The 127,415-nt window shown below is 35.2% G+C and overlaps 4 protein-coding genes across 4 annotated transcripts in view; all 4 read left to right on the top strand.

Annotated features, from left to right (window-relative positions):
- The window catches only part of LOC144434471 (cell division control protein 42 homolog), a 4,578-nt gene extending 1,159 nt beyond the window's left edge, over nucleotides 1-3,419 (top strand). The window contains exons 2-3 of the mRNA XM_078122924.1: nucleotides 1,090-1,148; nucleotides 1,584-3,419. Of these exons, the coding sequence (XP_077979050.1) occupies nucleotides 1,090-1,148; nucleotides 1,584-2,198 (674 nt within the window). The 3' untranslated portion in view covers nucleotides 2,199-3,419. The remainder of the gene's footprint in view (nucleotides 1-1,089; nucleotides 1,149-1,583) is intronic.
- A 30,823-nt stretch (nucleotides 3,420-34,242) lies between these two features.
- LOC144434385 (glycine N-acyltransferase-like) lies at nucleotides 34,243-35,142 on the top strand. The gene has a single exon (XM_078122834.1). The coding sequence runs from the start codon at nucleotides 34,243-34,245 to the stop codon at nucleotides 35,140-35,142; it is 900 nt and encodes a 299-aa protein (XP_077978960.1).
- A 26,130-nt stretch (nucleotides 35,143-61,272) lies between these two features.
- LOC144433928 (RUN domain-containing protein 1-like) lies at nucleotides 61,273-78,737 on the top strand. The gene is made up of 15 exons (XM_078122338.1): nucleotides 61,273-61,390; nucleotides 62,510-62,664; nucleotides 66,597-66,741; nucleotides 67,256-67,348; nucleotides 69,683-69,790; nucleotides 70,506-70,658; nucleotides 72,822-72,974; nucleotides 73,828-73,923; nucleotides 74,421-74,557; nucleotides 75,089-75,200; nucleotides 75,646-75,741; nucleotides 75,972-76,085; nucleotides 76,814-77,004; nucleotides 78,111-78,205; nucleotides 78,599-78,737. Exons 2-15 carry the CDS (start codon nucleotides 62,525-62,527, stop codon nucleotides 78,703-78,705), a joined length of 1,740 nt encoding a protein of 579 aa, XP_077978464.1. The 5' UTR covers nucleotides 61,273-61,390; nucleotides 62,510-62,524; the 3' UTR covers nucleotides 78,706-78,737.
- Nucleotides 78,738-84,353: 5,616 nt separating this feature from the next.
- Nucleotides 84,354-116,143, top strand: LOC144434067 (uncharacterized). The gene is made up of 8 exons (XM_078122520.1): nucleotides 84,354-84,649; nucleotides 100,915-101,075; nucleotides 101,978-102,151; nucleotides 110,118-110,255; nucleotides 113,956-114,148; nucleotides 114,644-114,735; nucleotides 115,288-115,398; nucleotides 115,777-116,143. The coding sequence occupies exons 1-8, from the start codon at nucleotides 84,505-84,507 to the stop codon at nucleotides 116,011-116,013; spliced, it is 1,251 nt and encodes a 416-aa protein (XP_077978646.1). The 5' UTR covers nucleotides 84,354-84,504; the 3' UTR covers nucleotides 116,014-116,143.
- Nucleotides 116,144-127,415: the final 11,272 nt, after the last annotated feature.

Here is a 127,415-nt window from a genome sequence, read left to right as displayed (position 1 = left end):
CACCTAATTTTAGATAACATAATATAGAATAGTAGAAACTCGGATCTTTCAAATATTGGGCCAGAATATAGAATGAACATTTTCCTATTAAATTGACCCACAACGTGGCTTTACACTATTTGATTATATGTTGTATTAATTTAAACACATCATTGAGACAAGTCAGTGACTAGACAGGAATTATTATTAAACCGGACATTTAATCAATGACTACAGTATACTTGGTAGGAAATGAAAATGTCGGTTAGATATCATAGCTTCAAGGCTTACTAAGTTAATCCCCAGACATTGCCACTGCTGCATATATGGATGTGTTATATAAGAACACAGAGATGGTTTTGTTTTATTCACTTTCTAGTTTTGATGTTTACCCTTTATAATCGACACTTATTTATCCATTTATTTATTTATTATGCTTCATCACTGGCTGTACATAAAATTGAGGGGGAAATGAAATAAATGCGTTTTAATACATGACAGACAGGATGACACAAATACTAGACAAGAAGACGTACATGACAAATTTATTAAATACAAATATTTCAATAACTGTCAGTGAATGGTATGGACAACCTGCAAACAGTGACTCTGTTAGTATTCTGCCATTAATGCTACCTTCGCTCAATTATGGGATGTCTAAGATTTGAAGTGTTACAGTGATTCTGATGCCAATTTGACCTGATCTATGGAATATACTTTCTTCTTTCTTCAAGTTTGTTCCTGGTTTAACCGCCCTATCTTCAACAGTACTAGTAAGGACATGTCTTGTTATCACCAACTGCTGTTTCACCACAGCTTACTTTGTGGTCTACACTTATAGTTATATCGTCCACCAGATAACTGTCTTTTAGGTCAAGAGGTCGTGCATTTAGAAACGATTATCTCGACTAGAAAGGTCAAAGTTGATTTGTTTAGTGAAGGACCCTGTCATCAACTCAAACTAGAACATTACGATGACGACTACTGTTCTTTCAAATTTCGTGTTCGTTAGATTGTCTCATATGGAACCACATGATTGACATATATGTTTTATGTGTGCATTCATCAGACTGTAACCATGGTAACAGTTTGTAGTCTTTTCTCTTGCAGTAAAAATGAACGTAGGCGGAGCTAATTATTCACTAACGTTGTGGGACACTAGTGGCGAGGTAATATTTTCTTTCATCTCATTAGATGAGCAGTGACGTAGTCTTGATGTTTCGATTTCCTTCGTTTAGTATTATCTCAAAATGACATTACTTTCGAAAAGGAATATTAACCAAACAATGTATATGAATGGAGTACCAGCATTTACAATCATGTGAGACGTATTTGTACATCACAGGAAATCGGCCAGTGAAGAGATACAGTTGGTGTTTTCGTTCCGACGGACTGGAGAGGGCGCATTTCTTGATGTATGAGAGAGAGAGAGAGAGAGAGAGAGAGAGAGAGAGAGAGAGAGAGAGAGAGAGAGAGAGAGAGAGAGAGAGAGAGAGAGAGAGAGAGAGAGAGAGAGAGTTGATTCCTCCAATAGAATGCCCATTTTGAAAGCATTCTGATGAGATCCAACATATTAAGTTTTTTTTCTTGTTTTGTTGTCACAGGAAGAATTTGGTCGTTTGCGTCCACTAACATACTCTGGTACTGACGTCTTTCTGATTTGTTTTGCCGTGACGTCACCAAATTCGTTGCAGATAGCTAAAGACATGTGGATTCCTGAAATTAAGAAGTGTAGTCCCAGCACACCATTCATTCTCGTTGGTACACAATTGGACAAATTAGTCACAAAGAAGAGAAACGATCGCGGCGAAAAACCTGTCAAAACTGAAGTAGCCGCCAAAGTTGCGAAGAAAACTGGAGCATCGTTTTATTTGGAGTGTTCGGCGAAAGAACGACAGGGCGTGAAAGCTGTCTTCGAGGCCGCAGTGAAAGCTGCAGTTCTCGCTCCCGTATGGGAAACTGGAGGCCCTACTAGGTTTCGTCAGGTCACAAGAACTTTTGGGAATTTTTTGACTGAATCGTACACTGCTATTCGACATGTTGAATTCACTATACGGGGTTTTGTTGGTTTATTGCGTGGAATGAACATCGTCAAGTACATGGAACTACATAGACGTGGCCAGTCCCGTAGAAGCATCGCATCGATGTCATCACAGGGCTCCTCCGTATACTGTAGAGATAGCCCGTCATATCGAGAAGACAGAAAGTTTTCACTTTGAGGGTTTGAATAATAGTAACTACACTATTATGCCTGTCTTCCCTTTTATTTAAAAAGGGAGGTACTTAAAGTATGGTGATCTGACGTTAGTCATTGTTTTGGATTCTTTGTCAGAAAAGGTTTCATACTGCTGGTAGCTCATTCTTAGTTCTCGTGGAGCCAAAAACATTAACGTTTAAGATTGAGTAAGCGCTGCAACGACTTTCCAACCGTCAGACTCTGCAAAATTCTTTCTGGCTGACACGTCATGCGTAACGAAATCTATGTCTATCGTTGACGTAATCGTTCACCGAACAGTTTCAGACATCGAATATTGTTGTACATGCAAATAATTGGTCTTCTTGTCTTTACAAAAGTCGTAGTTGGGAAAGACCGCACGGAATACAATGTCTGCACTATAGAGCAGTGAGAAACTCGTGGGACTAACGACTTGAAAAGCGCAGATGAGCTTGGATTCAAATGTTGGATTATGCATGAACCGTCAGATAAAAGGTACAGGAAGCGATACTCTTTACGTATACCTTTGGGACCAATGCTGGTGATGACGTCGACGAAGAAGATGTTTCAAATTAAAGTTCACCTCGCCATATTCATAAAAAAAAACGTGTATCTAGTTCGAATTAAACAGCACAAATGGCACTTTCTACTAGTTACCAGAAAAATATCACTTTCGACTAGTTACCAGAAAAATATCACTTTCGACTAATTATCAGAAAAATATCACTTTCGACTAATTACCAGAAAAATATCCTAACGAAGAAAGCAATTCTATTTTTCTTCGACTTGTACCATTTAGACATTTTCCATCCCGCGGTAACGTTTGCAATCTACGAGAGTCGCTTTGGAAAGCACAAAGTCAATGTATTCGGTCGCGGTAGATATGACGTCTTATTACTCGGCCAACAAATTTGAGTTTGGTGTAGTAATAAACAGACTCGTATGCAGATATGAAAATACTTGTACAGTCAAAGAGACCTGAGTCACGTAAGAAGTGGGCACACCATAGGTTCTTTGGCTGTTGACGAAAACGGGCAATGCCAGGAAAACATCCGGAGCATATACATATATTTTCTGCTGTAATCATTGGTCAGTGCTGTAAAGAGACCCAGTACGCATTTTATGACGGTGCAAGGAAAGTGCTTTGTTTGTATGTATGAAATACATATTCAGGAAAAAATAGCGAAGATTCTACATGCATTTGTATACAAATTTATAGATTCTGTGAACATGTTGTGTTTTTTTATTTTATATAGAAAAACGAATTATGTAGAAATGTCTTAACGTTATAGAAACTCTCGTGATTAAATGAATATTTTGTACCAAAATATATATTGTACACATTTTTTACGTAGAGTATAACTCCATAGAACATATCAACAAAAATAAGATGACTTCACGTCGGAGTACGACAAGTGTCTGTGGTTTGAATGACGAGCAGTGACATACAGACGTTCTAGTACGACATGTGTCTGTGGTTTGAATGACTAGAAATGACATAGAAACGTTGAGCACATGCTTGAAATAGCTAAGGCTAAAATGTTATTCCAGATGCTGGACTATCGTTGAACGTCGCCTATACATCTGTTGGTATGTTGAAATTCTATTATCATAAACTGTGTTATGGTTATCTAAGGTATACATTTCAAATGGACATGTTTATATAAATTGTACGACAAGAACTATGTAGGTTATATTTTATTGCTGTTTTAAAAGTGAAAGGGGGAATACTTCGACATATGAACCATGACTACGATTCACAGATGTTCGCAGTATGAGTACGTTATTTACAACAGACTAGCTCTTGTGTTGAACGATATGACCCATCTTTACATTTTATATCTCCCTTTGGACGAGATCTTTTGAGGCCAGATAATTCGCAAACTATGCCATATAGATTTTAAATGCTCGTATGGTTCATTTCAGAATGAATACGAAATACAAATAAAGAAATTCCATTGCTGCTGTTTTGTGATAAACTCATGTGCAATTTGTGATAGTTAAAGATGTTATTTGATTAAGATATATATGGACACTGTATGATAGTAATTGTGTGAAATTATGGGTGTGAATTATTTTAAATTCTCGGTACCTAAATAGAATTTTACCACTTCGGCGCGTCATAAACCAATCATTTGATTTCTTGGTTGACACCATGACTTCCACTCCCTACACGTGCAAACGACTATTGGCATGCAGAGAATAAGTTAACCTTCTCGTTCTAGTTCGATTCTCTAACGTCACGGTGGTGAAATGCTGTTTACATGTACAGGTACCGATATAGACTGGGACTATTCCCTTGGGATAATATTTTGTAAGTGTAATGTTCTTCGAATTAATATTTTGAGTTTGTTATTCATTTTTAGAATTGTAAAAGGAAAACGTCCTCAATTTTATTTTCCATTTTTTGCCAGTTTATACCTGTAGTCTCCCTATGAGTCCGTGTAGTTATGTCCTGCCCTTCAGTGGTCCAGCTCAATAGTAGAACACTGTATTTTCCGATTTAATACTTAGACCCAAGACTTGCAGTGAAGAAAGTTATCATGGAAATATCACGAAAGAATTTTCCTTTCGGATGTTCTATCTCTGATTCATAAAAAAGTTCGCAAACAAATATTTTTACCCCAGGATTTTCATTCGAGCATTCCTGTGTTCTTGTGCATAGAAACGTTAGAGGGCGCTAGTAATGAGTTCTTCTGAGAACTGCAGCGCACTGTTATACTACCCGACACGTGACAGTGAAAGTACGTCGTTAACTGTTGATATGGCTAGACTGGGTTTCACGATAAAACATTTCGTGCGCATGCCGTTTGCATGCAAACGAAATGTCTATCTATCTATCTATCTATCTATCTATCTATCTATCTATCTATCTATCTATCTATCTATCTATCTATCTATCTATCTATCTATCTATCTATCTATCTATCTATCTATCTATCTATCTATCTATCTATCTATCTATCATGATCTATCCATCTACCTACCTACCTACCTACCTACCTACCTACCTACCTACCTACCTACCTACCTAAAATATGTAAGGGTAATAGTTAGGGCTATAGGTTGGGATTTGAGATACACATATATCGTCTAGACGTGTTTGTCATTATTACTGTCACGGTTGTTTGCCAATAAACTTGGTTTTCAGGCCGTGCAGTATAATGGTCAAACGTAGCTTTATTACATATATCTGAAAATGTACAGAGAGATACGAGTGAAGCCGTGCTGGCCACGTCTGCAGTACTAACACTAACCTAAATACAATAAATATAAATATAGTAAAAGTAAAAGATACAATGACACAAAAACTGAAAGATATAACTAACCTGAAAATGTACAGAGAGATACGAGTGAAGCCGTGCTGGCCACGTCTGCAGTACTAAAACAGTCGCGCGTAATGTTATAGGAAAAGTCATGTGATAGGAAAGAAGAAAGTGATTGGATGAAGAGATGTTAACAGATGGAGCCAGGTGATAGAGATAGAAATGAATATTAATGGGCACAACAACAAAGGAATACGTTACGGTAATTCACAAAACGACATACTAATAATGAGACTGACACAAGTAATTTAATTAACGTACTTTTATTATAGACGACTGTGACATTCACCCCCTGGTTGGGAAATGGCGTCCTCGCCATTTTACTTTGCACAATCGCATGATATAAAGGGAATAACAGATATCGTCTTATGTATAAAGTTACATGGATCAAACCTATCTGGGGGTTTCCTCGTTCTCGTCGAACGTCGTATTCCAACTTCCCGACATCGCTGGGCTGCTCGACCCAGTGGAACTATTGTCAGTTTTAACACTAAGAGAAGTGGCACTAGTATTATTTCCATAACCTGAAGTTGGTTGTGAATTCATAGAAGACGTAGGAAGTATAGAAGAACATTCTGGCTGACCAACACTGGGATGTCTTGAAACACTATCAGACTGCCCCGAACAATTCAATGACAAACCAGATCTGTCCAAAGGGATAAACTCTGGAGCACAAGGGTTAAGAACTTGACCTCCTGTAGGCCATTTAACACCTGACGTCACCTGAATAAATTGAGGACAATCCTCGTCCTCATCCTCTATACTGTCAATACCTGAATCTATGCCTATAGTAGGAGTTTGGAAATTCTTGTTATCTAACTTAGACACCACTTTCTCCTTAGTAACCTCAACATCAGCTGGTAAGGGAAGTAGCATGTTTCTATGTAAAGTTCGTTTACGACCCTTATTTCCTGACCTTTGAACTACATACACAGGAATATCTTGTGTTGGTTGTGACAGAACCACATATATATCCTCTTCCCACTTATCAGCCAACTTGTAATTTTTCTTTGGATTAGTATTCTTTACAAGAACATTGTCTCCTGGTTCTATAACCGCTTCTCTCACCTTTCTATCATACAATTTCTTTTGTCTAGCACTAGTTCTTTCGGACTCTGCAGTGGCTGTCTTATATGCATAGTTCAACCTGTCTCCAAGATTTGTGACATACTCCGACACATTCCCTTCACTTTGAAGAGACCATTGACCTGTCGATACATCAATAGGAAGCCTTGGTTCTCGGCCAAACATAAGAAAGAATGGAGAATATCCTGTACTAGCATGTTTTGTTGCGTTATAAGCATGAACCATAGGAGATACATAAGACGACCAATTTGCCCTTCTGTCCTCTGACATTGTGCCCAACATCTGAAGAAGAGTTTGATTGAAACGTTCACACATGCCATTTCCCTGAGGATGAAAAGGTGTAGTTCTCGTTTTCTTAATATCACCAAGTTTACACAATTCCTGAATTGTAGCAGATTCAAAGTTTCTGCCCTGATCACTATGGAGACATCCAGGAAAGCCATAATGTAGGATCATTTGTTCATATTTGTTCATATTAACTTTTTTTGTCTTTATCAATAGAATGAACGCCTCTGGCTATACCGAACTTTTCCTACACACAATGACCTTTGAAAAACAAGGTATGTGTACTCTGCTGAGCATTGTAGTTTGTTATTATCCAGGTCTTAAGAATACAGTCCTATGTATAATAATATTATACACCCTGCGGTAACCCCAGTGTGTACGTAATAGTGGCACTGAAACAACAGTTGCTACAGGCATTGCTAAGTTTTTTTTGTCAAAATTGTAAGATAATGGTCGTTAGATTACGTAGGGTCTATCACGTCAGCCATTAAAGTGTATTTTAGAAAAGAAGTAATGACATATAGTCTTATTACCGCGAGGCTAATGAGCCGTTACCATGTCAATCCTGAAGAAAGGCAGGAAATTGCATATATTGTACGTAGGCGTAGGTATTGGAACAATCTTTTCTTACGCGAATTTTGAACACAGTATTATGAACTAATATTTCGATTCATTACTTTCCTCTGTAATCGGTATATCATTACTTCCACCCCTCCCCCGGCCCCCCAGGTTATCTCTTCTTTCCCGTATCACTCTCTATCTCTCCTCTTTGAAATAAGCTAGACCGGTCACTTTTAACTGCGAGGGGCGGGGGGGGGGCAGTATGTTAGTGGGACGTATGTCATTTTTGAAAACACCAATAGTCAATCGAATGTGTGTGTCTGCCAAAATATATCTGTATAAGTTAGTGTGGGTTATGTAGCCATACAGTTGTATAATAGTTTTTTGAGAGTAAAAACGGGGTATTGAAGACAATTAAACTTGAAAAAAAGGTTACCGTGTCCCCCTCCCCACTAGCTAGCTATCACGAGGGATGCTGTTTCTGTCCAGAATCAAGAAAGAGATAATCCTGCTGGCGAAGTATTTCCAAGTCAGGTTACAGCCCACTGTGAGACCTTTTTCGCAAAGCCTACGCCACATCTATTTGTAAAGAAATCTCTCCGCATGTTATGTATGGACGTTGAAGTTGATTTCCACTGTTAGTTTAATGTAGTGTATCATACTGTTCATCTGTGGAGAGCGGAGGGGTGCTGCTGTATAATTACACATTAAGGGGGGGGGTACTGTATAATTCACATTAAAATATGTGTAGCCGGGAGGGGGCTACGAAAATTCTTGGGTTCATTTCTGGGGGGGGGGCATGACATTTTTTTTTGGGGGGGCATGACATTTTTGAAAACGCGAAGGGGGAGGGGGGCTGCGAATTTTTTAGACCAAAGTAATTTCTCCCCAGCCACCCCCTACCCCCATCCCCGCCCCCGCCATAAATTCTGACTCAGCCTAATTTGAAACGGACTGGATATACTCTGGGTATACAACACATGTAAATGTACTCTCCTCTGACAAGCTTACCGTCAACGCAGGTTCACTTAAATAATAATATCCATTATCATGGTGGCCACTTTAACTCTGAGCTCGGTCGCTTACATTTCTTTCTTCTAAGAGGCGAATTCTTACTTCAAAGAGTATACAACCACTGTAAGGCACCATCGTCCTTAAAACCTTGTTGGTAATCAGAACAAGTCCATCCAATTTGTATAAATCATTAAACATTTCGAATACTGAATATCAACCTCAGCTCATTAAGGGTATTGGACAATACAACAAAGCCTATAAGACCCACCTCAAGAAGTTTAAGAACAGTGAGTGTGTAATGAGTGCACTCAAAGAGCAAGTTACTTTATCGTCGTTTATACCACTATTGCACATATTTTTTGTTTAAAAAATTATAATAAAAAAAAATATATATATATAAAATAACGATAATGCTCATTTGAGGATATTATAGATAGAATGTATGTAGACTAAGGTTCCAAATTTTAGTCCAAATGGTGAGAAGGAGGATTATTTGTTAGAGGTATCTTAGCGTGTTATAGAGCTAGGATGAGAACCTTCTAACAAATGCCAATTTCATGCGTTGTAAATATCATACATATTTTAGTAAAAGCGATTTGAAGGAAATGTATCAAATTTCCACAGAAGCCAATAATACACTTTCTTGCAATGTCGTTTTTTTTGTAATCAAGTTCAAAGTTCAAATAATCGGCTTTCCATCATTGTGCACGTCACTGAAATCAACTAGAGAATAAAAGAGATACGAATTGAAAATACACAAACATTTGCATATGTTATCTGTAAATTATTTAATCAACAAACCAATGTCAGCATAACAAAACTTAGTGATACAATAGAAAGGCATAACACTGTTAACCAAAGAGCAATCACATTGCAAAAATGTCATTTAATGATGCATAATATAATTTATATCATACCATATGATAAATCTAATCACGTGTACTTGAATAGACAAATTAGCTACCATGTCGCAATGTTTCATCGATCACTCGTAAAAGATTCGTGACAATAGCATGTTATTATATAGCTTCGAAAGTGTTCTGTATAAACTGAGGAAGGAAACATTAAATCGAAATATCATTCGGGATAAGCCTTTTTAAGGGATTTTGACACGCATTTAGATGTTAAATGTGCATTCACATCACGACAAAAATATACCATGATTTAATATCATGACAAATGAATTAAAACATGATTTTGAGTTAATCATATATTTGCACTACTGAAAGACGAAAGTGGGTTATATACATACTTGAATTTATGATGAGATTATGTTTCTTGATCCAATTTGAAAATGTCAAAAGTGACATTTTTACTTGGTATGTTGAATAATAGCAACTACAAATACAATGTTTATTTGAAATTATAATAAATTATAATGAAAGCATGATGCCTCATGGCGACTGAATAATTGAGAATAAGTGTGGATAATTTCACACAAAAAAATACAATCTATTTTATATACTATATTTATTCGACAGTTTGTTACATACGTCAGAAATGTACATTTTAAAATTATAGGAAAAACTATGGAATTTGTGCTTTGAAATTGACAGTGTTTTCTTCACATGTGATCGTCCGTAAAAGAAATTATATTTTTATCGTCTTTCTACGAAAGTTAAACATATATGACATAACATAAAACTTGGTAACGTTGAGATACATGTGAATGTAGTATGCATCTCGAAAGTGAAACATATTAAAATTTTCCTTTTATTTACTTTGTTAAAGAAAACATCTATATTCTCAGTTATTAAAAGCAAGAAAAAAATCGACGGGCTCACTGTAAAATGATATCAAAATTTTGTTATTTTAGAATCCAATATGGCCGGCAAATATTTTGTTAATGCTATAGGGAAAATAAAAGCTTGTCAATTGTCTTGAGATGAACACCAACCATCTCTTATTACTACAAAAAATGAGGACAAAGCTTTTATATAGCAAAATTGAAAGCGATTTTAAGATATTGGATTTCCGGGAAATTTGTAGTCTTGAATCCATGCGGATGGGATCTTAAATTGTAATTGGAAAGCAAAATTTAAAATTCAATCCGCATGGATTCAGGATAGGAAATTTGTCCTTCGGCGTATTTGTTAAAAACTCTGAATGTGAGGGGTTACTCACAACAAGAATATAAGTTCATATATGAGACATTATAACAAATCGTCTTGATACAGCCTTCAGTCATTGGCTTAGATCGTATCATGTGGTATCTACTAGTGACCTACAGTGACCTCAATTTGCATAAAGCGGGTGCTATTTGTATTCTTATTTAGAACGAGAGTCTTTTCTATGATTTATGGAAAAATATGTGTCGGAGAATATGATGTGTTATATTGAATGGCCTTATTCAGTGTTACTAACACCTATGTATATTACATGATCTTGGTTAGTGGTAACCATGGCTTTGTAGACATTGCTTTTTATGAGGCATTTTCCTGCAAGGGGCATTCGTTTGGTTTCCTGTAACTGTAACTGCAGGAAACCAAACGAATGCCCCCTCTCAGGAAAATGCCTCCTAAAAAGCATGGTCTACAAAGCCATGGTTACCACTAACCAAGATCATGAAATATAATAGGTGTTGGTGGCCAACCCTGTGACTCGTGAGAGGAGGCCGGTGAGGGCGAAACGTCACGACGTATCTTACAGTCTAACCTAGCCGTTGACCCACCTGTCTGTACACATTCCCTCACACTGTACACAGTCAGCGAGTACACCCGCTCAACCATACACCTAATGATCATTTTGATGAAACGGACCGTAGTGCAAATCCATAATGAAAATAACAGACACGCCTTCTTTCAGTGTGTGTGTGTGTGTGTGTGTGTGTGTGTGTGTGTGTGTGTGTGTACATATCCAGGGAATAAGGATGCTACGAGTCGTTACTCCGCGTTTAACGCTTCTGATAAATTGAGTCGCCGGATGATCACAGAAGGGGAAGTATGAAACTCCAAATAAGTAATGACTCATAACATCCTTATACCTTGGATTAAATCTATATTGCTCTACTACTAATATTGCATTGAGCACTATTCTCTCTTATATATATATATATATATATATATATATATATATATATATATATATATATATATATATATATATATATATATATATATATATATATATATATATATTGTTACGAACCGAAAATTTAGAGAAGCCAAATAGCGCACAATTAAATACTTTCCCCACAACTTCCAGTCGAAACAACATACGGTCAAACACAGGACACTTCACAGCATTACACTTAACAACTATCTTATTTAATTCGGTTATAATGAAACAATATATACTATATAATAAGTCTTGAAAGTGTACATGTATTACAGGGTTTACAAACTTATAAACTAAAAGGGTTCCAAATGTTCTATATATATCAAAATGTTCGGTTATCAAACTTGACTGGCGACTTGACTCGCGACTTTTAGTCTTACCGGTGGTGCACACAAACTGTTACCGAGTACAGAGCCCAGGACGGCGAGTTCGTTGAGTGTTGAAGGCGGCTACGTGGGACAAACTTCTACCCACGGTTCCTCCGTTGTACCGAACGGTCCTCGAAGTATTTATCTCCAAACTTTGACGTCAATGTCCACACCATTCATATCATACGTCAGGGTCCGCTTACTCTCAGCAATGTCCAACTTTACAGGAGAACGACACTTCTCCGGACAGCTACAGTGAAGACGGGCCTCCCTTGACGAAACCACTGAGAAAACTTCAGGAACGAGCCGTGGACTGCCTCAGCTCCCACCAATTGTAGAACAGCCGACGTGGTACTGTATTCCTCGCTATTTAAAGACTATGTTAATTAACAGTAGGTGAATACACCTGGTCATTAAAATAATGCATAACAAATAAGACAGGTGGTTTAGGAACCAACCAATAAATACTCTCTATCATCACAATATATATAACACAGTATCAAGCAAGATACACAGGACCGTTACACAGTGTTTCACGCCGTTGTGATCATCAGACGACATACTAGATAGTATATATATATTATACTTCTTTTGTTCATGTACATTTATTTGATATAGAGATTGAATTCATTTGAAAAAAGGTTGTACAGACGTAAAATAAACAAACAAGTATTAGCTTAATCATTTCCCAGTCCTCATAAAATAAATTTCAAGTCGGTAAAATTGGATTAGATGGCCTTTAATAAACGTATGTCAGCAGAGATGTTATTTTTAATAATCTCAGTTTGTGTATATGACAAATAACAATGAGTATATAGTCTCTGTATATAAAACACGTGAGACTAAATCATTCACATAGCAACATCTACTCTATTAGTTTCTCAAATATAAAAGATGGGTTGACTAGGGGGTCATAATCGTGGTTTAGATCTTTCGCGATTTATAGGAATTATAAAGCTACAGTTAAAGTGTGGCTTGGACTAGCTATTTGCAAGATTTCGAGTCGGCTACTCTAACTATTCAATCATCGTGATTAAAGCCTGCTTTATCTGTTTTGAAATAATAGTAAGACATACATTGTAGCAAGGCTTAGCAAAGGACGTGCAAAGTGATGTTATATTAACTTACACAGTACATGATGTCATATCTTGGACTGTCGTGCACTACAAATACACTGTTACCATTCCCTTCACAATGTTCAATGTACATGAAAGTAACCCACAACATTATGTTAATTGTCATTGATTATAAGTCCCAAACAGGCCATCCTAATCTCTACCTCTAATTAATTATGATTTGAATGTGACGGGCCAACAATACCAAAAGATTGGTTTGACTAATGATGTCAGAGTTATGACTGCAAGTCTACCTCGTGTCTGACAAAAAAAACAGACTGGCCTGAGAACAAGTCTGACTAGTCATGAACGAGTCAGGTCGCAGTACTTCTGTTATGGACATGCACGCATGTTATTTCTTATAGTATTAACAGTAATAGTACACGGTCAAGTAAGTGTAGCTCGGTCTGTACACTTGAAATACTACCCATAAACGAATGTATTTCATTCATACAGTATTTGTTGTGTCAGCATTACTAGTATTTCATCCGTTACAATGTGTATATATTGAACATGTTGACGCCATTAGTATCTCTGCTTACTTCAAATCTTACCAACATATTTACATATGCTTTGTGTGAGCTACCACTATTTCAACATTTAAATCATATACAAACCATAATAGTATTCAGGTATTACAATGGATGAAAATGGAATAACTGTACTTCAGTTTCTGTCGTCATATATAGGCGATATTACATAACAATGTTAGTGAATACATTTGTCGAACCAAACAGTAAAGTATAGCAAAGTTAGAAAGATTATAGTCAAGCAAGATGAATTTATCGCTTCCATCGTTTCCCTTTAGTTTACTACAGCAAAACTTACGTTATTGTCCATACACGCCATGTGTAACATAGCCAGTCAACTGACAAGAAGGTGAGATTCTACGTTACAGCACATAGTTTTAACCAACGAGTGATAACGCACGACGACAGTGAAATGTCCAATATACATATACTACGTATACCATGCTTCATCGTAGCAATACTGGTTACACACTTCGATGTTCAGAAGTGGCTGTCCAAGCAGAGTTATTGTCGTTATTCACTCGATTTCTGCGAAGAAATACGATGCGAAATCCTTGGCGAAACTGACGATTTTGAAACGAATAAATTATGGGATTTAAGCAGGAATTACAATAAGCAAGAATGACCAAGAAATCTTCCAACTCACTCGACTTGTAATCAAAGGCAATTCCCAAGTTATAGGCCAAGTAGAAGAATTGGTCAGGAGCCCAGCACACGGTGAACGTTATCACTACAATGAATAATGTCTTAACCACGTTCAATCGGATGCGGATCATTGACGGTGATTTCCCATCACCGGTTGTAGATGAGTTGGTCGCTGAAATTTTGAGTTGCTGCTTTAGGGAGAGAAGAATGCGTATGTAAGCAATAGTCATGACAAGAACGGGGATGAAGAACGAAAGTAGAAAGATGATAATTCCGAGAGCAGAGCGAAGCACTGGGTTGACTTCTGACCAGCTGATCTCACAACGACTGTTGTTGAAGCGGACGGTATAGATGGCGAATGTGTTAAAAATGAAAGAAAAACACCAGACAACGAAGATGACAATTTTAGCTTTCACTTTGGTGAAATACACCTGGTGACGTATTGGATACACTATGGCTAGGTATCGCTCACACGTGACGGCAACCAGGTTAAAAACCGATGCTTTAACCGACACCCAAAACAGCATACCTGACCAGAAAACGTCGCAGTAGAACTCGCTGAAGAAGGGAGAAGCTGTGATGAACGTAGGGTAGGGAAATGGAAGCATCAATGTAGAACCAAGAAGATCTGCTATCGCTAAGCTTACGATGAAGTAGTTTGTCACTGTACGCATCTTTCTGACACGAGTAAAGATGAAACAAACTATAGCATTTCCTACAACACCAATAATCGAGAAAACGATCTGGAAAGTCTGCACGAGAGTGAAGGTTTTACCCTGCGGTAAACTTACTTCGAAATTCGAAGTGTTAGTAAAATTTATCTCCGTGGTATCCATCGTTCAGTCTTCGAAGTCGTACACGATGAATAATTAGCACGTTGTTACAAACTAGTCGGTAGGCAGTTTAGGTTTACATGCAAAGATGATAAACCGAAAAAAAGTCACCCGACTGACGCTTCTCTCAGACAATTTCAACTTTCGTTGATTCAGTTCCTATAAAATAAACGAAATCCAGAAGACACTATTCAGTACAGGCCTCTCGCTAAGAAACACGTCAAATAAGCAACAAACTCGGATAGAACTACTTTAATATGTGGGGAAGAAATGAAAATGGACGTCAAGTTAAGTGGTTTGTTACGGTAACAGGGTACTCCTAAGTGACATCTGATGAACAAACCGGAAATACAGTAGGGCATTCTTTAGTTTGATATCAATGTAAAAGACAGCATCGTGTTCTCATTTTATCTTTAATAGAAAGTATAAAACATCAGGCCTCGTTTCGACGCTGTCTAGGGGATTATTTTTTCATCGCAATGTTGCAACATTACCAACAAACACAAAGCCTACATGTTATTACTATCTATTCACACGGAATATCAATTCAGTGTGAATCGTAAAACCTTGTCGGTACGTACGTTCACTTTAATAGTTATCTGTTAATATCGAGAACAACAACATGTTTTGTAACATAAAAATGAAAACATACATTATGATTTGAGGTATAGCTATAGTTTTCTTCTTGCACAGAATAAAACAATTTTCAAACCATAATATTAATGTTTTAAAATTTGGGTGGATTTCGTGTTATGGCAGGTATCATTACTCAGGATATGATTGCAAATTACAGAGGAAATCAATATTTGTCTTTCAATGTTTTAGTGTGATTTGAATGTGTGTTCGTGTCTACTTTTCACCATTACTCCCAAGTAATTGTTTCTATAGAACGCTATAATTAAGACAGGACATGACGGTTGGGAATTAGTTAAATACCTTTGAAGGTTAACCGGCGTATACCGTTACAGTCATTCTCTTTATTCAACGTTTCAGCCTGTATGTTACTATAATTATCTATAATTGCTGACACTGACAAGTTTGTGAAAACCCAAAACGTGTCATTTAGATGAAAATGGTACAAGGACACATGTACAACGACTAATCCTGTATTTCAGAAACATAAAAATGATACATTTTTCTTGGAGCTCTATTTAGGCAGTGCTGACATTGTCATTGGGCTTATAAGCCACGCACGCTGTCGTTTTGAAATAAAGAGCTGTTACTTGAAAGGATGAAAGGTTCTATTCGTATAATACTCACTAAAGTGTATTATCTGATAGGAAGGAAAGTAGACTAAGATGTTCGTGTCATTCAGCCCTAATCAGTCTTCTTTTTATGCTGGTCATTCTCGTAAGGGAGCCTTCAGTATTTACGGGGGGGGGGGAGGTGGGTCACATTTTACAAATCTGTTCTTGGGGGAGGGTCATAGTTTGCATTACAATATTTAGGGGCAGGTCACATTTTACAATCCGTAGTTTTGTGACGAAATTGAAGATTCAATTATTGTAAATTTGTATTGTGTGTTTTGATATGTAAAAGTGAGATGAGCACTCAACATTTATTTTTACGAGTACTTTACATGCCAAAATACAAAATTAAATATACATACAATGAAGAAAATTGTTAAATAAAACGATGCATTTTGTTGAGTGTACCATCTCACTTTATCACTCACACTGTCCGCGAATGTTGTTGTTAAAATATGATGGTGACGATGATGATGATGATGGGACAAAGGGGAGGGTCACTTTTTACAAAAGGAGAATGGGGGAGGGTCATGTTTTTCTTAACGGACCATGTGTGATTTCCTCCGCCCCCCCCCCCCATTGTGAATACTGAAGGCTCCCTAAGCCAGAATACACCTTTTCTCCTGACGCAACTAAAAATATTACCTCTGCATGGCCTGTTAAAGGTTGCCGTAAAGATGAGTGGTTTGATATGGCTGATAGGCGTGGCATGCACAACACGTCGTATCGTACAGACTATAGAGGACAGCTGAGAGCGTGGAAAAAAACTTAATAGAATATTGACATTTATTTGTGTTTTTACGTGTCTTATATTTGCCCGACGCTGTCCACATGTCGTATAACAAAAACATTCGACATTTGAAATCTGGTCATCACACAGTTCGATCATATGATAATGACAGTTCATGCATTACAGGACAAGTCTATGTGGCTACAACACAATACAGTGGGATCACTATAGTCACAGTTCATTATAGTTCGATCACTGTTCGATCACTGTTCGATCACTATAGTTACAGCACAATACATTTCGATCACTATAGTTACAGTTCATTACATTTCGATCACTATAGTTACAGTTCATTACAGTTCGATCACTATAGTTACAGTTCATTACATTTCGATCACTATAGTTACAGTTCATTACATTTCGATCACTATAGTTACAGTTCATTACATTTCGATCACTATAGTTACAGTTCATTACATTTCGATCACTATAGTTACAGTTCATTACAGTTCGATCACTATAGTTACAGTTCATTACATTTCGATCACTATAGTTACAGTTCATTACATTTCGATCACTATAGTTACAGTTCATTACATTTCGATCACTATAGTTACAGTTCATTACAGTTCGATCACTATAGTTACAGTTCATTACATTTCGATCACTATAGTTACAGTTCATTACATTTCGATCACTATAGTTACAGCACAATACATTTCGATCACTATAGTTACAGTTCATTACATTTCGATCACTATAGTTACAGTTCATTACATTTCGATCACTATAGTTACAGTTCATTACATTTCGATCACTATAGTTACAGTTCATTACATTTCGATCACTATAGTTACAGTTCATTACATTTCGATCACTATAGTTACAGTTCATTACATTTCGATCACTATAGTTACAGTTCATTACAGTTCGATCACTATAGTTACAGTTCATTACAGTTCGATCACTATAGTTACAGTTCATTACATTTCGATCACTATAGTTACAGTTCATTACATTTCGATCACTATAGTTACAGTTCATTACATTTCGATCACTATAGTTACAGTTCATTACATTTCGATCACTATAGTTACAGTTCATTACATTTCGATCACTATAGTTACAGTTCATTACATTTCGATCACTATAGTTACAGTTCATTACATTTCGATCACTATAGTTACAGTTCATTACATTTCGATCACTATAGTTACAGCACAATACATTTCGATCACTATAGTTACAGTTCATTACATTTCGATCACTATAGTTACAGTTCATTACATTTCGATCACTATAGTTACAGTTCATTACATTTCGATCACTATAGTTACAGCACAATACATTTCGATCACTATAGTTACAGTTCATTACAGTTCGATCACTATAGTTACAGCACAATACAGTTCGATCACTATAGTTACAGTTCATTACAGTTCGATCACTATAGTTACAGCACAATACATTTCGATCACTATAGTTACAGTTCATTACAGTTCGATCACTATAGTTACAGTTCATTACATTTCGATCACTATAGTTACAGTTCATTACATTTCGATCACTATAGTTACAGTTCATTACATTTCGATCACTATAGTTACAGTTCATTACATTTCGATCACTATAGTTACAGTTCATTACATTTCGATCACTATAGTTACAGTTCATTACATTTCGATCACTATAGTTACAGTTCATTACATTTCGATCACTATAGTTACAGTTCATTACATTTCGATCACTATAGTTACAGTTCATTACATTTCGATCACTATAGTTACAGTTCATTACATTTCGATCACTATAGTTACAGTTCATTACAGTTCGATCACTATAGTTACAGTTCATTACAGTTCGATCACTATAGTTACAGTTCATTACATTTCGATCACTATAGTTACAGTTCATTACATTTCGATCACTATAGTTACAGTTCATTACGTTTCGATCACTATAGTTACAGTTCATTACATTTCGATCACTATAGTTACAGTTCATTACATTTCGATCACTATAGTTACAGTTCATTACAGTTCGATCACTATAGTTACAGCACAATACAGTTCGATCACTATAGTTACAGTTCATTACAGTTCGATCACTATAGTTACAGTTCATTACAGTTCGATCACTATAGTTACAGCACAATACAGTTCGATCACTATAGTTACAGTTCATTACATTTCGATCACTATAGTTACAGCACAATACAGTTCGATCACTATAGTTACAGTTCATTACAGTTCGATCACTATAGTTACAGCACAATACATTTCGATCACTATAGTTACAGTTCATTACATTTCGATCACTATAGTTACAGTTCATTACATTTCGATCACTATAGTTACAGCACAATACAGTTCGATCACTATAGTTACAGTTCATTACATTTCGATCACTATAGTTACAGCACAATACAGTTCGATCACTATAGTTACAGTTCATTACAGTTCGATCACTATAGTTACAGCACAATACATTTCGATCACTATAGTTACAGTTCATTACAGTTCGATCACTATAGTTACAGTTCATTACATTTCGATCACTATAGTTACAGTTCATTACATTTCGATCACTATAGTTACAGCACAATACATTTCGATCACTATAGTTACAGTTCATTACAGTTCGATCACTATAGTTACAGTTCATTACATTTCGATCACTATAGTTACAGTTCATTACAGTTCGATCACTATAGTTACAGTTCATTACATTTCGATCACTATAGTTACAGTTCATTACATTTCGATCACTATAGTTACAGTTCATTACATTTCGATCACTATAGTTACAGTTCATTACATTTCGATCACTATAGTTACAGTTCATTACAGTTCGATCACTATAGTTACAGTTCATTACATTTCGATCACTATAGTTACAGTTCATTACATTTCGATCACTATAGTTACAGCACAATACATTTCGATCACTATAGTTACAGCACAATACATTTCGATCACTATAGTTACAGTTCATTACATTTCGATCACTATAGTTACAGCACAATACATTTCGATCACTATAGTTACAGTTCATTACATTTCGATCACTATAGTTACAGTTCATTACATTTCGATCACTATAGTTACAGCACAATACATTTCGATCACTATAGTTACAGCACAATACATTTCGATCACTATAGTTACAGTTCAATACAGTTCGATCACTATAGTTACAGTTCATTACATTTCGATCACTATAGTTACAGCACAATACATTTCGATCACTATAGTTACAGTTCAATACAGTTCGATCACTATAGTTACAGTTCATTACATTTCGATCACTATAGTTACAGTTCATTACATTTCGATCACTATAGTTACAGTTCAATACATTTCGATCACTATAGTTACAGTTCATTACAGTTCGATCACTATAGTTACAGTTCATTACAGTTCGATCACTATAGTTACAGTTCATTACATTTCGATCACTATAGTTACAGTTCATTACATTTCGATCACTATAGTTACAGTTCATTACATTTCGATCACTATAGTTACAGTTCATTACATTTCGATCACTATAGTTACAGTTCATTACAGTTCGATCACTATAGTTACAGTTCATTACATTTCGATCACTATAGTTACAGCACAATACAGTTCGATCACTATAGTTACAGTTCATTACATTTCGATCACTATAGTTACAGCACAATACAGTTCGATCACTATAGTTACAGTTCATTACATTTCGATCACTATAGTTACAGCACAATACATTTCGATCACTATAGTTACAGCACAATACATTTCGATCACTATAGTTACAGCACAATACATTTCGATCACTATAGTTACAGTTCATTACATTTCGATCACTATAGTTACAGTTCATTACATTTCGATCACTATAGTTACAGTTCATTACATTTCGATCACTATAGTTACAGTTCATTACATTTCGATCACTATAGTTACAGTTCATTACATTTCGATCACTATAGTTACAGTTCATTACATTTCGATCACTATAGTTACAGTTCATTACAGTTCGATCACTATAGTTACAGTTCATTACATTTCGATCACTATAGTTACAGCACAATACATTTCGATCACTATAGTTACAGTTCATTACATTTCGATCACTATAGTTACAGTTCATTACATTTCGATCACTATAGTTACAGTTCATTACATTTCGATCACTATAGTTACAGTTCATTACAGTTCGATCACTATAGTTACAGTTCATTACATTTCGATCACTATAGTTACAGTTCATTACAGTTCGATCACTATAGTTACAGTTCATTACATTTCGATCACTATAGTTACAGTTCATTACATTTCGATCACTATAGTTACAGTTCATTACATTTCGATCACTATAGTTACAGTTCATTACATTTCGATCACTATAGTTACAGTTCATTACATTTCGATCACTATAGTTACAGTTCATTACATTTCGATCACTATAGTTACAGTTCATTACATTTCGATCACTATAGTTACAGTTCATTACATTTCGATCACTATAGTTACAGTTCATTACATTTCGATCACTATAGTTACAGTTCATTACATTTCGATCACTATAGTTACAGTTCATTACATTTCGATCACTATAGTTACAGTTCATTACATTTCGATCACTATAGTTACAGTTCATTACATTTCGATCACTATAGTTACAGTTCATTACATTTCGATCACTATAGTTACAGTTCATTACAGTTCGATCACTATAGTTACAGTTCATTACAGTTCGATCACTATAGTTACAGTTCATTACATTTCGATCACTATAGTTACAGCACAATACAGTTCGATCACTATAGTTACAGTTCATTACATTTCGATCACTATAGTTACAGTTCATTACATTTCGATCACTATAGTTACAGTTCATTACATTTCGATCACTATAGTTACAGTTCATTACATTTCGATCACTATAGTTACAGTTCATTACAGTTCGATCACTATAGTTACAGTTCATTACATTTCGATCACTATAGTTACAGTTCATTACATTTCGATCACTATAGTTACAGTTCATTACATTTCGATCACTATAGTTACAGTTCATTACAGTTCGATCACTATAGTTACAGTTCATTACATTTCGATCACTATAGTTACAGCACAATACAGTTCGATCACTATAGTTACAGTTCATTACATTTCGATCACTATAGTTACAGCACAATACAGTTCGATCACTATAGTTACAGCACAATACATTTCGATCACTATAGTTACAGCACAATACATTTCGATCACTATAGTTACAGTTCATTACATTTCGATCACTATAGTTACAGTTCATTACAGTTCGATCACTATAGTTACAGTTCATTACATTTCGATCACTATAGTTACAGTTCATTACATTTCGATCACTATAGTTACAGTTCATTACATTTCGATCACTATAGTTACAGTTCATTACAGTTCGATCACTATAGTTACAGTTCATTACATTTCGATCACTATAGTTACAGTTCATTACATTTCGATCACTATAGTTACAGTTCATTACATTTCGATCACTATAGTTACAGCACAATACATTTCGATCACTATAGTTACAGTTCATTACATTTCGATCACTATAGTTACAGCACAATACATTTCGATCACTATAGTTACAGCACAATACATTTCGATCACTATAGTTACAGTTCATTACATTTCGATCACTATAGTTACAGTTCATTACAGTTCGATCACTATGGTTACAGTTCATTACAGTTCGATCACTATAGTTACAGTTCATTACAGTTCGATCACTATAGTTACAGTTCATTACATTTCGATCACTATAGTTACAGTTCATTACAGTTCGATCACTATAGTTACAGTTCATTACATTTCGATCACTATAGTTACAGTTCATTACAGTTCGATCACTATAGTTACAGTTCATTACATTTCGATCACTATAGTTACAGCACAATACAGTTCGATCACTATAGTTACAGTTCATTACATTTCGATCACTATAGTTACAGTTCATTACATTTCGATCACTATAGTTACAGTTCATTACATTTCGATCACTATAGTTACAGCACAATACATTTCGATCACTATAGTTACAGCACAATACATTTCGATCACTATAGTTACAGTTCATTACAGTTCGATCACTATAGTTACAGTTCATTACATTTCGATCACTATAGTTACAGTTCATTACATTTCGATCACTATAGTTACAGCACAATACATTTCGATCACTATAGTTACAGTTCATTACATTTCGATCACTATAGTTACAGTTCATTACATTTCGATCACTATAGTTACAGTTCATTACAGTTCGATCACTATAGTTACAGTTCATTACAGTTCGATCACTATAGTTACAGCACAATACATTTCGATCACTATAGTTACAGCACAATACATTTCGATCACTATAGTTACAGCACAATACATTTCGATCACTATAGTTACAGCACAATACATTTCGATCACTATAGTTACAGTTCATTACATTTCGATCACTATAGTTACAGTTCATTACATTTCGATCACTATAGTTACAGTTCATTACATTTCGATCACTATAGTTACAGTTCATTACAGTTCGATCACTATAGTTACAGTTCATTACATTTCGATCACTATAGTTACAGCACAATACATTTCGATCACTATAGTTACAGTTCATTACAGTTCGATCACTATAGTTACAGCACAATACATTTCGATCACTATAGTTACAGTTCATTACAGTTCGATCACTATAGTTACAGTTCATTACATTTCGATCACTATAGTTACAGTTCATTACAGTTCGATCACTATAGTTACAGTTCATTACATTTCGATCACTATAGTTACAGTTCATTACATTTCGATCACTATAGTTACAGTTCATTACATTTCGATCACTATAGTTACAGTTCATTACATTTCGATCACTATAGTTACAGTTCATTACATTTCGATCACTATAGTTACAGTTCATTACATTTCGATCACTATAGTTACAGTTCATTACATTTCGATCACTATAGTTACAGTTCATTACATTTCGATCACTATAGTTACAGTTCATTACATTTCGATCACTATAGTTACAGCACAATACAGTTCGATCACTATAGTTACAGTTCATTACATTTCGATCACTATAGTTACAGCACAATACATTTCGATCACTATAGTTACAGTTCATTACAGTTCGATCACTACAGTTACAGTTCATTACAGTTCGATCACTATAGTTACAGTTCATTACATTTCGATCACTATAGTTACAGTTCATTACGTTTCGATCACTATAGTTACAGTTCATTACATTTCGATCACTATAGTTACAGTTCATTACATTTCGATCACTATAGTTACAGTTCATTACAGTTCGATCACTATAGTTACAGTTCATTACATTTCGATCACTATAGTTACAGCACAATACAGTTCGATCACTATAGTTACAGTTCATTACATTTCGATCACTATAGTTACAGCACAATACAGTTCGATCACTATAGTTACAGTTCATTACATTTCGATCACTATAGTTACAGCACAATACATTTCGATCACTATAGTTACAGCACAATACATTTCGATCACTATAGTTACAGCACAATACATTTCGATCACTATAGTTACAGTTCATTACATTTCGATCACTATAGTTACAGTTCATTACATTTCGATCACTATAGTTACAGTTCATTACATTTCGATCACTATAGTTACAGTTCATTACATTTCGATCACTATAGTTACAGTTCATTACATTTCGATCACTATAGTTACAGTTCATTACATTTCGATCACTATAGTTACAGTTCATTACAGTTCGATCACTATAGTTACAGTTCATTACATTTCGATCACTATAGTTACAGCACAATACATTTCGATCACTATAGTTACAGTTCATTACATTTCGATCACTATAGTTACAGTTCATTACATTTCGATCACTATAGTTACAGTTCATTACATTTCGATCACTATAGTTACAGTTCATTACAGTTCGATCACTATAGTTACAGTTCATTACATTTCGATCACTATAGTTACAGTTCATTACAGTTCGATCACTATAGTTACAGTTCATTACATTTCGATCACTATAGTTACAGTTCATTACATTTCGATCACTATAGTTACAGTTCATTACATTTCGATCACTATAGTTACAGTTCATTACATTTCGATCACTATAGTTACAGTTCATTACATTTCGATCACTATAGTTACAGTTCATTACATTTCGATCACTATAGTTACAGTTCATTACATTTCGATCACTATAGTTACAGTTCATTACATTTCGATCACTATAGTTACAGTTCATTACATTTCGATCACTATAGTTACAGTTCATTACATTTCGATCACTATAGTTACAGTTCATTACATTTCGATCACTATAGTTACAGTTCATTACATTTCGATCACTATAGTTACAGTTCATTACATTTCGATCACTATAGTTACAGTTCATTACAGTTCGATCACTATAGTTACAGTTCATTACAGTTCGATCACTATAGTTACAGTTCATTACATTTCGATCACTATAGTTACAGCACAATACAGTTCGATCACTATAGTTACAGTTCATTACATTTCGATCACTATAGTTACAGTTCATTACATTTCGATCACTATAGTTACAGTTCATTACAGTTCGATCACTATAGTTACAGTTCATTACATTTCGATCACTATAGTTACAGTTCATTACATTTCGATCACTATAGTTACAGTTCATTACATTTCGATCACTATAGTTACAGTTCATTACAGTTCGATCACTATAGTTACAGTTCATTACATTTCGATCACTATAGTTACAGTTCATTACATTTCGATCACTATAGTTACAGCACAATACAGTTCGATCACTATAGTTACAGTTCATTACATTTCGATCACTATAGTTACAGCACAATACAGTTCGATCACTATAGTTACAGCACAATACATTTCGATCACTATAGTTACAGCACAATACATTTCGATCACTATAGTTACAGTTCATTACATTTCGATCACTATAGTTACAGTTCATTACAGTTCGATCACTATAGTTACAGTTCATTACATTTCGATCACTATAGTTACAGTTCATTACATTTCGATCACTATAGTTACAGTTCATTACATTTCGATCACTATAGTTACAGTTCATTACAGTTCGATCACTATAGTTACAGTTCATTACATTTCGATCACTATAGTTACAGTTCATTACATTTCGATCACTATAGTTACAGTTCATTACATTTCGATCACTATAGTTACAGCACAATACATTTCGATCACTATAGTTACAGTTCATTACATTTCGATCACTATAGTTACAGCACAATACATTTCGATCACTATAGTTACAGCACAATACATTTCGATCACTATAGTTACAGTTCATTACATTTCGATCACTATAGTTACAGTTCATTACAGTTCGATCACTATGGTTACAGTTCATTACAGTTCGATCACTATAGTTACAGTTCATTACAGTTCGATCACTATAGTTACAGTTCATTACATTTCGATCACTATAGTTACAGTTCATTACAGTTCGATCACTATAGTTACAGTTCATTACATTTCGATCACTATAGTTACTGTTCATTACATTTCGATCACTATAGTTACAGTTCATTACATTTCGATCACTATAGTTACAGCACAATACAGTTCGATCACTATAGTTACAGTTCATTACATTTCGATCACTATAGTTACAGTTCATTACATTTCGATCACTATAGTTACAGTTCATTACATTTCGATCACTATAGTTACAGCACAATACATTTCGATCACTATAGTTACAGCACAATACATTTCGATCACTATAGTTACAGCACAATACATTTCGATCACTATAGTTACAGTTCATTACAGTTCGATCACTATAGTTACAGTTCATTACATTTCGATCACTATAGTTACAGTTCATTACATTTCGATCACTATAGTTACAGCACAATACATTTCGATCACTATAGTTACAGTTCATTACATTTCGATCACTATAGTTACAGTTCATTACATTTCGATCACTATAGTTACAGTTCATTACAGTTCGATCACTATAGTTACAGTTCATTACAGTTCGATCACTATAGTTACAGCACAATACATTTCGATCACTATAGTTACAGCACAATACATTTCGATCACTATAGTTACAGCACAATACATTTCGATCACTATAGTTACAGCACAATACATTTCGATCACTATAGTTACAGTTCATTACATTTCGATCACTATAGTTACAGTTCATTACATTTCGATCACTATAGTTACAGTTCATTACATTTCGATCACTATAGTTACAGTTCATTACAGTTCGATCACTATAGTTACAGTTCATTACATTTCGATCACTATAGTTACAGTTCATTACATTTCGATCACTATAGTTACAGTTCATTACAGTTCGATCACTATAGTTACAGTTCATTACATTTCGATCACTATAGTTACAGCACAATACATTTCGATCACTATAGTTACAGCACAATACATTTCGATCACTATAGTTACAGTTCATTACATTTCGATCACTATAGTTACAGTTCATTACATTTCGATCACTATAGTTACAGTTCATTACATTTCGATCACTATAGTTACAGTTCATTACATTTCGATCACTATAGTTACAGTTCATTACAGTTCGATCACTATAGTTACAGCACAATACATTTCGATCACTATAGTTACAGCACAATACATTTCGATCACTATAGTTACAGTTCAATACATTTCGATCACTATAGTTACAGTTCATTACCTTTCGATCACTATAGTTACAGTTCATTACAGTTCGATCACTATAGTTACAGTTCATTACATTTCGATCACTATAGTTACAGTTCATTACATTTCGATCACTATAGTTACAGTTCATTACAGTTCGATCACTATAGTTACAGTTCATTACATTTCGATCACTATAGTTACAGCACAATACATTTCGATCACTATAGTTACAGTTCATTACAGTTCGATCACTATAGTTACAGCACAATACATTTCGATCACTATAGTTACAGTTCATTACAGTTCGATCACTATAGTTACAGTTCATTACATTTCGATCACTATAGTTACAGTTCATTACAGTTCGATCACTATAGTTACAGTTCATTACATTTCGATTACTATAGTTACAGTTCATTACATTTCGATCACTATAGTTACAGTTCATTACATTTCGATCACTATAGTTACAGTTCATTACATTTCGATCACTATAGTTACAGTTCATTACATTTCGATCACTATAGTTACAGTTCATTACATTTCGATCACTATAGTTACAGTTCATTACATTTCGATCACTATAGTTACAGTTCATTACATTTCGATCACTATAGTTACAGTTCATTACATTTCGATCACTATAGTTACAGTTCATTACATTTCGATCACTATAGTTACAGCACAATACAGTTCGATCACTATAGTTACAGTTCATTACATTTCGATCACTATAGTTACAGCACAATACATTTCGATCACTATAGTTACAGTTCATTACATTTCGATCACTATAGTTACAGTTCATTACATTTCGATCACTATAGTTACAGTTCATTACATTTCGATCACTATAGTTACAGTTCATTACATTTCGATCACTATAGTTACAGTTCATTACAGTTCGATCACTATAGTTACAGTTCATTACATTTCGATCACTATAGTTACAGTTCATTACATTTCGATCACTATAGTTACAGTTCATTACATTTCGATCACTATAGTTACAGTTCATTACAGTTCGATCACTATAGTTACAGTTCATTACAGTTCGATCACTATAGTTACAGCACAATACATTTCGATCACTATAGTTACAGTTCATTACATTTCGATCACTATAGTTACAGTTCATTACAGTTCGATCACTATGGTTACAGTTCATTACAGTTCGATCACTATAGTTACAGTTCATTACAGTTCGATCACTATAGTTACAGTTCATTACAGTTCGATCACTGGGTGGTTACAACACAATACAGTTCGATCACTATAGTTACAGTTCATTACAGTTCGATCACTGGGTGGTTACAACACAATACAGTTCGATCACTATAGTTACAGTTCATTACACTTCGGTCACTAGGTCGTTATAGATTTTTTACAGTGACATTGACACTTTCGTAGTTGCACACACTTTGTAGTCAGACCAACAGAACTGTGCGTCACGTTTGACAAATTGATACTTGTTTGAAAATGTTATTAAAATGATTTTTTTAAACCCTAGAGAGTTTTGTATGATATATTTCTGTCCTGCCATGTAATCATCAGATACTTTGTTGAGTTTTAATAGTATTTTGCTGAAAGCTTCACCGTGTAATTGAACAGAGCTGATATCATTTGGGGTTAGCCTACAGGTTATCGAAGAAATCTTTCACTTTCTGATAAAAGCAATTTTTTCTGACGTTTGTCAACAAATCCGATTACAAAAAAGGAATAGTCGATCCAAAACAATCAACTACTCAAATTTCCATAAATGATTCATTTGTATTTATCAGTATGTTTTTCATCAACCTTGTCGTTTTCTTATCGATGTGCTTGGACTATTGTGTGGGATATCATGTCATATAACATCTCGCATTGAAATGACTTTGTTTGAATTATTCATAACCATTGCCTATTTGTTTTGACGAGTTGAATAGCCGAATCTGATCTTTCTCGTAAAAATTTTTATGCCAAATTTATCATTAAAACCAAAGTTTGTATTATTCATCAAATGTACCTTCTCATTCATGCCAAATAATAGTAAAGATAACGAGATTTTTTGTCAATTTCTTGATGTACATTGACTTTTCATTTGAAATGTAGTAGTAGTAGTAGTAGTAGTAGTAGTAGTAGTAGTAGTAGTAGTAGTAGTAGTAGTAGTAGTAGTAGTAGTAGTAGTATGTTTATCACAAAATATAATAGTAACAAAAACGAGAGAGAGAGAGAGAGAGAGAGAGAGAGAGAGAGAGAGAGAGAGAGAGAGAGAGAGAGAGAGAGAGAGAGAGAGAGAGAGAGAGAGAGAGAGAGAGAGAGAGAGAGAGAGAGAGAGAGAGAGAGAGAGAGAGAGAGAGAGAGAGAGAGAGAGAGAGACTGGGACTGATTGGTCAGTAGTACCTGCCTAACTACAGCTATAGGTTTACCACGACCCCTTTCAATATATGCGACTGAAATAAAATTGGAAGATTCATGACGACGTCGCTAAGCTACTAAACTACTATACATAATATTGTCAACATCAATTACCATACAGTTCACTGAAGTACTGAAGCTATACCATTTACCTCTCGCTTATTTTTCGATGTTGATTGTTCAATCAACTCTGGACCAGTCTTTGAAGATGTCATACTGTTTAAAAGCGCGTTATAGAAATATTTTTTTAACTGGTTTAACATGAAAGCCAAGGCCATGAGTCCAATACAATAACATGTACTTTAATTTAATCATTCAATTTACACTTTTGAAGTTGTTTCTTTAATTGATGGTTCACTTAGAATACCGGTCAAATTAGTTGTGCCATGCGTGTGATCAATTCGACGTGGAGTTCAATCTGTAAGCACATTATCTCTTTCTCTAACCACGCTAGGGTGTAGCTTATGAAATAAATACAACAATAGCATAAAGGAAAGGCGGCTGAAAACAAGTCACCAAGCTCCGATCTGATCACCATTATATTAAAACGAGTTATATTAACATGAGATTGTGAGATGCAGGGCCCCTTCTAGCTCCCACCTCCACATCAGACGACATCAGAGGTATGGATGCACACACACACACAAGTGTGCATCTTGAAATATTGCCCACATCTAACCACCCAAAGGTATGGTATCAAGCAAGTCAAAAGTTCTCTCTGATTCTGAAGTAGAGCAAGTTCTTCGCTTAGTCATACCGAGTTATTCGTTAAGTACCATCTCGCATAGTAGCTACATTGAGAACAGATACTGGAAATTAGACTTAAAAATTACAAATTGTTGGTGTTTGCCTGAAGACATCTGAGCGTAGCCATGGATACGACAGGCGTATTTATTGTCACCAGTATGTTACTATCCTTTACCTGCTGAAATATCTAACCTCTCTTTAAGCTACCATTACATGGTGGACTCATTTTGTCTTTTGTCGTCTCTGCCACTGCAGATTAAACGAATTAGTATTATAGTATAAAGGTATAAACTGCTTCTCCTCTGTCGTGATTGTGTAATTGTCTAGATCTGCCATTTATACAACTTCGGTTCGATGTTTGTATATCCACTGCGAACATTTGGGTTGAACAAGTTGTATGTCATGTTTGAACTCTGTTGACAAACAATGAACAAATGTCTGAGATTTCTTTATAATTGAATGCGTATTTTTGTGTACTTGTGGAAGCAATGTCAATTTAAATCGAGTTTCTTTCAAGTGGGATAAATACAGCTTTATTTATAAAAAGAGTTCTTCGGGAGTATCTCATACTGTGCCAGACTCACGGAAACCCTTTCCCTCCTGAGTATTAAGGAGATACGTGTGACTATTGTATGTATGATGTATACTCCTTACAGTACACTCCTTACGAGACTCTGTTTTACTAGTCCTTCATCGATATGATGTGATATTTATCATGATAGCTATCAACACGATCGAGCAACTTTTTAATGTTCGTCTTTCAACTACTCAGTTGCTACCCTCAGGAAGCTTGAATGTAGTTTTTCCAAAAAAAATCTTTGCCTATATTTTTTTTAATTCAGAAGAATACTGAAGAGGAATACTTACCAAGCGTTAGTGTAGTGTGACCCTTTGCGGATAAATTTGATATTGTTATCCGAATACATCGTCCGCAATGAACTGGAACAATCCACTCTGTCTGTTTTTGAGACAGTCATGAAAGGTCACTTTAATACATGCATCATTAAATACCTAGGTACTATTGAAAAAGGTATACTGAAGATTCAATACATTCGTTGGATAAAATCGCTTCAGTCAATAGATTCATAATATCTTAGAATTTGCAAGCTTAATTAAGGAGAAAGTATAGCCACGCGTACAATTGATAATATTTCAGAGTTGGTTTAAACCTGTACTGAGCGACTGCATATATGTTGAGTAAAACAAAAAAATTATAAATTCACACCAGGTTTTAGTCAAAACATAATGCAATTACCGTTTTAGTACCCAACAGTGAAATCCGAGGGGAACTACTACATTGGCCCCTTGTGTTCGTCCGTCCGTATCCCCCTGTATCTCTGAAATGCATGAACCGGTTTAAACCAAACTTGTCACAAATGTCAGATGTTATAGTGGCCATATGCACGCCACTTTGGGTTTTATTTGCGATAATGACCGAATGGTGGCCATATCCATATTTGTCGTTAAAATCACGCTTTGTCTTCTAACTCTGGAACCATAACAGATAGAGACATTATTTAAGTGTCTACACCCATGTTATCTATGGTGAGATTTCTAATGAGACCTTGACCTTGACCTTAGACTTTGACCTCTTTGTTCTCTGTCATCAAATAGCCAGAATTGTTCAAGTGTATATGTACAGCACTGACATGCATGGGCCCATTCTACCAAACCTCAGTCGAATGTTGGAAATATGTCTTCGTCGAAGACTTGTTATTAATAAAGACGTGAATCACACATGCTTAAAAAATATATTTTGCCGTGGGCTGTTTAGAGAAATCAAAATTAGCCATTAGTAATGTCATAAAAATAATTTATATGAAAAGCAAAGTATATACTGAAAAGATGTCATTTTAATATTCATCATACACTTTATTTCTTCTTTCGATGATAGATCATACAAGATCCAATATAGATTTGATACAGTTATTAACGCTTTTCCTTTATTCTTGATTTTGTCACATCGGCAGACACAACTTTATTCTTTACCGGTTTCCTAGTCCTTGTCAAAACAATAATTTAAGTTTCACCGTCTTATCTTTATCGGCCACATTTACACCTAGACCACTCAATGTCTACTTGACTAATGTACGAATACAATACATTATTTGATATCGTCGTATATTCAGCCTGTCATATGCACTCACGTAAAGCCAGGACATACAGCACATATACATATACACTTACGATATGGCCTTAGGAGACGGGCAAAGAACAAAAGTTTAAACTGTCTCGGCAAAAAAGTACATTAATAGTATGTATAATGGAATATATACTGTTACACTTACATATACTTAAACAATCTTTGATCAAATGAATTTGTACATTAGCGACACTTTCATATTCATACAGTCAAGTGAATTTACTTTTTAAATTTTTTTTCGTAAAGTTAAACGCAAAATTTAGTACAGAAAGATAGCATATTATTATTATACGCTTTCATGCATATAATTTGAACACTTATCGACGCCATACATGGATAATGTTATTATATCTATGCTTTCCCATGATTCTAGCAGGAGTTAATCAAAATTGTCATTTCAGCATTTTAGCCAATCACCATTGATATTAGTGTCATGTGATAATAACAGTTCTCACCTATATGTTTTGGTTTTACAGTAGAGCGGGGTAGCGGTTGAATATGGCTATGGTGGCAATGGTGGGATTCCAAAATTACAAAACAATGCAAAGCTAGATAATAAAGTTAGTAATGTGACCCTCCGAATAATTTCTTAAATGTGGCCCTTCCCTGAAAACCCAATTTGTCAAATCTGAATCTCTCCCCTCCAATCCTCTGGCCCTCCGATCCCCCACTTGTAATTACTAATTCTTTAGTTGTGTTCTTCTATTGGACCAGATACAGTTTTACGAGCAACACTGGTCAGCTTGAAATACTGAGGAGTTGGGGAGTAGTTTGAAGCCGTGTGTGTATGTATGGGGTAAAGTTTTAAAATAAAATGGAGTTAATTTTCTACGTTGTGTAAATTTGGACTTTAAGTTAATATCTCGTAATCCTTCTAACTAGTGAGGTATTGACGTATTACAAGAGACTTACTACGATCTATGACCCGTTACACTAAACACAAGAAAAATAAATTTTAAAAATTACTTAGACTAAATTTTAAGAATTTAACGAACTTTTTTCTAGAAATGTTCAGCTAGGGAAAACTCAACAAAATCGGTTTTATGGAAACCAGCGCACTTGAAATTATTTAGATTTATTATGTCGTTCTATAAGGTCAAAGGAAAGGACCATACTCAAATCAATATTTTACGAGTTCAGACTCGAGTCAAGAGGGGAACGAACTAACGACACCGGCCATCTTAACATACGTAACATTGTGTCCTCTTCCAGTATATTATCGTCAAGTATGGATATTTCCCGCGATCTAAAATCACTGAAACTTCTTTTGAGTCATCTTGAAGATAGACAACCAGAGTCCCTGCCTATGTATAATCTCGTGAGGCATGTGATAGAAAAGAAATGGGACAATACACAGGTATTTGTTGATGACAGTAATATGCAGAACTGCACGACAGTACTGTGCCATTCACCGAGTACGACCACTGAAAGCATTGACGATGGTGCCTGGTACATATACAGTGAAGACGAAGAGAGACTTAAATCGAATTTACACAAGGTTAAAGTTGCTGAAGGGCGTAGGCTTGATGGTTCATTCCATACACGCAGTATCATTTTCGAAGATTTCGATGATAAATTGTTAAAAACCATTAGCGACTACATGAGCAGCCATGGGTTCGAGGTGGTGAAGGACTTCACAGGTCGATTACACGCTGGTACCCTTGATACGGATTCTGTAACTTCAGTGCAATTCACCTCACCTGTACCTCAAAAGGGATACGCAGTAGCATCACTCAAACCAGAGCATGCAGGGCTCGTTGCATCAAAGAACAAATTCTGTTCTCCAGATTCTATTCCGTTGGTAAGGAAAATGATCGAAGAATTTCCATCATGCGCTGTTTATGTATCTGGTAGAGAAGACCCGATCTCCTGGTTACTGTTACAACACCACGGACTTCTCGGTTTTGGCTATACCCTACCTGAGTATAGGAGTAAAAAGTTTTTGCAGATGCACGGGGAAATGGCGTCGCGTTTACCGCAGTACGGCTACCAGGCCTGTTTTTCTACTGCAGATGATAATGCACCAGCACAACGTGCCATCCAGAATTCACCTGCATATGGCATTATTCCATTGTATCGAATTCACCGCACTTTTTTCAAGAAAGCTAAGCAGACATCCAAACTGTAATAAGAGAGATGTATTCAATCATACTGGAGTGTACGAAGTATACGATGATTGTAGTGACGTAAATCAAATTATGTGAGTGACCAGCAAGTAAATAACCGGGAACAAATGACTGTATCGGTGTACTGACTATATTTTTATTCATTTACAGATTTTGAGAATATAATCGAGAAAAAGATGTTTATATTTTCAGACACGTGATTTTGAAAATAGAGAAGTGCTGAGTACCACTGACAGCCCAAAGTGCCCGTATGTAGATATACCATTATGTCAGTAAGTTATAAGTCTTTAGATAAAATAAACATGGTCATCCAAATACCAACGAAGAATGGGAGACACCTTGCTGACCTCTCTGATAACATTATATGGAACGATTTGGATTTTATTATTAGATTTCGTTATGGATAGTGTATCTCCTTTAGATTTTCGATTTTGGTTCGAAAATAAAAAACATCGTGAATCATTGAATTGACCCTTGAACTTTTTAACCACACAACGTGTAGGCACACACGAATACACACCTATCTTATATTTCATTACATTATGTTGAATCGTAGAACTTTTAAGAAAAATGTCTAAATATAACGTGACCGAGTGTTTGATTAAATACGCATACTAAGTGTAAACATCCGCACGCACATACACACCCATTTTGCATCTCCTATCATTTTCACCTTTTCGTAAGGGAAGTTATTTGTATATTATGGTTTTGTCTCTGTCTGTCTGTCTGTCTGTCTGTCTGTCTGTCTGTCTGTCTGTCTGTCTGTCTGTCTGTCTGTCCGTCAGTCTGTGGACACGATATCTCCAAAAACTACTGCATCAATGCTAATGAATCTTGCTACACATCTTCCTTATGCAAATGGCATGATCTAATTAGGTTTTACTAAACATTCTATGAAAATAAATGACGCATTTGCATAATTAACGAAACCAGAACATTTTTTTCACATCGATGAATAGCAGCGTACATTCGAGTTTTCGTTGTCGTAAAAAGGAAAGGCCGAGTTGTTTATATAAAGATTGTCGAGTTAAAATCTGATAAGTGAACAATGTTGAGTACATGTTGTATGTTTTCTGCACATCTTGTATAGTAGTATTAAAACCGTTGCAAGCTTGATAATATTTATGCTACAGCAGTAAGCCACTTTGTTAAGTTGTGTGTCGCCTGCAAACTTTGACCAATAACAGCCCGGGTTCAAACAGCCATATCTATGACATCACCCAAACTACTCGAACCACGTCACGTTACTACAATGTACTTCTTACACTCAGCCGTGGATGTCAGATGGTATACATTTATTCAAAGCCTGGCAGGAAACTAGTAAGTTGTGGACGGTTTGTCTCACCTGCAGAATTTAACCCCTGTTAATAGCTGGGCTTACGTGTATGCATTGTATGACGCCTGGTAGCATGGTCACCAAATTAGGAGATACACGGAGAATTGGTATTATTTTGTTTAATGTTCTATTCTCCATGATTACAATTAGTTTGCATCAGGTGAATGGACAAAGTACTGACACACTGAGTGAGTATACATTATTTAAATAAACCACACAAATTACCAACAACGCATTTTGTTTCTGTACGATTTTCCTCATAATTTCGATATATTGCAAAATGCTATTTTAATGCTATTTTCTTTACTTCTCTGGTCTACCACATATCACAAAACAGAGTATATATAAGAATAAATCATTAAGTTTGTAAAGTGTACCAGCAATGTTCAAAGCTGGGATTACAGTTACAGTAGGTTTTTTAGTTCATGTTCGATGTCGAAGTTTAAGGTTTTCTTGTTTTATAAATTTATAAGAAATGCAGAATATTGTTAAATATAAGATGCTAACGTCACCATAGATTGCGAAAAAATCAGGCCTTACATTGAAGGGGTGGGGTGGGGTGGGGTGCGGTGGGTGGGTGGTTGGGTGGGGTGGGGATTTCAAGAGACCGCATAGACAAACATACTTGAGTCTATGCACTTGGTTGTCGTTGAATTGGATGACGAATCCGACTGACTGAAGAAGTGTGTACAACAGTAAATCTCATAGTGGTGCAATGTACCTGTTTTATCCCACGTTAATGTATGTTACCAAAGTAACACTATATCTAAAACTTACAGACCCAGGTAAAGCAAAACAACCATGTATTTGCATTATTAGCGTAAATTAACAAAAGTAATTCGAGAGAGCACATACCATATAAGCACTAAGCACTAGAAATAAAACGTCACAAAATTTATTTAATTTACATTTGTTACCTTAGCAGAAAGAAGCACCGTCCTGCAACTTGACAGGCTTAAGGTTAAGTTGCAGATAAGATGAAATAGTTTTGCGGAAACACTTGTCAGTTGCTGCCAAGGTTTCATGTAGTAAATCAGTTTGTATAGATATATTATACTCGATTGTTGTTGGGATTAAGCCAGAGCACTTAACCTTAAACATACAACCAATTAAAGTACTTAAAATGTATTCTTCTGTACGACATTTTTGTCATGTTTCAACTAAAGTAGGGCTGGGAGAAAGAGCGAGAGAGAGAGAGAGAGAAGAGAGAGAGAGAGAGAGAGAGAGAGAGGGGGGGGGAGGGAGGGAGAGAGAGAAGACAGAGGACAGATCTAGACCTACAGACAGATAGTTACAAAGACAGATACAAAAGTTAAAGCCTACTCCGTAACCCCCCCCCCTCTCTCTCTCTCTCTCTCTCTCTCTCTCTCTCTCTCTCTCTCTCTCTCTCTCTCTCTCTCTCTCTCTCTCTCTCTCTCTCTCTCTCTCTCTCTCTCTCTCTCTCTCTCTCTCTCACGTTCATAGTAGACACTCCGATTTACAGCAATCCAACAACGAGTTCGATTTATACGGCAATATTGACGAGCACATATACCAACAACAACCGTCCCATCTTTAAGCCAAAGTTTTATAGCGCCGAAATGTCCTATTTGAACGAACTTGGTGAACCAATCGTCATGGTAACTGCTAAAGATGCAGATGGTGACACTGTGACGTACTACCTCCAAAAAACATCTGACCTATTTGAACTAGATTCAAATACAGGTAAACCAATCCTGGTGTTTCCTTAGATTAGAATAGATTAGATTAGATTAGATTAGATTAGATTAGATTAGATTAGATTAGATTAGATTATTTCAGTAAATTAACAAAATCGACAGAACAATTTTAAGAACTGGTACAACTTATTGAATTACTTGGATAACCCACAAAACCAAAGACTTGTTTCCAATGGAGCCATGCAATTAATGAAAGATAGTCGTGGTATTAGCAAATACGTGTAACTCCTGGAAATGAGAAAGAAATGAAGAAAGAGTGGACATTATTTGGAGGCAAACAAACAAACTAAGCTCGCTTTGTTGTCTCAAGAATCCATTGCATCAGTTCGTAAGTTCTTACTAATGTAATTCAGTTTGCATTATACTTTTTCGATTCACTGGACACCATTATATACAAGTGTGTGTATGTTTGCATGCCATCGAATGTCTAAAAAAGAAAGAATTAACTCTTCCCTCCCCAAAACAACATACAGGTAACATCCGGGTAATCGTTGATAGAAAACTAGACACGGATATCAAGTACGTCCTTTACATTGAAGCAAGGGATGATGGGACGCCACAGAAAACATCACGCACTGATGCTACTGTTCGTATTGATACATTCAATCCATACGAATGTTTGATAGAAATCTACTTGTCCGTTAGTCTCGACTATTTTAGATCAACTCAAGACGAGTTTTTGGCGGCCTTAGACAAAATTGTAAAGGAAAATTATCCCTATGGACGAGTTGGAATTTCTCACGTACAACGCCGACAAATTGGTACTGGGATTGTGACTAAAAGAAGACTGTTGCAGATAGAGGAGTAAGTTTTCTCATGATATAAAGAAGCTTTATCCCTTGCATTTGTGAACTAAAACATCATTGGTTGTTACATACATACATACATACATACATACATACATACATACATACATACATACATACATACATACATACATACATACACACACACACACACACACACATACATACATACATACATACATACATACATACATACATACATACATCGCATGACAAAACCTTTCCAGATCACTTTTAAAAACTCAGTCTATCTTGTTGCCTTTGCTTTCTGTTGAAGAGATATAACTTGTAAAAAAGTCATAAAGAAATTCCAGACCCGATTCATCAATGTTTATTACATGTAACAATATATATATTTATATTATTTTATGTTCGTCCATTTCAGTCACGAAATAACTGTCTTTGTGTACGGAGTACGGGATGACATCGCCGATGACGTTCGTGGACTTGGTCGAAGAAAACATTTCATGACTAACACGTACCTTTTCGACAAATTTACTGCACATTCGAACGGCACTCCGGCAGATGAGTTGTTACGTAAGTACGACAAACCATTGAAATATTCATCTGTAGTTTACCCGAAGTTCATATAACAAAAAATAAGTCACTCGCTGTTAGGCCTAGGCCTGCAGTGACACGTCTGGTACTGTGACAGTCTGATGTGTATGAAATGAATACGTAGTCTCATTATAGAGACACAATATTTTGGTGGTTAGCTTCTTTCTTTATTCAAAATGACATTAGTTCGCATCTAAGTATACGTAATGAAGACTTTAACTGAGGACAACCATTCTTCTATCAAACTCTCAAAAAAATGAAAAAAACACTGATTATTATGTACAATAAACGGAGATTCATATCGCATCGCATAAAGGGAGATCCAATGGGAACTACATTTGGGACATCATTTCTGTTGAGCCACTGTATACATTGCGGTTCAGCTACGCCACCAACGGTACAGCACGGAAAACATACCATCTAAGTTTCGTTCTATCTACACGCGGAATCTCTCTAAGTTTGGTATTTCTTATACGGGTTTTCATGATTATGACAATGTGAACTTTCGAAAATTGAATATATATATATATATATATATATATATATATATATATATATATATATATATATATATATATATATGTTTCTCTATCTCTATATTTAATATATAGTCTAGTAAAGACACTGGCGAAACTGGCCTATTTCATCTTTTGAAAAACTTACTTGAGAACAAACTTGTATGTCGACGCCGTTTCTTTTCAGAAGCTCCATTGTCACAATGGGACACCACCAAAGTACAGCTCCATGAAGAGACAACTATTGCATGGTATCATACTCCGTTAGGAATAGTCACACTGGTTTTGATTGCATTTCTTCTACTTGCACTTAACCTCTTAGGAGTATACCTCATACATCGTTTCTGCTGCCGAAAGCAGATCAAAAAGTAAGCGGCAAATTTTTATTCGGTGTTTCCTTATGTCAAAAAGCAAATGTTCCGTGTCTCTAGTTTCGCCCAATGCTTGTTTGTGTGGTCTAAAACATCACACATTTACAACACCAAGGTCGAAAAACAACGCAGTCACGATGCTTCTCGCATAGAGAATTCGCATCATATAACATCAACTCTTATGGAAGTATATTGGTTACCATTTGACTACAGAGTACACTATGAAATACTCTTAATCACCCTTTAAATACGTTCTGATAACAATACTGTGTCGCCAAGTCAAGTTATATATCAGATCCACTACACCCCGATCCACCAAGCTAGTCCCCGGAAACGTCGCTCCAGGGTAACTAATGACTACTACACATCCATCAATATACATTGTAAATTACAATCGAATGATCAACGTACGTTTTCGTCTGCTGTTCCCCATATATGGGTGACTTACTTCAGTCATCTGCTCTCGATAATTCTGGAAAAAAAAAAGCCTGATTGGTTTGAAAAGGCATTTTAAGCAACCCTACTGTACTGGTTTTGTGTTCGTTTTCGGAACCTTTTGTACATAGCTGTGTATACTCAAATTCATGCACTTTTCCTGGTTATTAATTGATAGATTGAAATTGTTGCTGAGTAATTGAGATTGTTGCCGAAAAAGACGTACATGTACCAGGCAACTACCTTTCTAACGTAACTACAGATTTTCAAATAAACTAATGTCGCTGTAACAATATTTACATATACTTGAATGTTAGCTTGGGATATATTTTAATAGTAGTAAAACTGTACATGTGTACCATATCCACCCTTCAATTGTGTAATTTATCACTTGATAACCTTGTCCCTTTGGTATTTACTAGCACATCAAAATCACTACCCTGTTGAAAATAAATACGCAGCACAAACGTAAAAACGCCATTGTAGTAGAAAGTTGAAGGTACAGCCTGATGTATTCAAAAGTGAATGTTTTATTCGTATGGTTGATTATAATATACTTGCACATTTTATGTTCAGTGGTATAATGTATATCACATGAAGTCGGATTAAAAACGTACCATCAAAGTTCGGTCACATTTGACAATAGAAGATACGTCGTGACGGTTCGCCCTCACCGGCCTCCTGTTAGGGGTTGCCTGATGTTTGAGGGCGCCCCGTCACGGCGTACCTTACAGATTAATTTGACAAGAGCCATCATATTTGGGTAAGTGGGGCGTGATTATCTTCAAATTATTGTCTTATTTGCAGCTTCACTAAATTCAATAATGAAACGTTTATTTTGTGTCTCTTTGTGACGTCATAAAATCATACGTTGGATACAGGGCAATTGAATAGTTAGAGAAGATTCCGTATTAGCTGTCACACGCCACTTCTGTCTGTGCTGTTCTCACAAAGTCTTCATATATTCTGCTATTCGGTCCACCCCGTTCTTGGTCCTCTCCTATATCCTTTCCCCTTTATGTGACGTGACCCTCTATCTAGTAGCCTCGTTGGATGTTGTCTCGTCCGACAAAGCTAATGAAAGATATGGAGGTTCAATTATAATTATTAATTGTAAATATTCATTATCCAGGCACGAAGAACCAGTACGCCATAACAATGAACCTACTGGCACTCGAGTAGGATGGGGATCAAATGCAGGTAGAACTTATATTACAAATTTGAACGACAAAAAATGATATAAACAAACAAAACAAAACAAACAAAAAAAGAACAAACATATATTCGCAAATTTTAAGTTAGAAATTGCAATGGTCACTCAAATTTGCAATGATTATGATGTTGACTAATTAAATATCAATCATTTGGGCAATGTCACAATGTTCAACACGTGTTTTATTGTTTTTGTAGTCTACAGCACGAGTGCTCAAAGTCAGAAGCCAACTTCCGATACAAACATGCTCATGGTAAGCATAGACGGGCCAAACTTACAAAGTTAAAGGAAAAGTACAATACGTAACTTTATAGTTTTTGACGGTTACGTTTGTTTTACATCGAAACCTACTTATGTTAATGTAACTACTAAAACAGTATGATATGGATGCATGTATGCCAACCATGAACCCTACACCTCTCATCAGGCTTTCAGATATCAAACTTATATGATGACGTAATTCGCGAATTATTGATAATTTAAAAAAAAAGTCTGGATATTAATTAGTGCTAGTCCATTCTGTAAGTCCATTTTGTAAGTCAGTTTTGTAAGTCCATTTTGTAAGTCCATTTTGTAAGTCCATTTTGTAAGTCAGTTTTGTAAGTCCATTTTGTAAGTCTATTTTGTAAGTCCATTTTGTAAGTCCATTTTGTAAGTCCATTTTGTAAGTACATTTTCTATTCATTTCGTACTTTAACCAGCATAAAAACGTTACTTATTTACAGAATGTGTCACTCTAACATTACATGATAAAGTACTGTCTCATTCTTAGACTTCAAATACACTATGATAGACAATTCTGTGCAACCAGAAGGAAAACTAAACTCCAGACCAGCCAAACCACACCATGAAAATGTTACATAATCACACACAGACGCATGGGCGAGCAAAATGAAAGAATGAAATTTATTCGAATATTTACACTTATTGCCTGGCCTTATTCGGGCACAAGTAGACGTCTATTGCGCATGCCACGAGATCTGTTATGTAGCAACTATTTCCCTCGGGAAATAGTTTCAACATGACAGCACGATCGTATTATGACGTCCACTAGTGCCCGATTAAGGCAAGACAATAAGTGTTTTATAACACATCACACTGTCGGGCACATTGTTTCCATAGTGAAAGCAACCCGATAAGACTTCCGTGCCAGTGAATATTGCCCAAGCGAAAATAGAACTCGAAAAGTGTCCCTTTATGCAAATTAGGGTCACTAAGGGTCAGTAGTCCACACCATGTGATGCGATCTAAGCATAAGTTTATAAGTTTATACTAGTGCATCTTCTATCAAAGCACAGACAAAACTACTATATCACATTGTGCGAATCATACATTATTACATCTTATCATGTGATTTCTATCTCTAGTCGCCGACAGTGCCCACTTGTCCTAAGCCAACTGGTATGAATCACAATGTAATACCCAATGGCGGTCAAAGTAACAACCTGACACGTGCTGAAACCATCGAAGATTTAAAACAAATCGACAAGAGTGAACCACAGGCTGCAACAGGTGAGAAACGTTATGATGGTTCAGATGTTTTGCTCAAGGTAAGAAGAAATTGCTTAGTGCCCATTCTTTGTCTAATCCACACAAAATGTCCACATTCGTTGGAAAAGCTCTTGTTCCGTATTAAACTAAACCAGGGTTGTGATCGATCATACATATGGAAATACCAGGACACGGGTCACACGAGGTCAAGCTATCGATTCACGATTAACATTTCACAATCCAGACTGCAGCTTCCTCAGTAAGTGATTTCTGGTTCACGATCTTTCATATATTTATAGAAAATCTACATTATTTTCCTGTAGAATATGGTCGTCCATGTGCAATCAATGCCTACAGAGGACAGCGACGATACTTAACGAAAGAAAATTACAATGTACCAGTTCCAGGGAGTGTTTTCCCCTAGATAAATGATATTAAAATACCACTTTTAATTCACAAATTTCAGAGAGAGAGAGAGAGAGAGAGAGAGAGAGAGAGAGAGAGAGAGAGAGAGAGAGAGAGAGAGAGAGAGAGAGAGAGAGAGAGAGAGAGAGAGAGAGAGAGAGAGAGAGAGCGTGATACGCCTTGCAATATCTTTTGTAACGGTCCCTAGCCATTTCTTCCCGTAATCATTGACTTGAATGTTAACTATCTTACATATCATTTACTTAAAATATCTTTGAGAGAGAGAGAAATCCACCATACAGAACTCTTATATATTAAATTCAAATTATACTAACTGTTAACGTTGTTTCTGTCTCGTTTTGGCAAAGGAAGTTTTAATGACCCAAGGTGTGGTCGATTTATAGTTGAGGTGACCCAAAGAGTGGTCTGATTTATAAGGAACTACAGGAATGTTCCATGATTTTATTTTTTAGGTTAAAGATAGTCAACTTAAAGTTTCTTGTTCTCTTTTGTTTGGGAAAATATATTCAGTAGTTACACTGACGTAGGGTGTCGATTCTGTGAATAGCAGGAGATCGAGAGTTCTTTGTCTGATTAACAGCGATGCAATCACTAAAAGGCCGTTACAAAAACAATTATGATTTCAAATTCATTAGGGTTTTATGTGTATAAAAGGGACCATATAGAAATGAGAAAGTACAATATTTAAATAAGTGGAAGGGTTTTTCGGCAAAATATAATACTTGGGAAGATGAAGGAAATTTAAATAAGAATACAAAAGAATACATTAAAAAAAGTCCTGTTATGATAGCGGGTAAGGTATCGATAGCCTCATTATTTTATAAAGTATTTGTTCATGTCATCTGGAATACTGAAAAGTAACGAATCCACTGTTTGATCACATTATGGCAAGACTGTGCAGTAGGGATATGAGATAGTGGGAGTAGCTACCCCATTATAACATATTTTGAGTGTATGTACGTGTCTGTCATGATAGTAAAATAGTGCACGAGTGGTTTTTGATAACTGGTAATGTATTTTGGATGACATTGAATCGGAGTTGATAGAATAACGAGTGGTTATTTCGAAATTTTAAAAGAGAAAAAGAAACTACTTTGGGTGTAATAGAAAGGCCTTAGAGTTAGCTGAGGTAAATATTAAAAAGAGTGAGGAGAAGTCCACGACCCCAGTAGCCAAATCTAAACCTGTAAGTACCATGAAATTAGAGATGTCTAAAGAAGGTCAGGATAATAGATTGAAAATGCTAGGTTCCAGTATGAGGGGACGTTCTCCATCACATGCGCGCGAGATATCGGAAAGTAATGAGAAAATATATTTACATATGACGAATTTGAAGACAAATACAAATAGAAATACAAATACGGATAATGATCAGTCTAGTAAAGAAACGACATTTGGATCAGCTCCGTAAAATGTTTGTTAAATACAAAGTCGCACTTGGCCATTGAGTTATCATGATATTTATGATGTCATGTGATGAAAAACTTCACATGGAAGATTTCATCACTTGAATGTCAATACGTTCAATTTTGAGTATTTGTTTTATTTTTGAGCTCACTTTATTGTATGGGTGAAGGTATACTCGTGTAAGTTGATTTAAGACATTTTCTTTGGTATCGATGCTTTTCTTTTTTTATATAGACCATTTTTCACATTGTAAGTTTATGGTGGTGGTATAATTAAAACTGATGCACATTGTAAGTTTTATTTTGTGTGGTGGTATAGTTAAGAGAGTTTAATTTGAGTAATGCAAACCGGGACGTTTTGCTTGGGACGAAATGAGTGTTACATACATAGTAATTCGATAAGTACAACGACTTGAAGAAATATAGAAATGTCCGATTGACCTCAAACAGCTGTGACACTAGTGTAATAGAATGTATCCTGAGACAGCTTGTTATAGTACGATAAGTAACGCAAAGGTCAACCATATGTCCTGAGACAGCTTGATGGAGTACAATGGAAAAGAGAGTGATCTCTGGTAGCATAATTAATTCTTTGTAATTAACTCTATACAAGTTCAAGAGCTGACACAGGACTATGGACAAAAGAAGGGTATTGAAGCAACTCGATAAAAGAATTCATTAATATCAATAAGTCCACGTCAGAGATATGACATTTTAACCCAATCAGCAATCTTAGAATAAGAATTGTAGTGTGTTTTGTGTATGTAGAAACACCCAGTTTCTGTGCTATATATAGATTACATTATTAATAGTACTTGGAGAATGGAGAGCCGAGAGGGCAATCTGGAGGGTAGGATGTAAGGGATGAATATATGGTGAGAGCTGGTTCTCTCCATGGAGGTAGGAGGTCCTTCAGAATCCTACTTCCAATCTTGTTATATCTTTCTTGACCGCCGTTAAGCTGTGTAATAAATCTATCTACAAGCATCCTGTTGGTCAATGAGCATTGATTCCTGAGTGAGTACCTCTAAGCTAGCCAAGTGAGTGTATTTCCCTATACAACTGGTTGGTAATAACGTAGTGACAATACGTCGCATTTTACACTGTGTTATTATGGTTATTTTCATGCTCTACTGTTGTACACTAACTTTTGACGATCGTTTTAGTCATGTACATCTTTTGCCCACCCCTATGTAGACAATAGACAAACCATTGTGCAACTATATCTAGGCGCATAACTTTGCGCAGTGATTTGTCAAGTGTCTGTGTAAAGTTAGTCTATCTGCTAGACCTCGGATGTTCTTCCGATAGAATACGACACACGACCGAACATCGCTATCGAGGATGGAACATCCAAGTGTTCGGGCAAGCCCTCACTGCGAACTTCGTTCGCTTTTAGTATCGAAAGAAAGCCCGAATGTCTAGCAGCAAAACTAGTGTAAAGTGTGACATCTGTACAACCTTTAGGAATTTCTGTAGTGTCGGTTACCCATACTCTCTCCGCTGGGGGTGCTACTACGTCTGGATGGTCTCGTAGCAGAGCCCCAAGTGTGAAAGTCTGGGTAACCGATACTTGAATGTATGTATGTAGTAATATCAATGCGTATCTTATAATATTACATTCAGAATATAATATTATCGTTCATATATGTGCACAATCGAGAAGCAGCTATGGGGATTTACATATAAAATGGAGAAATAATCCGCAATACAGATAGACTATACGTGATTTTGGGCAGGGGCACTGCTAACCTCAGACAACTAGATTCTCTATGGAGGTCTGAGTGCTTCTCCAGGTCTTTCTGCACGTGACTGTTATATTTCAGCACGGTATTTTGTTTTTTGACATTTACACAATTGGTCGTTGCTAGGTCAACACGGTCACCTTAGGTCAACCTCTGATAACAGAGCCCTACACAATAATCGTTGTACTTTTGTGCCACTGTTCACCGCTGTCACAGGGTCCATGCATAGAACTTTTGTTTGAATATGAACAACGCCATTCTTACATTCAGGTTTAGTCAATGTAGATCGTCTAAGGTCCACGAGACAAATTGCCCAGAGCAAGACACATATAAAGTAGAGAAGGGCCGGCTATTCTATGGGTACGGGTACACGTAGACGGATCCACAGGCTTTTCTCAATCTTTTATTTGAATAACATAAGGCTGCGGTCAGACTTTAAGGCGGGGCGGGGGGACTTGGAAGAAACTTTTGGTCAAAACAATTTTCGTATGTGTAAATATACAGTATCCCCTCCCCCCGCATTCTAGAAATGCACATTTGTATAGTACACTACAGTAAAATAACAGTGGCAATCGACTACAAATAGAAGTGAGCTTTGCAAAAAAGGTCTTACATTGGGCTGTAACCTGTACTTGGAAATATTTACCTAGCAGGGTTTTCTCTGTCAGTCTTGATTTTCGGCAAAAACAACATCCCCATGGTAGCTAGTGGGAGGGGTGTCCCCCTCCCACGGTAAGCACTTTTTTGAAAATAAGGACATATAGGAAGCCATTTAGTAGCATAAAAAGTCAAACCATACACATTGTCGAAAGCCATAGAGTACTTTAAAATTGATTTCAATACCTCAATTTTACTCGCTATACATTACTATGCAACTGCGTGGTTATATTGCCTACACTTTATAACTTTTATTGCCAGAAATTATAAGCTTACAAATACTCTAAACTGATCTACAAATGTACAAAATATCAAAATGTACAAGTCAAATGGGTCACAAATACATAATGTAGACAAATTTCTGGCTAGGGCCACAACAAATAATTCTTATGAACTAGTTGAGCTTGTGGCCCCAAAGAAGAACTCAGTGTGATCATGCGGTGCGGTGCGTTGTGTCAGACTGACAGCTTGGAAATTAATAAAATTTCATTTGAAAAAAAGGAAAATAAAGTGAGAACAGAAACAATAAACAAATCAGTCTGAAAAAATGTGTTGTTTCAAATGCAGTTAAAAGTCGGCTCTTTTACTAGTCCCCCCCCCAAAAAAAAAAAAGTCAGGCAGTGAGTTCCAATGTTTCGTTGCGGCGTATTATATTTGAGGCTATGTTGGTTTATGGAGAGGTTTACTTTTGGAACATACAAATTGTCACGCGTGGCAAACTTACATTTATGCAGAGATATTTTGGCAGACCCACACATTCGCTTGGCTATCGACTGCCTCATGTATGGTAGGTAAAGAAAGATATCAAGACGCATCTGTTTGTTAGAGCTTTCTAACTGTTACTACGATCTACTATTGTTCCTATTCAGCGCCATAGAACATTACGTCGTTACTGTATTTTGGCACATTATAAATTCTTCTGATTGATTGATTGATTGATTGATTGATTGATTGATTGATTGATTGATTGATTGGTTGGTTGGTTGATTGATTGATTGATTGATTGATTGATTGATTGATTGATTGATTGATTGATTGATTGATTGATTGATTGATTGATTGATAAATGAAGTGAACGAGAGAGAGAGAGAAAGAGAGACAGACAAACAGACAGACAGACAGACAGACAGACAGACAGACAGACAGACAGACAGACAGACAGACAGACAAAAGGGGAATTAGAACACTTATTGTGTTTTTTACATCCTATAACTCTGTAGTAGATATGACGAAGTTTATTTTTTTTGTCTGTTTTGTTTGTGTTATCTAATAAAGGATTATAGAAAAAAATTCTGACAGCAGCCTAACTTTAAACAACAAACAAAAAACAACAATTGTTTTCTCGTATGTGAAATGATAACCTGGCTGAGCGATTTTGAAATAGTATTGTGAACGCGAAAGCTTTGAAAATAAGGATTATCTTTATAGGCAACATAAAATAGAACCCCAACTCCCCCGGCTGACAGATCAGCCGTTGCGGGCGTGGTCTAACCTCCCTTTCCCCAAACTGATAAGCCCGGACCGATGACGTCATTACAGTCTAACCCCCTAGGCCCTCCCCATGATGCGTTCCAAAATGTCCATCTTCTCCGCCAAAAATGCCAACCCTCTCAGCTAAATAAAAATGACCAATCCCTTAAACTCATTATATCATTCATAGACGCAGTGACACTTGATGGACAGTTTGTGAATGGCGACAAGGATAGTGCGTGTTTCAAACACCCAAAAGCTAAGCCTTAATGACAAGGAGTACTAACTTATATCAACACTTTCGAAGTGTGTATCAGTTCATATCAGAGTACAACAACAGTGCCGCTGCGTCATACGATACTTGGATCTGGCAACCTTTCATGCAATTATAGGACTATACTCTACATGTCGGTATAGGTCAACTGTATATTTTACTGGGTGACAATTTCAGGTAAGTCTCAAACAGAGAGGAGCGTACATCGCTCGCTTTTACAAATGACGCAATGGGTCCAGCCTTTAAAAACAAAATCAAGATCATTTAATACGGTTCTCAAATAAGTGCCTTTCCATTGTTTGGATATGTTTGACCTGGCCAGAAACTGAGTAGTTGAACTTTTGTTCAACTTATCCGCATTGTAAGCATATGGGTACCATTACACTGTAGTTTGTTAGTTCTGTACTTCTTCAGGAACAAAAGCGGTTAGTAGGTAGCTTTCAGTAATTACAAGGGGGAGGGTCGGCGAATTTACAAATCGGCTCTCGCGGGAGGGCCATACTTTAGAAAATGGGGATTAGGGGACAGTCACATTTTACTTTCTTATTGTATTGTCTAACTTTGCATTATTTTGAGATTTTTACATTCCATAGCTGCCACCGATTCTTCATCCCATTGCTGTGTGACAGCATTTAAACAAGGTTTTTGAAATATTTGATCAGTGGAGGGTAATGTTTATAGAAGGCCAAGTCTAGTACCACCCCGGTGTCAGTAGCCGGCCCTCACTGGAGAGACTACTGCCACCGCGGTGGCACTAGCCATTCATCACTGAAACGGCTAACTAGTGCCCCCCCACCCACGATACCCCGGGCCACGATATTTGTCGTCGCTGAACATCTCCCAACAAATAAATCACACCGAACTCTTCAAATGCTCTCATTTTACCTTAAAACACCAAATGGAAGGCTATTATTTGTTTGCATTTGGTATTATAAGGTAGAATGGAAGCGTTTGAGGAGTTATCTGATTTATTTGTTGGGAAATGTTCAGCGACGAGAAATATCGCGGGTGGTGGCACTAGCCGTTGTAGGATAATTATCTTGATCGCAGCGCTTACATAGAATGGCTAGACAATTATATAGTGTGGTGCACGTAACAAGATCTGACCACTGCATGGCCCATACTTTCTACCATCACAGATCTACAAAATAGCTCGGGGCCGAACATGGGTAGTTAGAGTAAATCTCTGATGAACACTCCAACAATCTGACGGTCATTATTTAGCCAAATTAGGATTGGACATTTGGCACATTGTCTGTACGAAATTCTAAAATAGTAATGGTTATTGACCTATTATGATATGGTGGAAAGACATGCAAATTTTTGTTTATGGTTACCGAATCAATTCAAGGAGATTATTTTATACAGATATAATACATTCTGAAAATGACCAATAATTCAAACTACCAATTTAACTCAATAGATTAATAAGAATGACATAATGTACTATTTATATGATATGTGTTTTTGTTGTGACTTGGTACGATGTTCATCTCAGCACCTGAGTGCTTATTATATGTCTGGCCGTCTGTTTGCTTGTCTATATATATGTGATCGACTTCGGGGGGCCTTCGGTTAGTGTAGTTATAAGGGTGGAGGAAAAAGGTGGTCTATCTTTTTACAAATCGGTTCTTGAGTCATGTTTTAAAAACGGAATAGGGAGGGTCATATTTTACTTTGACTCATTGCATATCTAATTTACGTATATTCTGATTTTGGCATCAAACCACTGCCACCGGTTCCAATCACACTGCCACCAATGTACCATGGAAGTAGAACCCCAGGAAGGACAACTGGTCATAGATCAAAGGGACAGTCATCGCCTCCGCTGTTTGCTAAGAAAACAAGTCTATAAATCGTAGTACTAAGGTTAGTCTATCTGCTAGACCTCGGGTGTTCTTCCCACAGGCATTTGTTTCCCGAGTTATGGCTCACTAAATGCGAAGGAAGACTCCTTCGCATTTAGTGAAACTGCGCGATCACAGAAACAAGTGTAATTTTACCCCTTTCATATAGTGTTGGTTTAATACGTCAATATTAACGATATTATCGTCATTTTATTGTATTCTGATAGAAATATTCTGAGCCATAACTCGGGAAACAAATGCCTGTGGTTCTTCCGATAGAATACGACACACGACCGAACATCGCTATCAAGGATGGAACTGGCAAGCCCTCACTGCGAACTTCGTTCGCTTATAGTATCGAAAGAAAGCCCGAACGTCTAGCAGTAGCAGCAAGACTATACTAAGGTGTGAACAGCAACTTTTTAAGATCGTAACAAGCTTAGTGACGCTATCTAACTGCTGAAACACTCTGCGCAGTCGCATTGACCCCCCCTCCCCCCCCATTAAACTGCGCTTGCATAGCAACGACCCTTGATTTTTGAACAGTTGTCCTTCCTGGGGTTCTACTTCCATGATTGTACCATAACTAATTAAACATCAGGGAGTGAAAGATTGCACTGTGATCATTTGAGAAACTTGCTGCTAGTAGGTAGTTTTTGCACCGCTTGAAGCAGACTAAGAGATACAGTTGGTCGAACATCGTTGTAGTTCATTTTCTTGTCAGTCGACTGAGAAGAATGCTAGGCGGGTAGCGTGACTTTGTTCACTTTAATATTTCCATCAAAGTTTCTACTTCAAATCATGAACTGTTTATATTAATCTATTTTCGACGTTTTCCACAGGATGCCACTCAAAATCAGAAATCGATCGCAAAATGGTACTGAACCCCCTGATGGTGGTTATGGATGGGTGATAGCATTTTCTGGGATGATGGTGTTCATTCTTAATGGTGGTACTTTTTATGCCAGTGGTATATTTCTGGTTGAATTTATTGAATATTTTCAGCAGGGAGCAGAACAAGCTGCGTGGATTAGCGGTCTTGCTGGGGCTATATACATGAGTTCAGGTCAGAGACAGAGTGTTTAGCGTCTCAGTTGAAACTCTCGCTTTCAAAAAATTAATAGTCAAATTGGTTTAGAAAAGCTTACGTTGATTCGTGTACTTCTACAAAGTGGAAACGTTGCCATTTCATACTATTTAATAAGAACGGTTGTAAACACCATATTTTATACACAATTAACAGCATGTTAGTGCTTGGTACTAAATATAAGGTTATTATGAATGAAAATCAACAAAAATAACATTCTAACAAAACCACCACCACCACCACCACCACCACCACCACCACCACCACAACAACAACAACAACAACAACAACAACAACAACAACATTATTATTATTATCATCATCATTATCATCATCATCATCATCATCATCATCATCATCATCATCATCATCATCACAAGACTCACATCACCAGTACACTACATTTTGCTTAACGAGAGATAAAAAGGATCACTGTGACATCCCTTTCACGGATTTTCGTCATACATAATATCCCGAAGCACACTTACAAGTCCAAAATAAAAACTATTAATGGTGATCAATATTCGTCTTCTAGGACCAATGGCGGCAGTGTTAACCAGAAAGATTGGACCACGTGTTATTATAATGTTTGGTGGCTTTCTTTCATCGACTGGTTTGGTCCTCTCTGTATTCGCCCCGTCCCTAAGAATTTTGTACTTGACCTTTGGTATATTAGTAGGTAGGAACTTGGACTTTATTTTTATCTATCTATCTATCTATCTATCTATCTATCTATCTATCTATCTATCTATCTATCTATCTATCTATCTATCTATCTATCTATCTATCTATCTATCTATCTATCTATCTATCTATCTATCTATCTATCTATCTATCTATCTATCTATCTATCTATCTATCTATATATCTGTCTGTCTATCTATCTATCTATCTATCTATCTATCTATCTATCTATCTATCTATCTATCTGTCTGTCTGTCTGTCTGTCTGTCTGTCTGTCTGTATGTCTGTCTGTCTGTCTGTCTGTCTGTCTGTCTGTCTGTCTGTCTGTCTGTCTGTCTGTCTGTCTGTCTGTCTGTCTGTCTGTCTGTCTGTCTTTATATCCATCCATCCATCCATCCATCCATCTATATCCGATAATATCGTGTGTTTGCCTTCAGTTTTTGTAACATCCAGTATGTAATGTAATGTACGGTTCTGATATGATATGTCTCAACCTTGTTTCGGTAGGTGTTGGATACGGCTTACCAATGACAGCAGTAATTATACAAATCAGTTACTATTTCAACAAGAAGTTTGTTCTGGCGAATGGACTAGCTTACTCCGGCTTCCCAATCGGACTCATCCTTGCTTCTCCATTCTTTCAATACCTCATAGAAGTATATGAATGGAGAGGAGCTGTGTTAATCATAGGAGGAATAAATGCAAACACCCTTGTATGTGGAGCGTTGATGAAGCCTGTCAACTTTAATTCACAGTCATTTGAAGAAACCAAATACCATGAACAAAAGAATGTAGGATCCACAAATACAACTTACACAAGACACAGCGGCACTGATTCAGCGAATGAAACTGACATTTCTTCTGGTAGAAAAGGCGATGACTCCCCAGAAACAACAACTCAACATATGAAACCAGAATTCAATTCCACACATGGATTGTCAAACACTACAGATGGAAACAATACTTGGAAAGATGCATTCAAACAAAAAGTGCGACACATAGGATATTTCTTTGGTTTAAATTTATTTGTTGAACACCCTGGTTTCTCTGTTATGTGTTTTGCCCAAATCCTAGAAGGACTAGGGTACAGTACAATAGCTGCTCATCTTGTTGCACGTGCTTTCACCTCTGGTATATCCAAACTAAATTCTGCCATGCTGCTGACAATTTTTGCAATAGTTAGTTTAATAGGAAGACTATGTCATGGATTCCTGATCTACTTAAAAGTCGTATCTCCAACACGTCTCCTTGGTATAGCTGTCTCGGTGAACGGAATGGCCATCCTACTAAACACAGTTTCAAATAACTACGCACTTTTGGCGACTTTGGCGGGAGTTATTGGCCTTGCAATAGGGACATACCAACCTCTGATATCAGTCAGTTTGAGGGAGTGTGTTGGCAAGGAAAACCTGGGTATTGCATTTGGATTAGACTTTTTCCTAATGGGTGTAGGCTATCTATTAGGGCCTCCCTTCTCAGGTAAGAAAGGTTTTATTTTCTAGTAATTTGCAAACATGAATTACGGTAAATCATGTTGGTGTAATAATATGCACGAAATAACTAGCATATGAATTAAATTTCCATGATAAATTTTCAACCATTGTGCCTTATTTCATTATAGTAGAAGTAAAATATTGCTATTTTCCCTAAATATTGGTCCATGGAATATCCTTACGGAAAACTACCCTTCCTAATTTTCCAACAAACCTATCTACGCGTTGATGGTACTGGATGCTGGTTGACGTCTGTGCACGTGTAAACATTGCCAATAAACTGTCAACCTGTGATCATTTGCATGTAATCGTTTGCCAGCACAGTTGTGGAATTTTGACAGGGTGCGTTCATTTTGACCAGTAGACAACCATAAATGCTTTTACAGTAACACAAATACGACGGCGGAAACCGAGCTTTCAGCTCAAAGATAGACTAAAATTGAAACAATTTTGAGGTGGCGCTTACGTACATTATCTTGATTATGGGGTGATACGATTGTATCCTCATAACAAAAGCACCGCTATCACACACTTGTGTAATCTACCACATTGAAAAACAAGTTTTATTTTGTGTTTAGTGTCTGTGTATCCGAGTAAGCTGAAACCTAGATTTCCACAGTAGTAGTACGCCAAAAATAACACCTACTGGTGGTGACGTCATTCACTTGGATAGTGGAAATGATAGTTGTCATTTATTTAGTCCCGGAACCGTATCTTAAAGTGGCCATATGGATGAGAATTTGGTATTTATTTTGGATTTTTATTTGATAAAACAGCTTCACTATGTTTTTTCTACTTGAAAAAATAATGTGAAATAACATATACTAAGTCTATGTTCATAACTCAATAAACTGCAAAACATTAAACAATGCATAAAATGTTTGTTATTGTACGTACAATAACAAACTTTTTACACTTTTTCCACCTTTTTGCAATGTATTGAGTTATGAACATGGACTTGGTATATGCTCTTTCACGTTATTTTTTCAAGTATAAAAACACAGTGAAGTTGTTTTATCAAATAAAAATCCAAAATAAATACCAAATTCTCATCCATATGGCCACTTTAACAACACCAGTTGCATAAATGGGATCATATGCCTGCCTCACGTTGTGTGTCATTTTCTTTATGAATATTATCTAGGTTGGTTATTTGACAAATATGGAAACTACAACGCTGCATTCACGATTACTGGTGGACTGGTCATAATAAGTGGTATACTTATTACTCTATCGCCATATGCTGAGAAGTGGAAAGTAACAAAATCTAATCGCTGTAGAGCCAGACAGCAGGAAATTGAACTTGAGGGAATGACATTAATTCCATCTGATGACCAACACCAGGACAAGATCATATCATGGCTGACAGTTGTATAAGAATTTGTTGCCATGGCGACACTCTACTCTCAGAATACAATATTATTGGTATAGGGTACCGTGAACCTGGTCATTGACAAATGAGCGAGGGAAATGACGTTGACGAGTAAACTCAGAGTTGAGACAACGGTGGACACAGCATTTATTTAGTACCGTAGTCTGCGGGGGGGGCAAGGGGGGCAGCTGCCCCTCCCCCGAGATTTTGGAAAAAAGAAAGAAAAATGCCAGGATAGTTAGCAAAAATAACAAATTGTTGAGTAGGTGAAAAATAGCTAGGGAGTAACATTCAAAAATGTATGCTAATTAATGTGCATAGCAACAAACGTATCCGCATAGAAACAGTCATACAATGGTATATAATGTAAATATAACAACAAAGACGGATAGGTATATGGATAAACATTCAATCATGTATGCAAATATGCCTATCAACAAGACAATTTTAAAAAAATGATCTCATATTTGCCTCGCAACATGACCACGCCCATAGCAACAGTCAAATGATGGTGTAAATGGCGAAGATAACAACAGGGTTAATTAGGCAAATATAAAAAAAATGGCACATAGTCACCCAGCAACCAAGAAACTGCACATAGCAACCCTAAAATGATGGTTCATTTTGGATTGGCATGTGAATAAAAATTATCACAAACTTTACAGTTGTGGTACATCGCCATCGACTTTTTTGGCCAAAGCAATTCTTTTTTATGGTCTTCATCATATATCTATTTGAATAATTTTTTTGATAAGTAAATGGAGAAATAAATAAAGTTATATATTGATGGATTGGTCGATTGATTGATTGATTGATTAAATTATTGATTGATTGATTAATTGATTGATTGGTTGGTTGGTTGGTTGGTTGGTTGGTTGATATTAGTCACTTTCACCGGGGTCATCCTCCCTATAGCTGCATTTTAATCGATCTTTCCACGTAAACGTTACATTATATTTTAGCACGGTATTTTGTTCTTTGGTAATCTTTTTTACACAAGTCACGGGCAGTCGTTTTTGTACACTTGGTCATCTCAGTTCATCGTGTCATAAAAGAGTTTGAACTAGATTCGTCGGCGATTAATGATATTTTCATGGATTTTAATCACCTGTAACGTCTGCACAAATCCTATCGTTGTACTTTCTGAGTTGACAGAACGTGATCCGATGAAGTGTTTTGTTGAACAACATCAGATAATACACCCAATATATCCGAGAGACAGATTACCGTAGACAGAATGATGGTGTAGAATGTATTATGATAACCATGTAGTCTAGACAATAGAGCAAACCCAGTAGAGAGATAGTGGAAACAGCCTTGCACAAGCTTCAGTTTTCTCAATGTGAGTCCCCACTCGATTTACTGGCCAAAGCCAATACCCCCCCCCCAAAAAAAAAACAACCCAAAAAACAACAACAACAACAACAACAACAACAACAACAACAAAAAACAAAGAAAGAAAAGAAAAGAAGTAAATACAACAGTTTTCAAAATGAACCCCTCACTCCGTATGTCAATTCATGCTGTCCTAAGGTACCATTACCTTTTTAAACCTTTATTACCTTAGGTACATGTATATATTTTCTTTTCCTAATATGTGATGGTAAAATGCAAGTCATTTCTCAGGGCGTCTTGGCAGACAGTCCATTTGACTCCGAGTGCTCTAGCTATTAGGACCCCCACCTGCAATTGACGCTTTCCGAAAGGTCCATTTTCCTTACATGAAAAATACCAGCCTCAAAGCCAATTGAAAAATGACCCGCCCTTAATAACACTCATAATTCATTCACAAACATGGTATTTGATGGATATTTCGTGAACGTTTAAGTTATATTGACATTTTCAAAGTTCATAAGCAGTGTTGGAGTACTTAGTAAAGTGAGTCATACTATAAGTTTGACCTGATAGCTGTCGATCTTGCAATTATCAATGTCACATATTGCCATGGTAAATAATACGAACCAGTGTAGGCCGTACTTTTTATTGGTCGGCCATTTCAGGTAAGCGTCAAACTGAATTGAAAGTTGCTCTCACCACTATATTAACTTTTACAAGTGGTGAATTGAATAATAGTGTATCAAGAGAAAGCATACTCATTACGGTTCAAAACATCTCTTTGGTATGGCTCTGAGACTGACCATGGATATGTTATTACCTATTATCCTGTACAGTATAAAGTTACAGCACAGTCCGTCGTCCGCTTGCTAAGTTAATTCCGTTCTAGTCAGGAACTACCGCTGCCGCGGCGTTTACCTAGATTGGGGTAATTATCGTGATGGCAGGGTATACCTAGAACGGTAATTATTTCGATAGTGACAATAGACAATTGTCTGGTGCACGTAACTAGATCTATCTACTACGTTGCTTATACTTTCTAACCTCAGAGATCTACAAAACACCGCGGAGCCGGACATGGGTTATTCGAGTAGTTTTTTTCCCAATGCTTTGATGAACAGCCAAGTAATATAATATTATTTACAACAGTGGCACCCCGATTGTTCGAAGTTGTAAAGCGACGGAGATTGAAAGATAGCTGACCTAAATAAGAAGAACTCGATTGACCCAGACGACAGAACAACATGCAAACGTTCTTTTATGGTTACCGTGAATCAAGGAGATTATTCAATACACTATCAGATACATAAACACATAATTCTTATCATACACACAACTGTCTGACAATTTTCAATCTCATATGCAGGTGTTAAACTCTGGAATAGTCTTCCAATACATCTGAAACATCAGATGTCAAAACATGAATTTAGGAAAGGGCTTAAGGGACCGGCCAGTTTCTTCAGACTGGGGGGGGGGGTGGATTCTTAAATTGGGTCGACAAAAAGTCACTGACTCCCCCCCCCATCTGTAAAACCCAAAAAAGGCTGACCCCCCCATCATTTAATTTTAAAACATGATGGAACCCCCCCATATATATATATATATATATATATATATATATATATATATATATATATATATATATATATATATATATATATATATATATATATATATATATATATATATATATATATAGACAATATAAGTGACTCGATGGATAGATAGTGAAAGTTCGAAGTCGTAATATAATATTATTTACAACAGTGGCACCCCGATTGTTCGAAGTTGTAAAGCAACGGAGATTGAAAGATAGCTGACCTAAATACATTGTAAGAAGAACTCGATTGACCCAGACGACAGAACAACATGCAAACGTATATAATATTCACATGACAGGTATTTTTTGATCATGACTCAGTGTGGACTGCTTGACTGTCTTGCATCTACTTTATAAGATCCCGGGTTAACACTACTATCATAATTCTTTATAACTTACATAGGGTTGAAATATGTTCTTAAACAGTTAAATGGCATCATTATATACATGTAGTAAAGGTCAGCACATCTAATGGTAGTATCATTGGTAGGGGAGATTTGGAGTTTTAATTCAATTTTAGACTATCTTGGCAAACATTTCACATCTTTAAAAGACTATCATCTCAAATTAGAATTGGGTGAAAATATTTAAGAAAAGTTTAATATCATTATGACAGTAAAAAGGTTGTTGGTGCATCTGATTGTTGGTTGAATGCATGAGTGACCTCTGGGGTGAGGGAGTCCTTGGGGGTTTTCCCCCTGGCAGATCTGCAGTTTTTTGCTTCTATTAAGGCAATGTTTAGGTTATTCATAGCCTTTGAGGTAATATTTCCAATCTTCGAATAGCTAACGTAAATGTAAGTTTTAAATGAGTTTCCCATGTCACATAAAAATGACCCCGTAACATTGGTATAGTGGCATTAATATTGCATGTATAGTAAAGTCACCGGTATGTTAGGTGGTCATAATAGAAACTAGAATCTGATGAGATGTGGTGATTTTAAGTGTCAATAACATGTAGTGTCCAAAATAGAAAGTGTATTAATCCCTTCTGACAAGTTCACAGTGACGAGTAGGGAACATTTTAGATTAACTTCTTTTATAAGCTATCTATGAAGATTACCATTACGAAACCTTCAAGTTCAATTTTGCCCCAAAGTGCAATATAAGTGAAGCACTGATTGTGAAACAGCCAAGCATTTACATGACATGTTCTGTAACTAGTGTGGTAGCTAGGTAATACATGTATATGTATATTTATAGTTATGCTTGAACTAATAAGTAATATTAAAGAATTCGAATTCGTGTAAGAAACAGGGAGAAGAACAAATATTTACATGTACCACATTTCAGACAAGGCTATATGCCATTGTAGAAAAGGATTTTTTTTCTTCCATCACAATCCAAAACACAATGACCCCCCCCCCCCATCCACAATTTTGAAAACAGCATGACCCCCCTACTGCCAATTTCAAAAACAGGGTGACCCCCTCCCAATCCACCCCCCCCCCCCAGACCGAAGAAACTGACCGGTCCCAAAAGAATATAGCATTTCTGACGTGTAAATTTTCAATTATGGTTCTTGTCTTTTCATTAGTAGTTCTATGTCTGTGTTATGTATGTAATAATCTATACGTTCGTTTGTAATGTTCACTTGTTATTTCCATTAGCAGTGGAGCCAAACTCGATTAGTGGAAAGCTGGTTTTTGGACTCCAAATTGCTATTTTGTTTCTCCTTTTTGTCTGATGTGGTCCTTAGTGACATGTACATATAGGCCCGTATAAACATATGCATAGATTAGTTTTTCATGTGTTTAAAACGGTATTTCCATTTGATCATGCATATTTTGTTTGTTTTCTATATTTATGTTAATTTGTTTGTTTGTTTGTTTGTTTGTCTGTCTGTCTGTCTGTCTGTCTGTCTGTCTGTCTGTCTGTCTGTCTGTCTGTCTGTCTGTCTGTCTGTCTGTCTGTCTGTATGTATGTATGTTTGTTTGTTTGTCTGTTTGTGTCTTTCTGTTTGCTTTTGTAACACTGTTCCTAGGTTCTAAAGTGGTTACTTTTTATTAATTCTTATCAATAAGTGCTACCTCTTTGGTTACACTGATAAAAAGCTAACCCAATAATTTTTACTCTGTAAATTATACCATTTTTGTTGATATAAAAATAAATAAATAGATAAATAAATAAATACATATGTATGGAGCCCCGCTCGCCCTACGCGCGGTCAGCCACGGTCAGCCCACGTTGCACATGATACCGCCCTCTATAATTTTGTAAACATTTTTAGCGTAAAAGACGGGGGAGGGTGACGTCAGGAAATGATATCGTGTTATCCCGGATGTACTCTGCAGGTGATTCCAATATGGCGGATTAACGACAGTGCAGTAGAAATATATCGTCTTGTGATTTTTTTGTGTGCTGATTAATTAATGGACGGATAATTTTTATGTCTATTGGAAGAAGAGGAAAGTAAGTGATTTTTTTTCAATTTATATATATAAAAATGTGATGTATGTTGATATCGAATCATAAAGGAATCAAAAACACGACGACCGCGATCGCAGAGCAAACACGGGTTATCCTTCTGTTTATGAATGAATCATTCATGAGTTCTGCTGTAACATAAAATTAGAGTTTAGGTTTAAAGAACGGTCTCTGTACGAAATATCAGAAAGAAACATTAAGTCCAACTTGAAAGACATCGAGAGTGTAACTGTTCTGGCGAGGTCCGATCCGAAGTGTACCGATATAGATATTTGAACACTTCTGTCTTCAGTTCATGTAACGACGTACGTACGCGTTACTGTTATGTACTAGTATGTATGTACGTATAAAAAACATTACACGTGTGTGTTTACTTCGGGATATGTTTTGACGTCTGTAATCAATCACGTCAGCCGTACTTCAACCTCAGACCACTTCAACGGAGACAGACAACATCGTTGCTCGTGTTGCAATTCAGCAGCTGACTTTTGTTTTGGATGACAGAAATGAACAGAATAGAAGAAGGACTAAACTTCACGTTACTTGTTATATTCTTGGAGGAATTATACTGACAGTATAATTCCTCCAAGTTATATTATTATCTTTGCATGGTTTATTCGTTAGACAACACTTTCACTGTGGGTGTTTTCCAACCCAATCAAAATTTGCAGAAAAAAATCGCTAGCATAAAATTTCATGAAAAGAAATCGCTGGCATATCCTACTTAACTCAATATGATGTTTTTAAATTTTGAAAGTGACATGGTAGCGATGCATTTAATTGAATCGTGGATTCTCTGATAAATTACATTTGTTGCTGAAAGCATATTTTACAACTTACAAGGGATCACCCTTAGGCTAGACATCAGAAAATATTCATTTAGCACAGTTATGTTTGGGCACCCAGTATCTCCACTTTCAAACAACTTAAGTTATTGATAAACTTTTGCTGATAAATCAGAGATCCAGTTTTGAAGAAGAGACTTTACTAGTAAGAGAACAAATAGAACAGGCAAATGTGAATAAAGCAGTTCTGATGTGAGAAGTTTGGCAAACCTATGTATGAGATGATGACCTGTAAGTTAAAATGTTGAATTGATTTCAGGATTATAGCATCACTATGATGGAAGAAGTAGCCATAGCTGCTGAAGATTCCTACGACAGCCTGGATGAACAGATGATGGAAAGACCCAAGGGGGAAAGGTGGGCACCCCTTGGAGCTATAGCCAGCCCACCTCCCACTGTCATGCCAGAACACAGGTAAATAATGTTACAAGAAATCAAGATACTATAGTATCCAATACTGTTGTCTAGATATTGTGGGCGTAGTTCCCAAAGACCTTTAAGATGAAAGTTTAAAAATTGATAACATCTATCAATCTTGTTAGATGTAGGAGCAACCCAATATTCCTCGAATTCCTTGTCAGAAAGAGTTAATGCAAAGTAAAGATATAAATGTCATGTTTTGTTAACTTTCAATGTAACTTGGTTTCTTTTCACCACAGTCCATGAACAAATGTATAGGGAATGACCTGAACATAACACCATGCTGGAGTCGAGGTTACAAACCATCTAACCTAGTGTCTAAATTCCCAGTTGAAATGCTGTACATATCTTGCTTGAAGTGTTCCTTGCAATAGAAAACATATCATTTATAAGTCAATCACATAGAGATAAAAGTTTATGCAGTTTCCTGTAATACCGAAACTTAAATGTAAGAAATCAGATATCAAGTACCAAAATAGAAAAAATAGAATGTGGTTACGAATACAAAATGCTACAAATTGAACACATGTAAAACACAAATGACTATTAAAATTATGTTGTATATGCTCATTAAAAATATACTATTACATATTTCCTGTTTCCTGTCCATTCAGAGTCATGATCCCAATCTGAAATAACATATGACTTGTTGAATGACTGAACATGTGTGGGCGAGTGTATGCAAATCATACATATGTACATGTAACATCAGTCGTCTCTGCCATGTGCAAACCTACAATGTGTAGTTATAGTAGGAATTGTTATTAAAAAAACTTTCTTTCCTGGGTCTGTCCCCCAGGACTAATTGACATACTGGCTTGACAATGACAGAGTAACGTAGAGACTTGGCTATCTGACTTGATACCGACTTGACAGTATAGCTCAGAGACTTGGCTATCTGACTTGATACCGACTTGACAGTATAGCTCAGAGACTTGGCTATCTGACTCAACATGATACTACTGGCTTGACAGTATAGCCCAAGGACTAATTAACATACTGGCTTGACAGTATACTTGTTCAGAGACCTGTCTATCTGAAGTGACATGCTGACTTGGCAAATGGCATTTTCAAACCAAATAACCACATCGCTAGGCTAATGTCCAGGAAGAATACTTCCATTAAAGGAAGGCAATAGGAATCAAATTAATTCTTGTATTGTGTATGGTAATTTGATATTTTGAATTTTTCTGACATATGATTCCATTAGTAAAACTATCAATAATAAAGATATGATGACACTACATGTATATGTAGAGGTACATATGATAAGGTATGAAAGATAAAGTGACATCACTAGCTGTAACAGGAATATTATTTTTTCACTCAGACAACCAACAATATATTCGCTGAAAATTGTCAGAATACATGTTGTACCAATAATTTGGGAATTGTGTATTGTTACATGTAATTCGAGGTCAGTTTTATCCATAAGTAGCACAGTAACAGTTTGAAATTGTGATCACATAGGGGCACTGATTATCAAGTGTGGATCAACCACGAAATCAGTTTGATTGGATTTAGTGTACAATTATGAGTACAGTCACACAAATACATTAACTCACAGATGATTGAAGACTGTTCAGGGTGTACAACATTATATATCATTATACCTTAATCCTACCATGTAACTCTTTAAAAAAAAACACATTTTAGTTGCAGCTAGTGCAGCTTTAATTTACATGTATTAGCACTTTTCCTAAGTTCTAATATCCATTTTAAACACTGTCTATGGATACTATAGATAAAACTACATGTACCAACACAAACATGAGTATTTGTAAAATTTGACATCTGTGGTTATCTCAGATCATTTGTTAAGTTCTTCAGTAGTGGATTATTTTTTATGCAAATTTACAAGATCTCCTCACTTGTCAGTGTTTCACATCAGTCATTTCTTGCAGTGAGAAAAAGTTGAGTTGAAACAGATTTTGTCAAAGGTATCCATAGTAACAAGATGATATCAATTATATACGTAATGTACATGGACAAACCATTATCATATCTCAATTGATTGTTGAATATCCAACTTATAGACATATTGACGTCAATAAATTATCAATTTTCCATACATTTATTTCACTTACTAAATAATGACTGATGGATTGTTTTTTATACCAGTATTAACATTTGCAATATGAATAATAATTGTGAAAATCAATAGAATTATATTACTTTTGAATTATCAAATATTCAAGTTATATATTTCGATGATAGATATAAGTTGAAAATCACTCGGGTTTAGAAAATATGATTCATTAAAGGAAAACACTATAATTTTTTTAAAAGACAGACAGACAGACAAGACAGGCAGGCAGGCAGGCAGGCATGCACACACACACACATACATACACACACACACACACACACACACACACACACACGATACATACATAAGTTAACACAGAGACTAGTAAATTTAGAATTTGCTTGGATATCAGTTGTTTAAATATTTGTCTAATGTTCAATAAAAACAAAAATAAATGCATTTTGTTTCCTAAATTAAATGTTTATTCCTTGGCTAGTGGCTAGTGGCCTTGTAACAATGGATAGACATCATATAGAGTAGCACCAGCTTGGTGTCAGACAGCAGACAGGCAGTATTGTACCAGGACATGTGATATAGCAAGCAGCACACACCCATTACATTTAGATGTAAGGTCAGACTGGTAGTTGTAATGACTATGTCCAACCCAATGATGAGTCTACCAGCTGAGTCATTCTACAAACCACGCTGTTATCATTACCACAGCTGTTGCATTTTTATATTTTTGGGTAACGGCTTAATTGGTCGTCAATATTTTGTTATTGTTTCTATGACAACATTTATGCCAGCTGTTTTATTTTGCATGGAAAGAGAGATATTATCACAACACACAGTTGTTATTACTAGATTAGATGTAGATATTTATTCTATATAGCCAAACATGAGACGAGGAAAAAACATGAAATATTAGTCATTTTTAGAATAAGTGATTTTTTGTCTCTTAAATTAAGAGATATTTTGAATGATTATATTCGGAGTGAATAGATATAATTAACTGTATGTTATTATTAATTAATTCATTTGATAGTGACACTTAAATTGATAGGACTCATTCAGCTGTGTAACAACACTTCATGAATCATCCACAAATATTCTTTGAATTGCCGTAGGGAGTCTGTTCAATTCCACACTCGTGTGGTGATCTTATCTTGTGATTTGTATTAAAATAGAATAATGTTGTCACCCTTATCAACGTATATAATCTCTGCTATATAAGTAATTTATATTTGTTGCCCTGCATGTCATGAAATAATTTGGTTTGTTTAGAATAATTTGTCATTGAATAAAATTAATATAACAATGTTATAGAAGCGAGATCTTGAGACTGGATGTCATGTATAGCACTAAACTAAGGTCATGTAGATATGACTAGTATAATGGCAGTTTAAGAAAGGAAGTTTGGTCAATATATGAATTAATAGGACAATTCTGTGCTTCAAAAATATCAAAAAAATCTTTTTACAAGTAAAAGATATACAACAAGATACCATAATGTAGTTTCAACTGAATACAATGTACATCCACATTCACACTCAAACCAGGTCACATCGGTTGTCAGGGGCAACATGGTATTAATTAAACCCTGTACACACTGGTGAGAAATGTCTGACTTCAAGAAGCTTATGTCTGATCTGAGAGTACAAATCAGAGAGAATTGTGGGTAAAATATTGTACAGTGGAGTAGGTTGCTGCAACTTGTATCAGGTCCCTTATACTTTATTTTAAAGCTGTGTAGCAATATTGCAAAGATTAATGACAGTGTCTATAAAATAGATGGCCTCTATACCGAAAAAAAGTGAATTGTTAGAAAAAAGAAGAAGAAAGAAATGCTGTATAGTTTGTATTAACTTACATCTATGCATATTGCGTTGATTTTCAGCCATGTTGATGCATGGGGACAGCTTCAGCATTTAGAAGAAGAACAAGAACAATTGAATTCATCATTGCTTGCACTGACCACACATTTTGCACAAGTACAGTTTCGTCTCAAGCAGATTGTCAGTGCTTCACCAGAAGATAAAGAGGCAAGTATATTGTGAAATACAATAATTTTTAATTTACAAGTGTCATATTTCATTATTTATTCCTGAAGGTGTTTTCCATTGTAAGTTGTATACTGTTAATATATGAGTACATGACCAGTATGTTAGTATTTTGCTGAGTTTTGGAAACTATAGCAACAGAGCTCAAGAAGAAATACAAATGTATGGTCAACTTTTCTTTTCCATATCTCAATAGTCAGAATTGTGATGTATTTGATGTATTATAAACTATATATCTATCACAGTGCACTGACAAGCCTTTCTATGACTTGTACTGCTTTCCTAGCATATACCATCCATTAGCTGGAATTTTAATTTCACTAATTGCATGTGTATTCCACTTTGCTGAATTAAAATAAGTGTGGTACACAACATTAAAGACTAAGACGATTTGTAATTTGCTAGAAATCAATATTAATGCTTTTATGGTAGTTTCAATATATATGATTTTTGTAAGACATACAGTATTGCAATTTACCTAAATTTTCTTGTACAGATTCTGTTGAAAGAACTGGAACAGTTTGCTTTCCAAGGATGTCCAGATGTGAGGGGATCTACTGCTCAAGATGCACAAATGTTAGAAGACTGTGTAAGTTAGAATGCTGTAAATTTATTTTCTGTGTTTTAACAAAGGAAGTCTAGATCTACTTGTCTAGTTCCTATACAATATCGTTATGATATATTATTTAAACCACAGTTAGCATCCAGACTAAGATCTTCCCATGATATCGAATCATCTCTTGAGATTCGATATCATGCATAGCACAAAACTGTTACAAAGGTTTTAGAATCTTGGTTACGGAAAAAAGCAAGCTTGTCAAAGGTGACTAAATTCCCACAAATATAGCCTAGAGTTCTGGCTTTGGTTTTCAAATCTAGCAATCATTTCTAACAGTGCAGGATCAGTAGATTTGAAAGCCAATATTGGTAAAAATTGTTTCCATACCATTTTACCATTATTTTGGTGTATCGTGATAAAATAACTACTCAGTTAGATTTTACCAGCTTGAACAAAAACACCACGGTTTTATAAATAGATAATGCAAAAAAAGCACCATGACAATTTTGTTTATCGCCAGACCTGTCTGACATGAATGCCCGTATAGAATTATTTAAATTGTATAGTTTAATGAAATACCTGCAATCAATCATTAATAGACAGGAAACCAAGGCACCACCACGTTGAATGGATTGTGTTCTTTTCATTTCTGACACAAGCGTACCATACACTGAAATTAATTATGGCTATATTTTGAGGCTCCATAAATGTCCCAAATTATTTTACTTTGGAAATATATGCAATAGTGCAGTGTAACTATTAACATGGATTTATGATCCCTCAAAGTTGTTTTGTTTTTGATTAGTTTAAATAATTATGTTAAAATAACGCTGAATGTTGCCACTTTTCGGTACTGTGTTTTAAATAATGACAGCAACACATGGAGTGTGATAGATGAGGTCAAAGGTCAAAGTATCATTACAAACTGCTCCATGTTACATATCACGTAGACATGATGGCATGCAGTTTTCATTTTCTGTAAATGATTCATGTCTATGAATATAAAATTGATTTAATTAATTTATCTCTGTGTGAAAAAAAGAACAGCAACAATGCAATAAAACATATCAAATGTAACCATGTCTAAACCTGTTTAACTGAAAACAATACTTTAGAAAAGTGATAATGATAATGATAGGCTATTTGTAATGTTGAATGAGAAAAGGAAATGATTAGTATAAGTGTGTGTACAGCTGCTGCACTATGCAAGGTTTTATCCTTATAGTACACCCTGAATAGGTAAAAAAAAAAAAAAAAAAACATATGAAATTCTCATTTACATGCCATAATTTGTTTTGCAAGGATGACAACAGTTTGTAAATTGGCAACTGGCAGCATAAATATTTACATATTTAGATTAATCTCTAAGTAGAATTTCTACAAATTATTGATTATTAGACAGGTAAACCAGATGATGTCTTTGTTATCGTTGTTTTTCTTTCTTTTTATTCAATGGATAGAGACTTTATGTTACAAACCAGTACAGGTTGAACACATTTGAACAAAAAATGTGAATTATATACATGTACCCTTGTCACTGTACTGTCTCGATAACCTATGTTTGCATCACTGGTGCTTAAAATACAAATCAAAACATTCCAAATCGCTGTAATTTTTCCCAATTGTTCACATATTATGTTTGTGGATGTATAAATATATTGAATTATTATTTCCTGATATTGTACTTCCAGTCGGAAAATATTGTGACACAAGGATTTGTCACTTATCATTGAGAGACTCATAGTGACAAGATGCCTTAGGTCACTCATAGTTTCCTTGACTGAATGTGAAGAAAAATATCGGGGAATAATATCTACATGTGTCACAGTGTGGCTAATAATATTGTGAAATCGTCCAAAACTCATTACACAGCTGATAATTATAACAAGTACTGTACAACATGAATGGATATTATTTTGCTGTCGAAAATGATCTTTATCCAAATCTGAAACTAGAAGTTGTTCAGTTGTCAGTGTATTTGTAGCATGCAAACATTTCATGCAGCTCTATGTCGTTATTTAGGTAATGGTAACATCTTAAAAATGGGAACTAATTCATATTCTGCCCAGGAGAGAAAGTTTACTGTTTGAAATACAAAATTGGAAGTAATAATTGAAATTTTCTTGTGGTATCTAAAACATATCGTAATGAATGAAATGAGATGTCATTGTTTACTGATGAATTGATAATGTGATTCCTCAATGACAATCTGTCATACACACAGTACTTGCTAACATTGACAAATAATACAGCCTCCTGTGATTTCTAACAATGACTTTATTCAAAGCTACTGACAAAAGAAACTTTTAACCTTCATTTCTGAAACAGTAAGTGATGTAAATATATTCTGTTACATCATTTCAGAGTGAAAAAGAAAGAGAGGTAAAGATCAGTGAACAAAGAGAGAAACAAGCTGAATTGATTGGCCAACTCAAGAAACAACTGGATGATTTGGAACACTTTGCATATAAGGTAAGACTTAGTTGTCTATTAATCTGTGTTACAGTAAAAATTCTTTTTTCGACAACTCATTCAAAGTAACCTTGAACAAGTGTGAACAATCCTGTAGCCTGATGATATTGTGAGTTATGTCAGTTACTTTGTTAAACTCCTGAAAGTGTACATATGCTTTCACTGTTTTCTGCTGCACTTTACAACACTCATGAATGTATGGCCGCTAAGAATATGGAATACCCAGAGTATGCACTTTACTACACTCATGAATGTATGGCCGCTAAGAATATGGAATACCCAGACTATGCACTTTACAACACTCATGAATGTATGGCCGCAAAGAATATGGAATACCCAGACTATGCACTTTACAACACTCATGAATGTATGGCCGCAAAGAATATGGAATACCCAGACTATGCACTTTACAACACTCATGAATGTATGGCCGCAAAGAACATGGAATACCCAGACTATGCACTTTACAACACTCATGAATGTGTGGCCGCAAAGAATATGAAATACCCAGACTATGCACTTTACTACACTCATGAATGTATGGCCGCAAAGAATATGAAATACCCAGACTATGCCACACTTGCACTCACCTGCTATGTGGTACAGTACTTTCATAGTAATACATTGTGCTCAACAGCTGACCAACAGTTTTTCTAACCAATGGCCCATTACCCAGTAACCCTGACGATGTATACATATATAATTTCTGTTCCAGGATGGAGCTGGTGACCTACCACAAGCCAAAGTTATGGAAAAACAAAGAGTTGTGATTGATGAACTCAAAGATAAACTGGGGTTAGAATTAGAGGATTTTGATAAATTAAGTACAGATGACCTTAGGAAACAAGTTGATGCTGCCATTGGACAGGTAAATCAAACCTTATCTGTTGTCAGACTTCATTGATGATGTGAATTCTTTACTATTTTAACAGCTGTATCATAGAGTACGGTATCTTGTGATACAACAAAAACCAGAAACCCTGAAACAAAATGTCGCCTGGCTTGACAAAAATCCCACTAACATTGCTACAGCTTTTTGCCTGGCTAGACAAAATATCTCATTAATGTTGTAAATCTTGTCTGGCTCGACAGAAATGTAATATTTCCACATGTTATCGTATGGCAAGACAAGAACTGAATTGCAATTGATACATTTTAGTCAATTGACTGTCTGAAAAATATCAAAAAACGCGCCAAACGTAGGTTTACCAGGGATGTATAAATTTGGTGATGATCTCCTAAGATAATTGGAATCACATGCAAAGAAAGGGTAACAATTTTGATAAAGATATTTGTCACACCAGATGATTAACGAAACGCTGTTGGTAAGATTTTGTCTAGCCAGACAATAAGATGTAGCAATATTGTCTGAGATTTTTGTCAAGTCAGGTGACGTTTTGTTTCAGGGTTTTTGATTTTCATTGTAAGGCAAAACCAAGACCGATATAATATTCAATGTTGTTGGTACTCCTGTTAACCATTTGTAATGTGTACTTGAAGGAGAGTTTACAATGATGAATCTTTCAGTCTCACAATACCTATAAGCATTTTATGGGTGTTAGCAGTGTATGTGAGTATATTGAGTGTAGGCTACATTTACATAAATAACATGAAAAGTAAGCTTCTTTGTTTGAACTATTGGTAGTTTTGAATATATTTTTGTAATACAGTATGTCAGTAGAGTTAATGCTGTTTTTGTATTTTTATTAGCTAGGTGAAGAACTCTATTATAGAAAAGAATAATCTTATTTCATATTCACTTATAAGATAACACAAATGTGAGAATGTTGGGATGAATCTTGGATAGCTATAAATTCTGAATAAATATTTGGACATGTAGAAGAAATACTAACACTTTGTGTTGTTGGGTATACAAAATGTACATGTTTACTTAAATACTTGTAGCTCCCACTTAAAGATGCCATTTCTATAAGATCGTGTATGAAGTGTTCATAAATTATACTCTAGACATAGTGCTAGGTTTGGAAACATGGTTAGTTTAATACAAGAAAGTGACAAAGGTTGCCTAGGAAACCAACCTATAAGTAGAAATTTTGAATTCTAAAGGAGCTTTATGTCACAGACATATTATTTGTATTAATAGCAATAATGACATGTCAGAATGTTAGAATGACCTCACAGAAATACTCAAGGGAAATCCAATCATATAGTTAATCCTGACTGTGCTAAACTTGTTATTTATAGCATAGCATAGAACATTTTAGATTTTCAATCTTATCTATATAACTTACAAGTTACAATGTTACATATACATTGTACCCACACATCAATATGTGAATCGCAGACAAATTTCTGTCGGTAGTCTCTAGACGTTTTACTTCTAATGACATTTGAATTAGTTTACTTTATACCTTAAGTCTGTCCTATCAACCTAAGACTGTTTTGTTAAATATGTGATAAATTATAACAGTGTATGCTATCCAAACAATGTGACATATGATGATTTGCTAGACTGGATGCCAACAGTGGTTTCTAACCACAATGGTAAAAATACTGTACAGGAACTAGACTAATGATTTGCATACATGTAGGTGTAATAATATTCACAATTAATGCTATCAGACACACTGAAGTGATTCATTATTAATCTTCTCTTATTAGGTAACAAATAAATATTGAAAATTGTCAAAAGACTCAGTAAAACATGCAATGTTCACAGAAGAGAGAGAGAGAAACTGATAAAACTCCCCTGAACTGTCACTTTTTTGGGAACACCAAAATTACAAATCCCTTAAACAAAACTTTTTGAAATATGTGGCTATATTCTTTGACCATTTCTGAGTAGTACTATTACTATGCAAGGAATATTTGTTTTGTTTTCTAGAAAATACAATATTAAAATATCTCATCCAGTTCTAGAATTTGAGTATATATAAAACTAAGTACTTTATAAGTTTATTTAGGACATGTGAAAAAAAAGGATCACTTGAGTGTATTACCAAGTTGCAGTCATTCAAATAACACTCAAAAAATTACTGAAATTGAGTGTACATGTCTTCATAACTTCCAGATTGTAAATCCTGCCAAGGTAAAAGGTATGGTGATTGATCAACTAAAGAACCAGATTGGTGATTTGGAAAGATTTATAGAGTTTTTACAAGGAGAAGCTACATCACCAGGACCCTTTGGTTCTCCTGTTGATTGTGGATGCCCAGTTCATAAAGTAAGTAAAGATACATCTACAAGGGGACTGTGGTTTTAACTGCCATCTAAATTTGATTTTGTTTAGGTTTTCCGAACCTTCCAATTTCAAATATTTATTTGAAATATTAATATGCTTGGATAATCATGCCTACACATAGATTTTTGGTTTCATTTGAATTGAAATTGTAAAAATTATGATGCTGTCACAGTTACTGGATCCTTTCTTTCCTAACTTGGTCTCAGTGAAATCCATGGATAACCTGTTTTGTCATGTAATATCAGTAGTAGTTTACACATACACATGTACAAGGGATTATAGCTTCAAGAATGTTGACAACCAAATAGTCGCTATTATCAGGTTGGACTATTGTTGAGTTGTAGCCGCTTCACGTCAATGCAATGTTTAATCCTTAGCAAGAACTCACTAAACATACCAGTACATGTAAGTTATCTCTGTTCAGCTCTAGTTAACACAGGACATGATTTATATCTACAATGTATGTATATAGAGTTATTCATAAAATTGTTCATTTATTTGATCAATCACTCTACAAATAAGCCCATATACATACAGGAATCAATCATTATTTTATTACATTATCAATCAATTTTTTAAAGTATTGTTAACAGATTAGATTAATCATAGTACAGATTATTTGTCAAGTAGTTTTCTGTTACAAAATATTGATCCATCGAAAATCAGTTATTGATTCATACTTAATCAAATATTGATTCACTGAAAGGGCTTTTTCATAAAATAAGAGTAAGCATAATACAGGTTTTTCTTCAAATAGTCATTTATTAGTTATTGATTGTAGTCAAGTATTAGGTGATTGATCAGTTATTGATTAAAGTATTGATTGATCTCACAGGGAAAGGATGAGCACAGTACAGATCATGATGGTGACAATCCAGAATGTTGTATATCACCTAATGTTGCCAAGGAAACCAGCCAAAAGGACACACAGGTTAGTCATATATGTATATGTACAAATCTTAGAGAATTAAATGCAGTATCCATGCGATTGAAGTGATTGAAAGATTTGTAACAATGTTGATGTTATAGTGTAGTCAGCATTATCAGGCTGCAATGGATTGTATGCTCCCCGGGGAGTTGAGGAAGACTAAAGGGCCGTTGTGCCGTTCTGGTCCGAGCCAGGGGTAATAATTGTAAAGTGCTTTGAGCACGGCATGGGAAAGCGCTATATAAAAACCCAACATTATTATTATGTGTGTGTGTTGTGTTCCATGATTATTGTGCCATGGCAAAACCAGACCTATATAAACTGCATTCTCATGAATCTGGAAAAGTTATCAAAGTTTGTATTCATTGCAGAAGACTGATGAACTACATGTACATGTATTAATATTTGAGTTAGATCATATAGACTTGTGTTTTCTTCACATTGTCACACATTTTATTGAGTTGATTTTTAACAACTTTGTTATTATGTCATCGTTACAGTCACGTGAAAAGAATATTGCAGTGTTGAAAAGAGCGCTAGCTGTGTTACAGTTAGTGGCTATGACACAGTTTGGATGTGGTACATCACAGCTGAGAGAAAATCCACCACCGGACAAGAACACAGAAAGGGGATACGAGTAAGTGTGTGTGATATCTTGAATTGGCCAGTAGTAGACTTAGAGGGGAAATCAATATAACTCTGATACAATCTTTACTTTGAACTTGTCAAAATGGAATCCATGTGGTCTGGATTCCACAGTTAGATTTGTCTTCTGAATTAGCATGGTGAAGTGTCTTGTCTGTGTGGGTATGTGTAAGAAAAACCTTAATCAAAAACTGCTGGGTTGATTGCATTTTTATTTGGTAGGGATGTTACTTAGGATGTCTATATGGGGAATTGTTCAAAACATTTTAACTTATAGTTTGTGGTGTCAGTGCCTGTAGTGTCTGTTAACAGTTGAATTGAAAGACTCCACAGTTTGTCTGTACATTTACCATTCTACTGGAAAATCAGTGCTATCATTTGGGTCGATTTTTCAGCTTTATACATTTATATATAGTAGTAGATCATGCCACAGTTCTATGAAATTCTATATACAATTATTAGTAAATGCATACTATCTGCTATGTTGTTTGCACGTCTTTCATTGTTGTTTTCTACTCAACAGAGAATCACTGAAAAGACTTGAGAGGATAGTGGAGCATGTAGCAGAGCTAGCTAAAGTACACCATGAAGAGGCACCGCCATCGGAAAGTGACTATACATCAGATTCTGAAGAGGTAAAAACAAATAGACCTGTCAAGTGAACAGAGCCCTCTAGTGACCATGATGCAAAGTAACCCTTACTGAGAATTAATTTATGACACAGAGAGAGTCAAACATACCTTGGTATCATACTTTTAAGTGTACTAGGTTATGGCATCTGTCTTTAGTATTTTGATTCCGATTGTCCTAGCACAGTCATAGTCATTTCACGTGTGGTCACTAGAGGGCGCTATTTTCAAAATGGGTGACGATCATCAATATGTTGACCGTTTTTGTAATGTATGTATTAATGTTCATGTACATTGGTACTACCAATACATAGATATTCACAAGTATTCTCATTTAGCCCACATACATAAAATATTTCATACCAATGCCCATGAAAACAAGATTCCTCCAATACTTTTTGCCAACTTAATTTTTGTACCTTTTGTACCTGTATCTGTATTTTGTTAACAGACACCATGGACAAGGCCTCTAGATGAAGTCACTATTGCTGTCAGAAAGAAATTAGCTCCAGCTCTGCGTGATCTCTTTCAACATGGACTGATGAAGGTTTGTGAAGATATGATGTCAGCAAAAATAGAATTGATAATCAAGATGTTTTCACACAGAACTTGTTAGATAAATAATTGATACTTTGACACCTTTTGTGTTTTGAAAATTTACAACAATGAGAAAACAATATCTGATTATGAAATGTTGCTATATTGACTAAAAACACTAATGACTATCTATGTAGTACATATTTTTTGACTAATACTATATTTATCATTTATTCATAGATGAGTCGTAGTCGGACTGTGATGTTACCCATAGCTTGTCTAGTACCCAGGGCTTCTAAAGTCAGTACTAATGTACATGCTTGGGAAATATTTGTAGACTATTACAACATGAAGGTGAGTTTATCATTACAAAATATGGCTTGGAAATTCTGTAATGGTGATGGAGGTGTGTGGGGGTGGAGGGGAGGGACTGGGTGTTGTCATGCACTTTTTGAATTGTATGGAGGGGTACATCTCTCTGATGATAGAGTAAGGGGAGTGATGGGAAGATGTGCACTTTGTATGGAGAGATATACCCATCCCATCATACTGCTGCCCAGGATGTATTTGTTGTATCAGTTGTCATGGTAATAATGGATATTCGTCATTCAATCTAACACCAGAAATTAAAACTAGTCTGGTCCACTGTCGATAGAATATGAATAAGATAAAATGAATCTAAAAATGAGCTACCGATAATCTTGAAAGTGATGCCCTTTTCAGAAAGGATCTCGTAATCAACAAGTATCACTGAGTTTAATGTAAAAATCATAGCTAACATTAACGTTTTTCAGAGCTACTTTAGAAAGCAGACTTGGCCACATGACTCATAAAATACCTAAGTAGTTCAAATCTTGTTTCTGTATATAGGATACTTGAATAGCCAGGATTACCCACACACAACGACAATTAACTTTCAACACCCCCCCCCCCCCACCATAAAATAAGGATCTGATTTGTCTACTGTCTGCTTTACTAGTTTGACCACTATACTCGAAACATTGGTAATAAATTTAATGTAGACAAAAGGACTTGTCATTTCTTTTACTAAACCCTGATCTGGTTTGTACTTTCTTGTATAGAATGGTATAAAGTATACTAGATCACCTGCCAGGAAACTATCCCAGTCATTCCAGCTGGACATCATAGGAGGCACTGCCATTACAGGAAAACAGACCATGCTTACTGCCATAGATTCTGTCAGATCATCACATGTACCACTCAAGAGAAGTCTAGATTCACAATTCAAGGCATTCGTATGTGAAGGACTAAAGTAAGTCTATGCAAGTAGAATCTATGTCTAGATCAGTTGTAGGATATGTCAGACAATACCCCCATGTATACAAAAGCACAAAATATACTAGATCTTAGTCAGGATGATTTTATGTCTGTGGAAACAGAGATATCCTAAAACTAGACTGAAGGAGATCGGAGAATATATTGTTCATGGTTCCAAGAATCAATAGGACAGTACAAATGATAGATACTTTGGAACAGTAAATTTGAAACGAATGCGACATTTCGTTCTGTCTACTACAGACTTTGATCACACAGTGATTTAATTATTCAGTGTTCATGTTTCACTGCTAAGTACATCCATTGTAAGTCTCCTGAATTCCTCCTGACTTTAAGGACACCCATCGTAGGTCTCCTCAAATCCTTCTAACTTTGGACACCCACACCACCTTAGGTAACCTTACAATTCACTGATACCTTTAGTTGAGTTACAGATGGTAATCATTACATGATATACTGATACAGTCATTGACATCATGTTTTTCAATCATTGCCTTCTTAGTATTGATTTGCATGGAGTACCTTATGATGAACAATCAATAGATAGAAATCAATTTACTTGACTTCAGATAACCACTTTACTTCACTATTATTATCCAGAAACGTGAGAAAAAAACATATCATTGTAGAGTTATATTTAGTAAGATATAAATATAATTTACTGAGGCTAATTTGCCTAATATGGTCAAATGAAATATATTGCATGACGTTTGTTCTCAACTTTGTACCGATGTGTATTTCTTTTTGAATGAGTGTGAAAATTAAATGTATATAGAAGCAAAAGGCTGTTATGTTACATAATATTAAGTGTGACAAATAAGTCTCTAAAGTGGAAGGCTAAGAATGCTTACTACAGTCATCAGATGTTGTTTTTCTGTTGATTTATTTTACAGTAACTACTAGTGGGAAAAAAGGTTATCTCTTAGATTTGATTGTAGCCAAAAAGAAATAAGGAGAAAATAAAAAGCAAAGAAAAAGATGAAATGACATATTGCATAATAGTATTTTGTCTCTGTTTACAGTGCATATTATAAATCCTATTTCTTCTCTTTTCTCACCTTACTTATAACTACTTTGTTACAGTGAACACAAGTTAGCGACATGGTGTCGTCTCATATCAAGGACACCCTCACTGATTGATACTTACTATGCTTCATGGAGTTTTATGCAGAAGACAGGTTTGTTTAATATAATAGGAACTATTGGTGTGGTTTTCATGTCTACGTCTATTAGTTTTCTGTACTGCTAACAGCCTTATTCTTCATAGCTACATGTACTTATAGATTCACTACAGCTGTGATGGATGGATGGACGGATGGATGGATTGATGCATGGCTGGACAGATTGATGGATGAATGGATGAACGGACAGACAGACTGATGGATGGATTCAAGACAGACAGACAGATTATTTCATTGATAAAAGTTGCCTTTTCATGTACTGTATTTATTTTAGTGATGGATGTGAAAAATTAATATAGTATGATACAAGTTAATTCTTTGAATAAAATAATAATTCTGACCAGCTGACAAACTTATTTTAAATCACTCTTGTTTTCCATTTGATTTCAGGGTTTGATAAAGCCATAAAAGTACTGGATAAACTGACTCCTTTGAACTTCTACTTGCCAAGTGACTTAGCCATCAGACAATTCCATAATATTCGGGATGCTTTCTGATAGCCAAGATGATGATGACAACAATATCAATGATGAATAAGGACAACGACAATGATGATGACAGTGACAGTGACGATGATGACAATATCTATGACAGTGATGATGACAATGAAGAAGAAGATGATGATGACAACGATGACGGTGATGGTGACCATGATCAGAGTTAATGACAGTGATGATGAAGATGACGACGACAATGACGATGACAACAATGACAATGATGATGAAGATGATGATGACCACGATCACAATGTCAACAACAGTGATGATGGTGATGGAGATAGTGACAACAACAACGATGATGACAATGACAATAACATTGGTGTTAGCAGTGACAATGACAGTGGCAATTGACAACAACAACAAAAACAACAACAACAACTATGATTACATTGACATTGAAGATGACAACAATCACATCAACGACCAAGACAAGATATCCGGAGGATGACCAAGAACTTCCACCTAAGGACTCTAGAATATAGGATGTAATTTATTGTAATAATGTGCCATTGTCACGAGATGTGAAATTTTTTATTTATTATATTGAATTTGTTAATTACTATAACATAATTGGATGTAATTAGTTCGTTCTTTTTATCTATTCATAGTTTTCACATTTGGTTTTAAATTTAAAGATAACCTGTTGTCGATTGAGGAATCATAACTGAAGAGGAAATGTTTTATCTTTTCACTTTGATACATCTGGTTGATAAACCATATTAAAATGACAAGATGAATATTGAATATTACACCCAGGGTTTGTTTTATCTATATGGATGATCCACTTGAATTTCTAATTTGAATTCATATTTGAAATTTTGCAAATTATTTTTAAAACCATCTTGTAAGAATACTGTTCTTTTTTAGTTCCCAGTGAAATATATACTGGCTATAGTTTAACAATATGTTTACCAATTCTTTTCTTCGGTTCAAAGTCAATGTGGGGATGTTTTTGTTGACTTCAAGTCAACCATTACAGGGTTTTATTTGTTGCTTTGTTTCCTTTTAATGTAAATCGTTACTTATATTTGCAAATATTTTGTAGTAAATTTATTTTGATGTTTAGAAAGTTAACTATGTACGTCACAGCCCTAGTATGTAAATATGTTGATTACTAGAATTTGTAATGTAAGATAGAATAATAACAGGTCTCACTTTCATGTACCTAAACATTTGGTGTAGCTTCCATCAGCTCTTTTCCTTTCTCCACCTTGCCAACTAAAAGTATTGTGCAAAATTGTTCATAAAATTGAAGATGAGCTCACCAATCAAAGACTGCATTCCAAAGTGATGTGTGTTTCAGAATTATGGGGTTATTGTGCAATTCAATGATTTTAGGTAATTTGGGCTAAAAACCAAAGATATGATTTCCTGGTTTATTTTCTTTTATTGTTGTTTGTTTAGTTTGTCACTGTTCTGTATAAAATTGAAGAGTAGAGCTATCATGTACACTGTTACAATCCACAGTGTATTAACTATATACAGTCTGACGTACATATTGCGTTTATCAATCTTACTGTTTTGTTGATGAAATGTGCTTAATTTTATTTCTAGCTCATGGCACAGACAAGTAACACTGTAATCTGTGTGTTACTTGTCTGTGCTCATGGCATTAGCATTGTTTGCGAATGACATAATACGTATGCAAATTAGTAAGAATTGTTGACCAATGAGTGAGCTGACATGATTGATAGCATACTTAGATACCCTCATAGTACTAATGACTGACCTTGTAATTTGGCAGCATTCCCCTTGAGATGATGAAGACTATATGTCATTTTAGAGTTTGTTTCTTAAAGTACTTGGGCATAACATTTCTGAGTTTAGCAAGAAACCAGCCATTATAGACAACACAGTTTTTAGACAATCTGGAGGGTATGTAACTCAGATTGTCAATTTTCAAAGAAATTTGTCAATATTATTTATTGACTTCTTGTGTAGACAGTAGACTAAGCATTCACTGTACTGTCTATTCATCACTGCCTTGTAGCGTTCCTATTATAACTTTAGAAGTAAGACAATCTTGTCATTCAGTATATTGGAATAAGAGTACCTATAGACATGTCTAACACTGCCTTATAAATAATCATACCCATGTGATTATGTAGTTGAGTGGGCCATCCAACGTTTGCAATACAAATTTAGTCTAGTTAGGGTGTCTAACTAATCTTAATCACCAACGTAACTCTAGTCGTAGCTCCCTAGCTTGATCCCAGTGATACCAGTCTTTACCATAATATCCAAACTGAAATGTCAATACAACAGTATTATCTTTCACTTACATACAATTCATAATCTATCATTTCAAGGTTCCAAGTCGTTGTTGTAGCTTCAAAACATACACTGGACCATTACTGCCATATTTTACAGGTATACATCGTACGCAGGATAGGTTTGACTATAAAGAATAGATTTTAAATTAAACCGTAAGGTACGTCGTGTTGCTCCACTTTCACTGGCCTCTTCAGCTGAGAGGGGTTGACTGATGTGTGAGGGTGCCCAGTCATGGCGTTCCCTACAGACTATTAAAATTTGATAGATATGTATGGATGCCTTACTCTACAATGTAATGAAGTATGTCGCCATACCTCAAGGTAGAAAAAAAAATGATGTATTTAAAATCTAAAAACCTGTACTTCTGAAATGGGAGTATGATGACCACATATTGATTGCATTGTTGAGTATTTCCTGTCACAGTTGTATTTGAAATTAATCTGTATATTCAGATGTAAATCATCAGAACCAAGACAAATATGCATACTTACCACATTTGTCAATATATTCCTACATGAACATATAAAGTATTCTGCTGTCATTTCCTCCACTCACCTGTAGTATCTGACTCAATTCACCTTTAAAGTTAAAATATACCTTGACAGTTGGTTGTGAGTTAAAGAAACAATCTTTAGTTTATCAAAGTTATATTTTCTCCTCGGAAAGGTTCATGGATTTGTAATATTAATGAAATCAGGGTAGCAATGGCTGTATATTAATGTTGTTTTTTCCCCATTTGTACTAGTTTACTTTGTATGGTTCCAAGATGTAAAGTGAGAGAGAAGTTCTCTCAGAGAACTGTAGCATTTTAAATTATTTTTCCCTTGCTGTGTTTTAGTACATTTTAAAAGATTATAGTTTCATGATTTTCTGATAGAAAAAAAAAGTCCGTGATTTATTTGATGTTGATTAAACAAGGAGGATCAGTCGTTGACAAAACAAAATCCCTTTTTAAGGTTTTGTTTTATTTTGGCCTAATCACTGTCCCACTTATGAGTTACATATCTTTACATCTTGACTGTTTCATGTGTTACTTTTAAACAAGACACTTCTTTTATTTCTGTGAAAAATTAATCCTTAGAAACCCCAAGTGTAAATTAGACAATGTACATAGTATAAAACTTATTTATTTGTAGTATTTAAATGTATAGAAGGAGACCCAAGTTACCATTGACTAATAGCAAGAGAATGCAATATTCTTGCTTTCTTTTATGTTGTTTTTAGTACTTTTATTTTGTCAGATGTTCTTTTGTTTCTGTAATGTAAAACTGAATGTTCTAATGGTAATGTGCAATATGAATAAATGGTAGTTTCAGGTGTCTCTGAGCAAATAATACAAGTTTGTTGTCAGTTTTTTTTTTAGCACAACTGAGGTATGGGGCAGTATTACTCTAGTTGTTGATTAGTGTGTGTGTGTGTGTGTGTGTGTGTGTGTGTGTGTGTTAATAACTTTAAATTCAAAAAACCCTGGGCCAATCAATTACTGGGAAACTTTAATAGTGGGGATATTACTTAGCGTGCATGAATGGTGGATTGTTCAACCAGGTCAGATTACTGATATTGGTCGTGTGTTGTATCGGAAGAACATCCGAGGTCTAGCAGATTGACTACCCAATTACTTGAAATACTACAATTTCTGGGATCTGAACGATCGCGATCGTATACCATATGATTACACAGCTAAAAAGTCTGGCGCCCTCAGACGGTAACAGCTGATCAGAAATGAGCAACAGTAGTTTAGTTCTTGAAATTTTATTCCAACTTTTACTGACTGATTGCGACGGATTTTCAGATGAAGGTGTTGCCATGCCAACTGACTTATCAGGCATCATGGGGTGCGTTTGCATGTGGAAAAAGGAAGAGAAGAGCCGCAATTGTGCATACATGTTATGAAGGGAATTTGATACTTCAAGTTATGATGCCAGACTTTTTAATAATGTCACTCTATCTATGAACTGCATCTTGAAATAAGTACGGTTACCACATCACCCCACGTCATACAATATAATCAGTGAATTATATGCACTACATGTAGGTTAACCCTCTCTCTCCCCAACCTTATGACTGATAGTATTACAAATTGCACTGTAATTGACAACACTTGCAGTTATTTTAAGCAGTAACTCTACATGTGGTTGTTTTCTACGATCTATCGTGGAAAAAGACTTTACGTATAATGTCAGTACTAGACTACTCTTTAATACTTCGTCGAGTGATTGACTTCGTCGAGTCCTTTGCTGACTACCCGAACGTGACATAAAGGCATTAAAAATTTCAAAGTCATATCAGGTCTCCTATGTATTATGTATCGTGTTTTTCCATAGACCTAAGTTGGTGTAGGGTCTATGGTTTTTCCAAGCTTTTCGAACGAAGGCCTACCACCGTCAATGTGTTTAGTCTAAAAGACTGCAATTAGGATTTATCTACATAACAACATTTACATAAATAAACCCGTCACTTTATGAACTCTTTTTTAAAAAAAAATTCATAAAGGTGTCTCTACCGTCTGCCCCCCCCCCCCCAACAAGCCTCAGGTAACGGTATGTCAGTGATAATCGCATACATTTATCTTTTACAAATATTACCAACACCACAAGTTATATTATGTGAATGGAATCTGGGAATCACCGTGTCATCCCGCATAAGATTTTTACATGATGCAATGCTTGAGCTGGCTACAGCATCTGTATACTATAAATAAATAAATAAATAAACAAACAAACAAACAAACAAACAAACAAACAAACAGAACCTTGTACCAGCAATAACAATGCATACTTCTATTTTTGTTTACATTTTTTATCACAAAAAAATTGGAAATAGTGTTAGCAAACCCAATTTACCCCTCCGATAACATTGGATAGCACGATCACGAGTGTCTATTCTACTAGGCACAACTCATGACCATCGTATTTTTCCTGAGATTGAATGCAAAGTAGTTTTATGAATATTACAAAATAGCTAAATTCCACAAGTATTTTGAACGAGAACATCTATGAATTTTAAAGCTCACAAGTGAACGCGGGTAACACAATCCATCTTCTAAAATCTGCACACCAAATGAAATCACAGCTACCCCATTCCTAGTCTCCCAATTAGCGCTGCGTGTCTCCGTTAAACACGGCTGACATGTAAATGGACTTTATTTTGTGAATGTCTGAAAGTAGGATTTGATTTTACGTCAGATATGCTAATAAACATTGAAATTCATTTTGTCCTAGAAACAGACACTGACCGGGGAAAGGAAAGGGGTGAAACACGATACTTTTATGTGAACGACAAGTTAACTTTTCGCAAAGCAGCATGGGATAAGTACATGTTTTCTTTGGTAAAGGGTAATGATTCCTAGCAACTTGGGGCAGCCATTTTGATCTCTTTCATTGCTCTACGATTTGCCTCGCTGACAGGGATTTGTTTCTTACGTACGTGTTCTGGCGAAATCAGTACATCCCATGTTTACGTCTTACATCCCATGACATAAGAAGCAATTAATGAGTACGATAAGAGACAGTTAATTCTAGTATGGGTTGTGGAGGAAGTACAGACGGTCGGAAGGACGACAAGGAGGACGGGAACAAATTCGCTCATCGAAAACCTAAAGTTAGTATACGAATCCAACCAGAAGTTCGGCCTCGCAAAGAAGGTCCTCACCTTGTATATGTTTTCGGTAAGTAGCATGCAAAGTTTAACGACGAAGTCAGTTGTGCACAAGAAATATGGCAAATCGATGCGTGTAATCAAATACCCATTTTATGCTGTAACACCTGCGAAACTCAAGATTCAATATTGCCGAGTTTCTCGTCCAACATATTGTATGTGGTCGGTGAACGTACGGGCGATAGACCGCGATATTGTCAGAGACATTTTGTGTGGGCATCCAAAGTCCGGTCTGATCTAAATGCTGCAAATGTTTTTGTTATACATCTGTGCATTTAATAGTAGAAGTAACCATGTATAATAGACATACATATAATATATGTGTCATTGTCCGACTCCTTCGTTAATCAGATGTCTGCAAAAGGCCTTGGATTTTATACCGCTCACCGACCGACAACGTACAAAATACTACAACATGATATATGTAAGTGATTAACCTCTAGAAATGCTTCAATAAATCATTATCAAATAGTAATAATCAAACTTCGTGGTGAGTGACCTTATCGCTAAGGTCTGCCAGGTCATTGTTAAAATCATTATTAGACAATCCGTCCCTTGTTCATATACATTGACTAGGATTCCTCTCTCCGTTCTATTTCTAAACTAATTTCCATATCATAATACGATAGTGACAGTAATATTCACCACATCCCCAGAGGCTCATCTCATCCTTTTAAAGTATTCTTGTAAAAATTATAGTACAATTTTTGTAATTTTAGTGTATTTATTTAAATCAGTATATGTATATACACAGACTGGACATATACATGTGTAATGTTACTAACAGTAACATCTAACATTATGCAAAGGATTGTTAAAAGTGACAGCCAGTGACATTCAGTTTACACTACTACTAGACTTAATTTGTCAGCAGTAAAATGCAACACTGAATTGATGTAAACATAGCATATTATAAAATAGTGGTGTTTTGACTCATATTTGTGACTGGGTTTTGAAAGATTAAATATTCCCAAAACTATTGAATCTCAGTTTAATATGTCCTTTAGCTGTCAAAAGGTTGACCTAGTGTTTGACATGTGCAGAATTAGCAGTCCTCTACCGGAGCTATTAAATATGAAAGTTTGTGCATTGGGTGATAACCAACTCCTTGTCTGTGTTGCTGCTGAATTGTTATCAGTAATGGATAGTGTAATGGTGAAGATATATGCAGAGAAGGCATTTGATCCATTCACAGGAATTATTTGTGAATTGTATTTGTTACTATGGAAACCACAAAAATGGTGACTGACATGACAGAACTGTGTCTTGCCCCATTTCTTCATCATGATTTTATTTCATTTCATTATCGATTATCTCCTTTTTCATCAGTGACCAACTGCAATTATTTGTTATTTTTCAATAATATTTGATTGAAAATATGGTACTGTATTCTGGGTAGATTTGATAGAAAAAATACATCATTCACAAAGTATGTTTATGGAAGTGGGAATTCTTCTTAGACTGGAAAAAACAGAACTGTTGATTATTGCAAGCACCCTCAAAGTTATCAAGAGATTCTGGGTTTTTTTTTTTTTTTTTTTTTTAAATTATTTTTTTATTTTCCAAAAGAATATAGCAACAACAAAAAGGAAGGAAAAGAAAAGGAGAAAGGGTTACATTGCACGGTATAAATTGCTATAAAGTGATTGGAATCCTATAATGCAGAAGTATCACTCGATTCTTAGATTGTCCCACTTGTTCGAGCAAATTTCTAGCTTATTTTTCCTCTTCGCTATAAAAATCTCTGTCTCTCTAGCGATTCTGACATTTACTCTGACAAGATTGAATGAAGGAATAGCTTTCCTAATTTTGCAATCATAGACTGTTTTTTTGACAATCAAAATAAGATGGTTGAACAGTATGTTGAATGATGGGTCACCAAGAAGTATCTGAAGAGATTCTGTTTTAAGCAAAATCACATTTTGATATGTGGAAACAGCCCAAGGTTATTTCCATATTTGTTGCAGATCTGCAAATGATCAATAATTGGTTTTCATAACAACCTTAATAACTTGGAAGGTCATGTTTGATATTGTCAGGGACACTATAGTATTGAACATCTTGTCAGTGAGTTGACGCAGTAGCACTGCATTTCCTGTTACGATAAGAGGACATGTCTATGCCAGGATGACCTTCTACATAGTTATATTTCACAAGTGATATTGAACACTGAACACACACACACACACACACACACACACACACACACACACACACACACACACACACACACACTAACAAGCAGAAAAGTTTGTTAATTTGACAACATTATTATGTTACTGTTCAGAAAGTGTATAGTGTTGTGGCTTACAATTTACATGCAGTTTTTGTCTCCATATTAATAACAGAAAACCCAGTAGTATGAAAATTATGATTGTGGCACATCAGGAAGAAGTAATATTACACATAGCATCAGACATATTGATGTCAAATACTGGGTTTCGGTTTAACCTAACCAGTTTGGTGCAACAAAGGAAAAGATTTGGATGTATATTGGAAATAATATAATTATACCTCCTCAAGTATAATTTATGAAAAATTTGGGGAAAGCAATGGCAAATTGTCACATTTTGACTCTAATTTCTATGATCACAGAACCAATGGTGTCAGTTCAATAGTTTAAGTTGTTATGATATATAATAAAACCCATATTTGTTATTGAAATGTGTTCAACCTTGCTGGAATATGGTATAAAATATATTATGTATATGTTGTATAAAAGATCAAATTTTTATGCATGTATAAACATACATTTTTTGAGTTTTAATTCTAAGTTGTAAATATTAGTGAGGAAAGATGTTTATGCATAAAGACTATCTACATTTATATATAAGTCGAGTATGAATGTCAGTGATTTCATCTGGATAATTTAATCAATTTTTGTTTTCCAATAAAATCATTTAAGTGACGAAGTGCATCAAGCAATGTGCAGATTTTGATAGAAATATATGTTTATCCCGATACACATAAAACACATAGTATAAATATACACTGAAGTAGAATTATTGGAAGGCAAGGCCTTATACTATTTGTGATTTTAACTGTTTTGTAAGTATTGGGTTATTCACACAGGTATCAGGTTGTACATTGATTTTGTCACTGATCCTGGTTTAACAGATCCAGTAGCAATAAGCAAATACATGTATTTTGACAAGACTTGTTCCTATGGCAACAACTGTTACAGGGTATATACAATTTTGCTTTCATTATACATCTTACATTGTAATTTGTATATGTGCGTGCAGAGTACATTGTACTCTGATCAAACTTTGATTGCAATTATTGAGACTGTTTTGATTCATCAGCTTTTGCCCTGTCACAGTAGACTTGCAGTACTACCACTATTATGCCATGGTATACACTATTTTCATTATGCCCAGACTCTTGCCCTAAGGGTTTTACTTTTAGGATGAAGGACTAAGGACTTGTGATAACATTATTGTAGTGTACATTATAGTCTTGATGTCAGCAACCTTAGAAGTATCTCTACCAGAATGCTAAGTTTGACATTTACATGTACATGAAATACAATGTAGCCTCTGGCGTTTGACTGTTTTGATATCATGTACATTCTGTGTGTGTACATAATCAAGTGGGGTGTCAAAACAGAAGAAGAGTACCACATTTTTACCAATGTTTATGGAGAACCCTAGCCTGATAAGAAATTATCAACAAAATAAAAAGAAAGAAAGAAAATAAGATAAACATGCAAAGAATTTATTCTTTAGTATTAAAAAAATCAAATGTGTATTCTGTGATATGTTATACTTGACAGTGACTACATTATTACTCAAATTGCAATGATATGTATATTAGGTAATTATATGGAGCAAAGGACAGGAGTAATTATTGTAAACTGATTTGAAAACAAAGTGGAAAAGCCCTGTATAAAAACCAACAATTATTACTATTATATTCATTATTCATCAGTTACCTACTGTTATCTTTGTGTGAGTGATTAGTACATTTGTATTTGCAAAGAGTTCATTACATTGCAAGATGAAGTACTTATATAACATGAAATTGTATTTAGATTAAGATATCCATGTTGCTATGTACACAATGTAACTATATGGACATGATGTATGCCTAGGCTTGAGATTTGCCATTACTATGAGTACAACAAACAAATATCTTGATTCATTCATTCGTGTGGGTATTGTAAACAGTGACATGCTTATATTGATAAATAGAAGTGGAGTGAAATGTTTACATGCCTAAAATATAAAGTGAATAGTACCTAGTATCAAATCCTGGATAATAGTACACCATTCTTGTTTATCTATTTCTTTGTGAAAGATGGTGTGACAACAGCCTACACATTATGTACATATACATTTGTATCTTTTCATTTGTCTGTTCTCAGTAAATGCATAGTTGTTCACCCCACTTGTAATTTCAACAGCAATATCAACCATGGCAAGTAATAATAGTTGTTCACCCCACTTGTAATTTCAACCAATAGCGATATCCATTTGTGATTTCACCATGGCAAGTGAAGTACATGTACATGTACTCACTTTAATAGTCTGGATGACCAGCCTGTGGTTCTAACCAGTGAGTGAAGGTATAAATCGTAATGGTACTCTTTAGGAACAAGACTAGTACTCACTATGTATACAACTTCAACTATCTGTATAGGATTAATGGTAGTCATAGCAATTTGGTTAGATTCTTCTTTGCCAGCAACAATATGTATTGTAAACTTTTTTCTTGGTTGATTGAACAATTGGTTTTACTACCCTGTATGCCTTTGTGGACCGGATTTAGAGGGTGTTTGTTGTTTGCTTCAACAATGTGCATCATTATTATAAGATATAAATGTACTGAATGAATGAGATGGTTTAACACTAGTTTAAAGGGGCATTTGTCTGTAGATATTAAAAGGGATCTTTTTCATGATTCAATGAAATGGTTGGGTAGTTTCAACCACAATAGCTTCAATACATATGAACAACAGTCTGCAAGATACATGTACATGTACCCATTGATAATGATGAAGTCTGTGAGGGGTAGTTCAATGTAGGATAAAACCTTAATTATTTTAGTTAGACCTCAGACCCCCCCCCCCCCCAACTAAAGTCGCCAAAATTGATAATTGTTCAGCCAGCAAAATCAATATCAAATTCGTATCTAGTAGTATATAGTACAATGAATACAAGGCCAGTGTGTATTGAGAAAATTGCTCTTTTATTTACACTTTATTGTCTTTGTAAAAGGCTATTAAACAAAAAAAACAACAGTAGAAACCAGTATTTTAACAACTGTGAACATTGTGCTAAGATCTTATGGACGGCCTCAAAAAGTACTTTTATGGATGGCATTACCCTTGTGCTTTTTTGAACTTTTTTGATATTGATCTCCCATAGCTTTTTTATTAGTCTCTCAAAATCGTTTGATGGATTTTTGTACATTGTGTGAGGAGAACATCCATCAGGACTGGTCAAATGACTTACCAAAGTTACCCACTGTCCCTAACCGTCCATTGTGTGATCACATACACAATGAGAAGAAATTAAAAGAGTGAGATGTGCGCATAAACAAACAGTGAACATCGTGGTTTTTGACATCATTCCCAACATGTCTTCAGTGACATGCATTTACTAGAAGCGAAAATTCTTACTTTTCACGATTGGACATATTTTCCGAAATATTTCTATTTTGGGGTGGAAAACAGATCCAATTAAATGTAAAATTGATTTTGTCGGATGAGAACTAAAATGGGTAACCCCCCCCCCCCCCCCCCACACCAAAAGAATTTAGTTTTTTATCCGACATTGAAGTAATACTGTATTGATCTCGCCCAAAAAATACATCAAAGTGAATTATTTCAACACAGTACATACATGTACGATAAGATTTAAATTGAGTTTGCATTGTTATCCATTAAGTATAGCCATATTATTTACAAAGTAGAAAATGGTTAGAAAACCAAGTCAGCCACATTTACAATCAAAAAAAAAAAATCAGAGCAATATTCCATTTCATCCATTTCATTGTTTTTTCAAGACAAGGAAGAAAAATTTGACAGTTCATTAATAGAAGCATATGATATGAAATAAACAGAGAAATCCTGTAGGGATAGGCATGATAATCTAAAAAACAGGAATGCTTTTTTGATTCAAGAATCCATAAAATTGGTAGCATATGGTGACATGTTTTTTGTACGAATGTACATGTATGTGATTAGTCATTGCATCTCTTCTCCTCATGATAGACAGCAGCTGCTGCTGTGGTTAAGCAGACATTTCACATATTTGAAAATAAGAAAATATAGAAAATAACTGCATGTAACATTCTACTTGATATTGGATGGGTGGATACATCATGTATTGAAGGTGTGATTTCTTTATTGTCACAGAAACTGCTTTTTGAAACTGTGCCAGAAATGACAGTGGAGGAAGTGTATGTAAACTTACCCAAAAATGTATCCTCATTTTCATAGCCTCCAAATAATGCCAGAATCTTTTTTTCCAAATATTTGTATACCGGTAGGTTTGAGCCATAGAATTTTTGAACTCAGAAATTTACATTTCAAAGAGATGTAGATTGAGATTGTTAGCAAGAAAGCTGACCTTTGGGTCACCAGAGTCTTACAAATTAACCTTGGATAATTATACAATTGATGAACTTCAGTCTTAAGTGGCAATTAAATGATTTGACCTGTATAGAAAACCTACTATCTGACATTTTAGTAACTGTTGTAGGGGTACTTATAATGCTTACACACAGCTTTGTGTAGTTGGTCTAATTCCACACAGTGTGGTTACTGCTGTAATGATTTAGCAACAGAACAACGCATCACCATGACAACATCAATCATAGTATTAATCATGCAAAAATAGACAATGTCTTGACATTTATGATCAGTAGTGTCCATGTGCTCGTGGAGTCTCACCAAGCGCTATACAAATGTATTTCTCTATGACGTCATTAAACGGCGGTGGTTTCAAGTTCATAACCAGTTTGGAGCATAGTTGTGTCAGAAATCTCATAAATAACAAATAATAAAAGACAAAAATAGGGTGATGACGTGCTAATGTTGTACATATATGTGAGTATGATGTACAGATACACCTCCTGCAGCAATATTTACTGGGTACTCATTTAGAATACTATAGGTCATTTCCCAGCCTTCAATGCAAACTTGGTTGAATGTGCATGCAAGAGGAGAGAAAATGTGTCTACATAAACAGTCAAGAAAGTTAAGAACAGTGTTAACTAATAGTAAAATCACTGAAAAATAGTGTGAAATATTGAAAATTGATGGATACAGTAACACAGAGTGACTGTTGCAAATTATATGTCAATGCTTTAATTCTCACCGTCTTCTGTCGATATCAGTACCATCTGTTTACATACAACAGTACGCTACATTTTAATTCTATTGAAAACTCTTAAAATATAGGAGTTCTTTTGAAAAGAGTGTCATGTGAACCAAATTTTCTATTATATCCAGGCAACTACAGTGAACTCTACATGTATACACACATCAATCATGGAATGATCACGTTATCAGAACTAGTGTTATGTACCTCATATTCAGATTTTGAACCTTTCAAAAGTTTTGAAATTTGGTTAAAAGTGTGAAAATGAAGCACAGCAATTGTATTGACACCTGGCAGATGTCTCCCCACCCCCAAGTGAATAATGCATGCATGCATGAAGTTTGTTTATTGAGCTTGTGTGACATCGTGCAATCATCCCTTATGAGGTGGTTTAGCGGGCCAATTACACTGCTGTGAGGGGCTATTACATTGGATTACATTCATTCATCCATGCATGCATGCATGCGTGTGTGTGTGTGTGTGTGTGTGTGTGTGTGCATGCGTGTGTGTGTGTGTGTGAATTCACACTCATATCTCTGGCATGCACCGACTAATTTCAACCAAACTCGGCACAAAGGTAACATACTATGTTAGACATGCATTTCCATGTCACTTTGTTTGTGCCTGAACCAAATATGACCAAATGGTGGCCTGTTTTTGTTGTAAACCATTTCACAACTGCATCATAACTTAGGAGGTATAATACATCACTGAAGTGCTTACACCTATACTATTAAAGAAGAGCTTTCTTTTAAGATCTTGATCTTTGACCTTGAAAATCTTCTTCAAGGTCAAATAGCCAGAGTTGATTATCTTCATAACTTTTTAGTCAAACATTTGATGATGATATTTTAATCATGACTTGGATTTTTACTGCTACTTTGGTAGTCTAGATACAGTGTTTAGTCTGTGCACATGTACCCTGAACTACTGCTAATTTGGTAGTCTAGATACGATGTTTAGTCTAATTTCAAGCCCAGAATAATGAGTACTTGACTTGCTCAGGTCTGTTGCTCCATACAATGTGCCATCACTTAGCAGAGGTTATCAATACCACCCTAGCAACCATAATGTGAAATTATCTTGAATTGTCTCTCTGTATGTAATGGTGTGTGATTCACTTGTCTTTACAATGACTATCCTATGTGTAGCTGAAGTAGGATCTAAGAGCACCTGTCCGGATCATTCAAATCATGTAGATTGTGGATGGTTGAGTGGTTAGGTCATACACCTCTTATCTCTTCAGCCTGGGTTCGAACCTGCCAAGAATTGGCTCTGTTTGATTAAAATTTAACCAGGTTTGTATGTGAGAAGGATGATGCTCAGTTTAACCCTACCAAACAATGCAGGTTTTTCCACGGGTACTTTGGTTTCCTCCAGCTTCTTCAACACTAGCACACTACACTAGGGCTCTGCTCTGTGGCGACAATTCAACAAATATCCGAATGTATTTAGACGAATAAAGATTATAATTGATAACATGTTCCTATTGTGACAATCTACAAGAGTTCTTCTTACAGTCATTCATAGGCAACAGATTTTGGTTGAATTGAGGGATGAAAAAGTAAATATGATCGGTTACCATGGTAACTACTAGTGCACATACATAAAGTGCCTGTACATGTATAGATAAGGTGAATAACGTCATTCTTTACAAACCTCCACATTAATGGTACCATACTAATGTTACAGTGCACTTTGTAAAAGTGATTTCCAGTTTGTATTGAAGTTGTATACCATGTGATGTACATGATAATAGTTAGTGCGTAAGTGTTTTTATACAACATGTACAATAGAAGCAGATACATCTCAATATAATGTTTGGTGGTTTGTTAATTGGTGCCATGACAACTAATGTAATTATATGTGCAAAGGGAAACTAGCATTTTAATATGTGCGCAATTGAGAGATTATGAAATTTGTTTATATAACTGGTGCCATGACAACATAGGAAATTATATGTGCATAGGGACACTAGCATTTTGATTCATGCGTGATTGAAAATTAAAATTATAAAAATTGATTGGAAGATGACAAAAGAAAATGTTTTGTAAGCTCATGTGAGAATAAAAACACATGATTATTTCTGAATACATTAAAATGGAAGGAAATTATTATCTGAAATGTAGAAATGGTCTTTTTAATGTCCCTTGATAATTAAGTTGAATTCTATTGGTAGGATGATACTATACATGTTGTAGTGATTCACAAGTACACTTAGATCTGTACATGTAAATATTGAATAACAAATGATTGCAAAGGTTAAGGAGGAAGTATTGAGCTTAGGTCTGTACATGCTTTACTGGGTTTCCCACCAAGGGGTGATTGAATGTAGTGAAAATAATGTACCCTATGCTGCTAGATCGTATCACTTTCAACCCAGTCAGTTTAAACTAATTGTAATTAAGGTTTCAAGAATGTTGGTAAAACACTGACAATTTCCAAACCTTGTCAATTGATCATACTGTTTACAAATTTCCCTTCAACATTTACAAGGTATTGTACACATGATGATACATGTATATCAACTTATTAAAGCTTATTAAAGTGAGGTGAGAAATTTGAAGTTGAAGGAATACATGTACAAAACTGGAGGGCATTTACAGTTAAGCACATACTTCGGCCAACACTGAGGTGGAAAACATACACTGTAACCTCCAGCATAGGTAACAGCTTTAAGTTACCATGGTAACCATGCATTTCTGGGAATGTCATGTGATCAGTCACTCACTAAAGGTCATGGTTGCATATATAATTTGTATGCCATTTTGACTCATTTATATGAAATGCTTTTAAAAGTTTCAAATTTTACTGGTTTGGGTTGCCTTGATAACACTATGTCCAATGTATAATGCAACTGAACTGAAGTTTAGTAGTGATACAGTCATGGTATAGTGTCTTTCTGTCAAAGCTTTTGATAAAACTTGTCTCCATTGCAACATTGGAATCAGAATAAAGAGGTATCTTCCTGTTCACGAATAAATGATGTGTAATATTTGGTACAAGTACAACAGTAGATGGAAATGTAGTTGATACATGCATATTGCATTGGTTAGTTTCACCCCTCTGCTTTTCACTGCCCTACTTTTACACACCTTTGATTTTACTTTCCTCCTTTTTTGTTTTTATACCACATAATTTATGATAGTACCGTACAATGTTTTCCAGCTACTACTTAGTACTACTAATTACATTGTCCTTTTTTACCTAGACATGGTTTTCATATTTTACAGCATCACTACCAGGTATTTCTTTTAGTCATGATTTGTCCTTGTTTTTCTGTTTCGTTTTTAGTATCCTGATGAAGGCTCATGTGTGAAGCTGAAACATTGAAATAAAGATCTTAAAAGTAGAAGTTATGTCTTGTTGACTTTATACAAACCCATACTGCATTACCATGTACTTGTAAATATACTTGTACATGTAATTAAAAGTGATGGTCAAATTATAGAATAGATTACCACAATTATTATTCTCTTGCTCAACAGTTTCCAATACTGTAATAAAGATAAATGTATTGTATCTGTGACAGCCAATGTCCTGTTGCAGTTATTTTATTGTAACCGAAGGCAGTGTTTGTATGTAATAATACTTACGCTACTTTGTATTTGATTGATAGGCAACTATAATGGAACCAATTGTGTGTATTTCTGGAATTCCATTGAACACTTTCCAGTATTTAATAATACCATCTACATCAATATGTACTACTACTAGTACTACTAGACGTAGTTTCTGTTGTCTACTTCGATGAATGAGTGACACGTCAATAAAATGCCAACCATTGAATAGCATCTAGACAAGCAATTTATGACAATGTATATATTGTATCATCATAGTGTACACCTTTGAAAAGACATTTTTCAAGAACACTTAGTTGCAAAAACTTTGTCACCTGAAACGTTGTCTATATTTATATTCCATGTATCTAGCATTTATGATTGGCAGGTAATGACAGTATCCCTGACAATGACATTGTATCAGTGTTAATAATGAAGTAATTATAATCTATCCTACTGGACTTGCAGCCGTCTGAAGAAGCATCCAGGATAGGATGTGAAACTGTTGCCATTCAAAACAACAGCAAGTCCAGTAGGATAGATTGTGATTACTTTGTTGCTAACTTCATACCTGGATGATTGAGAACATTCATAGACATTGTATCAGCATATTCAATCATGTAAAATTATAATTATTAGAATCTCTTTCTCCATATATCTGTCAAGTTGATTTTGTTAAATCTGACAAAGTTGAGTCTTTGACATAATTAGTTCAACCCCCTCCCCCACACGCACACACACACACACACACACACACACACACACACACACACACACACACATTTCCAGGAAAGAAAGTATAACCTATACTTATTTGTTGACAATTCCTTTTGCAAAATATTTGATGAAAATATCGTAGCATGTACAGTGTAGTTTCATTTATACAATTTGTGATGCTGACTTACCTGTAAAGAATAATTTACAAGTACATAATTTGTATTTCATATACAACTCTATACACAAACTAGTATGGCCTACCCTCAAGCACAATCACACCATAGCTTACATCAATTTATACATTAATGGTTATACTGTAAGACACGTCATGTCATTCAGCCTTAACCATTCTTCTCTCTTACATGTACTTGAGTGTTTGCTGAAAGGATGGAATGACACGCCATCTCACAGACTTAATTTATAAGACCTACATTTGACAAATTTACGTTTTACAAATGAATGTACATAATCTTATATTTGTGTGGTAAGGTACATTTGTAGCTGTAGGTGTTAAGATATGTTATAAATACAGTGTTTTCCTAGTTACGTAGTTGATGATATGATGAACTTGTCATTTTTTCTACATGTATGCAAATATATGTAGTCTAGATGCTATGTATGGCTTTAAATCTCTGTGAAGGGTGAAGAGAGATCTTGAGATTTGAAACCACAGATTGCCATGAGACTAAAATAGTGAAATTGAAACTGTACAGCAAGTTTATTTTCGCTGACATTCATGCATGGCTAGTTGTGCGAAAATAATACTGAGTGTAAAGTTGATAGTTACATGCACTACTATAGTACATGTATATTCAACACATCCAACATTCACTTTCTAGCCCTCCAATAACATGTAGACATTAATATAGCACAGATCATTTACACCTTCATATAACACAAAAGACTAAAGATGGATTATGTGTATTTTACATGTCAGTGTCTCACAGTTGAGTTGACACACTAGCCTGTTTACACTGCAATCTGTGAATTTGCTTCGCTGTCTCACTAACTCAGTGCTGTGATGAGCAATGGCACCCAATATTAATGTGGGGTTGAAAACCATACATGTACATTCAAAGTGATTGGCTTGAAAACAACACACTTGGAGTTACGACGAACTGATTGGTTGGTTGCAATGACGTACATCAGCCTATTAAACTGACTATAATATTCAAATGAAGTCAATATGTAAATGTGCTTGTGTTGAGATGAGCACAAGAGTGACACAATTTACATATAGCAAATATTATGTAAATATCGACCAATGGACATGCTAATAACTGCCATTGTGGAGTGTGGCTAAATTAAATCAGTTGTCGTTTATAGCATAACAGGCAGTTAGTGAATCTAGACAGTGAAGCAAAATAACAGATTGTGATGTAAACAGGCTAGAGACATGCACACACATATGCTTGTATGCTCACATACCGACACACACACACGATTGGAATGTATACAGTAATATACACACTCGCAAGCATATACATATACATATACATATACATATACATAATTATACATATACATATACATATACATATATGTATATATATGCATTGACATGTACACACCTTAAGTTTGTCATGGTGATGTTAGCAGTGCTTGTATTCAGGGTACTGAAATTACTATGAAAATGCACTTTGGCAGGATGTTCATTCCTGTGGCAGTATGCCCTCCAGCCTGTAACTCATCAAGTCAAGCTTCCTTGCTCAAGTGTATCATTTGCAGGCTGAATTGTATAGTTTGTACCATGTATGTCTCTTCATGTCTGATATGCATCCAAGTGAATCTGTGCCAAGAAAAGGTGTTTTACGTAGCGTGAAGTTCAACACATGTCAAAATTTGTCTTGATAAATGTATCCATAGATGAGTTTAGATTCTCGCTCATAAAACATTTAGGATGCATACAGATAGACATAATTGCAAACCTGTCCTTGAACTGGTGGTCATGATAAAAACTATTGATTTAATCTTACTTTATGGCATTAGCCTTAGTGATGATCACACAATGTCACACAAGCTCAATAAACGAACATCATTAACAAACATCATTCAACAAAACCCCCTCCCTCCTCCCCCTAAACGAACATTCACAAGTGCGACATCACACATTTATATATAATGTAAACCATGAATAAAATGGTATCAGTCACACAACTATGATCGATGCAATGTAAAAAACATGATGGTAAACATGAAGTTCCAACCTTATGAACCTGTTTACAGAGATGATGTAAACACATCAAAATACTATCGTAAACTCAACACTGTATCTTACATTAGAAATAAATTTTTATCACCTCAGTAGTTTTACACATCTCAGCAGTAAATACAGAAGCTTATATCATTCAAGGTGTGAAAGTTTTTGAAACTTGGTTAGAAATGCAAAAATGAATTTAAACAATTGCATTGACGTCAGACTCCCTCCCCTCCTAAATGAACAAAGTGCACTTGTTGAGGCTTGTGTGACATTGTGTGATTGTCCCTTGGTGTTAATTATAAAGTTTGCGTTGTTGAGAAGGTACTCATGGAAAACTGATTTTATGGGAGTTTGGAGAACAATGGATACATTTGCATTTGTGAAGTCGGATTTTCAGTGGGAGGAGAGCATACATGTACGTGTACAACATGAATAGTTGTTAAAAAAAGTTTTGCTTGCCATTTCCTAGATTCAAATACCATGCAGTTTACATTGTATACTTCTAAATGTCATAGTGTTTTTGTCATTCAAGCATGCCTAGTGTAAATGTTTCACTAGTATTCTCCAATGCACATTTGTAGATAGCAAAATGTTGTCATTATCCACTGCACTGTTGTGGAAGGGTATGGTTGATGTACTGTACTGTCTCCATTTGTCTTTTAATAGCTGCATGGAGAGTGTCTAATGTAATCGACCATTACTCTTTATCCCAGAGACTTGGCTAAATGACAATGTTGTTAGCTAGAACAAGCCAGTATGTGAAGCCAGGTAGCCAAGTCTCTAGGCTAATTATAGCCTGGAATCCAAGCAGATTGGAATTTTACATTTTTCTTTCCAATCGAAAAATGTAAAAATGCAATCCATGTGGATCCCAGGCTAGGTTAATTACTCCTAGAACTAAATGTATAAAGTGACTAATTATCTTCAATCAGTACCTACATGTATCCATAACATTGGAAGTGCTATAAAATACATACTAACAAATTATAATTTTATCTTGAAGTCATAATTTTTTGTTTGGACATTTAATGCTGTATTGTAAGGTATTTCAATTTTCATGAAAATATAGCAGAGCTAACATGGTATAAAACATAAAAAGTACATGTATGTACCCACTGGATGTTATTTGCCCACCTTACCATATGTCATACATGTATGGTGTCATTAGACAAAAGTACATCAGACAAAAGTCGATTAGATTTATGGTTTTAGATCGTGTATTGAAGTGTAAATAGTGCAAGTTTCCCCTTCCCTGAAATCAAAGAACAAAACTATTATCTTATTTGACAGTCCTCCTCAGAGTAATGGGGTATAAAGTTTGAAATCGTTAATGAAAGATGGAGTGCCATGCAATCTGTGAATGTATTCAGTATTCACTGGTGCTGTAGATTGTAAATCAGTGCAGGACTTACAATCTACAATGTATTTATTTCCATTTTTATTGCCACAAAGGACAGTGACATCAGTGTCACTGTGCTAAATAACTTTGTACTCAGCAAACCCATGGAACCAATATGGTGAAAAATAAATACATGTGAATGAAAAACACAGTGTGTATTCATACATGTATATTGTACTTGGTTTTTGTGCTAAAATATGAAATATATTTTCAAATCCTTCTGTGAGATCAGTAGTATTTGTGTAGCGTTTGTATATTTTAATGAAATAATTATCAGCTGTGTGTCAGCACAGCGTTGGTTACTTGAATATTAAACCACTGTAACGTCTTTCCTCTTGGGGGGATGGGGTTGGGGATGGTGGTTTAATAGAACAGAAATAGAGAAGCTACATATTTGTCAGGCCAGCTGTTTGAAAGTTTCTGAAACCAACAACCCTGAGGGGGCTATTCCCCATATTTAACTATGTATATATTATATGTGCCTTAAGAGGAGCTGTATATTTGTTAGGCCAGCTGTTTAACAGTTTCTGAAACCAACAACCCCAGGAGGCTATTCCCCATACATGTATTTGACTATGCATATATGTGCCTGAAAGGTCCAGCCATTGGTCCACTCATGTAACCACTCACTTTATTGTATAAGTGGAAGGAATGCCTGGATCTTTCAGGTTACCATGTTTAGGGGGCATTTTAACTTTTCTAACATCTTGGTCTAAAAATGTGGTCCACTGTCCTTTATGGTTACCAAATCACAACTGTGCCAATAATGTCCCCAGAATGTTGCATCCATCTGAGGGAAAAGTACAATTTTGAAAACTTCATTTTGCAATCCACCATTTCAATAATATGGTAGTACCAAGAAAATGGATTTTTGTCTAAAATTTGACCTTCTAAAATGGGGTATTGTTTTTGGTCAAAATGGGTCTACAATGGGGTCTCCAGTTGGCAGCCCTACCAGAACTGGTTACTGGTACACCCCCAGCAACAACTCGGTATAATGAACATGTTCACAAGTGTAATTTGGTGTCTACTGTTTAATAATCATTTGTGGATTTCTATCTATATTTTTAGGTGGTCCTGGGTCCAAGAAAGGTAGAATAGTTGATGACTTAGTTGGTGTCTATGGTTTCAAACTCCTAGTGGTTGAAGATCTCATTTTGAGAGAGCTTCCAAAAAAAGTGTCGAGAGCCATCTCTGTAGACACAACAAAAGAAGTTGCTGAGCTCCTCAAGGTGGGTATGACTGAAGATCTACTTAGATTCACAAAGCATGTGCTAGACGCTGTAATTTTCAAGTACAAAAGTGATTTTATGTTATCCATGGCCAATACATTCAGTTGCTTTCATATATATATATGTGTGTGTACTACTCAAACTCAAAGTGCCTGTACATTGTACTTGTTGTGTTTTGTGTGTGTGTGTTTAGAGCAGACACTTCATGATTCAGGTATTTGAGATTACATTAACATCCTTTCCCCATGGACATGTAGCAGATTTTAATGCCCTTGACATTTAGTGTTGTTCTTTATACTCCTGCTGTAAATCAGTAAAACTACACATTTAATCCATTTCTTTCTATAAAACAAAAACTTCAAATAAAAAAGAAATGAATTACCACACACACACGCACGCGCACACACACACACACACACACACACACACACACACACATACACACATACACACATACATACACACATACACATACGCACACATACACACAGACACACACACAGACAGACAGACACACACACATACATACATACATACATACATACATACACACACATACACACATACATACATACATACACACATACATACATACATACATACATACATACACACACAGACACACACACACATACATACATACATACATACATACATACATACACACACACATACACACACACACACACAGACACACACAGTAGTAAATACAAAAGTTATCATCATTTAAGGCATGAAAGTTTTCGAAATTTGGTGAGAAGTGTGAAAATGAAGTTCAACAATCGCATTGACGCCAGACCTCCTCCCCCACTAAACGAACAAAGTTTGCTTATTGAGCTTGTGTGACATTGTGCTATCATCACTAACCAAGTTGCTCCTTTTTCATTTATGTATTCATACAGGAGGAGCCATCTCATTTATCTTTGGAATGGGTGCTTGAAGTCCTTTCAGCAGAAATAGAAAAAGATATCAACGGTCGATATCTTATAGATGTTATGCCAAATCTCAGGTTTCTTCTACGCTGTGAGAAGTTTGTTAAAGATTGCCAATATGAAATGACTATATTTGAAAAGAAGGTAAGCCTTAACTATATAACCACAGTCCGAATGTTTTGGGGGGATGAGCCTGAGGGATGAAATACATATATGTGTAGTTGTACAGGAGTAGTCAAGAAAGTTGAAAGTGCACTTCATACCAATTGAAATCAATCAGAACATGGCAGCAATTTTATTATATCACCATGGAAATGTTGACAATTAAATCAAAGACTGATTATTGTGCATAACTTTTCCATTACAAGCAGAATTATAGTATATCATACAATGGCATGTTTTATTGGAATTCATTAAAAATAATATTGAATTAGAAGTGCTTCAACATTTAAATCACAGATGGTTGGTAGATATTTGCTAAAAATAAATCATTCAGCACCACTCACTATATATGATGGATCAGTAGTGACTTGTCTTGCTAGTAAATGAATGACCAGTAAAGTGAAAAATCTATGCTTTGTCTTTATATCTACAGAGGTATTTGCATGTAGTTACACTGGCAAGACTTTGACTTTGTATAGAATTCAGAGTGTGTCTGTGTGTTTGTGTCTGTGCCTATATCTGTGTCTGTCTGTCTGTCTGTCTGTCTGTCTGTCTGTCTGTCTGTCTGTCTGTCTGTCTGTCTGTCTGTCTGTGTCTGTCTGTATGTATGTATGTGTGTGTGTGTGTGTGTGTGTGTGTCTGTCTGTGCCTGCATGTGTCAGTCTGTGTGTGTGTCTGTCTGTGAATCTGTCTTGAGTGTGTTGGAATGTGTCTATACATGTGTGTGCGTATGTATGTGCGCATGAGAGTATGTTTGTGTGTTTGCGTCTTTATATATCAACATTCTGCATAGCCTTATATGCAATTTATCATATTGCGACCTTAAAACAGCTTCCATAGCTGGTTTTGTGTTGAATAAATAAAATAAAGAAGAAAATGAATATACATTCATGTTACCTTGGTCAAAGTATACTTGTCAACTTTGTAAGTAAGTAAAATATCTCTGATGTACAGGCAAAGCTGAGATCGTTGAGTAAAAAATGGAGGTCTCTTTGTAAGATTTCCATGTATGAAATTTAAATTTTCTCTAAAAATAGAAATATACGAAACATACACAAGGTGAAATGTTTTTAGAAGAACTATTGACAGTTATGGGTTGTCTTCTAGTTCAGTGTCATTCACTAAAGTAATCTGTTGGATGGATTGAATAGAATGGAAATTCAATAGACCTATACGATGTATTGAAATGTGAGAGGTAGAAATATACACTGTCAGGCATCATGCAAAATGTACAATCATGTTCTATTATGTGATGGTGGCATTTCCATGTATGGTTTTCATCCACTTAGTGGAATAGCTTCCTACCTGACAAACCTTATACAAACGTTGTATTACTCATACCATTTAGGTGATCTCTCCTCCTTTCCTTCAAAACAGCATAAAAACTTAATAATGGCATTAGTGGCACTTTACAAGACAAACCTTTCATATAGGAATAGTATCTATACAATGTACCTATATGTGCATGTCTTGACTAGCAATAAGTCTCTGATACTAGTTACCATGCAAAGCTTGAGGCCAAAGAAAACAGAGAACTTTGTTGCTAACATGCTGATGATGCAGGAAAATCATAAATGCATTTTAATTTTTGCCAGAAAGGAAAACTATCTTACGGTATATAATACAGCATAATCCGTAACTTTTTATGAGTCTCTTTTGTGTTAGTTTTTGATTTCAGGAAATCCACATTTTATTTTGTGATAGTATAAAGATTGAATGTCTATTATCATATGATTCATGTAACAAAAAATATCTTTTCTTCGTTCAGTCAAGAGAGAATACAAAGTGACTTAGGGGGTCCTTGTCACTGTGAGTTGCTAGACGAATAGTGACAGTCCCTTAGGTCATGAATATTATCAGGTGAACGAAGTAAAATATTGGAGAATAAATATAATTATACCTCCTCAAGCATAATTTATGAAAAATCGGCAAAGTAATGAACATTTTGAGTCATATTTCAAGCACCTCAGAACCAGTCCAGTGATATACATATTACATGTTGTTATGACATAGAACAACCATGGTATATAAACCCTATAATTTGGTTTGTGCATGATATAATATACAATATTTTGATTTGTTGCATGTTTCAACTACAGTACCATATACATATGATATATAAACATGACATGTTTTTTGTGTGACATTTTAACAAAGGAATACATATGTTAACATCTGGACCGTGATTGAAAATATTCAAACAAACACAAACAGAAGCAAGCATTGTCAGATTCTGTGATGACATTTTGTCAACTGTTCTACATATACAGTATATGATAAAAAGAACATGTATTTATTATATCAGATTTTCCATCAAATATTTATATAAGTGTACTTGTACATGTATATCATTTATAATACTAATGTAGTCTGTATTACATTATGTCAACCAGATATACATGTGTGTGTGTGTGTGTGTGTATGACATGCTGCGTTGATGAAATATTTTCACCAGTGATAACATCTGTAATCTATAATCTGGACTACACATTTTTTTTTGTATTATTGAACATTAAAGCAGACATTTGAAGTAGCTATGGTTTGGTTCTTGTATTAACATGTTCTCAGAACAGATGTCAGCTACATGTACTTATAATAATAATAACAATAATACATTCCCAACAATATATAGTAATTACAAATTACAAATACATTTACCAGATAAATATGTCTATCAATAGCTAACGGGAAAGGGGGAATGGAAATAGTTGTCTTGCAACTAATCTAGTCCAACTCCTATAAATACATTTGATAATTGACAATAAATATTATCTGGGCATGTCCAGTAATAAATCTGGGATCCTCAAAACTTACAAATACATACAATACACACAGCAAGAAAAATAAATAAGTAAATACATCCAATCTGAAATACAAAATTAACTGACTGTAGGTATTTTTATAACTCTCGCTTGAGTATATTTTTATAACTTATGAGTATAGTTTTATTTTGTGAAATGTTTGAACTGTGTAAAATGTGTATGTAGGGTGCTTCCATAGGGAAGGCAGCTAAGTAGACATACTGATGTCAAATTAGTGAAATGATTCTGATTGAATGGCAAACCCTACAGCTACAGTTTGTATGATATGCTCTGTGTCTGTTATACATCTGTACATTTGAATATGGAGAATTGACTTCATGTTCAGCACACTAAACAATACTTTGATCCATAAAATGAAATAAAAATAGGGTACATTTACAATCTATTCAAATTTGTATCTAGCGATACATGTACATCTAAGCACTCACATATGCATGTGGAAATTCTTTGATTATATCAATGGAAAATATGTATGCATTTAATGTGTACTGATAGTTTTGAACGTTGTTCATTTTGATATTTGTTAGGGACTGTATTATTGCATGAACCCAATTACAAAATAGAGTTATATGCTTTCTCATGTGCTGTGCACCCTCTGTTGGAATAAACTATCGCTAGAATTATGGCGAACACCTACAGATAATGCCTTCAGCGAGGACTTAAAATGCCTATCTATTCTTAAGAGTTTTCTAACTGTACAGTGCCTCAGAATTTATGCCACACTGAGAACTGGCATGTTATGAATTGATTGATTTATTGATTGGCTGTTTGTATTATCATTTATTATACATATGTACCAGACATTACTTGCACTGATGCACACGCATACTAAAGGTATTTTCATTGCAACAGTATTGCATACCTGCATGCAAATGAAGACACATTCGTTCGCTACACACTAATCGCATGATCATACAGTATGATTTTATGGAAATTTACCGTTTCAGGTAAACATAATAATAACAGAACCCCATGCCATGTGAGTTCCAGTGTGGGTACTCAGGGGTATTTGCACTCGTTCTTGCAGTGTTTTCTGCTGCACTTTCACTCCCTATGCTATAAGTATGGGCGCAGAGAACACTGCAAGCGCTCATGCAAATACCCCAAGTACGCCACACTTGCACTCACGCATGATGGGGTTCTGTCATATAACTTGTACTCTTAGGAAAGAAATACTGATCTATGTATAGTTATTATTATTAGAAGGAAATAATGTGTATGCTGTGCCAAGAAGATTTCACAAAGTGAAAAGAAGTATTACCACTCTATGTTAAGATGACCTTGTGTAGGATATCAGATAGTTGTTGGAGCTGTAGAACAAGTACTTCTATGTGATTTATGTTATCATGGCATATCATGTGTCAATATCATTCAACTGAGAGAGAGACATGACAAACAAAAACAAATATCTTGGAAATCATTCTAAGGATATCATTATCAAACAATCAAGGACATATGAGTTTCTTTATGAACTAAAAATGTGTGTACTCTACTATCCTTATATCCTTATACAAACAGATTCATATTCAGATGGCATGTACATCATGTATCTCTAGTACTGTAGTGTATGTCTATAAATCTCCCATAGATATATCTTCATAAATCTCCAAGTGTATGTCCATAAATCTCCCACAGATGTATGGTCAAGACTCACGAATCTCCTCCAAGTGTATTTTCATAAATCTCCTCCAAGTGTATTTCTATCAATCTCCCATGGATGTATTGTCATAAATCTCCTCCAAGTGTATTTTCATAAATCTCCTACAAGTGTATTTTCATAAATCTCCTACAAGTGTATTTTCATAAATCTCCTCCAAGTGTATTTTCATAAATCTCCTCCAAGTGTATTTCTATCAATCTCCCACGGATGTATTTTCATAAATCTCCTCCAAGTGTATTGTCATAAATCTCCTACAAGTGTATTTTCATAAATCTCCTACAAGTGTATTTTCATAAATCTCCTCCAAGTGTATTTTCATAAATCTCCTACAAGTGTATTTTCATAAATCTCCTACAAGTGTATTTTCATAAATCTCCTACAAGTGTATTTCTATCAATCTCCCACGGATGTATTTTCATAAATCTCCTACAAGTGTATTGTCATAAATCTCCTACAAGTGTATTTTCATAAATCTCCTACAAGTGTATTTTCATAAATCTCCTACAAGTGTATTTTCATAAATCTCCTACAAGTGTATTTTCATAAATCTCCTACAAGTGTATTTTCATAAATCTCCTACAAGTGTATTTTCATAAATCTCCTACAAGTGTATTTCTATCAATCTCCTACAAGTGTATTTCTATCAATCTCCTACAAGTGTATTTTCATAAATCTCCTACAAGTGTATTTTCATAAATCTCCTACAAGTGTATTTTCATAAATCTCCTACAAGTGTATTTTCATAAATCTCCTACAAGTGTATTTTCATAAATCTCCTACAAGTGTATTTTCATAAATCTCCTCCAAGTGTATTTTCATAAATCTCCTACAAGTGTATTTTCATAAATCTCCTCCAAGTGTATTTTCATAAATCTCCTCCAAGTGTATTTTCATAAATCTCCTACAAGTGTATTTTCATAAATCTCCTACAAGTGTATTTTCATAAATCTCCTACAAGTGTATTTTCATAAATCTCCTCCAAGTGTATTTTCATAAATCTCCTACAAGTGTATTTTCATAAATCTCCTACAAGTGTATTTTCATAAATCTCCTCCAAGTGTATTTTCATAAATCTCCTACAAGTGTATTTTCATAAATCTCCTCCAAGTGTATTTTCATAAATCTCCTACAAGTGTATTTTCATAAATCTCCTACAAGTGTATTTTCATAAATCTCCTCCAAGTGTATTTTCATAAATCTCCTACAAGTGTATTTCTATCAATCTCCCACCAATGTATTTTCATCATTCTCCCACAAGTGATAATTACCATCCAACAGGAAATTATCTTCTTCCGGATGGTATATGTTTATGTAGTCTGTTATGGTTCACTCTCTATGCTTATAGCTATCATGGTCAATGAAATGAAACAGTGCAGAAGATAATACATCAAGATATAGTGAGAGCTTGTACACACAGAGACAGAGGGGGAGAATGTATAATGTATGTTGTATGGAGCTCAACTGTGTATTTGATCGCACACAGTTAATCTATCATTATTATGGAGCAATAACTTGGAATTTTATTGTCAATCTATCACTATTAGTACATATTGTAGAGCAATCAATATGAGCATGGTGGTGCTATCAAGTATCAAGTTTTTTTTCCTTCAAAAAATTGTCATCCACATCTGTTGTACCTGTAATCTATTTAATTTGTATACTAAAATGACAAGTATTATATTGTTCAGTTCCTCAACATAGTTACAGTCTAGTTATTGGCATTAGCAAAATAATTGAAAAATATATGTATATTTTTTTCGACATACTATGTACTACAATGACTATGAAAGAGAAATTGAAGGGTATTTAATACAACAGACATTCTGTTGCCATGGTTATTCTCTCCACAATATACAATTTGCTGTTGAGAACAATTGCCCTAATATAATTACCCTACATATATGTTCATGCTAACATTTAATGCAAGTATCATGTGTAAAAGATATCTCCTTAGAGAGAGCATTAGTGCAAATAGCAGATAAAATCACTGCAGAATTGTACCAGTGACATATCCTGATACCAAAAAGTGAACAAGAAACAGGTTATGATACAGCACCTGGCAAGCAGTAATCCAGTCATGTCTCTGCTTACATGTACAATTCACAGATATAGATTAGGTAGTTATACAAGATAGATGAAAGCCATACGTGTATCTTGATGGCATCGTCTGAATCAAAATGATTATGGCGTGTATCTTGTTATCCCTATCTTATGTATGTGTGTGTGTGTGTGTGTGTGTGTGTGTGTGTGTGTGTGTGTGTGTGTGTGTGTGTGTGTGTACGTGTATGTGTGTGTGTGCGTGTGTGTGTGTGTGTGTGTGTGTGTGTGTGTGCACATTTATGTATGTTTGTGTATATGTATACATGTATGTTGGCAGATGTATGTAGGCACATATATGTATATATGATCTTTCTACATATATGTATATATGATCTTTCTATCTTTTGTATGTGCACATGTGTGTACTGTCACAAATACTTCATTCAATATTTAGAATCGAAGCACAAATTGAAAATGCACTGATGATAAATGTGTGTTTACTTTGTTTGAAAATTGTCAATGTAAATTCATAGAAATATGATGTAAATAAAGCCTTCTATGTTGTGATTGAAATACCTGGGGCTATAACTGTGTTCAGTTCCATTGTCTGATCTTTTGTAAGATAAAATACATCTGTGATGAGAAATATGTGATTCATCGGAAAATTCTAATAAGCATAGAATTTAGCAATACAATAATTGTCCACAGGACACCTAACATTATTTGAACACCAAGTCTCACAGTGTATACTTCTATTTATGTCAGTGTAAATTTTTATATATTCAAGAATGACAACATCAGCTAAATTCTTCCAGTTCACCTTGGTAGACTTTATATCACATATCTTAATGAAACCAATATTGCCATGGCGACAAGTGGACTTACATGTATGCCACTTTTGAATAATTGAAATAAATTTCCTGACAAAAGAGAAGAATGTGTACGAAATCTGATGAAATTTATATAAAACATAGATTATGTTAGAACCCTAACCCTATCAAAAAGTTGTATCCATGGTTACTATACTAATTAGATAATAGTTGAGCAGAAACTTAAACATCTATTGAAATTTCATTGATGGTTTTAGGATGAGGCTTAATTAGTAATTTATTTTGTGAAAGTCATTTCCTATATAGTGAAGGAATAATTATGTATTTTAAGAGTAATTGAAAGAGTATTGAATACTCTCCTTTGTATGTAACTGTTGAATGACAAAAACAAAACGGAAAGCCAATGTACAATATTAGTGTTTCTGATAGGCAGGTGGCAATTTAGAACTGAATGTTTCATATTACAGTACAAGTTTAACGTATGTATGTCTGTTCAGGTCAGGGTTTAGATGAAATCTAAATGTTATCAGTCCTGCTGCACTATTTCAGAAGTCCTGTATTTATTGGGATCATGTTTGTCTTTTGTCTTGATACAGTACCCCGTTTCTTGTGCCTTAAATCTTACCATTCCTGAAGATAAAGTGATCAAAAATATCCAGAAGAGTGGCGCCAAACATCCAGGTCAAATGAAAGAGGGTGGACAGAGTGATGAAGCCGATACATCACGTACAGTGGTAAGTGGCAATACATTTTGCTCATGTCTGATATAGCAGCATTTTGAAGAGTCTAGAAGCAGTGTGTTACACAGGATAGGTTCTCATTTCCGTGTACTATTTGTAGGAAATGAAACTGTGTTTGAAATATCTACTGAAGTATTGTTGATGTGAAATACTCAATTATGTTTTGTTATTTTCCTTGCTATTGTTGTTGTTGTTGTTGTTGTTGTTGTTGTTGTTGTTGTTGTTGTTGTTGTGGACTACTGTATGATAACACCTTACAGCATTATAAGATACATACATAATTACATGTATGTTCAAATGTATTAAGTCTTGTATTTTCACACATGATCTAAGAAAGAGCAAAATCTACTAGGCTATGGTCAATTAGAAAATGTTATATCTTAATTGTAGGCCATCTTCACTTTGGTGACAAAACTTGTCAAAAGGTGTAACTTGTTTTGCGTTTTGTAGCAAGTTATATAACACCTATTGCAGTACACCTGATTGGTTTTCCACATATAGTGTTACTGTAGGAGTGTTTCTGATGGTCTAATTGCTGTATACATTCAATAGTAAAGTATATCCAGTGATTTACACACATGACATGTCAGTTAAAATAGTCTCCCCTTGTGATTTACTCACATGACATGTCAATTATAGTCTCCCCTTGTGATTTACACACATGGCATGTCAGTTTAAATAGTCTCCCCTTGTGATTTACTCACATGACATGTCAATTATAGTCTCCTTGTAGGTACTAGGTAGTGTGTATGTATCGTATGAGGTGATATACATGTGTTTGACAGAATTAAAAGTCTTTTGTGAAGAGTCAAATGCAGATAATATAATGAGGAGCTTTCCATCTTAACATTTTGTGTAATGTTTTTTTAGAGTATTAACAATGGGTAATGATACAGATTAAAGAAAATGATTAATGAATTTAAAATATCATATCTTGCACAACCTTTGAGGATCTTGTTTTAGTACTAATTCAAGATAAATCATTCACCAATGCCAACTACCGGGTATATATGCTAGTCCTAGATGGTATGAGAATGCTGGACATTCTTCTATCGATGTTTATTAACCATTTCTGACATGCAAGTATGTTAAGTTTCATTAAAACCTGGTACTAAGACAAGATACCACACAAGTATGTTTTACAACCTGTTCAAATTCTGCCACTGTATATAAACAACACAGCCACAATTTGTACAATATTTGTAGAACTGTCATTATATTGTACATTCAAGTCTGTAACATAGTATCACTGCTATTGACTCTTCAATACCAACATCTATTGGTAGTTGGGGGCCAAGATAGGGAATGGAGAGGTTTTCTCTACCAAATCTTTGAATATTGTCAATGGCATACAACTTATTTTCATTATGGCCTTCATCCAAGTTTCTTCATTCTGAGATTGTATAGAGTTTCATCTTAACGGTGCAGTGGCATAAGTGGAGTTTACAAACTTTTTAATACTCAAGTGAAAATACTTACAAAGAAACTTCATTTATTCTATTCTAGTATAATGTTATGTTGATGCATGCCTTCTTATAGGACATTACAATATGTGTTCTGGCATTGTTAGAACTGTTGATTACATAGGGAGTCCCTGTGCATCTTTGATAGTATAGTAAATTATGTCATTGGATCATTTGTAAGATATATCCTAATACCAGGTTTGAGTTCAGTTTGCAAGTAAGGGCTAAGTATACATCTGTACCTTTTAATATTCCAATAAAATTACATCCTAAAAACATATAAACTCTGTTTATGCCCCTGTAATAACACTTGTAATATAGTATTGTCCAGTACATTTTTTTCTGTAGTATGGTAATATCATGTTCATCGGCATGGAAAGACCAGCTGTCATTTTCTCTATACATGGTTTCACAGTTTCTAAGAATGTTATTATCAGTGATGATATAATTTGATGAGTTGTACATAAACCTAATTCTGTTCTACAACATTGCATTGATGTTTTGTAGAGTAAAAGATGTCAATTTACAACTCACTAAAATGTATTTTTTAGAGAAACATCTGAAAAAAACAGTCCTGTATTAAGTACAAAAAAAAAAGTGTAGTCAACTTTGTATACAGTGGTACCTATGGATTAGTGAATTTTGCAGTGACATTCAATAAGTATGTACATATATAGATATATATGAAATACATCCCTCAAAATCAAACTAATACCATGGAAGAAATAGCTATAGTAGTATTAGTACACACGTATAAACTCTATTTATATTCTACCTCTGTATGACTTGTCAATGTCAGTGTTATGCAAAGTTGTTTTTTTTCCCCTTAGGATATACATGTTTTACATCAAGATTCTTACTGTGAAAGTGAGATATTGACACTACTCAGTCTCATTACTACAGTGATAAGTTGGTTCTTGGCATTTACAGAGTTATGACTCGTATATCAAATGTGTTTAATTTGGCTGATTTTCAATATGTGGGTGGACAAGTATAGATGGAATGTGTGTTACTCTTAATCAAAGTATTCAGTGATGTATATAGTCTTGTACTGTCTGTGGCATCAATCTCAAAATCTCTCTTTGGTGAAGAGATAATCCAATACCATGTTAACATCTAGACTAAGTGGTGTATTACATACATATCAAAGTCTTTTTGGTATCACCAGTTATTGGAATCAAATGCTTTAAGTTCAAGTTCTGTTTGACTTGATATGCCTTTGGTATACCCTCCAATATAAGAACCAGGGAACTTGATCTGAAGAAAGATGTCGCAAGAGTCATCATGTTTTCAGTTTCACTGAGTTAGAAACATACACGTACATTTGTATATGTAATATGTAAGATTATTGTGAAATTGAGAGGCCAGAGAAGACAGTATCAGTCCATAGGAAGTTGAATTTTCATTCTAACTTGTATTTGATTATATGTCATATATTTGATTTACAGCCAAGCATATTTTATTGCTTCACACCAGTGTGCCCTCTAATGGTAGCCAAATTTTGTTGTTGTGAGTCAAAATGATAACAACTGGCATTTCTTGTGAGTCACCACATAGTAAGAGATAAGGGAACACTAAATTTTGCTATGTCACCAGAAATTGTGTGCGTCAGTGGCACGTCAAATTGGCTTAGAGGGCACAGTCACCACATAGTAAGAGATAGGGGAACACTAAATTTTGGTGCATCACTAGAAATTGTGTGATTCAGTGGCACGTCAAATTGCCTTAGAGCGCACAGTCACCACATAGTAAGAGATAGGGGAACACTAAATTTTGGTGCATCACTAGAAATTGTGTGATTCAGTGGCACGTCAAATTGCCTTAGAGCGCACAGTCACCACATAGTAAGAGATAGGGGAACACTAAATTTTGGTGTGTCACCAGAAATTGTGTGCGTCAGTGGCACGTCAGATTGGCTTTGTGTGCATACGGCTTCACACATATTGCTACATCTAACCTTATCCAGTTAACCTTGTCATATCTGAGAATTACTACACAATAAATCAGAGAGTAATAAATAATAAAGAGATATAGATTTGTGAAATCTTCCTAAAGGTACAACAATACATGTATGGTATCATTCACGTTAAATACTGTTATTAAATCAATATTATAGCTGCTTTATGCTTTCTACAGAGTTATACACCAGACATTATACTCCAGGGCATACTTTCCTTTTTCGAAGACATCATATATCGGAGTAATTGTATTTGTGTTTGATTTGTTTACAGAAACGTACTGCTCTGTATGAGATGAGTGTCAAGCCATACTTGGAATACTTCAACAATACCAACAGATTAGTGACTGTTGATGTCTCATGTGGAGTGCCTGATCTGATATGGCAGAAAGTTAATAGCTTCTTTTCAGGCGATCTGGAATTCACACCAAAGAGAACAGTTAATACAGTCATCTTGTTTGGTTTTGGTAAATACTGTCACTTTTACTCTATAGAATAGTATACATCACTTCAAAGGTTGCCAGACTACACATACAGAATGCCATTTTTTCATTCTAATCCATTATCAGTAGTTTTGCAATGGTTTGCAACCCTGTAGTGTAAGCAATGGAGGAAAATCATGACAAAGTTACACTTTCCCATGCAGTATAGTATATACCATAATTTTATTTGGACTCCCAATAGAATAATGTGGGTACCTGAATGATTTTTGTATCATATAACATTTTAGATTAAAGGAAATATTGCGTGTGTGTGTGTGTGTGTGTGTGTGTGTGTGTGTGTGTGTGTGTGTGTGTGTATGTGTGTGTGTGTGTGTGTGTGTGTGTGTGTGTGTGTGTGTGTGTGTGTGTGTGTGTGTGTGTGTGTGTGTGTGCGTGGTTTATTGTGAGACTCTAAATGCAGAGAAATCAAGTTGCATCACATCATATGTAATTTTTTTTTAATCTTTGTGAAATGTATAGAGGATGGTGCCTTCAGTGGTTTGGACTTAGAGAGGTATTCTATGTCTCTGATAACTCTACAAGCACTTGCTGAGAATCCATCAGGATCAGTGGTAAGTAGTTCTATAGTATTTGAGTTTGATCAAGTGCAGGGTTAGTATAACTATTAGTAAATGGAAGAGTGCAGTCATTGTGAAAACTGGAGCTTGAAGAGTAGTATGATGATACCAACACAGTACAGAAAAATAGAGTACAAAGGGCTGAATGAAAGTATGTATTGTACATATAGCAAATATGTATATGTTGAAGGAGAGTCTCATGCAGAAAGCTGTATGTTTCAAAGTAGAAATATGTTTGTAGTTATAGAATTCTAATAATGAATCTTGTAGTTTAAGGGGAACACCAATCCAGGAAATAAAGACATTTTCATAAACTATGGGTTCTGGAGTCATGTCATGATTATACATCATCTACAATTACTTGAGATTTCAGAGAAACTTCAAGTTTATATTGTGCCTTGATAGGGTATATTTGGTGTGGGCCATTGCATCATGGGAGTCAGCAGAAATAATTTGTCATGGTTGAACAATGAATATTCATGACTCCTAAGTGCTTATTCCCGTCAGTGAAAACATCTCATGAATATTCATTTGTTTGATTTTCAGGAAGCAATACTTCAAGATTTATGCAAACATATTGACAATACTGAAGCCACTATTGAAAGCTTTGCTGTGGATGCAAGTGGGACCACATTAAAAAATGTTTCCTTAGGCCAAGTAAGTCTTGCACAAAACCGAATTTTGTCAGTTGTCGCTGAAGAGAAAAAACAGCTGGAGAGCTAGTTTATGTACACCTAATAGGCTTTGATATATCATTATAATCAGAACTGATTTACTTGGTAGAATGATAAACTGCAGACTTGAAATAATGCATAAACTTGTCAACACTTTCTAACAAATTTTAAAATGTCTGTCATCAGGAAGCAATTGGTAGATACGTTCACCAGTTGTTGCAGTTATTATTGTCCAAAAAAGTTGCCTATTTATAACATGACTGATTATCACTACATTTCTCTGTTTCAATTATTTTGGTATTGTCCAAAAAAGTTGCCTATTTGTGACTGATTATCACATCAGTACATTTGTCCATTTCAGTTTAAAAAGAAGATTATTACATTCATGGAGGTGACAGACACATACCTTGACCAGTACATAGTTGTAGCTGATCCTAAGAAGACTCTAGAAAGAACCAGAAAAACCAGTCTATTCACCAAGCAGTTCAAAGCAATATGCACAACCAGTAATGAGATCTGTTTGTTTCCCATGGAAACAGACACTGAGATATGTAAACAAATATCACTGTGTATTACAGATTTCCGTGAAGATGTATAAGAAGGAAAAAATGATGAAAATCACAGTGGTAGTTGTTGTATAAAATCAATGTCTTGTGCCAAACTTTAACTGTCTTTGTGAGATTAATTCCTCTAGGGGGGTAGGGTCTTCTTTGCTTGCTTGCTTGTTTGTTTGTTTGTTTGTTTGTTTACTTCTTAGAAAAATTGAATTCAAATGAGAGAGTAAAGTGATATCACCAAATACTCTTCTGACAAAGTGTATATTGTATGATATATTGCATATTCCAACCACAACAATCTTGCCTTTAAGTTTTCAGAAAAATTGATATATCAATATCTTTTTGTATTCGTTCGTCCCTCATCAGATGAAAGGTACTTACAGGTGGCGGTTTGGGTGGGGGTTGGGTTGGGATGGAGGTTAGGGAGGGTTTTCGGGGTGCAGTATGATTTCTTGCTGAACAATCACCAATACTCTTGAAAATTCAAAAATAGCCAATCCTATGAATGTATAGCACAAGACTAGAACTCAGGTACTATGAGGATATTAATGTATTTTTTTCTATGTAGTGAGTTTGTTTTGACCAAGTAGTAGCAGTTTATTGAAGAAGAGCCTCTACCCCTCGCAAAGACAGAACATTTGTTCCGTCCATGTTCCATCTAATGTTAACCATTGTTGCATCGTAGACATTAGGTGTGTTAGGCAAGTCTCTGATATGAGGAGGCTTGTTTTATTACCGGATGTAGCATGTCCACCTATGTATGGTGGACAGCAAATACTTAGAAATGCCTGTGTACTTTAAGTAAAAAAAAAATTTCAACTTTTATGCAAGTAGATTTTGCTTTATATATTTTTTTTTGTTTCCTGGAAATGTACACCATAGGAAACATATATTGTACATATGTATTTGTTTGTAAATATTCCTGGATTTTTTGTTGAAATTCATTTTAAAAAAGTTACTAGAGTTTTTACCTGACAATTTCCAAACAGGGTTTTTAGAAGACATTTACCTTCACTTGTTGTTTCATGTTTTACACTTTACAGTTTGTTATAATCTTCTAACAATTGTTATCATGTTACTAGTAGCTTACTGAAACCATTATTTGTGTTTTTACTAAGTAAGTGATTGTGAAGTTTTTAAGGAACTAAAAAAATGTCAACTCAGTGTAGCAGACTTTTGCCAGTAAATTACACTCTCGAACATTGTGGCTGAATAATGTTATTATGGCCCTTTCCAATGAAGTGTGCCCTCTAACAATGTTACTGAGTAATGTTTTAATGAACATTTCAGTGAATATGGCCCGCTAACAGTGATGCTGACTAATGTTGTGAATAGTTCAAATGAGTCCAACTCCATGTGTGATCAATAATGTTTTCTCGGTGAGAATGTAGAACAGAACTCGATACACTGGAAGTGACAATGCATTTTTGTGAAACCTAAAATGAGTAAACTTGAATGGTTCTATCAGCTTTTTTTTTCACTAATAGAGGGTGCACTTTATACCAAGGTCTGTCTTACAAGTACCATTACTGAAAGTCAAGTGAACCTCAGCCATATCATTCACTGTGGCTATTAATAATACGTGTATACCCATGAATAAGTGTATGTCTTGCTTTGATAGTGGGCTAAGACTTACCAGTCATGCACACAATCTCTCCATCTGTATATGTGTGTTTGATATTGCCCATGATTTGTGATTTCTAAAAGCACTGTCTTCTACTGATTGACACTGACTATTTCTACAACTCTAACAGGAACAAATACTGAAAATAAACCTATCAATTGAGAGTTTCTAAAAACATATACTGTTGGTTGTGACCTTTGACCTAGAACAGTGTCACCCATGTTTAGTATAATAATGCAGCTGAGAGAGGATAACAGTCCTGACAAATATTGCAACGTATCTTGCACACAGTGAACTTTCCAAACCAAATTCATGACGTTATGTAGGCTGAATAATTTTAATGTTCTTGGCTTTGCCTTGGACAAACATTAAGCATAGTGTTTTGATATAAGTTTAGATACCAGTAAAGATAAATTTGTATTTCATTTGTATATTTCTCTAACCAGTTTCATATATTGCCATATTGTTGACAGTTCACATATTTTGTACAGTTTTGTCAGCAACTTTGAGGTACTAGTACTTACAAGTGCTGTAATATGTGAAGCAAGAAAAGAACTGAAATTTTTTTTTCTGAAAATATCAATACCAATGCTGCACTGTGAATTAGGAGATTCCTTTACCATGCTGACGCTAAAGTAAAGATGAGCCACATCTCACACTGTAGAATACCATGACAACCATGTATACACTACATATATGGCTGTTTTCGGTCATTTCACTTCAAGGCTTTGCCATGTGACATTTATGTACTTTACAGTAAGAAAGACTCAAACAAACAAACACACCCTTATGATTGACAAAAGAGAACTTGTACCATCAAATAAAAATTCACAATTGTTTGCAATATAGGATTCTTCTGACAAGAATTGGTATTATTAAAAAAAAAAAACCCTTTCACTATAGTGGTATAGCATGACAAGGTTGTTACAAACACAGTTGACTTGGAACAATATGTAGATTATGAGTCATAAGAAATTTGTCACCACAAATTGTAACCGATATGATGAGAAAAAAATGACTCAATTAATATCATTCTACTGATTCATCATTTAGGTAATGGATACATGCATGACTTGTCACAATCAGTTTACAATGTATGGCATTACACCTCTCTGTCAACACTATAACCTTATTGTATAATCATTAAAATGTGTTAGTTTGCCATTTCATATCCTACTAAAGGATAACTAATGAACTGTTGCAACACAATCTTGCTGTGACATAATAGTCCTATCCATTGCATGTATGAAATGCTCGCTATGCAGAGCACGAGGATCTCATTATATTTAGCAATTGTACATCAGTACAGTTTATGTAGAAATCCAATTACCCTCGGTATAACATGGATATTTTGCATGACTACAATGACCCTTGACATTTTGATTGACAGCATGACCCCTGTCTGTAGAGGGCAGTATTTAAAATGATTTCTGATCAACTGATGGATTTGTGATCAAATTTTAATGTACTTGAGATGTTTGTTGGTAAACTAGTCTTATATCTACAGAAAACAACTCTAAGCCACCTCGTCTTTTCAGTATTAGAAGCATTTTAATTACATTTAAATTACTGCATGTGGTTAGCAGTTTTTATGTAACATTTCATTTTTCATAAGATTTTACTCAAATTGTTTAGATTTTTTCACCTAAATGTATATATAAATATATATAAATGTATAATTTTTGCAAATAATCGACATTGTGATAGTTTACGTTTGTTTACTTATTAAAAATAAACATAACACAGTACTATATCAAGGGCAACGAACTAGAGTCTGCAGTCAGATATGACTAGATTTTAGTGTATAGATGAACAACTCTGTGTCCTGTGTACAGATTTCATTAATAGAAATAATACTACAGTGCCAAAGAGTAGTGACCAATTCATTTCAACTGTCCCTTGCAACCATACATTTAATGCTAAACTTTATACATGCTGCACTTTAATAGCATAGATATGTAGCTGTGAGTACTGGAGATTATACCATGCATAAAGCCATAAATATGGAATATATACTCTGGTCATTCTACATCATGACAACGCGTGTCTATGTCACAACAACGTGTGTCTATGTCATTAGTTCTGCTGTGTTCGAAATATGAGTCAAAACGTTCAAAATTGCTATTACTTTCCCAAATTTTTCTTTGATATTACTGGCGTTGGTATAGCTGTGTTATACTCCAATATTTTTCTTCATTTAGCCGGAAAATACTCATGACTAAGGGTTGTCACTACTCGTGTAGCAACTCGTAGTGACAAAGGCCTTTAGGTCATTCATATTTTCCTTGGCTGAATGAAGAAAAATATCTGGGAATAATATCTAATGTTAAACTTTCAAATGATTACATGTTTTGGTTTGAACCCGAAGTCAACTATTTGATTTCAATGTGTGACATACAAAAATATGGATGAAAACTGTTACTGGGGAATTTTTATTTGTATGTACTGAAATGATTGAATTAGTGAAAATAAGATACTTCCACAGAACAATGTGTGTAGTAAAAATCACTTATGTTAAGGAAACCTTCAATTTTTGTGCATATTAATACATTGTTACTGGTGAAATATTATGAGATTTGTGAAGTTTCAGTTGAATAATATGTTACATGTAAATAACTAATTGTTTAGTTACTACTAATGTTTATGAAAATATGAAACAGGGAAACTGTTTTGTATGAATTTGAGGAATCTAGTTCAGAGATAAATCAAATGACATACTTCCAGCTTTTTTTCAGTTCAGTGCAATTTTAAACTTTGATCTGTAAACATGAGAAAGTCTTTCAAACAATTTGATGCATTCTCTGATTATTGTGGATGTTAAACTTTGCATGATATAACTGTACTTATATTATTCAATGTACTTGTCAAAATATGTTGTCAGTATCCAAACCAATATGTACAGTGTATTTATAGAGACAAGATGACAATGAAGATATCAAGACTGGGGAATTGGTGTATCAAAGTTTTGAATGTTACTGCTATAAGTAAACATGCAAGTGATTGTAAAAAATATATTTACAGTCAAATGTAACACTGAAATTGAGTCATCAATGAGGATTAGCAATATCTACCTGTGAAACTTACTATGGCTGACAATCAGGGTTACTTTAGGTTATTGTTGATGTCTGTGATTTTGTAAATATACCTTTTCCTGTAACAAATACTTCAATAATTTACGCTGGACATTTGCATAATTGCAACCACAGTTGCTTGTGGGCTTATATTCCATTCAATAATGGTCGTAATACCAAAAAGAATTTGTGTTATTAAGTATTTACGAATATATGTACAAAAACATGTTACGTTAATTTTTTGAATATTCATAAATATCTACTAGTGTGAATATTCTTGTATTACAACCATCTTTGAATAGAATATTAGCCCACAAGCAACTGTGGTTGCAACCTTATTTTCAGTGCATGTAAATAAATCATAGTGAGAAACATCACATGAGTGACAAGATCTTCCCTTTGATCATTAATGAGCGGATCTTCTATAAATAAGAAATTGCAGTTCAACTTTTCTGTGGAGAGTTCCATAGATACGTTGTGTTGAATATTAAAGTTGATATCAGTGCCCTGAGATGTAACCACACAGTGTGCAATGTAAACTAAACTAAACAAAGTATTAAAAACAACTATAGTCAGGAGTTTACTATTCGTTGGTCCGCTATTAATGTAACCAACCATTCGCTACCCATGTGCATATACATAAGTGAAAACAACAATGGATCTTCTTTCAGGCTAAGAGAACCATTGATATCATTCAAATTCATAGTATATACCTGTAATTACATCGCTTTGTTCACTTAAACCACCAATAATGGCAAAAGCTTGGAACCCCAACTTTCTATAGTAGATTGAAAGCAAATGAAATGTCCTGTAGTTGGTATAGTGGTTCCAAACTATGATGTGTGTATTACTGATTGTTATGGTACAATTCGGTGAAGTTTATCATTTGTCACTGTCAGTTTGAACTCTAGCACAATATTCTCACTTTGAAATTCAACCTGGAAGACAAGTCACTGTTCTGTCAGGTGATATTTTGTGTATGAATCTTATACTAAACAAGGAGTAAAAATAAAATAATAGCAAACAAACATTGATTTACAAAGTACTTACATTGTGTAGCAGTGACCAGCAGGAGAATGGTTTCATTGTTAATCCATCTCAGTCCTGTACTATGATGTCAGATGTAAACTATAATACTTCCTGTATGATTTAGCCACTCTGTACATATGTACCAGTGCTTACTTACATCGATGTACACACTCAGTATTGGTGTTTGCACTGCAGTACATTTACACAAACTTTAAAAGTAACAACAGTTATCTTTGTATGAAATTTGGTATTTGTGATAAACATATCTAATAAGAGAACCACATGATATGTGAGTGCCAGTGTGGGTACTCTGCTAGGGATGTCTGTACTCATACTTGCTGTCTTTCCTGCTGTACTTTCACTCATTTCACTCACAAAAGTACAGCCATAGACAACATCATAAGCACGAGTGCAAATATCTTTAGTACGCCACACTTGCACTCATGTTTTGTGGGGTTACATTGAAGTGTTAAATACTGCTGTAACATGTCATTTGTTCATTTCATTTTTCTGCATGTTGATAGTTTATTGCAAACTCTTCATATACATCATTTTATGATGCATGTAGATTTACATTGGGGAGTTAAATTCACCCAATTCAAGAACTTGTAAATGCATTCAAACTATGCATTTTTCTTTTTCTTTTTTGTTCTATTTCACTTCATTCTTAATATGTTGTTAAAAGTATTAATGTATTAAGAGTTAGGGCTAAGCTGGGACAACTTTTTTCCCCAACAATTCCAATTTTGTTGAAACTTCAATTTTGTAAAGATCAGCTCAGCTGAGTACTATTTCAGTGGAGGTGTGTCATAGTTATAATGTTAGTGTTACCGTTTGTTGACATACATTGTTCATTATCAGGAGACCCTTTAAGTGAGTATTGGTCTATAAATCAACACTGAATAGTAGTCATATTTTCAGTCTGACACCTAACATTTCAGATTCATAACTATGGTCACATGATTACAAGGTATGCAACCTCTTTTTTTCCAATTTTTATTTTAACCCTCATCCACCCCCACACCCAGTGTCTACTTTATCATTTTGATTAAGTCAGACATATAAAGTTTCATCATTAATAAGTTGCTATCAAGATCAAAGTTTACAAGTGATAGTTCGTGTAATATGTTTGCATGGTGGTAAGGGTGTCTGTACCAGTGGTAGGGGTGTATACATGGGGGTGGGGGTGGTAAGGGTGTCTGCACCAGTGATAGGGGTGTATGCATGGTGATAAGGGTGTCTGTACCAGTGATAGGGGTGTATGCACCATTGATAGGGGTGTATGCATGGTGGTAAGGGTGTCTGCACCAGTGATAGGAGTGTATGCATGGTGGTAAGGGTGTCTGTACCAGTGATAGGGGTGTATGCATGGTGGTAAGGATGTCTGTACCAGTGATTGGGGTATGTGTATGGTGGTAAGGGTGGGAATGGAAAGCTTGCCAGATTACCATAGAGTATGAATCATGCTGAATTTTACATGCTATTACCATCTCTACTGTCAACTTGTTGTATCAAAAACAAAAACAAAAAAGTAGCATCTCAGTCAGAGTAGCACTTAACAAGTAGTTGTAGTTCTGTCTGTTACCCAATCCACACCAATACAGTAAAACAATTAAAAGTTATTTCCTGATAATGAACTGTGTGTACTTTGTATTTTAGCATTCCCATTTTCTTGCCAATTGGACAAATTTTTATTGGAGTCAATATGTTCTTGTAATTCTTAAGACATACAATAATGTTTATTGTAGATGTCATAATTTTTATATTAAAAACAATGTTTACTTAATTCTGCTAACAATTTGATTCAACAGTCAATGTTTGTTTTTTCTAAATAAATAAAATTTGCATCAGTTACAGAGTACACTTTGACCTATAGTTATTGGTGTGTGTGTGTGTGTATGTATGTATGTGTGTGTATGTATGTGTGTGTGTGTCTGTGTCTGTGTGTGTCTGTGTCTGTGTGTGTGTGTGTGTGTGTGTGTGTGTAAAACGACTATAAGTCAAAAATCACCAGATCTTTAGTGTAGTGTCTGTAAATGGGATATTGTAAATGTTCAAATGAAAATGATGCACACCACTATTGTGTTATTCGCACAACTGAACTGATAAGGTTCAGAAGTGCTATAGGCATGGCAAAGTCTTTGTCTGTCTGTGTGGATATATGTGTGTAAACAACTTAAAAGTCAAAAACCACTGGACCGATTACCATGGTATTTGGTGGGTATATTACCTTGGGTGTCTAGTTCAGAAATTGGGTCAAGTCAGGTCATGTCAATCTCCAAGCTGCCCCTGCTCCGTGAGGAGAGTCGACTTGGGGCACCCCAAGTGTGACATCATGTAGTAATCAAATGCAACTTGGGGCAACTTTAGGTGCCTCGAGGCACCCTAGGTTGCATAATTGAAGACACCCCTGGGGCACCCTGAGTGTGACGTCATGTAGTAATCGAATGCAAATTGGGGCATTTTTAGGTGCCTCGAGGCACCCTGGGTTGCATAATCGAACGCACCCCAGACCATCCCATCAGTGATATGCAAATTAGGTCTAAAAATGTGTCTTTTTTGTCGAAAATATATAATTAAAAAATTATTGAGCAGATTGGGCTGAAATTTAATGGGGATGTATCTGGGGATGTGTAGATGAAGCTGTATTCATAACGTGATGATCCCATCAGCGATATGCAAATTAGGTCTAAAAATATCTCAATGTTTGTCAAAAACTGATATCTTGAAACTGCATGGTGAATAGGTTGAAACTTGGTGGGGATGTTTCTGGAGGTATTATTCTGCAGTTATTGTTGAAAACGTATCGAAACAATTGGCCCTAGCAACCATGACCACACCCTTAGCAACAGTTAAATGATGCATATTACCAAAATAACAACAGGGATGGGTAGGTAAGTGACTAAAGATTCAAAAAATGTATCCAAATATGCCTAACAACAGGACAACGCACATAGCAAGAGCTAAATGATGGTTTATATTGCAAAGATGAAAAGTGGGAAGCATTGGTAAGTTAATAAAGATTCCAAACATGTATGCAAATATCCCTAGCATCAAGACCATGTCCATAGCAACAGCCAAATACAGTTGTGCTACAACACCATTGGCAGTTTTTTTTCGTAAACAATGTGATTTTTGGTAAAAACCTTAAACTCAAAAAGCACATGTCAGACTGGTCTGAAATTGGGGTGGGGGTTGTTCTTAAGGCTGTGTAGATGAAGAATTGTTCATGACATGGTGATTTCATTAGTGGTATGCAATTGGGTTTTAAAACTCTGTCATTTAGAAACTTTGGTGGGGAGATGACCTCATCAGTGATGTGTAAATTCTGTAAAAAATGTGAATATTGGTCAAAAACACATCTCAAAAACTACTTGGTGGATGAGGCTGAAATTTGATGGGAATGTTTCTAGGGGAGTGATCAGTTAATACAGTTAGGGTGAGCTGGAAATTCTTACTTTGCTGCAAAAACATGACACCCCCCCCCCCCCCATCAGCTCTTTTTAAAAGGCTGACGCCCCCCTCGTACTTGGAAAGGATCCACCCTCACCTCAAAAAAGTACTTAAGACACCCTTAAGCCATGTGTCTTATTACTATGTTTTGGTGTTTAAATCTTTAAAAAAATGTTGGTGAATCTCTCTGTTACATAAATTCATACAAAAAATGATAAGATTTTTATTGTTAGCAATATACTTTAGTTTATATAATTCTTTGTAAGACATCAGCCTATTGTTTTACCGTGCATAACATAACACTGCCATCAGCAATGGTCATAATGTACATTCTTTTTTAATTATGATTCAGAAATGTTGACAGGTACACGTGAATAACGAGGTACTTTGTCCACAAGAATATATATTGGTGGAACATTGAAGTATATTCCTTCACTTTGTGAATACATATGATTGCTACAAAAGCTAGTACAGCATTTATCAGTTATATACCAATTAGTACCCAACCAGCATTCATGCCCATAACTTGCCATGGTCAGTTCTCACGATTTACAATAAATCAACAATTATCTGTGGACAAATTGGCCCCATTAAATAAACTTCCATCCTTCCATCTCAACCGTACCAGACTGTGTAAGAGATGTCAGATGAAGACCTGGCTTTAGTTCACTTTGTACAGTTTGACAGCTGTACTGCTGACGGCTCATCCATACTAAGATTGCATGCGCACACCTTATCTAATGGAAGAAAAAGAAAGTCATTTTGATAACAACTATCTTTGTTTTTATTGTCAATTGTGAAGTATGTATTAATCCCGGAACACAATGAGTAACAAATAAATTAAGCAAACATTTCTGGATTGGAACTCGCATTGCATAGATATTAAATACATAACTACTGTAAAATATCTTTACTGTGTAATGGCCAAAGTACCCTCACAAGTAGGGAGGTTAACACCTGGACGTATGACGGTATGTGTGCAATGTCATGTCCTTGAGCAAAGCACTTTCACTTCTCTTTGCTTTTCCATTAACCAGCAGCGATGGGTACCATAGCCTGTGTAATTAACCATTTTCATGACCCTTACGTACATGAACTAACATTCTGGCACTATTGGTGGTATGATAGTATTAAATACATATACAGAATGTGACAGGCCAAATGCTGGTCATTTCAACATAACTGTAATTATTATTATAATATATATTATATAGCAGTAAACAAAAATTTGACAAAGTTATCAATTTTTTTGGAGTGGGCAGGGGGTTCACTAATTTTGATAGAGGCACAAAAGAATTTTGCCACCCCCGGCCATAATAACTGAACGCTCCCTAATCACAACTATATTATATATGACTTTACGAGAATACAACTATCTTAAAGAAATAATACATAGACCGGGTGCTAAAATATCACATGTTGATGGCCTTTCACGTCGGACATATGACTGAAATGTATAAAAAGACTCAGATTGTACCTCAGGAGAAAATGTGCAACCTGTTATAATATTTCACACAATTCAGATCGATTACACATCGGATGACCTATCGCCGGAAGGTCACGTGGAAGACGAAATACAGACAGACCAATCAGACATCAATATACATGCATTATTTGCTACTGACAATGACTGATGACCAAATAATTACAACAGATCGGGTTGACGATTCGACCCATGACGGAGTTCGTCTACTTTTTGGTAAGTATCGACGATGGTGTGGATGAGTGGTAAGGTTGGCCAACCGTCGTATTACTAGAGTGGTAATTACAAGAAATGTTTTCCATTGGCATAGCGACTGACGGTGATAGTTTGTTCATTAGTAGTGATGTTTATCTCATAGATTAAGATAACTGATACATGAGTACATCCTAACCACAACAAATCCATGGTATTTCCTTTCATCCTTACCTATGATGTTGACTAATCGGAGAGTTTTGATGTAAGGTGTCCATCTATATTCAATTGTGTGTTTTTGTAATGATATGTTAGGTCCATAGCTGACATTTCTGGTATTCCATGTGGCATTGGCTGTACCCAATCTGATTAAAATCCGATGTAGATGTCGGCTAATTGTGCGTACGTTGCTATCTTATCTTCGTTATTTAGCTTGAATTGACCTTCGTAGTACATGTTTACGTTTTTAGCCTGATCGCCTCTTCTACGATCAGGCTAAAAACGTAAACATGTAAGTTACGAAGGTCAATTCAAGCTAAATAACGAAGATAAGATAGCAACGCACGATTAGCCATAGCACGGCACCGAGGA

Source organism: Glandiceps talaboti, chromosome 4, assembly GCF_964340395.1.
Source record: "Glandiceps talaboti chromosome 4, keGlaTala1.1, whole genome shotgun sequence".
Taxonomy (NCBI): Eukaryota; Metazoa; Hemichordata; class Enteropneusta; family Spengelidae; genus Glandiceps; species Glandiceps talaboti.
Note: the sequence above shows the minus strand (reverse complement) of the source record. Positions and strands in the feature narration are given on the sequence as shown.

Excerpts from the sequence above, each read along its gene's own strand:
- LOC144434067 (XM_078122520.1), top strand. The coding sequence starts at position 84,505 with ATGGGTTGTGGAGGAAGTACAGACGGTCGGAAGGACGACAAGGAGGAC. Across the intron at positions 110,256-113,955 it reads CCGATACATCACGTACAGTG|AAACGTACTGCTCTGTATGA; the intron begins GTAAGTGGCAAT and ends ATTTGTTTACAG. Across the intron at positions 114,736-115,287 it reads AGAATCCATCAGGATCAGTG|GAAGCAATACTTCAAGATTT; the intron begins GTAAGTAGTTCT and ends TTTGATTTTCAG.
- LOC144434385 (XM_078122834.1), top strand. The coding sequence starts at position 34,243 with ATGGATATTTCCCGCGATCTAAAATCACTGAAACTTCTTTTGAGTCAT.
- LOC144433928 (XM_078122338.1), top strand. The coding sequence starts at position 62,525 with ATGATGGAAGAAGTAGCCATAGCTGCTGAAGATTCCTACGACAGCCTG. Across the intron at positions 69,791-70,505 it reads TGGAACACTTTGCATATAAG|GATGGAGCTGGTGACCTACC; the intron begins GTAAGACTTAGT and ends TTTCTGTTCCAG. Across the intron at positions 73,924-74,420 it reads CCAGCCAAAAGGACACACAG|TCACGTGAAAAGAATATTGC; the intron begins GTTAGTCATATA and ends TCATCGTTACAG.